The sequence below is a fragment of the Monodon monoceros genome, unplaced genomic scaffold (genome assembly GCF_005190385.1).
Source record: "Monodon monoceros isolate NGI ecotype Baffin Bay Population unplaced genomic scaffold, NGI_Narwhal_1 Super_Scaffold_9, whole genome shotgun sequence".
Classification (NCBI taxonomy): Eukaryota; Metazoa; Chordata; class Mammalia; order Artiodactyla; family Monodontidae; genus Monodon; species Monodon monoceros.
In genome coordinates, this window is record NW_021703786.1 from 18,189,906 (window position 1) to 18,328,912 (window position 139,007).

A 139,007-nucleotide genomic window follows, 5' to 3' on the forward strand; every position below is an offset into this window, starting at 1 on the left:
GGGCTTACGAAAAAGGAGTTCTCCTTTCTCATCCCTTTCAAGGCCCCGCCTATCCCACCAAACTCCTTCCTGCTTACTAAATTCCAGCCAGTCCATTTCCATCTCAGGGCCTTTGCACATGCCCTTCTTGTTCCTTCTCTAGCTCTGGCATGGCTAGTTCCTTCTCACCCTTATGGTCTCACCTGCTCGGAGAGACCTTTTCTAACTACCTCCACCTAAGGTTACTCCTAGGAACTTTAGTCTCTATCTCTATGTGCTGTTTCTTGTGGAACTCTTATCATAATTCTCATTTTATTTATCTGTTTACAGTTTCATTTTTTAAAATTATTTATTTATTTATTTGGTTGCATTGGGTCTTAGTTGTGGCAGACAGGCTCCCTATTTGCAGCTCACGGGCTCCTTAGTTGCAGCTCGCCAGCTCCTTAGTTGTGGCAGGCAGGCTCCTTGGTTGTGGCTCACTGGCTCCTTAGCTGCAGCTCGTGAACTCTTAGTTGCAGCATGCATGTGGGATCTAGTTCCTGGACCAGGGATTGAACCTGGGCTGCCTGCATTGGGAGCATGGAATCTTAACCACTGCACCACCAGGGAAGTCCCTGTTAACAGTTTCTTATCTGTCTTCCTCATTATACTGTCAGTTCCAGGAAGATGGATCTTGACTGTTTACTGCTCCCTTATTTCTCCAGTTCAGGGCACATAGTAGGTACTCAATAAACACATGGACTAAATGGAAGTCCTCTTGGTCCCACCCCTCCCCCTCTGAGCTTTATCCGTTCTCCTCGCCCTCCGGACCTTTTCCATTTATTCCCTCTCTCTGTCTCTGAAGATGCTCCTTCTTTCCCATCATGGCCCCCATGTCCTCACCCCCACTTGCTGCACCAAGGTGGCTTTTGCCCTCTCCTCTCCATAGGACAGGGCTCTTAAAGGCCACTAGGGACCTCCTCCTCACCAAAGCTGATGTCTTCTTCTCGGTCATTCACTTTATCTAACTTTGCTGTAGAATCTGGTACTGCCGATCATCCCCCTTCCTCCCTCCTAGGCATTCTTTCCTCCCTCAACCATCACAATGGTTAACAGAAGCAATTGCATTAACTAGAAAGCTGATGGAAGCTGAAGCGAGACACACAGAGTTTGAATCCTGGCTCTGACACAGAATAAATAGTGCAACCCTGGGCAATCAACACCCTCATCTTCAAATCGAGAACCTAATTCTGACCTTGGTAAGTGTGCATTAAAGCGTTCTTGATCGGATGCTACTCTCAAATTAAGTGTGCAACACGACAAATAAGAGCCAGGTCATGGCAGTGTCCACTGCTCAGGCAGCCCACCTACACAGTGTGACCCTGGGCCAGTTGCTTAACCTCTCTGATCCTCAGTTTCCTCATCGACAGAACAGAGACTATGAGAGCACCTACCTCACAGGTTGTCGTGAAGATTAAAGGAGGTAACCTGCAAAGCGTTCAATACAGTGTTAGCTATGATTATCTTATGCAAAAAAAAAAAAAAAACACTAAAAAAACAAGGGCAGTGTGGGAGAAACTTATTGGAAAGAATCTGAGATCTCTCTCAAATTCCAATAAAGACTTGAACGACCACACCTTATAAAGGACAATTCCAGGAACCTCACCAGAAGGAGTTAGTGGAAGTCCCACTAAACTCTGCCCTTCCCTTGTCATGACTTGACTTGAGGCTCCTACTGAAATGTTCAGTCTCTAACTATGGCAACAAATGCCTTTGAAGGGTAAGCAAAGGTTCCAAATGTTTTTAATCACTTGTGTTTTTATGCTACCACTTCAAGCATTCTTTTTCATTTGATTCGTCTGACTGAGATTAAATATCCAATTTCCTGGTAAATGTAGGCTCAAAATTCTAAATTGCTGGCAGAGAAGATGGCATTGGCCCAGTCAGGCATCCTTTACAAAGCAGCTAAGGACAGGGGCAGGGGACCTGGTCACCCAGCAGAGACAAAGCCCTGGAGGGAGGGGGCAGGGGTTTTCCAAGCAGAGGGACATCCAATACACATCTGAATTACGTGAGATCATGTTTATGAAAGTGCCCTGCACCCAGTAAGATGTCCTTCTCCCTCTCCAACCATCCCACAGTCTACTTTGCTGTTCCCCCAGCCCCCTCCATCCTCTAAAGGTGGGCGCTCCTGCTTTAATTCTAAAATCCATCCTCAAAAGAATTTTAAAAACAAAGATAAATAAATAAAGTAAAATCCATCCTCTTCTCTCCCTAACTCCCTCTCTCCCTTGGCAAACTCATTTATTCCTAGCACTTCAAAGACCACCCCTCTTCTGATAACTCTTTTATGCTGAGTCTTATAAGGTACAGATAAACTACTTTCTCAGGTCCACAGCAACTTCCTCTGTAAAACAACTCCTACGTTTTCTTATCTATAAAACAAGACCTTTTGGGAATTCCCTGGCCGTCCAATGGTTAGGGCTCCGTGCTTTCACTGCCGAGTGCCTGGGTTCGATCCCTGGTCAGGGAGTTAAGATCCCACAAGCCACACAGCCAAAAAATAAATTAAAAATAAAACAAAACTCTTTTTGGTCTAACATTCCATAATTCTCTTAACTGTTCCTCAATCATGCCTTCAGCGTTCCTGCCTCTTTGCCTTTCCACACACTGTTCCCTTTGCTTGGAGGACTTTCCCTGTCCCACATCACTACTTATATTTAATTAACATGTATTGAGTATCTGCTATGTCAATAGATACTTCTTGGGTCCTGCCTGGCTCACAATAAGTCCTCCTTTCCTGGGAATTGCCCCCTTCACTCCCCAGTCATATGCTGGAGTGGGTCCCTTCAGCCATGTCTGTATTCCATGGTCCTGTCCTCCTGGCCATAGATTATTAAACCCGGGGTGAACACATGTTTACTCGTTTAATCAGATTCCCTATGCCAGGAATTTGGAATTTGAAACTGAGAGACACAGAGCCTGGGAGCCCTTAGAGCTGAGTTGCATTAATGTCAGCACTTTCAAGAGGGCCATCCATCAACTCCCTCTCAGAAGTCCCTGGAGATCCCCTGATTCCTACTCTTCCCAGCCTTGGAGTCCATGGGATAACTTGGCGGGCTTCCCATATAAGTTCCTTTTTGCTCTTTTGGCCAATGTTCTTTTCTTATGCTTTCAACCAAATAACATTAACCAGTGCAATCGTATACGAGACACGGTTAGGCTCTGGTGACACAAAAATCAAGTAAAATATGGTCTCTGCCCTTCAGCAACAAGTATTTAAAATCCTACCCTGTGTTAAGGATTGTAACTGAAAAGCCCCCTTTCTCCTTAAGCTTCCCCATATGCCCCACGCGGCCATATGGATCTGTCTTCGATGTATTGATGTTGCATTTTGTTTTGCCTCTCTTACAGTCACATCACTTGGAGTTATTTTGAATATCTGCCTCTCCCCCTAATTGCAAACTCTTTCAGATCAAGAGCTAGATATGTCGTCTTTGTAGTCTCTCAGCTCCTAGCGCAACATCACAAACAGATCATCGGGAAAGAACACCTGTCGCTTTGTTGGCCCCTTAGCCTCTCTCCTTCCTCTGACAGCAACCCAATTTTCCTTTGGGAAATGAGCCTTCCTCCACTCTCGGTTCCACCTTGCAAGTGGGTTCTAGAAATGGTCCATGACCTAGATTTGGTCATGAGGCACAGTGATTTGAATATGTGACCTATCAGGGCCATATCTGAGATTCTGGAAAGATTTGGAAAGAAACCCTCTTAACTGAGGTTGTTGAGCTGTTCAGCCATAAGCCTGCAGCTATGGATGGTCATCTTTGCCAACACATGTGGAAAATCTGACTGTTAATGAAACAAACACAGCAGAGAAGAGGAGGCAGGAAGAGAGAGAAATTCCTAATGACATTACATCAGAACTTGCAACCAGACACCCCTGGACCTATCACTGGGAAGTTTTTCAATTACATTAATTCCCTCTATGTTTGTTTTCCACTTTGGTTTGTTTGTATGTTTGTTTGTTTTGTTTTAACATCTTTATTGGAGTACAATTGCTTTACAATGATGTGTTAGTTTCTGCTTCATAACAAAGTGAATCAGCTATACATATACATGTATTCCCATATCCCCTCCCTCTTGCGTCTCCCTCCCACCCTCCCTATCCCACCCCTCTAGGTGGTCACAAAGCACAGAGCTGATCTCCCACTAGCTATCTATTTTACATTTGGTAGTGTATATATGTCCATGCCACTCTCTCACTTCGTCCCAGCTTACCCTTCCCCCTCCCCGTGTCCTCAAGCCCATTCTCTACATCTGCGTCTTTATTCCTGTCCTGCCCCTAGGTTCTTCAGAACGATTTTTTCTTTTTAGATTCCATATATATGTGTTAGCATGCGGTATTTGTTTTTCTCTTTCTGACTTCCTTCACTCTGTATGACAGACTCTACGTCCATCCACCTCACTACAAATAACTCAATTTTGTTTCTTTTTATGGCTGAGTAATATTCCATTGTATATATGTGCCACATATTCTTTATCTATTCATCTGTCGATGGACACTTAGGTTGCTTCCATGTCCTGGCTATTGTAAATAGAGCTGCAATGAGCATTGTGGTACATGACTCTTTTTGAATTATGGTTTTCTCAGGGTACATGCCCAGTAGTGGGATTGCTGGGTCATATGGTAGTTCTATTTTTAGTTTTTTGAACCTCCATACTGTTCTCCATAGTGGCTGTATCAATTTACATTCCCACCAACGGTGCAAGAGGGTTCTCTTTTCTCCACACCCTCTCCAGCATTGTTTGTAAATTTTTTGACGATGGCCATTCTGACTGGTGTGAGGTGACACCTCATTGTAGTTTTGATTTGCATTTCTCTAATGATTAGTGATGTTGAGCATCCTTTCATGTGTTTGTTGGCAATCTGTATGTCTTCTTTGGAGAAATGTCTATTTAGGTCTTCTGCCCATTTTTGGATTGGGTTTGTTTTTTTGATATTGAGCTGTATGTAAATTTTGGAGATTAATCCTTTGTCAGTTGCTTCATTTGCAAATATTGTCTCCCATTCTGAGGGTTGTATTTTTGTCTTGTTTATGTTTTCCTTTGCTGTGCAAAAGCTTTTAAGTTTCATTAGGTCCCATTTGTTTATTTTTGTTTTTATTTCCATTTCTCTAAGAGGTGGGTCAAAAAGGATCTTGCTGTGATTTATGTCATAGAGTGTTCTGCCTATGTTTTCCTCTAAGAGTTTTATAGTGTCTGGCCTTACATTTAGGTCTTTAATCCATTTTGAGTTTATTTTTGTGTACGGTGTTAGGGAGTGTTCTAATTTCATTCTCTTACATGTAGCTGTCCAATTTTCCCAGCACCACTTATTGAAGAGGCTATCTTTTCTCCATTGTATATTCTTGCCTCCTTTATCAAAAATAAGGTGACCAGGGCTTCCCTGGTGGCGCAGTGGTTGAGAGTCCGCCTGCCGATGCAGGGGACACGAGTTTGTGCCCCGGTCCGGGAAGATCCCACATGCCGCGGAGCGGCTGGGCCCGTGAGCCATGGCCGCTGAACCTGCGCGTCCGGAGCCTGTGCTCCACAACGGGAGAGGCCGCAACAGTGAGAGGCCCGCGTACCGCAAAAAAAAAAAAATAATAAGGTGACCATATGTACTGTTTGTTTTGTTTCATTTTGTTTCTTCTGCTGAAGCCAGTTTGAGGTGAGTTTATGACACTTGCAATAAAGTCTTATAATTCATTCAACAAATGTTTATTGACATAGAGTTCTATGGAAGCCCTGAGAAGGGAATGATCAGTTTGGCTTGGGTGGAGCTGGGGAAGATGTTGGTTTACGCAGGGACGTGGAAAGAGGGAGGCCATTCCAGAGAGCGGTAACAACCTGAGCCAAGGCCCACGGGCCTCACGGTGTGTGGTCCATTTCCTTCTTTTCTTTTTCTTTTTTTTTGCCTGTGCCACGCGGCTTATGGGATCTTAGTTCCCCAACCAGGGATTGAACCTAGGCCCTTGGAAGTGAAAGTGTGGAGTCCTAACCACTGGAGGGCCAGGGAAGTCCCTGTGGTCCGTTTCTGACCAGCAGACTCCTAAAGAGTATATTGAAGAACAAACAGTAAGGCAGGGACCAAACTCTCAAGGGATCCTGTGAGCCATGCCAAGGAGTTTAACCCTTTGGTCAAAGGAGGACATTTAAACTGTAAAGTATGTTTTCATTTTAAAAAATCTATATAAATATCTATGTCTATATTTATATCTGTATCTACCTCTATCTCCATCTCTAACTAGCAGTAATGTGGGGAATGGATTGGAAAGAGAATCTAAAGTCATTTCAAATACTCCACGTGAGAGCAAATGAGGTCTGGACCAGTCCAAGATTGGCTGCAGCTGTCTTCTCCTGACCCCAATGGAAAGTTACCTCTTAGGGATAAGGACTTTGGAGGCACCATTTAGAGACCTGATAACTCAATCTGAGGCTGCAGAGGAACTTCCTTAGATCCCAGGTGTGACCTAAGAACGCTGCCTGCCATTATCAGTAAACAAAGGATGTTGCAGCCATCAAACCACCATATTACAACTGCTCCAACAGTGAGCCCTGAGGGAACTCAGGATAGAAACAAAGAACGCCCGCCATCCTGCAGTCAACTGCTGCAGCCACCCCCAATGGTGCACCCTGAGGAGACTCAGGATGAGAAAACACAGGATACTGACCCCAATAGCTGAGGTGCATATCAAAGGAATGATTTTAATGAGCCCAGATTTTGCATCTTCCCATAGGCAAAACAGCTCTAATTTCATTAACTTGAGATGCCTGGATTTCTTTAATTAATAATAATCTTTTGATGTTCCAACTACCTGGCCTTTTTGCAAAACTCCTATATGTCTTGGCTCTCCCTCTCGCCTCTTCGGAACAGTCTCTCAGTGTTATCTGAGATGCTGTGTCCCAGGCTTGAAGCCCTCAGTATGTCTGCCGAATAAAACACAACTCAACTTTTAGGTTGTGCTTTTTTCTTTTTTTTTTTTTTTTGGTCAACACAGGTAACATTTGATGGGATCCTTTGAGAGAAAATACCACTAGTTTATTGTCTGATTCTAACCCATGGAAATAGTGTTAATGATGGATGGGCAAGTTCATGACCGGTTGGTAAAAAAGATGCTTCGTGGGAGTGCGACCTTGTAACGTTCATCGGTGGGCAGCTATTTCTTTAAAGCCTCCTAACTCCCTTCAGTCGCAAGAGAAGAAAAGGAATAATTTCTGATGTGGGGAGAGTGTCTGGGGCTGCGGCCCCACGCTGTGACATAGAACTGCGTAGGGAAGTTACAGCAAAGTAACTTGGCTGGTATTGAAAGTGTGGTGGACCAGTGAGGGGGGTAGCTTGTAGAAACAAAGCGGGAGGGGCCAGGAGCCTTGTTGCTGTGGTTAATAGAAGTAAACAACGGCTTGCTATCCCAGGGCCCTTCCTCGTTTCCCTCAGGCTTATCTCTCCGCTGCTGGGGTGCTGACGTCATTCCCTACTTCTCACAGCTGCACCTCTACATCCCAGAGGAAGGAGGATCCTTAGTGGGTTTCTCCTGGCTTTCCTGGCTCCCAGGCTCTGAATTTTCGGCCTCAATTTTCATTTCTTTAATTAATTTTTATCAGAGTATAGTATAGTATAATTTCATTTCTTTTTTTAAATTAATTTTTATCAGAGTATAGCTGCTTTACGATGTTGTGTTAGTGGTCATGTTTTTTGGAGGAAAGCCGACTCTTTCTGGGGGATTTAGAACTCGAGACTGCTGTGCTTGTTGCTGGGGGCGGAGGCAGGGGAGTCCAAAGGAAACGTATGGCCCCTGAGGAAGGACTCAGCTTGTTTGAGGTAGCAGCAGGAGGCGGGGATACAGCCCCAGAAATGACATTGTTTTTATTAGGGACACCACTCCCCCAGGTGATTCTGATGCTGGCAGAACCCACATGATGAGTTGTGTCCATTGCTCTAGGAAATCCATAACTTGCGGGCAGGTAGGGCAGGCTGCTCATGGGGAAGACAGGCCGTACAGACAATGAAAGAGGTGCCCAGGGACTTCTCGGGTGGTCCAGTGGTAAAGAATCCGCCTTACAATGCAGGCGACGCAGCTTTGATCGCTGCTCAGGGAATTAAGATCCCACATATCGCAGGGCAACTAAGCCCGCACGCCACAACTACTGAGCCCACGCGCCCTGGAGCCTACACGCTACAACTAGAGAAGACAAAAAACCCGCACGCCACAACTAGAGAGAAGCCCACGCACCACAACAACGAGCCCGTGCGCCACAACGAAAAAGATCCTGCATGCCTCGACAAAGATCCTGTGTGCCGCAACTAAGACCCAACACAGCCAAAAATAAATAAATAAATAATAAAATAAATCTTAAAAAAAAAAAAATGTGGTGCCCATTCCAGGGCTGTGGGGAGAATTAAATATGCTGTGTGGTTATGACTGGCATCTATACCATGCACTGGAATCCCTTCTCTATGACATTCAGGCCTCTGAGTCAGGGCCTCTGACTCTTCCTCTCCCCTAGACTGCCTCCTCTAGGTCTGATTTGGCAGCGTGAATCTGGGGGAAGCTCAGGCTGAGTAGAGTTAACTGGGTGGGTCTGGAGGACTAAAGCTCTGACAGCGAGAAGCAGATCTAGACAGTACAAGATTACACAGTTAAACAGACTAGAGCCAGGCTGCCTGACTTAGAATCCCAGCTTCACAACTTACCAGCTGCGTGGCCTTAGACCAGTCACTGTGTGTGTGTGTGTTTTTCCATTTCTAAATGGGAATGATAACAATACCCCACCCCCACTCCCCACCCAGGTAAGTGAGGCCCGTTTAAACCCAAGGTCCTCTCTCTCACTCTTTCCCTCCCTGGTTCCCTCCTGTCCTCCTGGAACGCATCCTATGTGACTGCCTTCGGAGAATACAATCCAACACAGATCCTTTTAGAAAAGCAGGTTTATTGGTCGGGCTGCTCACCAGGACACAGCAACACGAGAGGCTCCCCAGAGCCCACAGGAAACGGTATCTGCCCACAACTCAGGCCCCTTCAGCCCATCAGCACCAAGGGACCTCGTCCCACAATCCCCATCCTCCCTCAGCCAATGTGTCTCCAACCATCCAGAAGAAAGAAGGGAACCAACAGGAAAAAAAAAAAGCGCAAAGCTTTGTATTGTAAAAAAGATGTGTCCCCAGGCTCCCTCCCTCCACCCCTTAAAAACAATTCGCTGCAATTCTATAATGCAGAGCAGAGAAGATAAAGCACAGGAGGTAGGGGGCGAAAGAGGGAGCCTTCAGCCCTCCTCTTCCGGCTGTGACTTGGGGGTGAGGGGGGGTCTGTCCTTGCTTCTGACAAGCCACCGTTACTGGGGAGGAACAGGGGGACTAAAGTGTCCTGAGGAGAACCTGATCAGAAATCAGGCTTTTGGACTGGAAGCATCACCCCTCTCAACCCAAAGAGTCAGGAGAGGAACCCACAAGGCCAAGGAAGTCTTGGCAAGTTCTGCAGCTTTATTATAACTAGCTCTAGGGAAGGATCTTAAGAAACTGCCAGGAGTGGGCCAAGTCTGGGCTGCTCTACACACAGGAATTCTATACTCTCCTCCCCTCCCCTCCAGCTCTCAGCTTGGTGGCCTGGCCTTTAGCACCTAGTTCTTTTCCCCGTCCGTCTCCCTCCTAACTACCAGCTCTCTGCAGCCTGGTGCTGCCCTCTTCTGGGACCCTAATTTTCTGGGCTTTGAGAAATGGGCTGTCCCTGGAGCATCATGCCCAGTGGAGGCATGGGGTGGGGCTTACCTCTCTCTTCTTTGGATCGCGGATTTCTCACATTGCCCTCCCTTCTTATCCTGAAAACGGTCCTGCTGTCCTCGGAGAACCCCAGTAAGATGGGATTCTTGTGTTGTGTTTCTCACGCTGCTAATGGACATTCTCTTTTCACCCATTTCCACCTTCTACTATTTCCTGTTCTCTTTCAAAGCCATAGCCATGTGCTCCTGGGTGCAGATGCGTAAACAGTAAGTGCCCCCCGCCCCCGCTCCCCAAGGGCTCTGCCTGGCTCCATCCTTCCTTATTGGCACCTTTTGCAGATACAGCCTGTGCTAGACCCTCATCCAAGGTCACGGCTCACTCTGCCCTCTCTCCCCCGACACTGCCCCAGATGCTCCCCAAAGCTGCTTTCACATCCTTCCAGTATGGGGTCTCCCATGTGAGCAAGGGGCCTCTTCAAGATTCACTCTTCCCTTTCACGGTAATTTTGGCTTTGAAGCCGCCAGGGATCAGGATGAGAAAGAAGAGCTCAGTGAGCAGGAATGACAGCAGCTGGGTGTGAGTGTTACGGAGAAGTGCGGGGAAGGCAGCTTGCCCAAGGGGGGCCCAATCATGGAAACGACAGCAAGTTCCTCTAGAATCCCCGACTTAGATCCCCAGGACGTGCATCACCGCCCTCTGCATTTCCACCCAGCATATGCCTAAACTGGGGCTGTCCATGGGGCAGGCTGCCTCCCCCTCCCGTCTTAACAGCCGTAAGACTCGGAGGGGTGCTACTTGAGGGGAGGTGTTCTCAATTTAGAAATATCCCAGCCCGTTTGGGGCAGAGAGAGAATGCGAAAGAGAAAGTTCGGAGAGAGAAAGGAATCGGGGCGGGGGCGGGGAGAGGCGGGGCGGCGCGGCCTCCCGGGCACAGCCCCGCGCCCCGCTCAGTCGCTGTCGCTCTTGTCCACCAGCACGGCGTCCGACTCCTCGGTGATCTCCAGCAGCGTGTGCACGTCGGGGCTGCTCCCGCGCAGCAGGTCGGCCGCCTCGCCGCGCTCCGCGCCGCCCTCCTCTTCGTCGGCGCCTACCTCCACCATCTCGGTGGCCTTCAGCACCTCTACCTCGCCCTCGCGGATCTTCTTGACATGGAAGGTAAATGGCGGCACCCTGTAGACCGCCGTCTTGGAGCGCGCGTAGACCACGTGATCGGGCGTGAAGGACTTCCGCAGCTTGTCTCGCGAGGTCTTAAGCTTCTCCCGCCGTTCGGCGGGGACGAGGCGCGTGCCCAGCTTGTTCATGCGCTTCTCCAGAGTGTGCCGCGTCTTCTCCAGGTTCTCCTTGGTCTTGAGGCGGGTCCTCTCCAGGTTCTCGCGGGTGCGCACCTTGGTCTTCTCCATCTTCTCCTTGGAGAAGGCCTTCTTGAAGTCGTCCACGCGCCGCAGGCCGCTGCGCTTGATGCGCTCGGCGCGCGACTCCTCGATGACCTCCTCCACCTCCACCGCCTCGTCCGACGACAGCTCGAGCACCGCCGCGTCGTCCTCGGGCCGCTCGCCCTCGGCCAGCTCGTCGCCTTCCTTCTCGGGCAGCGCCTCTGACTCTTTCAGCGACTTGCCGATGCTCACTTTGGCCGGCAGTTTCACTTCATCCTAAAGGGAGATCAGAGCGAACAGATGAGGGGGCAGAGCCGGAGAACTGGGCTGGGACTTGGGGGGGACGCCGGGCGAACCCGGGGCTGGGCGGTGGCACCCGTGATCCTGCGGAGTGCGTGGTACCCGTGAAATCGGCCTGGACTTGCTCGCCGTTGTATCCCCAGCGCCTGGCACAGAGCTGGCACTTCGTGGGCGCTCAAGAAATATGTATTGAATGAATAGTAACTATACAGACAGGGCGAGGAGGGAACCGAGCTTCGCATCGGAGTCTGGCCTATGTTTTCGCACTTCAGTTAAGTATCTCTGCGGCCCTCCAACCGTCTCCTTGAGCCCTGCGACTACCCATTTTAAACCAGTCCTTACCCTTTGCGTCCCAGGGACCACAACTTAACTTTGGAAATGGGCAGAGCGCCCTCTGGTGCACTGAGCCCCACACTGCCCAAGCCAGGCCCAAAACCAAAGGGCAGAGTCGGTTTAGGTTGAGGGGTGCAGGTAGGGGGACGACCTCACAGTCAATCTCAGGCGGCCCCCAAGTAGGGTAACTTGAAGGCAAGTTTACCATAAAGGGAGTGCGTTTCCCAGACTTCGTATCATTTCAGAAGAACCAGTATTAGGGAAGCAGAGCTGTGGCCCTATCTCCCTCCCCCGCCTCATACTGTTTGGCTCCACCAGTGGACATTCTCCACCCTCATGTAGAAATTGAGGAAAGAGGAGGAAGCTGGCTGGGAGCCAAGGACATGTTTTCTTCCCAACCTGGACGTTTCTTCTGGTTCTGACGTCCCTGCCTTGGAATGGAAGGGAGAGATTGCTTTTCCATTCTTGCTCTTTCCCCCCTAACAGGAGCTCAAGGGACCAGGAGTAGGAGGACAAGAGATCCTGGAGCTCAGAGCCAGTTCTTCCCTCTTCCCCTGGGAACACCTAGCACCAGCACTGTTTTCCATTCCGGGAAGATTTTCCAAGATCCTGACTCTGGACCAACATTTCAGAATCTCAGGATCACCTCTAACCAGAAGGTAGGGGAGATTGAGCACAGACAGGAAAAGGGGACATAACCCAGAATGTAAACAGGCTCTCCTCTTTGGCCCAGACTCTCTTTAGGGACTTCCTACAAAGGAATGATAGGCAGTACTTTTTCTAAAGGGTTTTCTAAAGATTGTTTCGCACAATTGTAAGAAAACCCCATCTGAGAAAAATGGGGCAACACGAGCTGACCCGTCCCATGAACACACACACACACACACACACGCACATACACGTATACATTTACTGCTTGGTATCTCTGTACCACCTGCTACAGAAATTCCTTCCCCAGCCCCCAACCTCTTTCCTCTTCCCTCCCATCCACATCCCCACAGAGTTTCCTGGTTTACATTGAAAACTAGGAACACCTCCTCCCAACTTCCTTCCCTCCCTGTCAATATTATTAGCAGGGACAAAGAGGGAATGCTGGCTCCACCTCTTCTCCCAAACTGGGCACCGGCTCTGCTGGGCACCAAGCCACCTCAACCTCTCGTTACTCAACTACATCTCCCAGCAGGCAAGGTGACCAGGGCTCAGGGCATGCTGGGACTTGTAGTCTCCACCTGCCACAGCTGACTGGGTACTATCATGGGCATCCTGTGGCAGTCCGTCCATCCTCTGTTTCTTATCACTCATGGAGGCATTGAAGGGGTGTTTTCCTTGCTCTGAGTGTAGGAGGGTCCCAATCTCTCTTAGCAGTCCCTCTGATTCCCAGTTGTACCCTTTGGGTCTCCCTTTTGCAATCACTTCTCCCTGCCTGCTACCCGAGCGCTCTCTCTTACACACCATGTTAGGACTCTCTATCATCTAAACTCCCGGCTACTTCTTCATCCATCTCCACCCAGAATTTACCGGCAGCCCTAGTATCAAAAAATGTCAGCTCTGATCTCTCCTTCACAGCCTCCTAGTCTAAAAACCCAACCACGCTCCCCGACGTTTGAAGGAGAATGCCTCCTTTCACTAAGCTCAGACTATGTGGATGAATTAAGGGAAGGATTAAGCTTGATGGGTGGGAAGTAGTCAGGAAACAGTCCCTGCTGCTGGAAAACAGATCCTCATTGTCTCCCTGCCCCACACCAGCACCCCTGATTCTCCCCTCTGCTCCACTCCAACCCATAAAGGCTGAGCTGGCTGGTTTTCCTGGCCTCTGGCTTCCTGGATAAAGGTCTTTGCCAGCTGAGTTTGAACGTGAACAAGGCTGGGGAGAGAGTTCCAGAATTCTTGTAACCAATCGTGTCTTCCTAGTGCCTGATGAAAGGTCTCAAATACAACATCAGGGAGCAATCTCAGTGAGGGGAGGTTTATTCCTGGATCTGGGGTTGTCTCCTCCCAGTCCAGAAAGGTACTTGGAAGCCATTCATTGTAGGCTTCCTCCAGAGTGATGGCTTACACCAGAGGAGCTGCCTTCTTGGTGGAAGTTCAGGGGATAGGGGAAGAAACTGTTTGACCTAAGTCCCGGATAATAGCCAGTGGATTGGCGCTGGAGAGGATATACCACCATGACTTTAGCTTTTTGCCTCCATTAATGGATTTTGTCTTTTCTCCCCGTTTCCAAGCCAGGTTTTCCCTATGACTCACAGCTTTGGAGTGCTGTCTTGGGCCCACCCAGTTGGCCTGTTGCTACAACAACCAGCAACACAATCCCAAAACACCTCCCCCAACCCTGGGCACAGAGGCTGGGCACCCCTGTGCCACCCCTACTTCCCTGGCAGAGCTCCTAAGCTAAAGGAGGGGCCTCAGGGTGGCAAGGAGAGAGAGCTCTGTTTGTTCTGTTTCTACATTTTTATTAAACAAAACCACCAGTCCCAACAGGCTTGGTTTCCAGAGTTACCTTTAATGACCAGGTCTGAACAAAAGCATGCACAGCTTCCCCTGCCCCCCACCAAGCACACACAGCTCCCCAACCCAGGAAAGCGCCAGTCCAGGATGAATTTTAGAGGAGCCCCAGGATGGCTTCCAGCCCCTTCCTCTCCACTCCCTAACCCCGCTATATGAACTTAAGATTCTCTGACTTGGGAAGATTTTTATATTATTATAATTTAATTGAGCACCTACTATTTGCCTGGTCCTTGGCCAGGCACTTCACATTTGTCAGGGAGAAGGGACAGGTGTCATACGGCTCTGGGTAGAGCCTCTCTTGACTTAGTTCTGTACCCAACCACTGCCTGTGAATGGCCAGAGAAGACATTGCAGAGGTCATTCAGAGACCCAGGATCTGGATCTGCTCAGAGACCATGTTAGAGGAGGGTGCAGATGGGGAGAGGTGAAAGAGAGGGCAGTCTTAAAAACTCAGGACCTCCACTTTAGGTTGCCAGGACAAGGGGGTGAAAGACACTAAAGGTAGAAGGGTCCTTCTTTTCTGCTATAGCATGATTCTCAACAGGGGGCATGTTGCCCCCAAGTGGGTGGAAATTGGTTCTTGCGGGGGAGGGCACAAATCTTAGATATTGCAATAGTTTGTGGGGCTCCAAAGAGTCCTGATATATAGTATATCTGTAGTGTTAAAATTTCATGGGAAATAGATAAGTAATGAGAACCTGTTGTATAAAATAAATAAAGTAAAATAAAATTCAAATAAAAAAATTTCATGGGGGAGAGGACAATTAGGGGAAAAAATGTCTAAAAGGACTCCTTAGGAGAATGATATTAAACAAACAAACAAAAAGGTTGAGAAACACTGTGCCATAGGGAGGCCAGAGCCAATGAAAATGTACCCCCTTCTGGCCTCCTGAGTTGGCAGCTTTTGGGTGCCCCACCCAAGGCAGGATCTGGCAAACATAAGGGATCTCTTTGCAAAACACTTTCTAAAAAAAACTGGAAAAAAGTAAGTGTCAGTGTTTTCCCGAACTGTAGAGAGCGGGTAGAGAGGGCACAGAACAGACCCCAGGCCTGGGCTTCATGAGGGCCCTCTCCGAAGAGGCTTTGAGCCAAACTGGTCTGTCCCTGAGGAGGAGGCAGAGGGGGAGGGGAGGGGAGGGGGAATCAGAAGTGTGGGCAGTTGCAGGCTATCTCATGCAGGCAGCCGTGGGTGCAGCTCAGGTGTGGTGTCTGGAGCATCTACTGTTAAGACAGAAACCAAGACTTAGGGGATGGCCCTTCCCATCACCTCCCACCCCATTGCCTGAACTCCCCATAATGAGAGAGTGTTATCACAATACCCATCACCCAGTCACAAGGGGCAGTGGCTTGGAAGAGACCAGCCACCCTGGACTGGCCACTGCTAAGCAGTGAGCTGGGGGTGGACTGGGTGTGTGACACCCCATGCCCACGGCCCCATGTGACCCAGGAGACCCTAAGTACCCCCACCGGCTGTTGGCTCCTCTGGGGTGGGCAGAGGCCCAGGCTCTGGGTAATAGGGCAGGGTCCTAGGTGTCTGGTCAAAGGGTGGGAGCTCAGGCACTGTCTCAGGCTTCAGGTCAAAAGGCTCAGTCTCAGGCAGAAGGTCAAAAGGCACGATCTTGGATGTGGCCAGGTCTGAGGGTACATTCAGCTTCTTCTTGGGCTAAGATGAGGAAAAGGGGTTTAAGTGGCGCTTGGGATGGGTGTGGACGGAGTTGGGGGAAGGAAGCCTTGGTTGGCATGCAGAGTTGGGGCTGGTGAGTAGAGGGGAGGGGAGCACACAAGGATTAGGATGGAAAGACACCACAGTTTGAATGCTTCAACAAGAGGGCCCCAGGGCCGAAAGGGGAGGGACAAACCCAGGCTCATGAATTAATAACCACAGTTTAATCAGAACCACCTCCTCCCCAGTCCCATCCTTGGCCTCCTACCTTCTACCCCGACCCTGCTGTGGTCGTGGGATGATGCTGTTGGAGGTTGCAGTGATGGGGGAAAGAAGCTGCTGGGGGCGGGGAAGGAGTTTTCTAAGAGGCCACTTGTTAGACTCCAACTGGGGAGTCTCCAAGGAGTAAAAGAGAAGGCAAACAACTTCACTGTCTTGAGTCAGATGCTGCTGATCCCAGTTATTCCCCAGGGCAGGGTGGGCACCGGTGCCGCCTCGGATAAGGAGAGGGAGAGGCATGGAAGAGGGACATCCTGGCTATTTCCCTTTGGCCACATCCCCACCTCCTGCCTCCCTTGCCACCCATCCCCCCACCCACTTATAGGCCATCAGACACCCAGATGCACAGAGAAATCAGGATCAAAAACAAAGCTATTGGGGAATTCCCTGGCGGTCCAGTGATTAGGGCTCTGCACTTCCATTGCAGGGGGCATGGTTTCGATCCCTGGTTGGGGAATTAAGATCCTGCATGCTGCGCGGTACGGCCAAAAAAAACCCCCCAAAACCAAGCTGTTTTTACAACCAGTGGGCCTATGTCCTGAGGCACCCAGCAGCAGCTCCCAACTCTCCCTCCTGAGTGGCTGAGCTGCCACTCTTGCTTTGGACAATCAGAAGTCAGGGGAGAGGGATATTTAGGGGCACTACCAGACTCCAGCGACAACAGTGTTGAGTAAGGCGTGCAGCCACAAATACCCAAAGAAGCAGGTGCCCACCTTCCCCGTAGGATACAGGGAGAAGGGGTGAGTGGCAGGGAGGCTGAGGAGAAAGGAGCCAATGTGGTCCTCTCTTAGCCAGGGGACACCCCTGCTGGCCAGGGAGCTCCACTCCTTATACCCAGCACCCCTCTCCTCCACTGCCATTGGTGACCACACATTGCCTCTGCTTCAGCACTATGAGGCTGAGCAGAATGACCACCAACCTTAGCCACTCAGCTCACACTGCGCGTGCGCGCACATGCGCACGCACACACACACGGCAGCCCCAGTGCCAGGACTGTGCAACTATCTCCCTCAGAGAATGAAGGAGCCAGAACTAGCTTAGGGCTAGCCTCCTCCCTGATTTCTTCTGCACAGCCCGGGAACAGAAGGGGGAGGCCGGGAGCAGAAAGTGTAGCAGAAGAAGGGGTACACCTGGGCTCTTGCCCCAGCTTTGACCCCCAATCACTTGAATGACAGTAGGCAAGTGACTTCCCCTCTCTGGGCCTCAGCTTCCTCCACTACAGAATAAAAGAGCTGAAGTTGATTATCTCCAAGGCATCTTCCAGCTCAAAAAGTCTACAGTGACAGAATGATGAAATATTCACCATGGTATGGTTCAAAATAATAGAACAAACCACCACTCATCTCTGCAGTTGGTTGCCTAGCAACAATATTCCCTTTCCCTATCAGTTGCGCACTCTGTGCCATCTCCTCCCTTTTTGATTTTGACCTTTACGATAGTCAGACTTTATTTGCTTTAAAAAAAATAAAAATCAGGGCTTCCCTGGTGGCGCAGTGGTTGAGAGTCCGCCTGCCGATGCAGGGGACACAGGTTCGTGCCCCGGTCCGGGAGGATCCCACATGCTGCGGAGCGGCTGGGCCCGTGAGCCATGGCCGCTAAGCCTGCGCGGCCGGAGCCTGTGCTCCGCAATGGGAGAGGCCACAACAGCAAGAGGCCCGCGTACCGCAAAAACAAAACAAAAAAAATCAGAGGGAAGAATATGATTTCCTTTGGTCTTAGGAATACGTCTAAGAATATGCTCCCATGCTCCCTGCTTTGGATCCAGTGACCAGGAAAAACAACCCAAAGCTAGCTCTTTGGAGGAAGGGTATGGTAAACACTCTCTCCACTAGGCCACCGGGGTAGGGGGTGAGAGGGACCAGAGCCCCAAGTTGGGAAGAATTTTGGACAAAAGTGTGGGGTTCTTCTGGAACCAGATAGCCCTGATTTGCTTTGAGTCCAGGAAGGAGCTATAGGTTGGGTTAGGATTTGAGGAGGAGAAGCCAGCAGGCCCTCATTCCAGTCCTGGTATCCTCCCCTTTAATGCCCATGAGCCACCTAAGCCCTTAAATGCTTCCTGGTCCTGTCCTCAAGCACTTGGAGCAGGTCTGATGGGTCCACGGGTAGGACCCATGCCTCATCAAAACTGCCTCATCAAAACTACTTCAGAAAATGTTTAGCCTCCCTTTCTGGATTCTAGAAGAACTCTAACAATATCCAAATTAGCCGTCGTCTGGGAGAATTGGCTTCTTAATGACCACAGCTCCTCCTATTGCATGGTGCCCACAGTCGGCCTGATCTTCCCAGCGGTTCTCAGTCCACTACCCCTAGCTACTAGTAGAATTCACTTCTCTCGTTCACTAGCTGTTGCCTAATGAGGTGTCACCTGACGGGATGGGATGCCAACTGCTAGTTTTTGTTTGGGAGACAGGAAGGGAAATGCCAAAGAAGGACAGTAATGACTCAGAAGTGGGTTCAAGGTGAGGGCCCTGATACCCTGTGATGGGAAGGGCTGAATTTCGTGTGTGTCTGTGTGTGTCTGTGTCTGTGTAGGGAGGTGTCAGATGCAAACATAACCCGTGAAATCATTATGTCTAGCAGTTCCCTGAATCTGGGTGGGGTCACACAAGGGATTCCCTCCTTTATCCCCCAGGAAGAAGGTGTGGGAGGCCAGATGGCTTGATCCCACAGCTGAGGCCTTCCCACCCTTTCATGCTCCCTCCACCTCAACCCCCCTTGCCACATCACCACCTCCCACGTCTGCAGTGGGGAATACCGTACCACTTCCCCTGCTCCCACGCTGGAAAACTCACGTCATCCCAGGAGGCCTTTTTCCAAATCTCTGCCTGGCCACCCAAACATCCTACCCCCTCAGCCTGAGTTTATCGTAAATGTTGCTGCCCCCAATCTTCCCTATTAGGTCTGCCAAGGCTCAGAGCTATTTTTACCTCATTCTCTTCCCAGGCCTGCAGATCTCAGGGAGGAGCAGCCTCCAACTTCCTCCAGAAGCTGAGTACCCCACCCCCTCGCCCCCAACCTGGAACATCTGCTCTGCAACTCAGGGAAGATTCCCTGTTGCTGGAATCTTTTCCTTACCTCTGAGCTCCTCTGTGGGTCGGGACCACTTTAGGTATTAGTTATTTCTCCTGTGGTTTGGGGGCTCAGGGTCCCCAGCTTGAGCTATTCCTTCTCCCTCAACTCTCTGTCCCCCACTGGCCTTGATGCAGTCAAAGCCACCCTGTGATTAGACCCCCTCCCCACGGCAGATACACAATATACAGACACACAATCCGTGCCAACTGCCCAGAGGCAGTAACAGAGACACGCCATTGGCCTCTGCACAGAAGTCTCTCTCCATACCTGTCCTCTCAGAATCTCCATCTTTGACGTAAGGAGGTTTACCTCCAGGCTGAGAATTTTCCCAGGTTCTGCGGTCTGGGACATTTCAAGTGAGAAGGGTCACCCATCCAAGCCCTACATGGCTCCTCTCTACCACACCAGGCTCTGGAGAAAAGACAGAGCTGGCTTGCTGCCCCACACCCCTGCCCTGTTCTCCTTGCTTTGATGTACCCCAGCACTAGGCAGTTCTCTTTAAAAGTCACACCACACACACACACACACACACACACACACACACACACACACACCATCCTACTTCCTCGGAGCAGTTAAATTAAGTAGAAACAATTCTGGGCAAATATTTTCTATCAGATAGTGCTATAAGGGGGAAGCAAACCGCTTAAAGGCCAAGTACCTCTCAGGAGGAGTCCCTGGGCGCTGGTGGGTTGGGGGAGCGCCACTTCAGCCTCTGTCCCACCACCACCTCCTCAGATAAGTGTCAGCTCACGTATGTCTACTGCCCCCAAACTTGTCCCAGTCTGCATTTCTCTTAGCTCCACCACACTGACCAAGCCAAGGACCTCACCACATCCCTGATGGTCACTCAGAACCCAGTGTACCAGGGCCTCTGGGCAGTCAGTGAAACCACAGCTTCCTGACAGAAGTCCTCTCCCTGGGGGGATGTGGGAAATGTGGCCTTCTTTTCTTTCCATTCCCTTCGGTAGGGGCAGGAAGGGGAAGAGGGGACATAGACTAACCCTTCCACCCCCACGATCTCACCTCCTTGGGTGGGAACATCAACCAGGCCCGCGGGGAGCAGAGAGGAGGCAAGGCTGGGCACATTTCCCACGCCATCAAAGATCACGGAGCGCTCGGCTCAGACCCACCCCTAATGGGATTGGAGAGGCAGAGTGGAGAGGACCAGCAATGCTGAGATTCCCAGGTTTACATGGGGTTAGGATACCAAAACTCCATTTTCATCCAGGCGGGAGGAATGGGGAGAGGTGTAAAGGAAGCAACAAGCTGTCTGGGCGGAGCCTGGGGCGCGCCCCCTCCCGCCGCCTGTCCTCCAGCTCCTCTGCCGCCCCCGCAGGCATGCGGGGTGACTCACCGCGCCCAGATCGCGGGGCCCCGGGTGTGGGGAGCTGTCCCCTCCCCTCCACCAGACCCTCTAGCACTCCTCAGGCCGCGGGCCACCCTCCCGCCGGCTGCTTGCAACAGACTGAGCGTACATGCACGCCGCGGGCTAGGGTGTCCACAAGGGCCGAAAGTGCCGCGAGGCGGGAGCAGATCGCAGCGAGGGGGCGGCGTGGGCGGCCTAGGCTGATGCGGGGTCCGCGGGGGCGTGCTGGCAGTCGCGTCCCTCGCCTGGCGCAGCCCCCGCGGTGCGTGCCTGAGCCCTGAATCACCCGCTATATCGGGCGGGCAGCGCCGGAGGCCCCAAACACGGGCCGCGCCGCCAGTGTCCGTTTACAGGGGGCCCCAACGGCCGCCAGGCACCGCGGCTCTCCCCAAAACTTCCTCCAAGTAGGAAGACTTTTGACAGAGCCATGTCGGGAGCGATCTGCGAGGGGCAGTGTCCCCGAGTCCAGCCCCCTAACTCGGTTCCGCTACGCGTTTGACACCAGAGGCAGGGGCTGGGTGAGGGAGCGCAGGATGCAGAGCGCGCCCCTCTGTGCGCTCCAGGAGCCCGCCGCCCATCCCACTCCACCCCAGGAACGCTCGCTGGAAGGAGGGCGGGTCCCCCGAGCCGGGCCAGGCTGGCGGGAGAGCCGCGCCTCGGGTAGGTCCCCCCCACCCCAAGCCCCGGGCGGGGGACGGCGGGCCTCTGGGCGGGGTCCGCCCGCCAGCTCACCTGGTAGATCATGACTTTAAAGTTGCGGCGCCGCAGCAGCTCGGCCTCGTTGACCTCCAGCTTCTTGATCTGGCCGGCCTGGCGTTCCAGGCTGCCGCGCACGGTCTTCACGTTGACGCTGACCTTGCGCACCTTCTCTAGCAACTTGCTTACGGTGTTGCTGGTGGTAGCGTGTGCCTTGCCCAGCTTGCTTAACTCCCCCTGTATGCTCTGCACGGCGCCCTCCATCTCTGCCTGCCGCTCCTCCAGCTGGGCTTGGGTCAGCTGGATCTGGTCGACGGCGCCAATGATTTTGTCCAGAAGGCTCAGTACCATCACGCCGTTCACCTGGTCGGATTTGATCAGCTCCTCAGAGCCGGCCCCCGACGGCTCCTCCGCCGCCGGAGCCCCCATGGTGGAGGATCCCTGGTCCCCGGCGTCGGGGTACCCGGGAAGCGGCTGCTCGATGATGTGGAGCTGGGTGTCCTCCATGGCTGCCCGGAGCCGTGCGGGGCCGGCCGGGTGGAGCTGGAGCTGAAGCGGGAGACCCGGAGAAGAGGAAGAGCGGGAGGGGGCAGAGCGAGAGAGAGCGGATAGCGGAGGAAATTCGAGCCACGTCCGTGCGCACCGGGATGGCGGCCAGAACTGTGGGGCGGGGATCGGTGAGTTGCCCGGCTCCCAGGCCAAATCCCGGAGTCTCGTCCCCCATTGGCTGGCTCGGCCCCAGAAAGGGAGGGACCGGGGCAGAAGGGGAGACCGATGCTAGGGAAGGGGGGGCGACCCAGGGGGACCCAAGAGCCGAGCGCCCCACCCTTCCCAGGATGGTTGGAATAGTTGGAGCGGGAGACTAGGGCCTCCGCTGGTAGCGGAGGCGGCGGGAGCGGGACTGGGGCGGAGGAATGTGAGCTGCGGTAGGAAAACAGGTCCTAGAGTGTTGCTCTACTTTTCCCTCTCGCTCTTTTCGCTCACCGGCTAACCCACCTCCCCCTTTTTAAGTTCTAGATTAGGTCGTCAGGTGGGACAGGATATCCTGAAGTTACGTGCAAAATATTGTAGTATTTGCCTGTGTCCAGTTTTTGAGAGGGAAAGGATCCATGGCTTCCACAGTCTTTTCAAAGGGGCCTCTAGCTACCCACCCCACGAAGTTACCCACCACTGTTCTAAAAGGTTGGGGGTCGTTTGCGGAAGGGAAGGGAGAACTTAAGTTAGAGTCACAGCGGTGGTAAGCGTAACCAAGCTCCTCTAGGCTCCTCTTAGAATTATTCTAACAGAGGAAGATTAAGGTGGGCAATAAAGTAAAAACTAAAGCTTTTTACTCACTAAAAATCACCTTTCCCTGTGTTTCTGCCTGCCCCAGAGACCTGGCTGACACTCACCTCAGAGAGCAGGATTGGGAGTCATCCATCTCTCTGGAGCCCAGAGACTCGCGCTCAGCAATCTGAGATATCAAACGCCATCTGCTCACTTGACGGACCAGAAACGGAGGGCAAGTGACTTACCAGGAGGTTACCAGCAGGTTAGCGTTGGCTTGGCACTCAAACCAGGTGTCAGGACTCCTCTCTTGCACTTTCCACCTTAGCAGGCTGTATCTTTCACTGGGTCAGGGAGGAGCAGACGCTCACCCGAATGTGCCACCAGCCTGTCGGCCTAAGGCTTAACTACAAACATATTTTCAACCATGATGGGTACCAAGGAGCAGGCAGTTCTGAGCAGGATCAAGAAGGGCCCTTAGCTCAGAAGTCCGGGGGAGAGAGAGTGCCAATTCTCCCCCATTTTGCTCTCTCCCACAGTACTGAAGCTGTGAGTTCCCTGAAGCAGCACCAGCCCCCTTTTCCCCAGAAAAGCTGCAAACCTTTTCCCTGGTTAGGAAACCAACCCTGGGTTTCCCCAGCTGGGTAGATGATGGTCTTGGCAAAAGGTCAGTTCTAGTCTGGCCTGCATTATCATTAGGCAGAGTGAAAAACTGCTTGGTGGGGACCCTGGGCCCTATTAATCCAGTCAGAGAAGCCACCAACCCAGAAAGGTGCTGAAGAGCTCACTGCCTGGGATAGCGTGGGATCATCCGGAATAGTCCCAACAGCTATTGAACAAAATATTTCCCCTGACACTTCAATAGCTGTTTCCACAGAAACAGGTGGCTTTCGTATCTGAGATTCAAATAGAATGAACTGGTATATAAATCACATGTATTTATATACTAGAACTGACAGATTGCCAATTTATTTTAGAATTTGAGAGAAAATGTGTTTTAGCAGTTTAAGTTCCTTCCACTGAGGATTGATAAGACTTCTAGAGAGGAAGAAGAGTGACAGTAGAGAACCTTACTGGACCTTCATAAGATTCTTTTTAAAATTGATTAGATTATTTTCATAGGTGACACGTAAGATACAAATTGCAAATAACACACAAAGAAATATAGTGAAAAGAAGTTTTCTTTCTATTCCTGCCTGCAGCAAACTAATTTCTGGCCAAGGAGACAACAGTTGTTATATTTTCTTGTGGAATCTTCTATAGAAAGTCTCTGCACACCATATATATATATATATATATATATATAAAAGCACTTTGCTTTCTGTCAGTTACTAATATATCTTGGTGATTGCTCCATATCAGTGCATGCAGAGCTGCCTTGTTTTCCAATGTAGGGATGAATTGATACTATACTTATTTAACCAGTTCTCTATCAATGGACATATACACATTACAATTTAAACCTCACTTGGTGGGGGAGGGGTCCTGAAGAGGAGTTTTAGTGGTTGATTTGTTTTTGTGGTTGCATGCTTGCTAAAAGGAATCAAGTCCATGCCATCTGATTTTCCCATCAGGAAAGTATTTCTAGTCTTCAAAAAGGAATGTCCGTACTTGTGGAGTCTCTGACTCATTTGATGCCTCTTTAACAGAGAAGAATTTCGCAGAAAGAGCCCTACCCTCCCTGTTTGCCTATGACCAAGAGAAGTATTTGCACCAGACAAAGTTTCTCTCCTGTTCCTCTTCTTACTAAATGCCAGCTAAATCCAACAGGGGGCGTGCTGAGCCTTGGTGCACCAGCTTTATCAACACCGACACCCAGAACTGGAGCCAAACAATCCTTCCCAGAGGACTCCACTCCATTTCAGTGAAAATAAGCAGTTTCTCTTCATTTGGAATTATGTTCAGCATGCCATAGCTTGTATTCAGGGTTGATGCTTTGCATTTTCCATTGCTCACTCTATTTGCTGAAAGGCACAGTGTTCCACTGTGTGCTTTCAGCTGGTGAGGCAGGGTCTGTAAAAGGGACAGAGAGATGGAAACAAACAACCCTTTGGCCCAGAAAAAGAACACCAGGATGCAACCCTGTCAGCAGCTGGAATCTCACAGCTCTCTATCGTGTTCCTCTTTTCCATCCATTTGTTCAGCAAAGTGTGACTATTTACCAGGAGCCAGCTACTGGGCTGGGGACTTCAATAAAGCCCAGTCCCTCCTGTTGAGAAGCTCATAGCGTAGCATGAGGAGACAGATGCACAAAGAGTTTCTGATACAAAGTGGAAGGTGCTCTGGGAAGGTTCCCACTACTTCCTGGGAGAATAGGGAAGGGTTCACAGGGTACAGCCTTCCTCCCCACCCCACCCCCTACCCTTCCTGCAGTGACGTGAGGTGTGAAAGTACAGGCCAGGTGGGTGGGAGAGCAGCCAGGCATTCTCATCTCTTATCGAGGTTCTGCCTTAAATCTTACCAGCTTACATTGAGGGAGCCTCCTACAAGGTGTGAGGGGTGCAGCGTGCAGTATGTTCCATTCAGTTTTGGGTCGTGCTGGAAGACACCCTAGGGAGACAGTGTGTTTTGTTAACAATAAATGATTGGGATGAATGATGTGTTGTCACATCAGAGAAGCCATCCCGAATGGAAAACCAGTCTTCAGCAGCTGGCTTACAGCTGCCAAAGACAGCAGAGATGTTTTTCTCCCCAGATTTATAAGCACTATTCTTGCTTCTCTGACATATAGGAAAAGTGCCTATAATATTTATATATTTCTCTTCCTCAAAAATCCCTTCCTTTCTTCTCCTTCAAACATTAATATATAGGGTAGCTTTCCTGAACCAGAAAGCAATGAGAATTATTTATTAAGTGCTAATTTATGCATAGCGTGGTGCTTGAAAACATTCAAAGAACACAGGGAATTTGCTGCAGGGTGAGAATTTTCGTCTCAGGGAAGCAGTGAGTCTGGCTGATAAACAGAAAAGTCACGAAAATAAGGGAATGGAAATGCCATCAAATCTCTTTTCCTCCTCTACCTTCAGCATGCACTGGTCTCTTATCCTAAAAATCAAAAACAAACATAAACAAACCAAAACTACAGTCTTAATTGGTTTTACCTTCCTGCCTTCCCAAGGCTGGGTCCATCCATTTTCTCCTGTTCAGATTCATTGTTTTCTAGAACTGCTGCTACATATCCCTTACTCTCAATTCAGTCCTTAAATTTCTGCAGTTAAGCCAAAAAGGTGGCTTCCTTTCTACTAAAAGAGCACTTAAAAATCACGAATAAACTCCATATTCTACCAATTATCTCTCCTTTTCTAATGTGACTTGAACTCTCCCCAGGATTTAGCACTGCTGACCAGTTTGCCCTTGAGACTCTCCCTCTTGGCCTTTGTGAGGTTGTATTATTTTTATTTACAGTCTTTCTCGTTCCGCTTGCTAACATTTTTCTTTCTTTCTTTCATAGTCTTAAAAAAACTCAGCTTTTGAAACCGCTCAAAAAATAAAAATAAAAACGACAACTACTAGCTTTATTGACATATAGCTCACATACCATACAATTCACCTATGTAAAGTGTACAGTTCAATGGTTTTTAGTACGAAGAGGTGGCAATCATAATCGATTTTAGAACAGTTTCATAACCCCCCAAATAAACAACCTGTCAAATAAAGAACAAATCCAGGGTTAGTAAAGAGAGACTTTATTAGAAAGGATTATTGCAGGGGAAGAAAGGGACTATGGCAGTCAGGGGAGGGGGTCTAATGTAATAAAGAGAATGCTGTGACCATAAGATCTGCAGGTGTCTCAAGGGGTAGGCAAAAAGGGGTTTTCTTTTATAGAGAGGAGTAAACAAGGCTAGAAAGAACGAGGATCAGGGAATGGGATGAAAGGGTGGCATGATGAGAGAGCAGAGCAGAGAACGCTTTTCCCTGAAGCCAGCCTATCCTCAGGATGGGTTGTGTGTTGGCTCAGGCTAAGAGTGGGCCAAAGGTCAGGGGCCTGGAAGGAGATAAGTTTAAGCAAAGTTTTGATAATAAGCATTTTGTTCCAAGTGATCCGTGGGGACAAGCAGTGTGTATCAGTACACAATGGCTGCATAAAATCCTATTGTATAGTTATGCTACATGTCTGTATGGACAGTTGGATTGTTTCCTTTTTTTTTTTTTTTTTTGGCTCTTATGAAAAATTCTATGAACATTCATGCTATTTTCTTTTCTATTTTTATTCATAATGCTATTTTCTTTTCTATTTTTATTCATAATGCTATTTTCTTTCTTTTAAATTTTATTTATTTTTTTGGCTGCGTTGGGTCTTCGTTGTGCAGTCTTTCTCTAGTTGCAGCGAGTATGGACTACTCTTCGTTGCGGTGCACGGGCTTCTCATTGCAGTGGCTTCTCTTGCTGCAGAGCATGGGCTGTAGGCATGTGGGCTTCAGTAGTTGTGGCATGAGGGCTCAGTAGTTGTGGCTCACGGGCTTAGTCGCTCCGCGACATATGCGATCTTCCCGGACCAGGGATCAAACCGTGTCCCCTGCATTGGCAGGTGGATTCTTTTTTTTTTATGTTTTTAAATTTTACTTATTTATTTTTGGCTTTGTTGGGTCTTCATTGCTGCGTGTGGGCCCTCTCTAGTTGCAGAGAGTGGGGGCTACTCTTTGTTGCGGTATGCAGGCTTCTCATTGTCGTGGCGTCTCTTGTTGCAGAGCATGGCCTCTAGGTGCGCGGGCTTCAGTAGTTGTGGCTCACGGGCTTTAGAGCGCAGGCTCAGTAGTTGTAGTGCATAGGCTTAGCTGCTCCGCGGCATGTAGGATCTTCCCGGACCAGGGCTCGAACCCGTGTCGCCTGCATTGACAGGCAGATTCCTAACCACTGCGCCACCAGCGAAGTCCATGTCATTTCCATTTCTTTGTCTCTAATCTCTTTCCTCCAATTCACCCGGCATGCACAGCGCTGCCTATTAATCTCCCTAAAAAGTTACTTTGATTGTTTCTTCCCTCTGCAAAAAAAAAAAAGCCTTATGGGGAATTCCCTGGCAGTCCAGTGGCTAGGAGTTGGACCTTTCACTGCTGGGCCCAGGTTCAATCCCTGGCCGGGAACTAAGAACCCGCAAGCCCTGTGGCATGGCAAAAAACCAATCACCTTCTATGGCTCCACTCAGTATAGTGGAGATTTATTCGTTTTTGGCTGCCAGATTTTGTACGATTTAATACAAGTGGATTATTATTGTTAATTCGTTCTATTCCTTTACATTAACTTCCTGCTATTCCAGTTTGCCTGATAGGCCCTATTCCAAAGACATGCCATGAGCAACATCCCCTTAGACATCTCTTGCATTAGTATTTCTTTCTGTGTCTGTTTGCTCTCTTCAACTAAATTCTTATAGGCTTGGACTTTTCTGAAATCTATGCAGCACCTAGCACATTTTGATATATTCAGAAGGCACTCAGTTTAGAATTATGGCTTGAAATCAGTGAATTATGGAATGTTGGCTCAGTAAGGGATCTCAGTAGTACAATGTTCTTTCAGGATCATGAATTACCTTAGGGATCATCTGATTAAATGTTTTTCAGATGAGGAAACTAAGGCCTGAAGGGGTGGGATACATAAATGGAAACTTGCTTCAATGTGAATCATTTTAGAAAATGAATTAGTAGTGTTTAAATTATGGAATAGTATACAATTTTGAAAAGAAATTCAACTTTATTATTTCCTGCTGTGTATAATTACTCTGATCGCAGAAGTTTTCCTAGTAGAGTTTATGCTTAACCCTTCTGTGATAAACAAATAGATGGAATTTGAAATTAGAACTATCTATTTGCATAACAGCAATACTTAGCACAAATCCTTCTAAAAAAGGTTTTTTTAAAAAATTTTTATTTTATATTGGAGTATCACTGATTGACAATGTTGTGTTAGTTTCAAGTGTACAGCGAAGTGATTCAGTTATACAAATATTTACATGTATCTATTCTTTTTCAAATTCTTTTTCCATTTAGGTTATTACACAATATTGAGCAGAGTTCCCTGTGCTATACAGTAGGTCCTTGTTGGTTATCTATTTTAAATATAGCAGTATGTACATGTCAATCTCAAACTCCCAAGCTATCCCTCCCCCCACCCTTCCACCCGGTAACCATGAATTTGTTCTCTAAGTCTGTTTCTGTTTTGTAAATAAGTTCATTTGTATCATTTTTTTTTAGATTCCGCATGTAAGTGATATCATATATTTGTCTTTCTCTCTCTGACTTACTTCGCTTAGTGTGATCATCTCCATGTCCATCCATGTTGTTGCAAATGGCATTATTTCATTCTTTTTACTGGCTGAGTAATATTCCACTGTATATATGTACCACATCTCATTTATCCATCGTCTGTTGATGGACATTTAGGCTGCTTCCATGTCCTGGCTATTGTAAACAGTGCTGAGATGAACACCGAGGTGCATGTATCCTTTCGAACCATGTTTTTTTTCCAGATATATGCCCAGGAGTGGGATTGCTGGATTATATAGATCTATTTTTAGTTTTTTAAGGAACCTCCATATTGTTCTCCATAGTGGCTGTACCAATTTACATTCCCACCAACAGTTTAGGAGGGTTGCCTTTTCTTCACACTCTCTCCAGCATTTATTGTTTGTAGACTTTTTTTATTTTATGTTATTTTTTATTTTTTTGCAGTACGCAGGCCTCTCACTGCTGTGGCCTCTCCCATTGCGGAGCACAGGCTCCGGATGCGCAGGCTCAGCGGCCATGGCTCACGGGCCCAGCCGCTCCGTGGCATGTGGGATCTTCCCGGACCAGGGCACGAACCCGTGTCCCCTGCATCGGCAGGCAGACTCTCAACCACTGCGCCACCAGGGAAGCCCGTTTGTAGACTTTTTGATGATGGCCATTCTGACTGGTGCGAGGTGATACCTCATTGTAGTTTTGATTTGCATTTCTCTAATAATTAACATTGTTGACCATCTTTTCATGTGCCTCTTGGCCATCTGTATGTCTTCTTTGGAGAAATGTCTATTTAGGTCTTCTGCCCAGGTTTAATTTTTTTAATGCGCCCAGTGTCACCTATAGGCAGAACTGATGGTAATAATGAGTTTCTCCTAAATAACTTGGAAATATAGCTATCCTTTGAGAGTTTAACAAATTTAATTAATACATAGTATGAGTATCTCCTAGACACTGGAGATAATGACTTGCTCGAGTTCAATCTGAGCTACCAGCAAGTTAAAGAAAATAAGCCTTGGGCTTCCCTGGTGGCGCAGTGGTTGAGAGTCCGCCTGCCGATGCAGGGGACACGGGTTCGTGCCCCGGTCCGGGAAGATCCCACATGCCGCAGAGCGGCTGGGCCCGTGAGCCATGGCCGCTGAGCCTGCGCATCCGGAGCCTGTGCCCCGCAACGGGAGGGGCCACAACAGTGAGAGGCCCACGTACCGCAAAAAATAAAAAATAAAAAAAAATAAGCCTCCCTGACCATGATAACAGCAAAACTTTATTCCAGTTCAAACTGAATTATAATAAACAGTCCACTTATCCAAAAAAGAGGAGGGCTCTTGTCAATTTAATAATTGGTTAATTGAATGTATAATCTGATTAGAATAGATTGTACATAATCTATTAGACTAGAAGAAATCCATTTTACACTACACATCTGATGAACAGAATATTTATTCACATCTGTCTCCAAATTGGTGTGATTTCAAGCAAATGACTTTCCTTCTCTTAGCTTTTCACCTCTCTCTTAGTTCTTAGTTTTTTCATCTACAAATGAAAAAAATAGGAGTATCTATTAGGATACCATATAGGATATCTGTATAGGAGTTCTAAGATTCCTTCCAGTTCTGATATTCTATGACTCTATGATTCTAATCTCTGATAACTCAGAAAGCCCTTTGGGATCTTATAGTGCTTTAGAAAAAGTTCATTTTGAACATCATTAATTCAAGCAAACATTTAGCGACTAGTTACCAAGTACCTGTAAATTGCTAGTTCTAGTGCTACGAGTTGGGGACTCAAAGATGGAAAGACATGGTCTTCGCCATCAGGAGCTTATAGTGTAACATGGGAGCTAGATATGTAGCTCAACAATTACAATTTAGTGGGATAACTGCCATAAAAGGCAACATATACAAGGAGCAATGGAAGCTTAATTTCATATTAAGCTCCCATTGATATCACCTCGCACCAGTCAGGGGAAAGAGTGATTACGTTTGCATCAGGGACACAGGAGACATTTCAGAGGAGTTGAACTGTGGCTTGAAGAATGAATAGGCATTTGCTGAGCAGAAAAAGGGAGCTGGGAGTTGGGATTCTAAGCAGAGGAAAGATCTTGGTAAAGACATGAGGACGTCTGAGCCTATGGAAAATAGCTTATTGAGGCTGGAGCATGAGGTATTTGGAGGCAGAGAGGCTAAAGGTGAGGCTGAACGGGAAATGTTGTCCAATCACAGAGCATCCTGAAATCATGCTAAGAGGTCTGGACTTTATCCTCAAGGTTATAAGGCACAATTTAAGGACTTTAACCTAAAGAGGGAGAGGAACTGATTTTCATTTTAGGAAGAAAATTGATTTGAGGAAATGTAAATGATAGTTTGGAAGAGGCTGAGACTAGAAGCAGGGAGATCCGTCAGGAGGCTACTGCAATAGTCCCAATAAGAGAAGATGATCATTTGAACTAAAGCAGCGCAATGTTCATAGAGGGAAGAGGTCTGATGGGAGAACTCTATAGGAGGGAAAATCAATAGGGCTTGGTGACTGATTACATGTAAAGAACGAAGGAAAGGGAGAAGTCTAAAACATTACAATTTTCATTATTTAGGAGTACAGACGTAGAAACTATAGAAGAGTGGATTATATATGTATTAAGCCTGCGCTATTCTGTGGAAATTTATTTTTTTATTGAGGTATAGTTGATGTACAATATTATATAAGTTTCAGGTGTACTACATAGTGATCCACAATTTTTTTTCTTTTTTTTTTTTTTTTTGTTACGCGGGCCTCTCACTGTTGTGGCCTCTCCCGTTGCGGAGCACAGGCTCCAGACGCGCAGGCTCAGTGGCCATGGCTCACGGGCCCAGCCGCTCCGCGGCATGTGGGATCTTCCCGGACCGGGGCACAAACCCGTGTCCCCTGCATCGGCAGGCAGACTCTCAACCACTGCGCAACCAGGGAAGGGAAGCCCTCCTCTGTAAAGGTTTCAAAGCATACTTAGTGATACCTTTATCAGTGCATCCATAGGACTATCTATATATTACTAATAAAATCCGTATTGTATTATAGATTATGAGCTCCTTCAGGTTAGGGCCTTGTCCAATTTCCTATATCTAGGCCTGGGTCATATCAAGCACAAAACCTTGTATTGAATGAAAGAATAGAAGAGAGGCATATAGAAGTTGACTGAAAAGCTCCTTCACTTCACTTACTTCACAGATTTTACTCAAATGCAGTGTTGTTAATAGCTATTCATATTGCCAGAAAATTTTAAGGGCCCAAAGTATATTTTTTTCAACAGGAATAATTGTTCACTTGTATTCAGAATCTCTAAAAGTCTAAGCAAAAAGAAACTTGTAATGGAAATACAGCTCTAGGCAATATCCAACTGAAGGTTCCCTCTTGGATAACTTTCTGCTTCCCCTAAAAAAAATTTCTCCTCTGAAGATGACTCCCTTATACATCCTCCCTACAAGTTTCCTGCAGGCTTCCTTCCCCACCATTCTCCCTCCTTGAAAATACCACAAAAGCCTGGTAAGCTGCTTTTATAAAACAAAAACAACTGAAGTGTAAAGCATAGCGATCTCCAGCCTTAAATAAGTACGTGATTGCAAATAACCTGCACCAGTTTGTCACAAGTTAAGAAATTCCACAGTATGGAGGTTCCTTAAAAAACTAAACATAGAACTACCATACGACCCAGCAATCCCACTACTGGGCATATACCCTGAGAAAACCATAATTCAAAAACAGTCATGCACCACAATGTTCATTGCAGTGCTATTTACAATAGCCAGGACATGGAAGCAACCCGTGTCCATCGACAGATGAATGGACAAAGAAGACGTGGCACATATATACAATGGAATATTACTCAGCCATAAAAAGAAACGAAATTGAGTTATTTGTAGTGAGGTGGATGGAACTAGAGACTGTCATACAGAGTGAAGTAAGTCAGAGAGAGAAAAATAAATACCATATGCTAACACTTATATGTGAAATCTAAAAAAAAAAAAGGTTCTGAAGAACCTAGGGGCAGGACAGGAATAAAGACACAGACGTAGAGAATGGACTTGAGGACATGGAGAGGGGGAAGGGTAAACTGGGACTAAGTGAGAGAGTGGCATGGACATATATACACTACCAAACGTAAAATAGATAGCTAGTGGGAAGCAGCCACATAGCACAGGGAGACCAGCTTGGTGCTTTGTGACCACCTAGCAGGGTGGGATAGGGAGGGTGGGAGGGAGACGCAAGAGGGAGGGTATATGGGGATATATGTATGCATATAGCTGATTCACTTTGTTGTACAGCAGAAACTAACACACCATTGTAAAGCAATTATACTCCAATAAAGATGTTAAAAAAATATAAATAAATAAATAAATGAATAGAAAAGAAATTCCCAGTTTTGCTTTCTTTCTTTCAAAAATATTAAGTGTAGGGGCTTACTGGTGGGGCAGTGGTTAAGACTCCGCCTGCCAATGCAGGGGACACAGGTTCGAGCCCTGGTCCAGGAAGATCCCACATGCCATGGAGCAACTAAGCCCCACGCCATGGAGCAACTAAGCCCGTGTGCCACAACTACTGAGCCTGCACTCTAGAGCCCACAAGCCACAACTACTGAACCAGCGTGCCACAACTACTGAAGCCCGTGTGCCTAGAGCCCGTGCTCTGCAACAGGAGAAGCCACCGCAATGAAGCCCACGCACCCTAAGGAACAGTAGCCCCCGCTCACCTCAACTAGAGAAAGCCCACGCGCAGCAACGAAGACCCAACGCAGCCAAAAGTAAATAAATAAATAAATTTATTTATTTTTTAAAATTTCATTTATAAAAAAATATATTAAGTGTATATCGAATGCCATGCACCAAGATAAGCAGTGAGAATACAAAAGTTCAAGGTGGATCTATCCCTTGACCATTAAATCAACCAGATTCAATGAACCTACTGGAATTTTCCCATGTATTTCTTTACTACAGATCTCACCTCCTATCTCCAAGTCACTAGAAACTCAATACAGAAGCATTTGCTAGATTCTCCACTTCAGAAATCTTGAGCTAGTTTCTTGTTTACCTGGGCAAATACTTCAGGTCTAATGTCACAGAGAGGTGTCTCTGCTCTCTGACACTCAATCCTTCCCAACTCCAGTTTTCTCAATTTGATTTCTTTAAGAAGCCTCTTTCCATGGCATTCGTTTTTTGTTTTTTTTTTTGACTCGTGAATTTGTTTTTATTTTTATTGGGCTATAGGGGATGGGTTGGGAAATACCTCTGTAATTTATGCCCTACTAGGGAAATGTCCATTCTGATTTTCCTGGGATAGCTTTCGGAGCTTTTTCTTTTTCTTGGAGCTGCTACTCTTCCTGGCAGCAGCCTCTTCAGGTCCATTGCTGAGAGGCTCCTCCTTGGAAGAGAATTTCCTCTTTTTCTTGGGGACCCTCTTGTTTCCTGACTCTTCAGGGTCACTATCCGGTTCCTCTTTGGGGAAAGATTTCTTCCTCTTGGTAAGACTTCCACTGCCAGCTGTCTCTTCAAGATCACTACTAACCAGCTCCTCCTTGGAAAAAGATTTCTTTTTTTGGGGTTTGGAGGAGACAAATGGGTCTTCCATTCCATTCTCCGGAGAAGCCTCCTGGGGCTTTTGCTTTTTCTTCTTTTTGGGTCTTTCACTTGTCTCCTCACATTCCTCCGGGGTCCTACTGCTGTTTTCTGAAGACGCCAGGGCAATCGCAGCCAGCCTTTTCTTTTCCTTCTTCAAGCGTTTCTTCTCCTGTTTCTCCAGCTTCCTAGTAATCTCAGCAGGTGCTTCCTCTGCCTGAACCATTGCCGCCTTCTTGACATCCAGGTTCTTTCGTGGAATCTCTCCAGTCTCATAGAAGGACAGCCGCTCCTCAACTTGTTCTCGAAGCTTCTCCCCAAATACACTGGTAGGTACCTCTGAGAAGCAATCAATTCGTGAGGCAATACTGCATTTTTTTGCCAGGTATCGGGAGATGCAGGCTTTGTTCTTGGCAGCTGCTCGGCCAGTGAAGGTAGAGTAGAAAATGAGTCCATATTTTGGGGTGTTGTCTTCAGGGCTCTGGAAAGTTGGTCCCTGTGCAGGGCCCAGGGAATCACTCAGACACCAGGACTGGCCATCCATGGCATTCTTAACTCCCACAAGTTAAGAGGCTTTTTGCCTCGTGTGGGTCACAAGAGTCTTAAGGGTTGCATAAAATGTCACATGCCTTAGTCTCATTCATATCCCCTTGTGGATGTAATCATTACCAGAGCTAAAGGAAGCTGACATTGCCTGAGCTTCAAAGGGAGCCTCAAGATCTATTATGAATAGATTTTTACGTAAAGACTTTTATTTGAAACATTGACAGGCTTTGCAAGTAAAAGCACAGTGTTATGTTGAGGAACTCAGAGTGAAACTGCAAAAGTAATTACATGTTTCTGTGGAGACAAACTGCTAATCAGTATTTCAAGAACAATGGTCAAAGTCATGCCAGGTCACCTAAAGGTTGTGCAGGAGAAATCTCTCATCCAACACTCAAATCAGATCTTTGGTAGAATAATTAAAGAATTAGAGTTCATTTTTATATAAAAGGGAAAAACAAAAAAATTATTTGACTGGACACATACAATCATTACACTGCACTGCTGTCACCTCAATGAATGCAGACAAGCAGAATTAACTTTTATTTATTTATTTTTATTTTTAATTTTAAAAATAAATTTATTTTATTTATTTATTTTTGGCTGTGTTGGGTCTTCGTTGCTGCGTGTGGGCTTTCTCTAGTTGCAGCAAATGGGGGCTACTCTTTGTTGCAGTGCGTGGGCTTCTCATTGCTGTGGCTTCTCTTGCTGTGGAGCACAGACTCTAGGCACGCGGGCTTCAGTAGTTGTGGCTCGCAGGCTCTAGAGCACAGGCTCAGTAGCTGTGGCACATGGGCTTCATTGCTCCTCGGCATGTGGGATCTTCCCGGACCAGGGGTCGAACTCATGTCTCCTGCATTGGCAGGCGGATTCTTAACCACTGCGCCACCAGGGAAGCCCAGAATTAACTTTTAAATCAAAATTTTAGCTGCTAACTGCTTGCAGTATTATGCAGAGCAAAATTTCCTTCCCCAGATTGGTAAGGGAAGTGTACTGGGTTTAATAGTACCCCCCCAAATTTATGTCCACCTGGAATAGGTGAATATGTCCTTATTTGGAAACAGTATATTTGCAGATATGGGCAAGTTAAGATGAAGTCATACTGGATTAAGGTGGGCACTGATCCAATGACTGGTGTCCTTAACAGAAGAGGGAAATGTGGATGCAGATACAGACACACAGAAGGAAAAATGCCATGTGAAGTTGAAGGCGGCCATTGGAGTGATGTATCCCTAAGCCAAAGAATGCCAAGAATTTTGCACAACCACCAGAAGCTAGGTAGAGGGAATGAAGGATTCTTCCCTAGAGCCTTTAGAAATATCATGGCCCTGTGGACACCTTGATTTCAGACTGCTGTCCTCCAGAACTATGAGAGAATAAATTTCTGTTGTTTTAGGCTACTCGGTTTGTGGTAATGCATATGGCCATTCTAGGAAATTAATACAGGAAGCATATGGCAGAAAAAGACATGAGCAAATATGTTTTTCAAAACACTTGGTTTAATTTAACACTCCCATCTAGGAATCTAAGTTGGATGAGCAAACATGAGGTGACCTTTCACTGGTGGAAATTTAGACAATTGCTGTGCATTCATTCAAACTGGAAAAGGAAGGAAGAAAAAGGAGGAAAAAACCATTTGTTTTAGTCATGTCACTACAGTGACAATTCTTGTAACTTTTTGAGACTCGGTTAGATCATTGCTTCTGTTCTCTCTTTTGTCTTGGTAGTAGAACTGATTTTTGTAACTATTGTTTAGACATTTTCACAGATGCTAAGAAATAGCTCAGTTTAGACACCCAGAATTGCATTAGAGGCTACGCCTCATATGGAATTTCTCACGTCTTCTAGGGCTGTGTAGTAACAACCTGTTTATACTGGATCTTGTTGGACATATGCCGTACTTGTTCAAATTACAGAATGGCATAAGCACAACTTATTTCTTCCCTAGAGAAGCATACAGGTAACTCTAGATAAAATCAACGTAAATGCCTGATTATTCTGTATCAAAATATTTTAGTCAGTTTTGGGCTAAGTTGATGTATTTGCTGGCTGTGATGAAGACAACATCTGAATTTAGTTTGATATTAGTACTATTTCTGTTCTATTAGCCTTTGCCTCCTCCTCTGAACAAACTTCTATTAATCCCTTAATACCCATCGCAAATGTCATGTCTCCTTAAAGCCTCCTGCAAGGCCAAACAGGATTAATAACTCTTTTCTCTGGGCTTACATAGACTTCTACTTCAATTGCTGCTATATCATGTATGTTATATCACAGTTAGTTGTTTGTCTGTCTCTCCTGATAGACTGTGAGCTCCTTGCTCCTCTTTGCGTTTCCAGTTTCTAACATTATGCCTGGTATAAAGTGTGCACTTAATAGATGTTTGCTGAAGGAATGATGGATTTTTGATGACTGAAAGCTATTTATTAAAGTACCCATCATTGGGGAATTCCCTGCTGGTCCAGCAGTAAAGACTTGGCACTTTCACTGCTGTGGATCTGGGTTTGATCCCTGATCGGGGAACTAAGATCCCGCATGCCACAGGATGAGCCCCCCCCCCACAAAAAAAAGTGCTCATCATTGAAGTTAGAGTATTTTCCTTATAGAAATGTTCCAGTGTAGAATAACTTTGGGAACTGTACATGGAATACAAGCATCAGCAGTATTAGTGTACTGAACTTGATGACTCTGTAAAAGTTTTCACACACAGTTTCTGATTCTAGCTTCTGCTTGGAAACTTTCCCTCATATCTCTGTTACAAGCATACAAGCATCTGTCATGAACTCTGTTCCTCACAGATAATGAAGTCCATAAAACAAAGGGGACAGAAAAAATGCAGGATGTGATCATATTCCTTTTTGTCTGATAGCTGTGTTCTTTTGTTGATAGTAGATTTCTATTAGGAGGTCCCCGTTTCTTTCAGGATCATCTACCCATTCACTATTCATTCAAGAAATGGTACTTACCATTGAATGAGTAGGCTCAATGCTAGGGGAGAAAAATCAGGTAGAAACTACTGTGTTTGGGGGAATCCCCTGGCAGTCCAGTGGTTAGGACTCTGCTTTTCTACTGCAGGGGGCACGGGTTCGATCCCTGGATGGGGAACTAAGATCCCGCATGCTGAAGGGCACGGCCAAAACAAAACAAAACCAAAAAAACTCTGTGCTCTGTAGTGACCTAAAGGGAAGCAAATCCCAAACGGAGGGGATATATGTATACATATGGCTGATTCACTTTGCTGTACAGCAGAAACTGACACAGCAGTGTAAAGCAACTATACTCCAATTTAAAAAAAAAAAAAGAACACACTGCCACAAGGACCTCACTACTGACCCTGTACAAACCTTCTAGGCCTCTGTACAAACCTCAGAAGACAGACTTAGGGCAGATTTATTTTTAAGCTTAATATCTATTCATACTTATTTAAAGTTTTATACTCTCTATACAAATTTTGTTCAAGAGAAAACTCAAGGGCTTCCCTGCGGCACAGTGCTTAGGAATCCGCCTGCCAATGCAGGGGACACGGGTTTGGGCCCTGGTCCGGGAAGATCCCACATGCCGCGGAGCAGCTAAGCCTGTGCACCACAATTACTGAGCCTGTGCTCTAGACGTCGCAAGCCACAACTTCTGAGCCCGCGTGCCTGGAGTCTGTGCTCTGCAGTGAGCCCATGCTCCACAACAAGAGAAGCCACTGCAATGAGAAGCCTGTGCACCGCAATGAAGAGTAGCCCCCACTCGCTGCAGCTAGAGAAAGCCCACGCGCAGCAACGAAGACCCAACGCAGCCCAAAATAAATACATAAATTTTTAAAAAAGAGAAAACTCAACACATAATGTTGACCAATTAGACATTCTTAGACAATTATTAGAAGAAAACATTCAACTGAAAGTGAAATTTTTACAAATTATAGAGTGGTTGCTTGATTTTTCACAATATAAGTAGTAGAAATTGTTCTCAGAGATATTTTAATATCCAACTTGTGTTAACTTAGCTTGTGTTAAAGTAAACAATGTTAGATAGAAAAAAAAAGGATGGCTTAAGCTTGGAGCCTGGGTAACTAGGAAAACAATGATGCCATTAGCAGGATTAAGGATCTCAGAGGAAGAGACGGTTTTTATTCAGTGAGAGCTCTAAGTCTTCAAAACTCGTGTCACCACCTCCCTGTAAATTCTTCTGATGTCCTCAGGTCCAATACTGAGCTACAGTGTTTCGTGTCTCAACAATAATAATGATGATGGCTAACAGTTTTTAAATGCAGACTGAGTGCCAAGCGTGTACTAAGTTCCTTTTCTTCCTTACAATAAACATATAAGGCAAGTACTATTATTAACTCTATTTTATAGAAGAGGAAACTAGGGCTTAGAGAGTCGTAAAGTGAGAGATATTCAATGACAGACCAAGATTTGAATTCAGGTTGGACTCAGAGACAGCACTCTTAGCAGAGTCAGAACAGTGCAATACTCGAGAGCACAAGAAATGGGGCCAAACTGGCTGAGTCTGAATCCTGCTCTGCTATTTATTAGCTGAGTGACTTTTGGCGGATTAGTGTACCTCGATTTCACCATAACATCTGTTAAATGAAGACAATAATAGTGTCTGCCTCCTAGTATTGTTGTGAGGATTAAATGAGTTCATATTTATAAAGCACTTAGAAAAGTGCCTGGCACATGGGAAGTATTAATTTCATCTCACCGTTCTCTCTCTCTCTCTCTCTCTCATAATTGTTGGAACTTTATTTCTCACTGAGCTGTGAGCTCCTCTAGGATAGGAAGAGTGTCTTGTTTCATTTTACTATCTCCAGCACCTAGCACCATGTCTCCGATATAGCAGACTGCCTCGGCAAACGTTTATTGCCTGAATGGCATTATTCAGGCAGCTTGAAATTCCATTTCTGAGCCTTGGAGGAATGAGGTGGATAGAAAAATAGGTGTGTCTTACACATAGACATTTAAGCCTGACAATAGGCAAGACTTCCAAGGAAGAGAGCATGGAGGGAAAAGAAATAGAACACTGGAGAAAGATTGATGGTGGGAAATGAAAGGAGACAGAAAAGGAGCTCCGAGAGAATATACTTTCAAGGAAGCCGTGAAAAAAGGGAATTCAAGGGCACTGATTTGAGTCCAGATGAAAGGCTGTCTTAAAGGTAAGAGTATGAAAATTTGTGGTTAGCGAGCAGCTGACCCTGAGGTTAAAAAAATAACTTTCTTTTAAGTCTCAAAGGAAGGAAATGAGTCATTGTGTAATAGTTTATAAAACTTGGCAGGCTTTCTAATGTGGGACCCTATCCGCCTTGCGGGGAAAGTTGAGAGAACTAGGGAGCAATTAAGCTCACAGGGAAAGGGAAGGCCTGGGGCTCTCCAAGGTGCTACTTCTCAACAAAATCGTAATGAAGTCGTTATATCTTCATTCACAATGTGAGATGAAAAATGCAAATTAAACGTCGGTATTTGCCCTTCATTGTTTCCTTTAGGCTGGTAAAGCAAGATTGATGATGTTTTTGCCAGGTAGACATATCTCCGTCATTACATTTGAATCTCAGTAGGGTTCCACCACCCACGAAGTATGAATAACCAGTTTTCTGAGTTTTCCTGATACGGTTCTGGTTATGACAAACAACTTGGGATCCCCACTCTTCCTTAAAAGAAGGGCAAGAAAAAGGAATCGACATCAATAGTTGAGAAAGGCGTTTTTATAAATAATAGGTAGACGTCACTTAACGCGTTTTTTAAAACTTATTCTTTTACAAATTTTGAAGAATAGAAAACTTTTAAGTGGTCAAACGGGCGCACAGGAATCCATCAAACAAGATTCGAAATTAACTTTCACAACACCTGGTCTAATAAGGTTCCTGACGAGGTCCGAACGCGGGTTGGAAAAGAATTTCCAGACACAAGGCAGAATGTAAGGAAGATAGAATTTATTAGAGGGAAGGGTCACTGCCAGAACAGCGGCCAACTTCCTAATAGCCTGGGAGAGTCAAGCCCGAACATGTGCTATTGATCAGTTTTTATAGCCAGAAAACAAAAGAAACGGTCCGAGGTGAAAATTCCCTTTACTGATTGGTCGAGGCACATCCACCTTCCTTCTTAGGGTGGGAGTGGGACAGGGCATATGCCTTTCATTACTTGGGACAGGTCCCGTTGCCCAGGTAGGCATCGCCCAGGTGGTCTCACAAATTTCGTAACCATCGCAACATGATGGGGAGGGCGATTAGGAGTCCAGTAGGGGGTGTAACGCTGACACTTTTTCAGGCAGGGTCGTTCTTTGTCCTTGAAGCACCATCGTCCTTGGAGCACCACAGTTTCTCCCACTGTTAACTGGAGAAAAATAGAACCTGGACAGTTGCTGGAAGGACCGAAGCAAATACCTTTTTAAAGAGGGGTTCTCTATTCTTAAATGAATGAGCCCCCTGATCAAGGCCCCTCTACAGGATCTAGCACCTTTAGCAAGTCGTTCTCCACTGTAGGGCTCAAATTTTCTTCCCTGCGTAATAAGGAAAAAGGGTGTGTGTGTGTGTGCGTGCGCGCGCGCGCAGAACAGATTGGGGCTGGAAGCCCTTTAAAGCTCCGCTCGAGCTCTCCAATCATTTCATAATAATTTCTCTCCTTCATGCTACTTCCCTCGAGGAGGAAAAAGTTGTGAATTAATTTCTTGGGTATGAAAATAAAGAAAGCAGGCAGCCTGGCCTCAAGGATACATATTAGTGAGAAAGGATTCTGAAGGGCTCAAGGACTTAAGGCCTAGAGAACCTGCACGGCCCGCCCCACACACCCGCCCTCCCGGGGCCGGCAGCCGAGGCTGCGGGAACAAGATGGCGTCAGCACGCAGGGTCTCGCCCACGCCCCCGCGACTCCGCAATGAGGCCTCCGGCCGAGTCCTCACCCCATTGGCCAACGGCAATGAGGTCATCGTGGGGGCGGAGGCCGGCGGCAGCGCGGGGGCGGGGCTTTGCGGACGCACGCACGTCGAGGTGCTGCTGCCGGGAGCTGAGGAGGCTGCGGCGTTGGTCTGCGGCGGTTGCTTTGGCGGCGGCCGGCCCGCGGCCGGAGGTGAGCTGGGGCTGTAGGTACAGCGCGGCAGGGAGCGGCCTCCGAGGGGCACAGCAAACCCTTCTAACGGCCCCCTCGGTTGTCAAAGGAATTAGCAGGGGCTTCAGGTCTCAGAGGAAATGGGGGTTCACCCCTCTTCGGGCACCCCTCCTCTGGGCAGAGAAACAGGAGGTTCACTCCCTTTTGGAGGCCCCGATCCCTTACCCCATCTAAGTGGAAGGTGGAGGAACTGAAGGTTATTGGGTAGGCTGAAGAATCGGGGGGCTTCTTAAAGGGGCTCCCCATTTGAGGATTATCCCCTTTTATTCCCCACTCCGGGAGGTAGGTGTGCCTGGGCTCAGAGAATTCCTCCTTCTCACTAGGTAGACAGGAAACGAGGCAGGTGAATTCGAACAGCTCGTTAGGAGGCGAGGACTGGATGACAGTCGTGAGGCAGGGCTCGGGAACACTTTATTTGGACTCCTCTTGCGCAGGATTACTGCTTCTTCATATTTTTTTTTGCGCCCCCCACGCGCCCGAAGTGCTGTGGCCTTTTTAGTTTTCTCTTTGGTTCCAGTGGGATAGAGATGTTCTAGGGAGACTTGTAATCATTAAAGAACAGAAACAGGCAGGCAACTCATTGGAGGCTGTCATTATCGGCAGCCTCTGAACTATGCTGATCTGGCATAATTTTATGCGTTTAGAGGTTGTGGAATCTATTCTTGTTGAGGATAATGTGGGATCTGTTAACAGCTGTTCTGGATGATTCAGGTGTAGGCAGTCTTAAAGTCAAGCTACATGATCTCTTGAGAAATTCTTGCTTATATCTGAATGCGTGGTTTTGCTGCCTTGAACGTCAAATGCACAAAGGTTTTGTCATTCAGATTTCTCAAAATGTCTCCCAGGCTTCCGGAAGAATAGCTCTTCCTTTGATGCCAGTTTCACCTATCATTAGGGATGCCCTCATTTTGTTGAGTTTAGATTCTGTACAGCCTGTGCCTTACAATAGCTGATTGAGAATAAATAATTGCAGTTTCAGGACCACTGATAGCGCCAATTGTCTTTCCTACCCGGTAACGGTAAGACCGACTGAAAAGGAAATCTTTATTGGCTTATTCATGCGAAGCTTTAACAGATGGAAGAACGTAGTTAATCTTGAAGGTGGGGATAAGAAACAGAAAGCTGCGGAGGTCCAAAGCTTATTCTCTGTGACTTAAAATTGCTTTGTCATTACCATGTATTCCTGTCATGCTTGACTTGAAATTGAGCTTAATGTGTAAGCTGTTTCTGTGTTTTTCTGTTTTTGTTTTTTAAGTTAATGCTTATGTGTTTAGATTCTTTTGGGAGAAAATGGTGTTTTCCGGGGAGTTTGGAAAGTTAAACCCTTTAAGGTAGCCGTACCTTTAGGGCAGTCCTGGGACTTTGACTGTTAGAAATTAGCAGTAGAGGATAGAAAACTAGATGCAACGGAGACATGCTTTATGACAGGGTAACCGAGGTCTCTTCTGTTTGTTTCCTGACACAGGAAAAAAAAATGTCAGCTGCCTCATAATATTGTGTCCAAGGTATTTAAAGAGCTGTTTCGGATTCCCAGTTTCTGTTTTTAATCTGAACACATTCTTATGTATTGAGATGTCCCAAATTATTGTCATTCAATCCTGACGTCGACTGCAAAGGAAGTGACTGTTCATCAGACACTCTTTGGGAGAAGATTCAGTAACAGCCGTTGCAATTTCTCCTTTCTGTCTTTCTAAGAAGGATGTCAAAACAGTCGTTAAAGACCTGTCAGCATGGAGTGGAAGAAATGAAATGCAAAACGGAAGAGGCTTCCTGGGGTGTTGTTTGCTCTCAGTCCTCTTGATAATTCCAAGGTCATATAATTTTCTCTTTTTGCCTTAGGTTGGAGAGAAATCCAGGTACTCAGTCGACCGGTCCTTTCTGCTGCCATGGGGGAGCTTTTCCGGAGTGAGGAGATGACACTGGCCCAGCTTTTTCTACAGTCAGAAGCTGCTTATTGTTGTGTCAGTGAATTAGGAGAACTCGGAAAGGTTCAGTTTCGTGATGTAAGTAGTTATGGGGCTGCTTCTTGATTACCGCTGAACTCTATTTTTCCTGTCATATCATGGCCAATTTGCCTTAAGACGAACGTTTTGCTTTTTATTTTCAAAAATAACATTATAGCACTGGCTTACTATTGGAAGAATGTACATTTCAAGTTGTCTTTGTAGAGATGAGGATGTTTTGTGCCAATCCTTCCATACTTTTACTAGCTACCGCTTTGAGAATAATCTTAAGCATTCTCAAGGTAGTTGCTTGGGACGCAGGTGGAGGACACCAGACTAACCTGTTCAAGGCTTGCACTTTGCTTTTGGGCTCCTTAACACCCACAGTACAGTATTTAAAAAAAAGTGTCATAGCTCTTCCATACAATAGGACATATTTATTACAAAATCTGAAGCATCCAGTTACAGATATATAGTATATAAGTAAGCGTATACTGAATGCCCATTGTTCTGAAGCATTATGCTGGGCACTTGGAGGAGATATCTGAAGAAAATGAACAGTCTAAGAATATAAAAAAAGTATGACCTATGGGGCTTGCAATCTGAAGGCACAATCTACGCTGCTGAAAGGAGGGGGCAGGTAACAGTTCCTCGTGATGCAGTCTCAAAGCTCCATGTACCTCTCATTTATAACAGTCATCATAGTCGTGATTTTCCATTCATCGGTGCGACTGGCTGATTAAAGAATCTCTCTTCTACTGTGATCTAAACACCAGGAAGACAGAGACATTCGTTATTATATCCTTAGTGCCCACATAAAAGATAATCAATATTTGTTGGAATGAATGGATGGATGAAAGAGGAGTGGTCAGAAAGGGGTGGAATTAATCAGTTTTGGCTTCCTGGAATTGGCAGGCTTTCAGGAAGTTCTCAGTCTGAGCCGAAATTGCACAAATATAATCCAGTGATGTGGTCTTATTCCCTATTCGCTTTGAACTCTTTTATATCAACTCTCTTCAAATGTTCTCCTCCCTGACTCTGGTTCCTTTTCTTACCTTTCTGAAAACTCATTGTTATCTTCCACCAACCACTCTCTTATGTTCCTTACTCCTGCTATAGGTGTCAGTGTTTCCAAAACTCTTTTCTTTGCTCTCTCTGGCTAAGCTTCTCTGTACCCACATCTTCCCTATCACTTTTTTTTTTTTTTCTTTTGGTGATCTCATCTATCCTCAAATCTTCCATCTTTACTCAGCGAGTCCCAAATCTGTGTCTCTGGTCCTGACCTCCCAAACACCATCCCTGAATTAACAACTCTCTAAGATTTCTAACACTACATTGTAAATTAACTGTACTTCAATTAAAAAGAATAAAATAAAATAGCTCAGAAGGCCTTTGTCCCCCCATCCCACCTCCCCCCAAAAAAGATTTTTGTCATCTCTGCTTCTCAAGCTTGTTATGTCTAAATCCCAGCACCTTGCCTTTTAACAAACTATTTCTTCATCCTGACTTTCTAAAGATGAGCTAATGCATCAATATTCTTCCAGTTTTCTAGACTTGAAACCTGAATCAAACCTAAGTCATCCTTAATTTGCAATCCTTTGTCTGGTACTATGGTGTCTCCCTACCTAACACCCATTGTGTCTATTCAGTGTTCTTAACTTTTACTTATGTTGTATTTCAGTCATACAAAACATTATAGGGATTAATACAATGAATATTTATTTTAGCTCCAGACCACTACAGTAAAGTGAGTATCTCAATAAAGCGAGTCACACAGATTTTTTGGTTTCCCAGTGCATGTAAAAGTTATGTTGGGAATTCCCTGGTGGTCCAGTGGTTAGGACTCCACGCTTTCACTGCCGAGGGTACAGGTTCAATCCCTGGTCGGGGAACTAAGATTCCCACAAGTTATGTTTATACTGTAGGCTATAGACTAAACTGTAGTGTATTAAGTGTGCAGTAGCATTATGTCTAAAAAAAGATGTACATATATTAATTAAAAAACAGTTTGTTGCTAAAAAATGCTAACCATCATCTGAGTCTTCAGCAAGTCGTAATCTTTTTGCAATCAAACGATCGCTGATCACCATGACAGATATAATACTGGAAAAGTTTGGAATACTCAGAGAATTACCAGAATGTGACACAGAGACACGAAGTGAGCAAATGCTGTTGGAATAATGGTGCTGATCAACCTTCCTCAATGCAGGGTTGCCACAAACCTTCAATTTGTAAAACAAAGTGATATCTGCAAAGTGCAATAATGTGAAATACAGTAAAACGAGTTATGCCTGTAACTATGTTTCTACTATCTAATTAAGAGAAACATTCCACAAATAATTGAAAGCTCCTGTGTATCCTTCTTCCCTGCCATTCATGTCTCTCTCCTCCCTCACAAAGGTAATCTCTACAATCTTTGCTTTTATCATTCCCTTGTTTTTTTTCCACTTTTGCTGCGTATGTATGTATGTATCACTAAATAATATGTAGTATAATTTTATATGTTTTAAAATTATGTATATGGTTTCATGTTGTGTGTATCCTTCAGCAAGTACTTTTTAAATTTAATGTTTGTAAGATTTAACCACGTTGATACAGATAGTGCTAGTTCATTCCCTTAAATTGCTATATAGTTATTGTAAGAATATACAGTTTATCATTTTTTCCTTTTGATGAACATTTTGGTTGATTGCAATTCTTTGCTCAACAGTGGTGCAAGGAAGATTCATATATATGTCTTGTGGTATACACGTGTGATAGTTTCTCCAGGGCAGTGGTTCTCAAACTTTTTGGTCTAAGGACCTCTTTAGACTCTTAAAAAATTGAGGACCCCAGAGGGCTTTTATAAGAGTTACAGTTAGCGATATTATTGTACTGGAAATTAGAACTGAGAAATGTTTGAAGTATTTACTTATTAAATCATTTAAAAATTGTAATAATAAACCTACTACATGTTATCATAACATTTTAATGAAAAATAGCTATGTTTTCCAAAACAAAAAAATAGTTTCGAGAAGAGGGATATTGCTTTTACACTTTTGAAAATCTTTTAGTGTCTGAATTAGCAGAAAGCTGGATTCTCATTTGCTTCTGCAGTCAGTCTGCTGTGATGTATCTCATGAGCCTCTGGAAAACTTCACTGAAACACTCATGAGAGAATGAGCATGAAAAAGGCAAATGATGTCCTAGTGTTACAAGAAAAGGGTATTGATTTCATGGACCTGCTGCTGCTCCAGGGATTATAACCAGGAGGCGCACTGCTGAGCATCGTGTGCATCCCTAACTGTTAGATGTTATCAGAGTGAACTTCAGAGTGAATGTACCTGTTCATGCTCCCATCGCTGGCAGAAAGAAATTTGCCAGTCTGATGGTTGTGAAGTGGTATCTTGTTGTTTTAATTTGCATTTTCTAGATTAGTACATTTAGTATCTTCTTATTTGTTTATTGGACATAATGGGTTTCATTTTCCATGAATGTCTGTCTATATCATCTGCCTGTTTTTCTATTGGGTTTGCTTGTCTTCTGTATTGACTTGTAGGATTTTTTTTTCAAGTTCTTCATGTACTCTGGAAGCTAATCTTTTTTCTAATCCTCTACTGATAACTTCTTCCAGGCTGTGGCTTGTCTCTTCCCTCTGTTTTTGGTATATTTTGTCATATATATAAAGTTTATTTTTCTTTTTTTGTTATCAGTATTTTCTGTTTTCCTAAATTTTTCTTTTTTAATTTATTTTTGGCTGTGTTGAGTCTTTGTTGCTGTGCACAGGCTTTCTATAGTTGTGGCGAGCAGGGGCTACTCTTCGTTGCAGTACGCAGGCTTCTCATTGTGGTGGCTTCTCTTGGTGCAGAGCACAGGCTGTAGACGCATGGGCTTCAGTAGTTGCGGCACGTGGGCTCAGTAGTTGTGGCTCGCGGGCTCTAGAGCGCAGGCTCAGCAGTTGGGGCGCATGGGCTTAGTTGCTCTGTGGCATGTGGGATCTTCCTGGAGAGGGATGGAACCCACATCCCCTGCATTAGCAGGTGGATTCTTAACCACTGCGCCACCAGGGAAGTCCCTCCTAAATTTTTTTTTTTTGCGGTACGCGGGCCTCTCACTGTTGTGGCCTTTCCCGTCGTGGAGCACAGGCTCCGGACGCGCAGGCTCAGCGGTCATGGCTCACGGGCCCAGCCGCTCCGCGGCATGTGGGATCTTCCCGGACCGGGGCACGAACCCATGTCCCCTGCAAAGGCAGGCGGACTCTCAACCACTGCGTCACCAGGGAAGCCCCCTCCTAAATTTTTATCTTGAAAAATTTCAAGCCTAAATACTCTAATGTAGATTCACCAGTTGTTAACATTTTGCTACATTTGAAATAATCTTTTTTACTGCACTGTCAGAGAGTGAACTGTTTCTTTCAAATCCTTTTCCTTTTCTTTCTCTTATTTTACTGTATCCATTGGGACCTTTAATAACATAATTTTTTTAAAATTTATTTTTTATTATTTATTTGTTTATTTTGTCTGCACCAAGTCTCAGTCGTGGCATGCGGTGGGATCTTCCTTGTGGCATGCGGGATTTTTAGTTGTGACATGTAGGTTCATAGTTGCAGCATGCAGCCTTCTTAGTTGCGGCATGCAGACTCTTAGTTGTGGCACACGTGCAGGATCCAGTTCCCCGACCAGGGATTGAACCTGGGCCCCCTGCATTGGGAGCTCAGAGTCTTACTCACTGGACCACCAGAGAAGTCCCAATAACATAACGTGTGGATGAAGAGTAAGAGCAAGCTAATACTGGTTAGGATTGTGTTTAGCTGTATGTAACTGAAAACCCAAATGTTAGGGGTGTACTTTTCTCATGTAACATGAAGCCCAGCTTCACACTGTCATCAGTGTCCTAAGATCATTCTGTGTTTCTTTTTGGCCATCCTTGAGCATTTGGCCTTTGTCCTTATAGAGGACCACCACAGCTCCCAGCATTTCTTCCATATTCTAGGCAGGAAGAAAGAAGTGCAAGGAGGAGGGGGAAGTACTTACATACGGAGGAAAACAACTTTCCCAGAAATCCTCAGCAGACTTTGCTATTTATCATTGGCCAAAATTATGGCATACTCTAGCTGCAGGGGAGTCTGGGAAATGTGGTGGTTTTCTTTTTTTTTCAGCTGAGCAATTGCTGCCCTAAACAAAATTGGGATTATTGTTAATAAGGAAATAGGGCAAAATGCTTTGTATCTATTATGTATTATGCCTGTCTTGCTTCAAACTTTAAGGGGAATCTTTTAAATTTTTTATAATTTAAATAAGACATTCTTAATTTTTTGGAAAATTCTATTAGATTATGCAGATTCCTTTCAACTTCTGATTTTCTGAAGTTACTGTCACAAATGTTTGTGGAATTTTATTTAATGCCTTTCCTTATTGAGGTTGCCATGTTTTTTTCTCCTTTAATCTGTTAATTTGGTGAATTACATAGCCATATTTTTTCCTACTAATTTTTTTAACAGCTTTACTGAGATATAATTCACATACCATACAATTTATCCATTTGAAGTGTACAATTTAATGACTTTTAGTGTATTCACAGAATTGTACAACCATCACCACAGTCAATTTTAGAACATTTTCATCACCCCAATAAGAAACCCTGTAGCCATTAACGGTCCCTCCCCATTTCCTCCCAGCCCCACTCCCCACCCCCAGCCCCTGGTAACCACTAATCTCATTGCTGTTTCTGTGGATTTGCCTATTCTTGGACATTTCATGTGAGTGGAGCCATACAATATGTAGTCTTTTGTGTCTGGCTTCTTTCATTTAACGTAATGTTTTCAAGGTTCATCTATATTGTAGCATGTATCTGTACTTTTCTTTCTTATTTGTATCTTTTTTAAGTATGAAAATATGCAGCATATTAAAATGAGTGGTTTCAGTATAAGAAGTGGTTTCAGTATAGAACTAGTTGTTACTTATCTTCTATACAAAAGATATTGCCCTGTTTGGTTTTTTTTTTTTTTTTTGCGGTACGTGGGCCTCTCACTGTTGTGGCCTCTCCTGTTGCGGAGCACAGGCTCCGGACATGCAGGCTCAGCGGCCGTGGCTTACGGGCCCAGCCACTCCGCGGCATGTGGGATCTTCCCGGACCGGGGCACGAACCTGTGTCCCCTGCATCGGCAGGCGGACTCTCAACCACTGTGCCACCAGGGAAGCCCTCACAGTGGTTTTGATTTGCATTTTCCTCATGGCTAATGATGTGGAGCCTTTTTCATATGCTTACAGACCATTTGTATAGCTTTTTTTAAACGTAAAATCATCCTTGTAAGCCTGGGAAACTTGGTCATGAGGTGTATTCAAAAGAATTTTAGGGTTCAATTTCCTAATAATTTTATTAGGATTTTTTCATTTATATTTATAAATGATATTGGTCTGTAATTGTCCTTTCTCAAACTATTCCTATCTTATTTTGGTATAAAGATTATACTGGCCAGTCTCACTTATTGGTTGAGGAATGTTCCTTTCATTTGTCTCCTCATTGGAATAGTTTTTCTTAGCTTTGGGCTTATCTAGTCTTTGAAAGAACCTATCTTTAAACCTTCTAGGCCTGGTGTTTCTAGATGGGTATATTTTAACTATTGAAATTTCTATCTGTAGTGAACTTTTTCTATTCTTATGTTTATTTATGCCTTCTCTCAGTCTTATAAAAATTTGGTCCATTTTGTCTTTTTAAATAACCAGCTTTTAAGAAAAAATGATAACAAATAAAATGATAAAGAAGAATAAAAGAAAAAAGTCAGCTTTTGACTTTGTTTTGTTCAGGAACTTTTATTCATTTCTGCTCTTTTTTAAAATTTTTTAAAGTCTTTTTATTGAATTTGTTACAATATTGCTTCTGTTTTATGTTTTTTGGTTTTTTGGCCCAAGGCATGTGGGATCTTAGCTCCCCAACCAGGGATCAAATCTGCACCCCCTGCATTGGAAGGCAGAATCTTAACCGCTGGACCACCAGGGAAGTCCCAATTTCTGCTCTTTGTTGTTTTCTACTTCCTGTTATCTTTTTTTTAACTTCTTGAACACTTGACACATTAATTCTTTAGTCTTTTCTATTTGCATCTAAGTCTATAAAGTTCCCTTTAAATACCACTTTAACTGCATCCTACAAAGTTTGATCTCTGGCATTTTCTTTATCATTCCATTCTAAATATTTTAAGATATTTCAGGGAATTCCCTGGTAGTCCAGTGATTAGGACTGTGTGCTCTCACTGCCGAGGGCCTGGATTTGATCCCCGGCTGGGGAACTAAGATCCCGCAAGCCACGTGGCATGGCCACAGGAAAAAAAAAAGAGAGAGAGAGATTTTCATTATGACTTCTTCTTTGTGCTGTGAATTACTTAGAGCTATTTTAGAATTTCCAAATATGTTAAGTTGTATTTTTGATATGGATTTCTAACTTAATTGCATGATAGAGAACATTTTATGGTACCAGTTCTATACTGAGACTTGCTGTGTGACCTATTTTGTGGTCAGTTTTTATAAATGAACTCTTGAAGAGAGAACTATTGGATGCAGTGTTAGAAAATGTGTGTGTGTGTGTGTTAGATTAAGCTGATTACGTTGTTCAAATTTTCTCTGTCCTTTTATAATATTTGGTGGACTTGATGTATCAATAGTTTTAAAATTATATTAAAATTTCTCACTACGTAGACAGATTTGTCAGTTTTTTCTTGTAGTTCTGTTAATGTTTGTTTGAAATATTTTGAGAATGCCTTGCCCACATATTTCAGGACTTCTTACCCAAAGCAGGCCATGGTGTGGCTACAGTTGAACCTTGACTCTTGATTATGAAACCAGTAAAGTTACCATGAGTCTTGTGGCTACTTTCACTTCAGAATGTCTTGTTTATTGAAGTGGAAATTTCTGAATGAGCGGCTGAGTAGTGCCTGCTCAGTGAAAAAAAACAAAGCAAAACAAAAACAAATAAGCACTTTATTAGGGACACACAAGTTTGGAATTTTTCCTTTTCCTGGGAATTGTTCTTATTATCATTATGTAGTGATTCTCTTAATCTCTAATAATGGTTTTTACTGTAGATTCCATCTGTCTAATATTAATGTAATACATAATACCAATCATCTCCTTGCTAGGTTCTCTTGTTACCAGTCTCTCTCTCTCTCTCTCACAGTTCATTCTTTTTTAAAACATTCATTTATTTATTTATGGCTGCATTGTGTCCTTTTTTTGAATTTTATTTTATTTATTTTTAATAAATTTATTTATTTTATTTATATATTTTTGGCTGTGTTGGGTCCTCGTTGCTGCGCGTGGGCTCTCCCCAGCTGCGGCAAGCGGGGGCCACTCCTCACTGCGGTGCGCGGGCCTCCCACTGCGGTGGCCTCTCCTGTTGTGGAGCATGGGCTCTAGGCTTGTGGACTCAGTAGTTGTAGCACATGGGCTCAGCAGTTGTGGCTCGTGGGCTCTAGAGCGCAGGCTCAGTAGTTGTGGAGCATGGGCTCAGCCGCTCCGCAGCACATGGGATCCTCCTGGACCAGGGCTTGAACCCGTGTCCCCTGCATTGGCAGGTGGACTCTCCACCACTGCACCACCAGGGAAGCCCTATTTATTTTTTTATACAGCAGGTTCTTATTAGTCATCCATTTTATACATGTCAGTGTATACATGTCAATCCCAATCTCCCAATTCATACCACCACCACCACCACCACCTGCCGCTGCTTTTACCCCTTGGTGTCCATACGTTTGTTCTCTACTTCTGTGTCTCAATTTCTGCCCTGCAAACCGGTTCATCTGTACCATTTTTCTAGGTTCCACATATATGCGTTAATATGCGATATTTGTTTTTCTTTTTCTGACTTACTTCACTCTGTATGACAGTCTCTAGATTCATCCACGTCTCTACAAATGACCCAATTTTGTTCCTTTTTATGGCTGGGTAATATTCCATTGTATATATGTACCACATCTTCTTTATCTGTTTGTCTGTCGATGGGCATTTAGTTTGTTCCATGACCTGGCTATTGTAAATAGTGCTGCAATGAACATTGGGGTGCATGTGTCTTTTTGAATTATGGTTTTCTCTGGGTATATGCCCAGTAGTGGGATTGCTGAGTCATATGGTAACTCTATTCTAATTCTTCGTTGCTGCGCTCGGCTTTCTCTAGTTGCGGTGAGTGGGGGCTACTCTTCGTTGCTGTGCATGGGCTTCTCGTTGTGGTGGCTTCTCTTGCTGCAGAGCACAGGCTCAAGAGCGCAGGCTCAGTAGTTGTGGCTCATGGGCTTAGTTGCTCCACGGCATGTGGGATCTTCCCGGACCAGGGCTCAAACCCACGTCTCCTGCATTGGCAGGCAGGTTTTTAACCACTGCGCCACCAGGGAAGCCCCCCTCTTCTTTTTTATGGAGGTAAACTTTATATTCAGTGAAATGCTTAGATCTTAGGAGTACAGGTTGATGATTTTGGTAAATTTATATACCCTTATAACCACCACCCGACTCAAGGTATAGAATATTTCCAGCAGCCCAGAAAGCTATCTTGTGCACACTTCTGGTCAGCCCCTACCCATCATAGGTAACCACTGTTTTGATTTCTACCATCATAGATTAGTTTTGCCTGTTCTTGAACTTCATGTAAATGAATGATACGTTACAGACTCTTATGTCTGACTTCTTTCACTCAACCTTGTATTTTTGAGATTTAATCTTATTTATATATATATATCTGTAGTTGATTCTTTTTTATTACCGGATAGCATTCTATGGTACGAACATATCACAGTGTCTTTATCCAGTCTCCTGTTGATGGCATTTGGATCATTGCCAGTTTGGGTTGATTATGAATAAAGCTGCTGTAAACATTCTTTTACAAATTTCTGTGGACATGTTTTCATTCCCGTTAAGTGGGTGCCTAGCAGTAGAATGCTCAGTCATGAGGTAGGTAGATATATGTTTAACTGTATAGGAAACTGCCAGCAGTATTTTGCTTACTCTTTAATAACGTTTATCACAAAAGTTGTACTGATTGGTTTGTGTCTCTCTTCTGTGGGGCTGATAGCTCTTCAAAGCTAGGATATCTCTTATTCTTTATATTTATGCCAGTGCCTAATACAGTGTCTGGGACATATTTGGTGCTCCACAAATGTTGAGTAACTAATTCTTTCTTTGTATTGCTTTTATGGAATTTATCACATGCTCTCTTATTGGTTGTATTCATCTTCTCTATTAGTTTGCAAGCTTCTTAATGAGTAGGAACTTGTTTTATTCTTATTTGCATTTCCCAGAATATGTCACGTTGCTTTGAAAATTACTTGTGATGTATGATTGAATAAACCAGCCTATCACCTAGAAGGTGAAGACCCTGGGTCAAAAGAACAAGAGAAGTTTGCCTTCTGTCTCTTCTGATTGGGAAGAAGGAGAGAAGGAAAACCAGGCAGAGCTTCTATTATATCCATTGCCCAAATGTGGGAGGTGGTTGTGCTCACTGAGACTTTTGGCCCGGGAAGAACATTTTGTGCCACTGTGCTTTGTCTAATCTGCCTCCATTCCAGGAATATGTTGCAGCAGTGAGGGAGGGGATTTTACTTTTCATTGGTGAGACTGGTCCCAAAGCAGGTTGTGTGGATCAGCAGAAAGTTTTAATTAGTGTCGCATCATACACTGACACTGAATTAGGTTTTCACTTTGCAGGATGTGTTGCTTATGAAAGAGAGGAAATGTAGCATTTGAATACTTGGTATTCTTTTCTTATTTTGCAGTTAAATCCAGATGTGAACGTTTTCCAGCGGAAATTTGTGAATGAAGTTAGAAGATGTGAAGAAATGGATCGAAAGCTTCGTATGTGCATTTTGGCCTTGTCTGATGTTCCTCTAGTGAGCCATTTGTCTTAAATTAGAGTCCTCTTAATAAAGGAAGAAAATACGACAGGAGGAAAAGAAAAGAGGATGTAAAGATGAATTTCTTGTGCACGAGTAGACATGTGGTGTTTGGGCTAGGTGGTGCTTAATAGAAACTTTGTTTGAGATGACAAGGCTGCAAGCCGAAACTGGTTATTTTTTTATGGGAAGGGTTTTATGGCAGTACTACACTGTAGAATTCTGAGAGGTAGAACCCAGAACACCATCAATTTTAGATGTCAGCAGAGCCGCCTTTTAAATTTTTTATTTTATTTTATTTTCCGGTACACGGGCCTCTCACTGTCGCGGCCCCTCCTGCTGCGGAGCACAGGCTCCGGACGCGCAGGCCCAGCGGCCATGGCCCACGGGCCCAGCCGCTCCACGGCACATGGGATCCTCCCGGACCGGGGCACGAACCCATGTTCCCTGCATCGGCAGGCGGACTCTCAACCACTGCGCCACCAGGGAAGCCCCAGAGCCACCTTTTAATTTGAGCTATTTATGAGGGAAGAATCTTAACATTTATTAAGGTCCTATTGAGAGTTAGGGTGTTCATATACTTTATTTTGTTCATTCCCCACAACATTCCTTCAGGATGGGTGATTTAGTACCCATATTTAGTAAATGAAGAAACCAAAGATTAGAGAGGTTAAGTGACTTGCCCAAGAACGTAAGCTGTCATGATGGGATCGGTGTTTGAATCCAGGTTGTCTGTCTTCAAAATCCAAGATCTTGCTACTATACTGCCAGCTTTCAGTTAGCTGTTAGGTGAATTTAGTCCCCGTGCTAAAAACTAAGTCAATAGTTATCACCTGACACACTTTTCTCTTCTGCTGTTTTGGGGCCTTATTCTGTGCTTTGTTTTTTTTTGTATTTTTTAAGTCAAAACTGACCTGTTTTCAAATTTAATGAAACCCATGTAGGCTGGAGTTGTCTCACTAGCGTGCTAAGTTTCAACTATTCTACTGAATCGCACTCTTCTGTAGCTCCTCCCTGCCAACAGTATCTGTGACCGTCATACAGTAGAAGTCACCAAGGGTAGAGAGCTGACACAGATAAGGACCAGTTTTAATATCAGAAGAGGGAAAGAAGACAGTAGTGGGATGATAAACCTGTTTGGGGTAGCTATGCTTTAGAGACAGTAGGGTAGGAGGAAGAGGAATGTGGAGAAAAAAGGATTTATACGATCTGCCTTTTTATGTAAAAGTGTCTTTCTTAGAACGAAGCTCTTTTTAGCCAGGTTTGGGGTCTTATTATTTTTTTCCTCAAGTATTGGCAATTCCAGACATGTGCAGCTAGACATGAATGTTTCGATTCTGTCTTTCTAGGATTTGTTGAGAAAGAGATAAGGAAAGCCAATATCCCAATTATGGACACTGGCGAAAACCCAGAGGTGCCCTTCCCCCGGGACATGATTGACTTAGAGGTAAACAATTCTTCTGAGGAAGCCAGATAAGTTTCTTTCTATTTAAATGCAGAAAGTAATTTCCTGAATAGTTGGAGAGTAGAATAATTCTTGCTGTCCTTGTCTATTGATTGCAAGTTTCTTGTGGATGGGACTTAAATGAATTTGCTTTTTTATGGTATAAAAAACACTGTGGTATCTCAAATACTATCACATGCGGCTAAATAAATGTTTATTGGCTTATTGAAAGTTTATTGGATCAATGTTAATTTATCCAGTAATTTATTAATCTCATAGACTAAATGAATAGCCTTTCATTAACTTTTCAATAATTATTTTATCTATCCCAAGTCCCCTGAGGAATTTGACCAAGTGTACAACAGAATCTATAGACAAAGAAAGACGATTTTAAGCCAAAAAGTTTTCATGAAGAAAATTGCCCTGGTAAAAACACAATACAGTTGTCCTTCAGTATCTGAGGGGGGTTGGTTCCAGGCCGTCCCTCGGATACCAAAATCTGCTGATGCTCAAGTCCCTTATATGAAATAGCTGTAGTATTTGCATATAACCTATGTACATCCTCCCGTATACTTTAAATCATCTCTGGATTACTTATAGTACCTAATACAATGTAAATGCTATGTAAGTAGTTGTAAATACAATGTAGATGCTAGGTAAATAGTTGCTTGTGGGCAGCAGATTCAAGTTTTGCTCTTTGGAACTTTCTGGAAAATGTTTTTCCCCAAATATTTTCGAACCATGGTTAGTGGAATCTGCAGGTATGGAACCCAAGGATACGGAGGGCTGACTGTACTTGCTGTGTTGTTCAAAGATACCTTTGAACCATCTGGGTGGCGAGCGTTCTGTGGGATGGATGAATTCATCTGTCTTTCAGAGCAAGCATTTTGAGCTTCCTTTGAGTAAATTGGTTTTGTTATTGTTGTTGTTGTTTCTGTAGGCCAATTTTGAGAAGATTGAAAATGAACTGAAGGAAATCAACACAAACCAGGAAGCTCTGAAGAGAAATTTCTTGGAACTGACTGAATTAAAATTTATACTTCGCAAAACTCAGCAGTTTTTCGATGAGGTCAGACTATGGTTTCTTTTAATATTTGAGCAGCTGATATTACACCAGCACAAGTGGGCCATATTTTTATTCCAATAATTATTTTAATTTGCTAGTTTGAAAGCAGTACCATTTCTGCACCCTGTTTTATTTGAAGAAATGTCAGATTATGTTCCATTTTTCATGCAGTACACAACCAGCCATGGTTTTGTATAATTTTGCATTTTCAGCAATTTTTCATCTCAAGATGGGGAAAGGAACCCTAAAATAGTTGATAAACATAGTCAGATGAAATTTTTACATTTTAAGGTAAGTATATGCTTAAAGTTGAAGCAACAGGAAACAGTTAGTTATACGTGAAATTATAACAAAGGTTTAATCTCCAAACCTTTTGTCGTTAAATTTTAGTTTTTATCCTCTATGTTTGCTTGTCAACCTTTGAGCACATTTTTAAGTACTCCAGATTGCACATCACACTTAATTTTTCAAGAGCTTTTCTTTATGTTGTTTGGAAAATTGGTAGGATGCCTGTTTGAAATTCCTGGATTTTCATATAAACTCAACTTTATTACCTTGTAGGGAAAAAATGTTAATAAGTTCCTGGGTTAAAAATGTAGGTGACTAAGTTGCCGGGTGACAGCTTGCTGAGGTGATCCCATGGAAAGGATTGGAATAAGGCTTTCAGAAGGCTTCCTTCTCCTAATTAAACCTGAGAAGGAGTCTTAGCTTTCAGCCTGGACGTGCTTTTTCTGATGGCCTAAAATATGGATAACTCTCTTTTCAATAGGTGTCTTTGCCACCAGATTAACAACATCAGACATTTCACAGATTGTCCCAGTCACTCTTCAGTGCACCTTCCCATAAGTTCTTTATTTCCTTTGCTCAGCAACAACAAAAATTAGCAAAGCTTTTGAAAAATAGAAGGCCCATTTTAGTTAGCATCTTATATGTCCTCAGTTTTACTTGTAATTTCTGTCTTTTGAGGAAAGAATAAGTCTCACTAGCTCTCTAGACTGGAGCAGGGGGTTGCCAACTAGCAACATCAGCCTCACCTGAGAACTTGTCAGAATGCAAATTTTCGGTCCTCACACGAGACTTTTTCAATCAGAAACTCTGAGGGTGGTGCCCAGCCCAGCAATCTGTTTTCACAAGGTGATTCTGAAGCATGCTAGTGTGAGAACCACGGGGCTAGAGAAAGTCAGCTGAAGATGTGATACATTCCTTAGTAACTAAGGATGTGACTCAGAGAAGCCATGCTAATTAAAAGGGTCTGTTGGAGCCAGGGAAAGGAGAAAAGCTCACAGGAATTTAATTGCCCAGTCTTCCTGAGAATCAGGATCTGGCTACATACCAGGAGAGGGTTGGTGTGAATATTCAGTTTGCTCACTGAGTTGAGAATTTTGAGACTAATGGTAACTTCTTTCACCAGTCCCCGATATCACATTAAAGGGTGTGGGACAGTGTGAGTAACTCTTTCCAGGTGTTACAGGTCTTTTGCAACAGGCATGGCCACTTACGCCCAATGGTTTTGATAAACAAATAATCTGGAATTCCAGCGTACTCACTGTGAAAACATTATTGTGTTTATACTCATTAATTCACAGAGCATTTGAAGAGCACCTACTGTTTGTAACGCATAAGATGGGTAAGACATGGTCCCTATGTTCAAGGAATATGTCACTTACTCATATCAGGAAACATCCCTGAACACAGTGCCTCCCTATGCTCACAGATGTGTGCTTTTCTATACATGTCCAAGCTGCTGCCCACAGATCCAAAGTAAATCTGGCCTCAAGGTCAAAGCTCAGTTACTTTTATCATTATTTGGGACTTAATTCTTTTACCCTCTCCCCTCTTTCTTTCCCTTTTGATATAGCCTTTAGTTTACTGCTGGGATGTTGCTGAGATGTATGAAAATGTTTTTCATAACCTCCTGAGTTTAAGGATTGGGATAGGCTTCCTAGTCTAGTTCATTCTGGTAGAAATTCTGAATAAAGACTGACAAATAGACTCCCTTAATGGAAATAGATTTTTAAACTGTTAATTTTATAATTAAAAAAATAGTAAAAACAAAATAAGAGGTTATATAAAATAGATAACTAATAAGGACCTACTGTATTGCACAGGGAACTCTTCTCAGTACTCTGTAATGACCTATATGGGAAAAGAATCTTAAAAAGAGTGGATATATGTGTGTGTGTAACTGGTACACTTTGCTGTACAGCAGAAACTAACACAACATTGTAAATCAACTATACTCCAATAAAAATTTTTTAAAAAATAAGAGGAACCACTTGGAAAGATGATATAAGATTTTAAAATTGTAGCTATGGGTTTAGGAATTTTCTTTGTGATTAATAGGTCTAAACATGAAATACTCATTCTGAGAAGGCAGACATGACCTTCACACCCTATCCATTTTGCATTGTTTTCCCTCTCCTACTTGTGCAAAACATTTGTTTTTAATCTCTGGAAGTACTTTTGAGCACGAGGCCTTGGCTGTGAGTGGTTCTTCTGTTGCTTTCGTCATCAGTCCCCTGTCACTCCCCTGTGAGGAGTCTTCTGGCAAGCACCACTCCTCCTTTTCTCTACTAGTGCCCAGTCAGTGTCTTGCCCGCTCTTACCATTAGCTCTTAGTCTCAGCCAGGTCCCTTTCACTACCCCCTGCCCTGCCGTGGCCATACAGCGGTCTCAGGTGTCACTGCCATAATAGGAGACAAGGCCTCACAGAGCTAAGCACGTCCGCACGTGCGGGTGCACGCTTTACCTAATGCAAGAGATAAGGAAGCTTGGGACTCTCACATCTCAGAGATATAGAATTTCATGAGACTTTCTTCCATGCCTGAGATTATAATGTTTGCAAGTGGCCTGAAACACTACCGATTTTAAACCCTTCTTTTTAATATAATTTGGTGAACATGATCAGTAATTTACAATAATGAGTTAGCAGAAAATGGCTAAATCAGAAGATGATTCTTTGCGTCTCCAGGCATAGGGGTTATGATTGGCCAAGTGTGTAGAAAGGGAGAAGTGAACATATATTGAATATTCTTATGATTTATAATGATTAAAAATTTGATTTAGCCATTTCTTATCCAGAGCATTTAAAATGACTTGTTAATGATTATCCTTTTCTCAGTCTTCTTGCTTATGAAGAACTGTAAGAGCTGGAGAGATTTCTCTGCATCTTTTAGCATAAGCACCATAACATATGAGAGTGTAAAGAAGACTGGAAAAGTAATGGTTAATGGCATGCAGATCCCTGCCTTCCTTTCCTTCTGAGTTTTCCATCCATCTGCTTTCTTTACTTTTCTTTCCCATCTGCCATCTCCTTTGGGGCTTGAGTGAATACCTTAGGTGAAGAAATATAATTTCTTTCTCAATGTAGATGGAAACGGAAGTGTTTGCTCTTGGTAATGTAGCTTGAACTGGATGTGCCGCTTATACTGAAGTGCAGAAATAGAACTACTTAAGTTCTGCTACTTCCTTTTTTCAAGGCATGGTTTTAGTATTCTGACTGGGGGAAGGGGTAAATCAGAGGGCATAGCAAGTAATTAGAAGAACCTTGGCAGTATTTTTATTAGAGAACCCAGATTAGTATTTAGATACTTGATGACATGGTTTTCAATATTGCTTTAAAGGCCCTTAGTTAGTGGTTGTGGACATCTAGTTTCTCATCAGGCACAATTATTTCATTTGACAAATTTTAACTTTCCTCTCTAAGACTTAAGATTCTTAAGTATGAGATAGTGAAATTATTAATTAGAATATTATTGCAAATTTCTATTTAATTTTAATTCTGCTGGGTTTTTTTTGTTTTTTTAATTCCCAGAGAATTCTGGATATACTCTTTGGAGTAGTCTAGTTGCTAAACACTACTTGCTGTTCCATCAGTTTTCCCCTTTAGAGCACATATGTTTGCACCGAGTCTGATCTTTATGGTTTACGTAAACCAGGTCTTGTGAACCATGTAGGGAAGTAGACAGGAGTCTTGTGGGTAGTAATCAGTTTCACTGGCTTTTGGCAAGGGACATCCTAAGAGCAAGTTGAAAGGCAGTAGTCACCTGGATCCTCAAAACAAGTTGCCTGTGGCTTGCAGTCAGCTGATCTGATTTTAAGTAGAAACAGAAAGAGCCCCCTAAGCTTCCATTTGAGGGCAAGTGGTAACCTGTGCCCCCATTATCTCATCTTAAAGTTTTCTAAATCTCGTGACAGTATTTCTCTGCACTTCTGGTGTACCCAGTGCCTATCCTTCCTCTTTTTTTTTTTTTTTTTTCCTTTTGGTTGTTGAGAGTAGATCCTGCTTCTAGAATTTACTTCCCAAACAATGGCTTTCACTTGTTTAGACTTTCAGGCTTATCATCTGGTTTATACTCAGTTCCCCACCCCCCACCCTTTGACTTTACATTTATGGTCCTATGACTTTATCAAGAGGGGTTCCCACGTGGCATTTTTTTGATAGTGGGGTTGACAGAAATAGAATCAAATTGAAATTTAGAGTGAAAATGATAGAGAAAAATTCTCCTGATTTTTTTGTTTAGTTTTGCTTTTGAAAAGGAAGATCATTCTGGCTTACTTCTAGTCTTTGGTCAAACACGTAGTGCATGGATATTGAAGTTGGGGAGGTCAGTCAGTGGAGAAGTCAGTTGGCCTTCATTTTTTAGGGTAGCTTCTCCTTCCTGATGAGAGGAAAGGTGGTAAGATGTATTATGAAGAGAGAGACTAGGAAATGTAGACCTACATCGGAGAAGGTCCTCCTCCTTGATTTTATTGTATAAACTGTCATGGTGGAAATCATTTTAAATGTAAACAATCAAACTAGTCCACATGCTCTATATTGGCTTATTATCTCTTACTTTTTCTTCACTTCACTTGATTTAGATTGTTGGCTTAAGCTATGTTCTCAAGAATCCTTAAACTGTAAAGCATACGTGAACTTTTTAATATTCCTAGATTCCTGGTCAGAAACTAGGACATTCAGATATGTTTTCACTTTTCCTTCCCTTTATTGATGCAATGGAGGCTCATGCCTGCCCAGCTATTGTGCTTCTTATCCTTTTTGACAAAGAAATACTCTTTAAATCCCATGGTTGGAGCATTTTTTACAGTGGTCATGCTGAAAGTTCTCATGTTCTGAATTTTTAAGAGCATGGAAAACTTAGAAATCTGGAGATGCCCCTTCTATCTTTCTCCTGTTCAAGACGGTGACAACGCCTTGCTTTCTTCCTTAGAAAGACAGTCTCCATCTTTTGCATTCTTACCCAGAGAAAATTCTAGCTTGTAGCTGTCTGTAAAGCTGGTGTTGAATGTTTCTGCAGAGTTGCCTTGTTTTTGCTCAAAAGGAAGAAACACTTCAGCTTCTATCCATATGCAAAGGTATTTCTTGGTACTTTCATGGCTCATTCAGGGAAACATAAGAGAAAAAATGGTTTCCACCAAGTAACAGATTTATACAGGTGTTACCATCATTTAATGTTTTTTCCTTTATTCCTTATTTCTAAAACCATTTCCCCAGATGCTTTACTGGGGTAATTCTGCTTCCTTTACCTCTTGTTTCTTTCCTTTGTTTTCTTCCCCTGTTCTTTTTGTCTTCTTTTTGTAGGTATGTCTTCTCTTTTGGTGCTTTGTTTTTTTTTTTCATCTTTATTTTCTGAACTTATCTCCTGGTTCCTCGTTCCCTGCATGCCACTAACCATTTTCATTAGATATTAATTGATTTGTGAATTCAGGCTGAATTGCATCATCAGCAGATGGCGGATCCAGACCTGTTGGAAGAATCCTCATCCCTCTTGGAGCCAAGTGAGATGGGAAGAGGCACGCCTTTAAGACTTGGGTATGTACCACTTCAGCCCTCTGTACTCAGTGGGGTCATGTTCATTTTTGCTTTGCAGAAGAGCGGTGTTGCTGGGCATTCACTTGCTTCCAGGATGCCCTCTCTTCTGAGCCCATTGCGAAGTGTCGCTAAGTCGCTTTGCATTTGGTTACTGAGTTGTTCTGTCAACCCTCTGCTGAGTCCAGGAATCAGACTTTGGCAGCCCTTTTTTTTTTTTTTTTTTTTTTGCGGTACGCGGGCCTCTCACTGTTGTGGCCTCTCCCGTTGCGGAGCACAGGCTCCGGACGCGCAGGCTCAGCGGCCATGGCTCACGGGCCCAGCCGCTCCGCGGCATGTGGGATCTTCCTGGACCGGGGCACGAACCCGCGTCCCCTGCATCTGCAGGCGGACCCTCAACCACTGTGCCACCAGGGAAGCCCCTGGCAGCCCTTTTGACATAACAATGCATATCCTCCTGTTTGGCGTCTTTGCCCCCTGCTCTCACTTTCCTCCCATACCGTGGCGTGGAATTGTTCCCAATCTGGCTCTTCTTCCCACAGCTTCGTGGCTGGTGTGATTAACCGGGAGCGCATCCCTACTTTTGAGCGCATGCTTTGGCGGGTGTGCCGGGGGAATGTGTTCCTGCGGCAGGCTGAAATCGAGAACCCCCTGGAGGATCCTGTGACTGTAAGACAAGGAAATTGCGTCTCATGGAGTAGGTCTTGTAAAGGGAGCTCAGAGCAGTAACTCAGCAGGTGCCACCTGAATCTGACCCTCCCATGGAGGAGCCCTTAGGTTTACTCTGCTTTGATCTATGAATTTGAAGGACTGCTCTTTTCCTCTACCTCCGTCACATGTGTACATACAATGTATATGTGACGTATACATATATATTTTCAAGCCTTACCCATGTAGGTATTACTTTGATTAGAAGTGTGTTTTTTCCAGTTATTTTAAACTTTAGCTTCATATGTTTTCTGTTACTTATCTGGGACCAAAAGAAAATTAACTTTCTATGAAAATTAACTTAAAGAAAGACATCTAGTTCCAAGTCTGGTAACATCCATATGTAAAAAGAGGAGAGATTTCCTAAACTGTGATCTTTATAAGCTGATGAAACTTTAATTGGTAAAGTTTTTTGTCTACTTGTTTGTTGGGAGTTTTAGGAACTTAGTTTAAATATTTATATTGTACAAGATGGGATGATCTTCCCCACCCAATGCTTTGGAAAGTAGGAATAGCTTAGCATCTTGGCATTTGACATAATGGGACAGAGTTCTTAGGATAAACGTACATTTAGAATGGTGAGTCCTAATTTCAGGGATGACAAGCAAAGAAGATTAAATGTTCTGCAAAAAATTTATTTCATTTTGGTATTAGTATTATTTAGAAACCTGGAGTTGGTTTCTATGTTCTCAAGTGTCTTTTGGGTTTCTTAAATTAGTATTCTTTTTTCTACCTAAGAAAAGAGGTTGAATTATAAGGCTTCTCAGAGTCGGTGGGTCATACAGCTAGAAATGATCCTGGTAAATGGATCTTCTCCTCGGTACCGAGTAGGAGTGTGGTGACACTTAGGTTACGGTGAGTGTCTCCTTACACTGAGGAGCAGTGTTACAGTCTTACTGAAGGCTGTCCCTGGGTTGTAGAGACGTTGTAGTCAGCAATCACACCTAGTGTGGAGCTGTTCTCAGGAATATTCAGCCAAGTTCCTGGGCAACAGAAACATTATTTTATCAACAAATCGAGTAAGGGAGGGTCTGGATATCTACAGCAGAGCAGCTGCACAAAGAACGTGCTCCAGTTTATTCCTAGAGAACTTAGGAATTTCAGACTCTTGAGCCTTACTTTCTTCACTCCTTCACTCTTTTTCCCTCTTTATCCTTCTATAATTTTGTTTGTTTTCCTGTAATAAAAGCTCTATAGGAATAGGAGAAAATACAGGCAACCAGAGACAATCCTGGTTGACACCCACTATAGCTTATTTTCCTGATCTTTCCTCTAGCCTTTGCCTCATACTTCAGGTATAAACTTGGTATTTGGAATGGATTGCCTTCCTCCCTGCCCCCTAAGGTGTAAATGGGCATGAATCATGAGATTCTGCATCAACATTCTTCCCAACTACTCAGTCCCTTGTAGTTATTCATTCCCCTTTATCTGGAGTTTCTAAGCATGGGAATAGGCAGGAATGGCTTCCTTCTCTTTCCTCTTCTCTGTACTTATGTCATTTAGGCAATATAAGATTTGTTCAGTTTAAAGTTGAATTGGTAAGTAGGGCTAAATTCTTCTAAGAAGAGAATCATCTTTGCATCCGTGTCAATCTCCTGGTTGAGTTGAAAAACAAGTACAGAAAGATTTTTGTGAATCAGAGATTACAGGGCAAATGTTCTTGTAGTGGAGCTTAAGAAATGGATTGAGGGTAATGGTTAAAACACACAGTTGCCATACCCTTAAAAGATTCCAGTTGTTTCTCTGTCACCAAGAAAGTAAGTTACTTAAGAAGTTTTCTTCTGGATTATAAGTCTGAATTCTTGGTTTTTGGTTTGGGGCCTAGGGAGACTACGTGCACAAGTCTGTGTTCATCATTTTCTTCCAAGGCGATCAGCTGAAAAACAGAGTCAAGAAAATCTGTGAAGGGTAAGAGGAAGGTGTCTCCCCCTAGGGTGCATCCAAGCCACCTAACTATTATTAAGCCTAGAGAATAGAGAAACACAAACCCTGTTCGTCCACCTTGACACGGTGAATATATCTTTTAATAATGTTAAGGTTATTTTAAACAATGAGAAATGGCCTAAGTTTATTTTTTTAGACTGTCAAAATCACAATTTCCTTTTCTTAGAAAAAGTAGTTAGGACTCATGATTTATAAATTCTACATTGTTCTGGGACAATGGGTCTTCATACCTAGCAGTGTACCATAGGCACTGTGCCCTTAAACTCTTCTGAAATTCTGCCCATGAGATCTTTTTTCCATGCCATTTTTCTCCAGCAATTTATAATGTAATTTGTATCACCATTCCGTTTTCTTTTTCTTTTTTTAATCTAAAGGAATTTAATAGCTACACAGAATGTTAAAACAGTTCAAATGTTGCTGCTCTATCTGTAGGCTCCTTCCCATAAATAATTATTATTAATTAGTGCATCAGTCTGAACGAATCCTGTTTGGGTCCTTCTAGTAAGTTAACATTACTTTCTGAGATTACTTAAATTGGCTACGTTAAGGAATTTCAGTGTTTCTCAGGCTGTTTCTGCACATTCCAGGTTCCGGGCCTCAATCTATCCCTGTCCTGAGACGCCACAGGAGAGGAAGGAGATGGCTTCTGGAGTTAATACCAGGATTGACGATCTCCAAATGGTACACAGAGGCCTGGAGGGAATTTCTTTTTGTGAAATACTACAGTAGAACACCATTCTTCTTCCTTGAAACACGAACAGTTAGTTTATTAGGCACCTGCAGTAGCCCAGGATACATTTCTTTTTTTTGCTATTTTTAATTCATTCCTTGAAACTTTTCCCCAGCTCCCATGGGAAATGACTTAAAAATGGCATGAATCGTCTTCAAATAAGACAGGGATGCTATGCATCTGAAATCGTTGTTGCCTAGAGTATTCAGTCCCCCTCCTCATGAGTCTGAGATATTTTTATAGTAAAGTATGCTTAGTTAGGAAAAAAAATCAAATAACATAGAAGTACACATCAAGTCAATTCTGCCTCACACACACTGTCTCCAGAGCAGCCACTCTTAACAGCTTGGTGTGTATCCTTCTGGTCACCTTGAATCTGAACCACAGAGTCTAGCCAGTGAGTCCTGGTGTAACTCTTGGTGTAACCCAAGAAGAAACATTTACCAAATTGCAGTGTGTGTGGTTTGCACACACCATGGTTGTCACGGGGTTCTAAGTAGGGAGTCGTGATTTATGCACACATGGAAGGAAAAGGGTGCCCAGTTGGAGCTTTGTTCCCTATTGAAAGGATGTGATGATTGCCCCCTTGAAACATTAATAAGCATACTTAATCCCAAAGGCAGTTCTTTCCAGCAGTGGCAAATTGTCAGAGATGCGTTGTAACTCCCATTTCAGCATCGTTTCTCATCTTTCCCTCCAACCCCCTTTGTACATGACCCACCGACTTGACCTGTTGCCAGCTCCTTTCAGATACACTTACCTGTTTAACCAAGGGGAGAGTTTTTTTAGAACTGCTGGTGGGTGATAAGCCATGCTAGTACATTCTGGGTTCTAGGACTGTTCTACCCCCTCCTTATGAGGTAGGCTTGTGGTAGATTTTGAAGAGCGTGTGCAATAGTCATTATAAATGACTAGAATCTGATTTTTAAAACACCAAACTGTGTGAAGTAAAATTTTAAAGGGGATTGAATACCAAGGGGTGAGATGTGTGGGCGTGGGCTGGTGGGGAAAGAGAAAAGCAAATAGAACATTGCTTGCAAGTTTATTTAGCATCCTTCCAGAAGTTTAAATAGTAATTGTGAAATTGTCAACAACCAGGAAAGAAAGTAGCTTTGTTCCTTTATTCTCAAGTGATACAAGAGTTTCCCTAGCATGCCATGGCTTTTTTTTTTTTTAAAAAAAAAAACCTCTCATGGAAGTTACTTTCTACTGCCCAAGACAGTTTCTCAGGGAGCAGTGACGACTTTTTTCCCAAACTGACTTGAAAAGCTAGCTATGATGGAGACTTGAGCTAAAATGATTAATGTATAGTTTTTTCCTCTTCAAACAAATGTGGAGATTTAAGGTAGATTTTCATGCGCAAGTGTGAATGGTGGGGTGCTTGCCCAATTTTGGCTTAGCCCCTTTTCTGCTATAGAAATCTTAAATATTTGGTGATAAACAAGGTAGTAGAATGTAAAGTGTTCCTGGCCCTTCCTCCCACTCTATTCTTGGCAATGTGATTCCTCCGAGGGAACTCTGTACTGGTTTCCAAAGGATCGGCCTTCCTGGGGGGAAAGGAAGCCTGACAGAAGAATCAAGCCTTATCTGTTCCATGCTGACCGTGGTATGTGGCGGTGTAAATCCCCTCTAAAGGCCGTGGTGTCTCGTCCTCCTGGCAGGCAGCCTCTCTTGGCAGAGGCAGATGCTGGTGTTCAGCAGTGCCTCTGTCCCTCCAGCCCCTGAGGCTGGCTTATGTTCAGGGTGTGCTGCAGCTTGCTGTTCTTAAGTAGGGATTTGACAACTTGGTCAGCTCCTGGGCCTGTGATGCTGACTTTGACTCTGAGTTACAGGCTCCACATGGAAAGTCATTGCTCTTTAGTGAGCCAGATAAAAGCCAGTGACCTACATTGTTCTGCTGTGGATTTTGTGGTAAGATTAAATTTAGAGAGAAAAGCTAAAAACCATTTCCTCAGGTTTCTCTTCAGCTTGAAACTAAATGAATATGAATGTTAGTCATTGGAACTCTAATTTCTTATAATTTGGCCAAAAAAAAAAAAAAGAGAAAATTCTAGCCAGAGGAAGAAAAAGCCCAGATCCCCACCTGCCCTTCTCAGAAAGCTGTGCCTCTTTGCCTTCATATCCTGAAATCTAAGACTGGTGTTAGAAGGATCCCTGTCTGCTCCTTTCTCTCCCAAAAGGTTCTGAATCAAACGGAGGATCACCGCCAGAGGGTTCTGCAGGCAGCTGCTAAGAACATCCGTGTCTGGTTCATCAAAGTGCGGAAGATGAAGGCCATTTACCACACTTTGAACCTGTGCAATATAGACGTGACCCAGAAGTGCCTGATTGCGGAGGTCTGGTGCCCTGTCACTGACCTTGACTCCATCCAGTTTGCGCTCAGAAGGGGCACGGTGAGTTCCCCACAGCTAGCAGTGCAGCCTCCAGCTAGGCAGAGAGGATCCCATCCATAGTAACATGAACCAATTACACTTTTATGGCATTTTTAGTCTCAGAGTTCTTTAATATACTCATCTTGTATCCTGACAATACATTTCGTATATGCTTATTTTTCAAATGTAGAAATTGTAGAAAAAAAGATTAAATGATTTGGTCATATACCCATGATCCTTCAGGGTAGCTCAAAATCAGAACATCAATTTCCTGATCCACTCTCTCTCTGTCCATTAGACTAGTTCCATAATATAACCCTCGCAGTTCCATTTAGTAGTTAATTAGAGCTACTGCCCTATCCAAAGCACTGATCTAGGGGCCAGGAGGTACAGAGATGTAAAAAATAGGCCTTCAAGTATCTATGACTTATTTGAAGAGGCTGATGTGCATACAACACAGTCTGTGCTAAGAGTAGTTTACGTGTGTGGAGGGAAGGAAGGCACTAGCTTTTCCAACTAGGATGATCAGAAAAAGCTTCAAGAAGGTGGCTTTTACTCAGGGCTTTGAAGAATTGGTAAGATGTCAACTGGCAACAATGAGAAGAAAACAGTATGGACAAAGGCAGGAAATACAGTGTGACCATGTGTGGTTGGGCCAGAACAGGAATCGTAATGGGTGAGCCGAAGAGCAGGAGGCAAACCTAGGTCAGGGAGACTGGAACCTAATTGTCAAGGTGGTTTTTTCCTGTTTTGTTTTTTAAACAAATTTATTTCTTTATTCATTTATTTTTTTTGCTCTGTCGAGTCTTCGTTGCTGCGTGTGGGCTTTTCGCTAGTTGCGGCGAGCGGGGGCTACTCTTCGTGGCGGTGCGCGGGCTTCTCATTGCAGTGGCTTCTCTTGTTGCAGAGCACGGGCTCTAGGCACGTGGGCTTCAGTACTTGTGGCACATGGGCTCAGTACTTGTGGCTTGTGGGCTCTAGAGCGCAGGCTCAGTAGTTGTGGCACAAAGGCTTAGTTGCTCTGCGGCATGTGGGATCTTCCCGGACCAGGGCTCAAACCTGTGTCCTCTGCATTGGCAGGCGGATTCTTAACCACTGCGCCACCAGGGTAGTCCCATGAAGGGTTTTTAATACCCTTAAAAAAGGGTACAGCCGGTATAGTGGGTTTATATTTTATCCCAGAGGGAGTGGAGAGACATTGGAAGGTATTTAGCAGTGAAAGGACATGATCAAAACGGTTTTAAAAGAGTAATCCAAAAAAAAAGAGTAATCCAGGGACTTCCCTGGCGGTACAATGGTTAGGACTCTGTGCTTCCACAGCAGGGGGCTGGGTTTGATTCCTGGTCAGGAAACTAAGATCCCATATCCCACATGCCTCGAGGCGTGGCCAAATAAATAAATAAATAGAATAAAATGAGTAATCCATTGATAGCATCTGGGTTGGATTGGGGAGTAGAGAGAGTCTACAAGTAGGGGTTCAGTTAGGAGGTTATTGTAAACACAGAGCAGTAAGTGATAATGACCCCTGCAGTAAAAAGCAAATAATGATGAATTTGTGAGACACTCTGAAGGAGGTATCAGTTGGTAGATTTGGTATTTAGCAATGTGCAGGAGAAGTACAAGGAGAAAAAATTAAAAATGTTTCTGAGGCATCAAAGCTGGGTGGCTGGTAGAATAATAGTTTCATTGATGGAAGTAAAAGTTCAGCAAGAGAAACTTATTGACAGGAGAAAGATGATAAGTTCAGTTTCAGTCACATTGAGGGGTTGGACAGAAATCCACATGGAAATCTCAAGCAGAAAATGGGATAGGTTCTCAAAAGAAAGGGCAACAGGAAAGAAACGGGCTGCACGAGGTTGGAAGGGCGTGAGACCTCCAAGAGAGAAAATAAGGAGCTAATAATAGTAGAACTTTGGGGGCCCTGCAGTGTTACAGGCAGGGGAGGAAGAGCCAGCAAAGAGACAGGAAAGGCATGGTTGGTAAGCAGAAGAGGTAGCTGTCCAGCGTCAGGGGCTTCCATATAAGAGAAAAGACCTTTAGATCCAGTGATGAGCCAGCCACTTTGGCCAAGTGTGCTCTGCTAGACTACAAGGATTAGGGAGTTAAGAGTAGGTGGCGAAGGAAGAAAGTCAGAGAATAACTTTGCTTCCTCCATAGAAGGAGAAGAGAACAATGACACTTGTAGACAGGCAGATAAGGGTGTCTCCAGAGGAGGTACCGCATTTTCTTTGGTTACATATTTTAGAATTTTTTTTTTTTCATGGTGAGGATAGTTTTCCTGAGACTTCATTTAAATCTTTCATTGTAAATTTTATAGCTAGTTCCAGTTTCCCCAAAGACCAGAAAGCTTGAGATATAATTTACATAAAAGAAAATACACATATTTTATGTGTACTGTTCGATGAGTTTTGATAAATATATATGCCTGTGTAACCACCATCACAATTAGGAGGGTGACCTGATTCTGAAATATGTGCTTTATGTTTCCCAGGAACACAGTGGCTCCACCGTGCCCTCCATCCTGAACAGGATGCAGACAAACCAGACTCCCCCAACCTATAACAAAACCAACAAGTTCACATGTGGCTTTCAGAACATAGTGGATGCTTATGGAATTGGAACTTACCGAGAGATAAATCCAGGTAAAAAAGCTTGAATCTTTTCCCTCTTAGAGGTTTTATTCTTTGTTATTTCTTTCAGTGCCTCACTCTGAATGCAATTGAACACAATTGGCTTAAAACTAAAGATGTTGTCAAGGCCTCAGCTGTTGTGTATTTCCTGTGAGGAGGTGCCTGTTTGGATGCAGGGAGTGAGGTTTATCGCTGGGTGGCACCCCTTTAGGAGGTGCTTTTATAGGAGTTTTATAGGAATGAGCTCCATGGATTGGATTCCTCTCTTTGCCCTCGCGGCTGTACAGCACCTGGCTTTCTCTTGCACACCATTTGCTGGAACTGCTTTAAGCAAAAAGTTTTTTCCAAGGTAATTGATATTTTAAAATAGCTTCCCTGTTCCAGGTTAGACAGAGAAAATATAGCAGTTGTTGACCATTTTAGGCACAAGGCAGATTTCTCCTCTGTTCAGAGAGTTAATGATTAAATCCAGAGTCTGAGAATTCATTTTCAGTGGGAGCCTTCTGCAGGACCTGCTTTGCTCCAGGTTCTGGGCTTTCTCCCACTCACCCAGTGGCTTTTTTCAGCTGGTTACTATACAAGGGAGGAAAGCTGGCCTGCCCCAAGAGCAGTGTCCCAGGGGTGAGAGAAAAGAATCAAAGAACAGACCACACTGGTGCACACTAGAGACAAAACTTTGATTTCCCGTGAGGTTCTTTGTTGAAAATGCTGGCAGTAGCTGGGATGCCACCAGAGCTGCTTTGTGAGGCTGTGCACATCCTGCCGTGAAAGTTACCCCTGCGAGTCCCTCTGACCAACAGCTTGGGAATAAGTCACCTTATATTGATCTTAGATGATGGAGAGGGATGTGATATGTTCGGAATTGCTGTGGTTTTCTGTACTGGGTCTTTTTCCTTCTTTGGTTTCTTTATAGCTCCATATACCATCATCACTTTCCCTTTCCTATTTGCTGTGATGTTTGGGGACTTCGGCCACGGCATTTTGATGACCCTTTTTGCTGTATGGATGGTGTTAAGGGAGAGCCGGATCCTCTCTCAGAAGAATGAGAATGAGGTAATGTTTTGTTTGTTTTTGATAGAAACTCAGAAACATAAGATAATTTTATTATTTTCTTGACATATTTCTAATATTTTTCTCGTATAATCTTTGGCTGCTTACTATCATTGTCTCTTCATAGGGCAACACATTTATAATAATTTTTTACAGACAGAAGGATAATTCAGTCTTTCCTCTAGAATGATTGATGGAAGTGTATTTATTATATTTTTATTTTTTTATTTATTGAGATATAGTTGATTTGCAATATTATATTAGTTTCAGGTGTACAAATAGTGATTCAAAAACTTTATAGATTATACTCCACTTATAATTATTATAAAATATTGGCTCTATTCCCTGTGCTGTACAATATATCCTTGTAGCTTATTTATTTTATACGTAATAGTTTGTACCTCTTAATCCCCTACCCCTATCGTGTCCCTCCCCCCTTGCCTCTCCCCACTGGTGACCACTAGTTAATTCAAGAACGAGGTAATGTTTAAGTTACATCTGTGTCGGTCTGAAACTTTATAATTTCTCAAGCATTCATTATGAAAATTATCTGGAAATCTTTGATCCATGAATTTATAGAGAAGTTATAGAGACTATTTAGAGAATAGAGAAGTTATTTTCATTTTAACACTAAAGAGGTCACATGCTGTGAAAGTAAATTTCTTGTTAGCGTTGTATTTTGGTCTTTGCTTCAAGCTCTCTGACCCAGAATGGGGTAAGAGTGGTGTGAGAGGAAGGGGTCTAGTACATTCTAAATAACGCTGTCGCGACATTAGCTGCAGCTAATGAGTACATTTCATTGACCTTTCTCTCCTGGCTCCCAGATGTTTAGCACTGTGTTCAGCGGACGGTACATTATTCTGCTGATGGGTGTGTTCTCCATCTACACGGGCCTCATCTACAATGATTGCTTTTCCAAGTCTCTTAATATCTTCGGGTCATCCTGGAGTGTGCGGCCAATGTTTACTTTATATAATTGGACGTAAGTTGCAAAGAAGCTGAAAGTCAAAGCTTATTCCTTTCGTGTTCAGCTCTGGTTTTCCAGACAAGTGGTAAACTAACACTTCTTTAGGAAGCGGTTGACACTGTCTCTATTCCAAAAGAATGTAGTGTCTCCTCTTATTTATGCTGCAGCCTGGGAAGTGCTTTGTGATTTGTTCAGCGTTGTTAAGGAACATTGATTCTTTTTTAAGTTAAAAGCAGGTTCCCCAATTTCTCTATCTGGTCTTGTATGTGTGTTTAATTTTTCTTTTTGTTATCTCTGATCCCGTCTCACTCTCTGATGCTAATCCCTCCCCTTTTATTGAAGAGACAAAATAGCTATAGTATCAATGATTTCTTTGGGGGTCAGTTTTTGAACCCCAGTAATTTCCCTCTCTTGAATAAAAAATAAATGCAGCTTTTCTCCTAACACGGTAGGGAAGAGACGGTTCGGGGAAACCCTGTCCTCCAGCTGAACCCAGCTGTCCATGGAGTTTTCGGTGGACCATATCCTTTTGGCATCGATCCAGTAAGAGCACTTCTTTTCTATATGTCTGACACCAAGTGTTTTAACTGAAACCCAGAAGTGAGAGAATGAAAATGAAGATAAATAGTTATTTGGGTTTTAGTTAACATATTTTTAGAAAACCTCAGTGTATCTGTCCAGAGCACTTTAAAGCTGCAAGAGATCCAGGTGCCTTGGGGAGCCAAGTGATTTTTCCTGTACTCCTGATTTTAGATGTGGCTAATAATACTGACCCTGGGAAGACTGATTTTCAAGACTCCTTCCCAGTTTATTTTTGTTTAACTTAGTTTGGTTTTTATTTTTAGCAGATGTTTTAACAAAGAAAAATAGCTCTTTTCTATGGATTTTAGATTTCCATTCTTATCTTTACATACTTAGACAAAAACTTATCCCAGAATTTTATTTTTTTTCAAATACTTAGGCAAGTAAAGTGTGATCAAGTCTTTTGTGTTATGTGCTTAAACAGGGGAGGCGGGGGCAGGGGTGTGTGTGGAATTTAAGCCTAAATGTTAGATTGTAAGGATTACAAAATTCCAGAGGAAAAGCAGATCATTATGGACCAGAAAGATTAAGTTTCTTGTAAAAAATGGGGATTAATCTGGCCTTTGAAAAATATTTCAGATTGTTATAGGTGAAGAGAAGTGTGTGCAAAAGCATAGACGTAGGGAGATACAAAGTTAATTATTATAGAAATTAACGGTACTGAAATGCTTACTATAGCTCAGAGACTGTACTGAGCCCTCAGCATGTCTGATTTATGCCCAAACAATTCTATCAGGTAGGTACTGCTATCTGTATTATACAGATAAGGAAACTAAGGCTTGGAGGTATTTAATAAGATTTCATATGTGCATTTAACAGCTGTTTACTGAATCCCTATTGTCTGCAAGGCATAGTGCCTGCTGGGGGAAACACGTAATTCTAACACACAGGTCCTGCCTTCAAGTAACTTGGAATCTAATAATAATATTATCTCACATTTAGGTAGTGTTCTGTAGTTACAGAGTTTTTTTTTTTGCAGACATCTCATTTGGTGCTTACAGGGTAGATACTGAGTTTAAAGTGCCTGTGGGACACCCGGGTATAAAAGTCCATCAGGCAGTTGGAGTTGCAGAACATCAGGCAAGACTGGGGCTGCAGAGAGAACCAGCCACAAGTTGTCAGGTTAGAGGTCACCGAGGATGAGCTCTTCATGAGGAGGCCAGTTCAGAAAAAAAGGTGCCGGGCTAGATGGTGGAAGATCTGGCTTATCAGGGTACAGAGTTTGCACTTTATCATAGAGATGACAGTAGGGGTTCTGGGAGGTTTTAGCACAGGGAATGACTGCCTCGGAGTCACGATATAGGAAACATAATCTGATGGCCAAGTGGAGGCAGAACTGTCAGGAAAATTTTACAGGCATCCAAGCCTTAGGTGACAAAGCATAAGGCAATTAATGTTTAAAAATAGATGGAAGGACAGCACCACTGGGTTTCAGTCAGCAAAATACAGATTGTGGGAGCATCTACAAGATAAACGTCCCAATTTCCTCAATAAATCTTTTGTGATGAATAAAAAAGGAGAGCTGGAGGGAGAACCTATAGAGACTTAAAAGCTGTATCAAGCAATCATTGTTATAGACCTTGTCTGGACCCCACTTTGAATAAATGAATTATTTTAAAAAGTATGGATACAATTGGGGAAATTTGAATACTAACGATTCCAGGGTATTATAGAAGCATTGTTAATGCTTTGGGGTATGATAACAGTATTGTGGTCATGTTTTAAAAATGAGTTCTTACCTTTTAGAGATCCATACTGAAATATTTACAGGTAAAATGACATAGTATCTGGACTTTGCCTCAAAATAATATGGAGGTGGGGAGTGGGTTGGGGATATGATGAACACAATTGACAAGGAGTCAGTAAATAATCGTTGAAGCTGGGCCATAGGCACATGGGAGTTTGTTACGTTATTCTCTCTGCTTATGTATATGTTTAGCATTTTCCGTAATTAAAAAAAAACACAACTGTTTTTTAGAATAGGTGAGTATTTTTCCATTTGAGAACTCTTTGTAATGCCTTTTTGTTTTCTTGGGTTGTGACAGATTTGGAACATTGCTACCAATAAACTGACCTTCCTCAACTCCTTTAAGATGAAGATGTCTGTTATCCTTGGTATCATCCACATGATGTTTGGAGTCAGCCTGAGCCTTTTCAACCATACGTGAGTCACTCTGTTTCATCATAAGAATGCACTTAGTTCAGACAGTGCTTTTGCCTAAAGAGATCATAACACCTCTAAGGAGGGATTAATAACTCAGAACACTATTCTATGTTAAAGAAATGCTTTTATAAAAATCTCATTTGTTTGAATGAAGCTTGCTTAATGTTAGTCCCTTAACAATGTACAGTCATACTCAAGATCTTTAAAAAAACCTTGTGTAATTTTCATCAAAATGAGAGTTATGTTCTTTTCCCTTGATGTGTAACTCACATAAACTTATGAACTGTGGTCTCAGAATGTACTAGATTTTCCTCTCTCTTCCTCATGAGAGATTGGTAGGGGTGGTATCGGAGCTGTTCACGGTCCAAAAGTTTGGTAGTCATAGTTAATCCTGCTTGTTTCTGTTGCCTCCAGTTCTTCTGGCTTTTGCTTCTTCAAATGATATACATAGAGTTGAGGGAGCATTAGGTAGAAAATCTAGTATACTTGGTATAGGGGTGACCCTGGGTCTGTTCACCTTTAACATTTTTTTCTCTCTTACTTTTTAGCTATTTCAAGAAGCCCCTGAATATCTACTTTGGATTTATTCCGGAAATAATCTTCATGACCTCTTTGTTTGGCTACTTGGTTATCCTTATTTTTTACAAGTGGACAGCCTATGATGCTCACACATCTGAGAAAGCACCAAGTCTTCTGATCCATTTCATAAACATGTTCCTCTTTTCCTATGGGGACTCTGGTAATTCGATGCTGTATTCTGGACAGGTGCGTCAACCCAGAGGTAGACTGTCTTAGGTGGTTTTCCTAGGTCAGGAAGCCAGATGTTTCTGTGACCCTGAAAAAGCCTTAGGGACTTCCCTGGTGGTCCAGTGGTTAAGACTTTGCCTTCCAGCGCAGGGGGGTTGTGGGTTCGATGCCTGGTCGGGGAGCTAAGATCTCACGGCCAAAAAACCAAAACATAAAACAGAAGCAATATTGTAACAAATTCAATAAAGACTTTAAAAATTGTCCACATCAAAAAAACAAACAAAAAAAATCCCCATCAGCCCACACATCCAAATCTAAATTCAGCCCATCCTCCTCCCTGGGGAGGGTGAACTGTAACTTCTGTCTGCAGAAAGGGTAGAGTTTATAACTCTCATCCTATGGGACAGTCCTGGGCTTTGCCACAACATCTGCTAATTATTTTGAGGAGCTGGATTGTGTTATTTATTCAGAAGCCGGCAGGAAAGTGCTATTTTAGAGGGAATTTGTGCCGGAGTTGGAAACTGCACATTTGATTACTGTGACGTGCCCTGTCCTTACTTTGCAGAAAGGAATTCAGTGTTTCCTGGTAGTGGTTGCGCTGCTGTGTGTCCCTTGGATGCTGCTGTTTAAACCACTGGTCCTTCGCCATCAATATTTGAGGAGGAAGCATTTGGTGGGTGTATTTCTATGGCTGAAAGTTTACTAGACTTTTTTTTAAGATCAAGGCAATTCCTCATTGGATATAATGAGTTGTGCATAACCTGTATTCTCTTAAAATGCATTTGTGTTGTATCCCAGCATGAACACTAGACCTGCTGAAATGAAAAAAACCAAAACCAAGCATGTAATTGCTGCTCAGACATCCAGATTCAGCTTTGAGTAGCCCAGGTAGTGAGAACAAGTCATAAGTTTTTACCTCCTGTTCACGCTTTGCTCATGTTGTGCTCAGCAAAATCCAGGTCTGGGCCTGTCTCGATGCAGCATCAGCCAAGCAAGGCTGCAAGAGCTGCAGACAGGTGAACCCACTCATGTGGTTTGCCTGGGCAACCACAGGGCTGACACTGATATATTTTCTTTTAAAATGAGACCGTGATACTTTCACCAACCAAAACATCCGGGGTGGGGAAAGATTTGGTTTAAAGCACATTGACTTTTTTTCTTTTTAAAAAACAGCATACATACTTGTGTTTACTTAATGTATGTATGTGTGCACCTGAATTACACACACACACACATACACACACACACACACTTAAGATGCCAGATGTCCATTTCTGGCTATGCGATAATGCTTACTTATTATATTGCCTGGTAAAGACCAAAAGATCGTGTTGCATGACTCATGCAGCTGTTAGATTGTTACTCCTGTTGGAGAGCAGCTGAGTTACAAGACCTGCCTTCTCCCTTTTCTGACCATCTTCATCCTTCCATGTGCCCTCATTCGTCTCCCCTTTCACTCCCTCCCTCCTTTGTTTCCTTCTCCCTTCCTCTTTTCTTCCATTCACTACCAGGAAGGGGCAACCTGTGGAGGCCCCAGTCTGCCCAACCCCAAGCCAACAGGGACTAGAGGCAGCAGCGGCTGCAACAGTGAGTGAATTAAAACCAACAAACCATCACGTTTTGTTTAAAGAGGTGGCAAACAGTGCAGCAGAATTCTTTTTAATTATATCGAGAGCATGGGACATGTGTGCTCTTGGGAAGTATGTCCTTGTTACTCATTGAGAGGATGACAGAAAAGATTTCCACCTCTTAGGAATAGATTCTGATATCATCTTTACCATTGGTCCACTAAGTTTCCATTCAGCATGTAAGTACAGTCCTGTCTATGGAAGCAGGGCGGTTGTTGTACCCTCTCCAAGCCCCATCATCTTAATCCAAGAGGGCAGCTCTTAGACTCATCCACTTTCATGTCTGTGTTTTGTGACCAGGTATTGGATGGGTTTTTTAGCATGGAGTGAGAACATCTCTGTGATTCTTGAATTGATTTCCCTGCACTTCAAAGTTCTGCTTCAGAGTGATGCTTGGACATTTGGTCCATTTTAGCTATAACTTGCTCTCTTTCCAGTGGAAGATTATATGTGTCTACTTTTTTGTAAGAGACTCGGAAGCCCTCATGTCCTCAGCTGTTCACTGAGACCTCCACCCTGCCATGTGTCTCGTGTGTACTCTGCATCTGGTGTAATAACCAAAGTCATCTTCTGTTTTGATCTTTCCTCCGTCCAGTACTAACTCGTGATTCGGTAACAGCACTTTGATTGTTAAGCATTTCAATATTTGTCCTTAAAACATCTCTTGACCAAAATCTTATAATGCACCAATATCAAATGAGCCCAATCTATTCTAGGTAATGAATCTATAATACTTTTTAAATCTCACCAGTAGTGATTACTCATATACTGTTGTGTTCTAGTAGCATCATACTCCTTTAGATAAAGGAAATATTTAGATGATGACTGTTTCCTTCATTAGGTGTTCCTGATCATTTTAACTCAGAAAATTGCTATAATTATCCTTCTAGGACTAGTCTAAAAAGGCTGATATTTTGGATCAGAAGATACTTAAATGTTGCTGCTTAAAATTATTTTCAAATGGGGACTTACTCTCTTCTTTCTAATGAGAGAGAAAAAAAAACGCTTAAAGCACACACTGTCCACATATTGGCGTTCTTTCCATGTGCTCTTCTTTCTGCTAGTCTCAGTTTATTTAAGATGTGCTTCTGCTGCATCAGTCTTGATACTTTTAAGTCTGGCATCGTCTTTTATGATAATATCCAAGTTAAAAGTCCCTGGTCTGGAAACCTGCACATTCAGAGGGACTTCTTAGCGCACTGGTTCTTTAGCGGCCAAACATCTGTTTCTGGAGGGCAGCCCGAAGGCATCAGGATGATCATTCTACCACGGGGGTCCTAGATTCCTGACCCCAAGGGCTGAGGACATGAACACTGATCTGTTTTTGTTCTGTTCTCTGTCCTCTTGGTTGTCTGTAAGCAGTGTATCACAATTTAATATTTTCTTTCTGCTGCTGTGTGTCTCATCCCCCTTCCTGTAACTCACATCCCCTCTGTTCTGAAGGGACACTTATTCGTGTCTGGCTGGGAGGTTTAACCTGTCTGCCCCTCACTTCATCTGCTGATTGGGGGAAGCTTCAGAAATGGCTTTCTGCTTTAGGCCTTAAAGCCTAAAGCCTGCCTCCTCGACCCTGGGATCCATCCCAAGATACTCTGGAGTCCTCTCCTGTCACCAGTGTGGTGCAGAAAGTGCACCTGTGTTGCACCTTTAGTCCACCTTTTGTGGGTTGTCAGGTGTAACATTTGCATGACCTGGAGGTGCCAGGCGCTTCAGTGGCTCCCAGATCTGCCTACACAGCAGAATCACCTGGTGAACTTTAAATTTGTTTCTTAGGGCATTAAGACAGAGCAGACAAGTGGAGGAGAACATAAAGATTGCCTGTGATGCCATGATCCAGACAACCCCCTACTGACATTAAAGACTAAAATCAAAGCAATAGGTGCACTTGTTAGAGATGCAAATAGTACTGACTGTGAAAGCCTCCCCATCCCCAGCCCTTCTCCCCCACCTTCTCCTCCAGGCTATTGTTAACAGGTGGGGAAGTTTGCCTTAAAATTTTTTTCTGCAGATATCAGCATATATCTATCATCTATTGATAGAAATATGTATATGTGTATGTACATATATATTTAAAACACAAATTAGCAATTGTGTTTTAAATTGTAGCACTCTGCTGCCCCTTGATTAGGTTTTTTAAAATTTAGTGTCCTTAGAGATTGTTTCGTAGTGATACTCTTATAGTTGCCTAGCATTCCATAGAACATTCTGTTGGATGTGCTTAAATCATGTAATCATTCTCTTGTTGATGGCTCTGTTGGTTGTTCCCAGTTCTTTGCTATTCCAAATAACACAGGGAACGTCCTTGTCCTTGTATCTTGATAAAACTTCACAGGCACAGATGTTCCCAGCAGTGGACTTGCTGTCTCAAAGGGTGCATGCATTTTTTTGTGCGTGCCTTTTCTTCTTTTTTTTTTTCACTTGTCATCATTTAATGAATCTCCCACCATGTGGCTTCAAGCTACCAGGACACAAGCCCCACCCACACCCTTAATCTTCTCCTCAGCTCTTCTGCTGAAGAATTTGGCCTTCACGATGACAGCCTGCTTTGGGAGCTTTCCCTTCCCCAGAACTTTGCAGTAGCCTGATGGCACCACATCAGTGATAGGAGCAGCTCCAGTCTTGCTCTTGGCGGCATTTACCCGTGTCTGCTCACTGACCGAGGTCCACAGTTTATCAAGGTTGACACTTGGGCAGAAGCTCTGGTCCCTCTTTAAGTGGTAATGCCTCATACCAACTTTCCCAAAGTATCCTGGGTGATATTTGTCGAAGTTGATCCTGTGGTGATGCATGCCACCAGCATTACCGCGGCCTCCCGGGTGCTTCCCGTGTTTGCCGATGCGGCCGTGGCTGTGGCTCACGTGGCCCCTAAGTTTCCGGGTCTTCCTTATTCTGGATGGCATGTCGGCGGCCGAGACCAAAGAGCTGTGCATGCCTTTTCCATTTTGATAGACACTCGAAATGATCATACAGTTTGTACTTGGGGAAATATTTTTTTAAATACAGATTTTCTAGGCCCCATCCCAGACCTACTAAATTTACAATTTCTGGGGGTGGTATCTGAGAATCTCTGCTTAATGAAATGCAACTTTCAAGGTTCTGATGCAACTGGTTCTCTGACCACTGCTAGAAGAAGAGAGAGAATCTGCCCAAACCCTGAGGGTTGATGGTCGTATGCTGTGGTCATAGATGCACACCAGAGGTGAAGCTGCGAGGAGGGACCCTGGGGCAATTGACCGAAGCTGCGTGCACATTCTTTGTGCTGCTGCTCAGAGGCCATTTTGCAGGAGAGCAGTCTTTGAACTCTTGCCTTGTTTGACTCCCCTGACAGAAACCACATGAAGTGGGTCTTGGAGCTGTTTCTTCAGCTCCTTTTCACTCTATGGCAGGTTAGCACTAAGTGGTATCTGTCAGACTTAACCCCAGTTCTGCCTGGTTTTCGTACCCAAAGAGTCCTTTGGCCTCAGCAAACCCAAACTTTTCCAAATCAGGTTGACTTAGAAATCCTGGTCCTAGGGACCCTGCTGAAAACTGCCTGGGGAGTGAGAGGCAGCAAGCAGCCAGTCAGCATCCGCCCACCTGCCTGTGGAAGGGTTGTGTTAACACTCCAGAATCCTCCATTGAAGGATAGGGTCAGGGTTGTTTTGGTTTTGTTTTAAGTCAGTATTCTCTAGCTACAAGCTAATGTACATTAAGCTTTTTTTTCTTCTGTGACCTGGGAAGTCCTTTGTTCCTGGGCAGAGACCCGGTGCGTTTCAGGGAGAGGTTGCTGGAGCGCTCGGGCTCCTGTTGAAATCTTAACAGACTTGGTTGCAGTCACCATGTCATTTGGCTCTCCTCCCTGTTAGAAAGTTTAATCTTTAGTTCCAGAAAAACTTAGGCCATTGAACTCTTTACAGATAGAGCTGCGCTTGTTAGGAGACTTTGTTCGTATTAAGCTTTTCACGCAAGCAGGACTCTCAGTCGGCGTTGGCCGAGGCAAGGTTGGTGTCTCTTGGTGCGGCAGGAACTGCCTGTTGCCTCTGATCAGGATGAGGTGCTAAATGTAGTTCGGGCTGGGCCTGGGCGGTGGTAGTTGGGATGGGAACAGTGGCTTGGTTTTACTTAGCTGTTCGATCAGTGGGTTTTGTTTTTGTTGTTAGAATATATGCTTTTCTGAGGTTTGTATGTACTAACCATCGCCCTTCCCCACGTCACAGAATGTCACATTAAAGCCCAGGCAAATTCTACTCTTTCTGTTCATCTGTGTAGGGAACTCTCAACTTTGGTGGGATCAGGGTGGGCAACGGACCGACAGAGGAGGATGCTGAGATTATTCAGCATGACCAGCTCTCCACCCATTCAGAGGACGCAGAGGAGGTAAGATCAGTGGTGCGGGCTTCCTCTCCTCCCACCTCGGGTCAGCCCTAGTCTCGTGTCCCTAAGTGGCCTCACTCCTGTCCGCTCCTTGAAAAACTGAAAAGACTAATACTGAGGATCGGCTTGCTTTCTGGACCTCTTAGGGCACTACAGCTTTTTCCAGTGGTCCCTGCTCTGAACTCCAGGTGTTGCCTGCAGAGCCCGCAGCAGTTTTGTTCTGTTGTCCGGCTTCCTGAGTTCCAAACGGCCCACGGTACCCTGCACGCAGATCTCAGTTATTGACTGCTCCCCTCGGGGCCGAGGCAGAGCCGGCCCCAGCGCCCCAGCTCTTACTACCAGAAACCCAGGCCACTTACGGCGGCTCCTTCATCCCTTGCCCCTCCCCAGAATGGTTCCCGTTGGAACTTTAATCACTGGGACTTTAGAAGTCCTGTTCCAGTAATGTGCTCTTGTTGCAGACATTTTATTGAGCCTTTTAAAAATGTGACTTGCCTACTTTTTAGCCAAGTTTAGTCTAGTTTAGCCAAGCTAGACTTTTCCTTAAACCACCATTGGATTTTTTAAAATCCAATCTCCTTGCCTGACCGTTCGTACCACAAAGCCTCTGAGCTGAACTTTTGAACCTCATCTATTCAGTATATTCTTTTTAAAACAAATAGAAAAGGAGTTGAGGACCCAGGGGACTGGACTTTGCAGTCTGACTGACCGCGTCTGCTATGTGTATGACTTTAAAAAAAAAATTGCAAGGCTTGGGATGCCTTTTAAAAATTAAGTATCAACACTCTTGGTCCTGCTGACTTTGCTCTCCGTTTATGCTGAGGAGGCTTGCCTCCAATGTCAGACCATTTGACATTCACAGTCCCCACGCCCCCGCCCCCAAGAAGCAATCAGTAGCCTTGTGCTCATGACTTGTGACCTTGTGTGTGGCATGGCTTCCCACTAAGTGTAAATTTGTGTTTTCAAGCCTACCGAGGATGAAGTGGTAAGAAACAAGCTGGCTTTAGCTTCATGTTTATCTGGGGCTTCTCTTCCCGTCCTTGTGATCACTCTGCTGTCCCTGCTGCATCCTGGGGCCACACATGACACCCATGTATTCTGCATCTCACTGGCCATTTCTAACCAGTTTGTGAACCCGTGTTCTGAAAAAGCTCATCTCCATTAACTGCATCTCACGTCAGTCACCTCTGTCTTTGTTTCATTGACTTTGCTGATCTAATGCCTTGAGAATGGCTTTAAAGGAGCTACAAGTAATGTCTGCATTGGCATTCTTGAAGTGACTCCCCTTGGGAGTTAAATCCCATTGGCCCCTGCCTTCCTCTCCTGTGTTGTTATGTACGGCCGCTCTGCCCCGGGAATAACTGTTTCCTCACTGCTCCTCTGAGTGCTTATGGGAAAGCTCGCCCTTCCTCCCTGTCTGAGATGCAGCCGACCTCTTCCTGCTGCCCTCATCGGCTTGATGGTGCTTGGAGTGAGAATGCTGGACGTTCGCTTGGGGTCCGCTTTACCTCCGCGTGACCCAGCTGGGAGGTAGACAGTTTTCAAAAGGAGGCTTTGCCTCTCAGATGCATCCCAGAAAAAAACAATCCATCTGTGTGAAAGGAGTTCATGTTATACCAGTCACACATAGAGGACAACAGAGAGTAGAAAGAAAGTTGGCTAAACATTCTGGCCACAGCCAGAGTAGAAGGCCTTCTAGCTCAGCAGTAGTTCATTTAGCAATATACAAGTTTTGAATTGGGTTTTTAAAATAGGCCTTGCTGCACTGTTTGCATCTTCCCCCCAAATTTCTCTCTAAAATACCCAGACCTGTGAACCTTTCCCTTTCCTGGCTTTCCTGGTCCTCTCTAAGGGGGCAGTGGGATGGGAATGGGAAAAAGCTTTGCTGTTCTGTGTGAAAGCAGACAGTTGTCAGTCTTCCAGAAGGCCGGAGAGGCTCCTTTGCTGGCATCTGGGAGCTTCTGCGTTCCTCTGGACCACTCATCTGTGCAGAGCCACAGGCTGAGCTGCCTGGAAGGTCCCTGTCAGCATAGTCCTCACGTGTAGCCACGTCCCAGGGGAGTTGACATCCAAACAAGATGGACTGGAATTCAGCCTCCCCAGTCTCTGGCCCCCCAGCTCCCTCAGAGGTTCAGTTTCCCACAGCGTCCTAAGTAGTGAGGACATTTTATCATCGTTAGGTACATACACAGTCTAGTTCTCTACAGCCAGGTTTAGATAGCTGTCTCAGTTACCTAAATACGTCACAGGTGGAAGCAGCAGTCCCTCTCCCTGGGGCATCAACAGTCCAGCTGCAAACCAGAGCCAGGCTCGTCAATTGTCTGGGAAATTTTTGAAGGCTGTAACCACTCAGCAGGGGTCAGTGGGACCTCTCCCCACTGTGTCATCTCTCTAGGTACATTCATCCAACCCATCCATTCATTCACCCTCCATGTGCCAAGCACTCTGTTTAGAGCTGCAGGAACTGAGAGAAGAAAAACAAGTCCTTGCCTTCAAGGAACTCCCAAATTTAGGACACAGTCTGTGATCAAGGTGTGCCCAGGATGCTGTGGGAGCACAGGAAGAGGGCACCTGACAAACACTGGGGTGGGGGTAGGGAAGAGGAGGCCTGGAAAGGGTTCCCTAAGGAGATTATTGCTGAGGTTAGTTTGGTCAAGCCGGCGTCTCTGTGGAGGGAGAGAGGGAGGGAATGCGGATGCATCAGTATGTATAGTTATCATAAAGATACAGAGGCCTGCGTCATCAAGGCGCATTTTGGGGATAAACAAGTATTCAGCTTGGCTGGAGCTCGGAGTCAGGAGTTGAGGGACTGGTGAGAAGTGAGGCTAGAGGTTGGCGGACACCAGCCGTAGTAGAGTGGGTAAGAAGGAGCGTCAGAGGGCAGTGAAGCTGGAAGTGACACAGCGCATGCCATTGCTGAAATACCCTAGTGGCGGGTAGAGGGTGTATTGGGTGGGGGAGGGGCACAGTCTGAGAGGAGTCGGGAAAGAACTGGGAGGCCTGAAGGCATTTGCAGTGGGAGTTGGAAAGGAAGGGACCAGTATGAGCTGAAGGAAGTAAAAGCTGCAGGCCCCAGTGCCTTCATGAATGTAGGCAGTGCGAGCGAGTGAAAAGTCAGGCTCGACTTCCAGGTTTGGGTGCCTGGGGCACTAGTAGTGACCCCCTGTTAGACATGGGACGAGGAGTAGAAGTAGGTCTTGGTGGGTCAGAGGAGAGCAATCGATGAGTTTAGTTTGGGTGGCGTCGAGTGTGAAGCACCTGTGCTGCAGCAGGAGGAGATGTGGCACAGCTGGTTGGAAACAGGCAACACGGAAATAGAGGTGTCCATTTGTAAGCCCCTCCCGGCGTGGCCGCTGAAGGCCCGCGTGGCAGTGCTGCAGGAGAGACGTTAAGGGCTGAGGCAGGAACTCCAGCACTTAAGGAGGAACCAAGAAGGAGGCTGAGAAGGAGCATCCAGAGGTAGGAGGAGAACCAAGAGGAGGTGAGCCTTCTCAAGAGGGAGCAGGACAAGGCAGTAGTGGCGGACACCGCAGAGGCTCAGGTCACGGGATGTCTGTGAGACCTCCTGGCTGGGAGGTAAGGGGAGCGCGCGAAGGAGGCGTGCGGAGCCGAGAGGGCGCAGGAGGTGAGGGGCAGGCGCGGTGCGGCAGCGGGGAGGTGGTAGAGAGTTAGACGGGGCGTCTGCGGCGGTTCCGGGTCAGTCGTAGCGGACTCACATGGGGCAGTGACAGACCTGTAGGCGCTTGCCTGGGTTTCTCGCTTAATTCTCGCCCCACTTAATATCTCCCCCCAGTACGTAGATAAGAAAACTTACCCAAGGTTGCAAAGCAGGAAGTTGGGAATGGAGGAGAGGAAAAAGCGAGAGCAGTGCCTGGAAGGGAAGCTGTTCATGGGAGAAACTCAAGGTGGAATAAAAATGCTGCAAGGGGCTGGTTCTGAGGGAGCCCCGCACTCGCTTCTTCCTCAGAGCTCTTAGTTAAAGCCCTGTGCTCCTTGGAGCTGGGGGCCTGTCCTTCCTCAGAACGTGGGCTTTGGTGTGACGGCGAGCAGTGGTGGCAAAGAACTCTTAACGGCACGTTGGGGTTCCGGTGACTGTGATTACCCTAGTTTTCAGGGTAACTAGGAGACTTGGAAGAGCCTGTTTCAGAAGAAAAGCCCAGAAGTACTCTGGGTGTAGATAGTCAAAGGTGAGGGAAAATGAGGCAGAAGCCCAGAGATGGCGAGTTGGAGCTGGCCCCTCTCCCCACTGGCCATGCCTGTGAGGCCTGGGCTGTTAGCGCCTTACCAGCCAGCCCTCCTCTCCTGGCCCCATGTGATTTCTCAAGACAGTTCTTTCTGGTATCTTTTGGGGATGAAGTCATGTGAGTCTGCAAAGAAACTGGTGAAAAATAGACTCTGACCTGTGGGCAGGGCAAGCTGGGGAGGCCCACTGGGCAGTGGCCCTGTGCTCCTGGAGTCTGGTCTGGACCACGAGGGGAGGGGCGGGGAGGCCCCAGGGAGGGGAATGGCCCACCTCCTGGCCTTCAGTGGCTGTGGCCCCACCCAGGAGAGTGAGGCCCGGAAGCGTGCCTGCGGCTTCTCAAGCAGCCTGGCTTGGAGCAGCCCTAACAGGGAGCTCCCGGAAGCTCGCTCCAGCCCCTCTGCTTTATGCTGCAGATAATTTCTGATGTTGAGACAAAAGCTGGAAGAAAGGGAGCGTGAGGAAAACACAAACAACAATACACGTTCCGTTTAGTCTTCATCATGCGTCCAAGTAGGAATTTGTAAAACTTTTGCTAAAACGTCCCTGTGTGATCTTTTCAGAAGTCTCAAAAGTAAAAGGAGGTTACCTTGCCGCCAACGTGTTGTGAAAATAAGAAGTGGCTGCAGAGGTTTAGTCTTCTCCAGGCGGTTTCCAGCCTGGTGGCCTGTCCCCTGACGTACGACCCGGGGAAGAGCCCTTCCTGCCCTCCTGGCTCATTCAGAGGAGGGTGCTCCGCTCTCAGGCACCGTGAGGTGGAAGTCAGCCAGAGCAGGTGCTCCCAGACCGCTCTTACCTCGACATGCAGCCACTCCGGAGCTGACAGCCTAGTGGGGAGAAAAAGCAGATGTGTTGAGAAGAGTCTCATTAAGATGTAGTTCATTAAAATGTGATGTATTGAGGGGCACGGGGTGTCCCAGTCGGGGGCTCAGCCAGGCAGGATTTCTGGGGACGGCACGGCTGAAATCCCCACCAGGAGTTCAGCACCGGGGGCTCCAGGCCCACGTAGCCGTTCGTGCCAGCGCTCAGAGCCCTGCACATGCCCCTCCCAGCCTTATATCTTCTCTCTGGTTTCCTCCCATGACAGTTTGATTTTGGGGACACCATGGTCCACCAGGCCATCCACACCATTGAGTACTGCCTGGGCTGCATCTCCAACACCGCCTCCTACCTGCGGCTCTGGGCCCTCAGCCTCGCTCATGCACGTGAGTGTATTTCTCTCAGGTCAAAAACTATGTTTCTCCCCTTCTCCGGGCACTCCCTCAGGTGGGGGCTTAAAGAGAGTGGAAATTATGTAAAGCCTCTGGAATTATTGACTCCTGAATCCAGAGAATGATGTACAGGTGGGAGGATCAGTGCTTTTGCCAGGTTAGCTGGTAAGGTCGCAGAAAGCCAGGGGGCAAAGAAGACTGCGATTGAGGGATGGCAGAGCAAAACGCAAGGCCTGCAGCACCCCTGGCCCAGCTGAACCGGATGTCATGTCTCTCCCCGTTCCGCAGAGCTGTCTGAGGTGCTTTGGACCATGGTGATCCACATCGGCCTAAGCGTGAAGAGCTTGGCGGGAGGTCTGGCGCTGTTCTTCATCTTCGCCGCCTTCGCCACCCTGACTGTGGCCATCCTCCTGATCATGGAGGGCCTCTCAGCCTTCCTCCACGCGCTGCGGTTACACTGGTGAGGGGCAGCGCGGGGCCGAGGGTGGGGACGTGTCCTTAGCTGCACCGAGGGCAGTTTTACTCCTGTCCAGAATGCAGAGACACGAGGGAGTATCTGCTTTCACATCCTCATACCCAAGGACGTACTTGGTAGTGAGCCTCAGGAAATGTCCACAGAAGAGCACAGCTCACTTTCACAGCTGCCAGGGAGGATTCTCTGGTGAGTGTTGTCACAGTTGCTCTCCCTGTCTTCAGCCTTCTTCAGTGCTCTTGATTATGGCTTAAAAGATCTGCTGGGGTTTTTTGTTTGCTTGGGGGTTTTTCTCACTGGCATATAACTCTCTCCTGTCTTCAGAGCAATGAAAGCAGCTCTGGAATAGGTTCTACGTCCAGGCAAGTGCTAGAGCACACTGTGCCCTCATTTCGTCCCCCTTATTCTGTCATCGTGCCAGTGTCTTTGGGTAGGACCCCTGGCAGCTCTGTGTGGGTAGGGGGATTCTTGACTCCATAGCACGCTAGCTCAGTACACGGAAGCAGCTTCTTCTGAAGGGCAGGTTTTGGATTTGTTAGTTTTCTTTAATGACGTTTTTGGCTCTTAGTGGCTCTGCATGGAGATAGCTCAGTCCCAGGGAGTGGGAGATCTGGGGTCTGGTCTGGACTGTGACTCCATGACCTCAAAGTAAGGTTGCCAGGTTTAGCAAATAAAATTACAGAGCACTCAGTTACGTTTGGATTTCAGATAAACGGAATATTTTTTTTACTGTATTTCCCGAATGTCCATGGGACATACTTATACTAAAAACTGGGCATCCCGTACTTTATCTGGCTACCCTACCTCAAACCCTACATCTTCGCGTCTCCATTTCCCCCTTCACATTATGATTCTCCCTCTCTTTTGTGGTCCAGTGGCTCTGGAAGCTCTAGACCCTCTCCTCAGAGAAACACCCCCCTCAATGTGTGCACACACAGTTTTACCAGTTTAGGGGCTCACAAACTCACTGACCCTACCTTAGGACTCCCTAGACGAGATGATCTGTGGTGTTAATGACCTCAAGGTCAGAAGAGGGCCGTGACTGTCTCTCTCCATCACTTCTCGAAACCTGAAGAAAACCAAAATCTGAACCTGAGAAACCTCTTCCCCACTCCCTTTATCTTTGATTTTTCTCCTGGCTTGGTTACAGCTGAGCCTGCTCAAAGATTCCGCCGTTTGTTGTTCTAAATTACAGAGGGGAACGTGAGGCATGTAAGGGTGAGCCGTGGCCGGGACTTACTCTTCCCTCAAAAGCTCCTTTAGAAGAGTCCGTCCTGCTGCGTCAGTACACGGTGCTTTCTCAGGCCTGGCCCTCTCCTCCCGCCTCCCGTCCCCTCCCCGCCCAGCTGTTGTTTACTGGGAGCCAGGAGGCTGGCCACGCTACCGCTACCGGCTCTCAGCTTATCAGCGCACGCTCGCCCCAGCACACTTCCTACCACTCAGTGCGAGGGGACGTCTGTGCTGCCAGCCTGGGGTGACTCACTTTTTCTTGCCCTCTTGGCTTCCTTTCCTATTCCCTTCCCCGCCTCCTGAGCCCTGGGCTTGAGGGAACAGTTACCACGCCACCTTGACTCCAGCCCAAGTGGGGAGCCTGTTGCATCCTCCCTGGGTGGGTGGCAGCAGCCAAGGAGCTGGAACAGACCTGTGAGAGCAGTGAGCCAGGCACCACGGAGCACGGAGGGCCGCCTGGACTCAGGCCTGTTGTCCAGAATGAGCTGAGGCGGTTGGGAGGTCTTGCTTTGCTGCCTGCAGGATTACTTCTTCCTTAGGCTCACCTGCGGCCTTCGAGTGAAGGTGTCTTCCCACGTCCTCCTGACCGAGCCCAAGGAAGTGACAAGTGGCGAGAGAGCAGGCTTCAGAATCGGGTGACCCGAGTTTAAATTCCAGCTCTGCCGGTGCTGGCTGGGTGACCCTGAGGAAAGCACTTACCTCTCTGAACCTCACTTGGTCTCATGTGAAAAGAGATGATAATGTCCACGTGACAAGGTTGCTGTGATTAAGTAGGAAATAATGCACAGACCAAGTGACTGCCACGGTGCCCTGGCACACCGTAAACCTGTGTTCAGTTGCAGATGCGGCTGCCCTGCGGAGAGGGCTGTGGCCCCTGTAAAGATCTGCTTCCAGTCCGTTAGAGAGAAGGGAGACCCCAGGGGGATGCACATGATACCACTTGAATGCCTCGCAGATGCAGTTTGCAAGGAGTAGGCTGGTCAGACACATTGTACTTGCAGGGTGGTGGGTGGTTGCTGTTGTTTGGTAGTGGAAATACTGGGTAGAAGAGAAAAAACAGTGAAAACTCCTTTGTGCAACTTTCAGAATCCCATCACTGGGGGCCTGTTTGGAGCATCTCCCCCACCACCAGAAAGGAGTGAATGAAATTGGTGCTCATGCACCCCCCTCCTGGCCTAGTGTGGACATGCCTCGAGGATTCCTGGGCCTTAGTCCAGCAGGACTGCAGGAATTCCGAGTTGAGGCCATCCTCTTGGGGGTGGGAACAGCTGGGCCCACTGAAGATGGCTGCAGGGACATCGCTGCAATTTTTCCTGGCGTCCAGCCTGGGCATCTACATACCTGTCACTTTACCCCTGGTGTTCAGCTGGGGTTTCTTGATTCTGATGCAAGGGCTGCCCCGTTACACAAGTTCTGGGTCTCTTTGGTGGGGACAAGAAGAAAAACCTGTGATTTGAAAGCAAGGATAAACCACAGGTCTGAGGTTCATGTAGGGTCATGAAGAGGCAGGTGACATCTGGAAACAGCAGTGAGCGGGTTCATGCACCCGCCTGCTAATTCTGTCTCCTCCCGAGTTACGTCTGTCTCTTTTCCTCCCACCAGCTGTGTGTATTGTGCTCGGTCTTCTTGGCTACCATAATGAGATGTCTTTTCTTCCTCAGAAAAGGCAAAGGCAGGGGTATGATTTGTGGTTTTCACTGTGGACACCGGACTGCTATTAGCAGAAAGACCGTCACCCCATGGCCCGCCTTCACAGCAACCTCATCCCTTCCTAGCTAACGGATTCCACATGAACACTCACAGACTGGGGGCTAAAGGGACAGATTTGGGGACCAGTTTGTTGTAAGGAATTCAGTGGCGCCACAGCAGGACCCCGCGGGGTGGCTGCCCAGGAGAACGAGAACACCTGAAGTGTGACCTCATGGCCCCGGCACTGCTCGGAGAGGGACAGAACCATCTTTCTAGAACTGTCTCCCCTCGGTCACATCCCCACAGGCAAGGGAGGAGGCCCAGGCTTTCCCCTTCATTCACTTGAGAAGACATGGTTTCTGTCGTGGGGCAGGAGCACTCTCTCTCTGGACTCCCAGTTAGTCCTTCTGGGCCACTGGGTTGCCTTTTCCAGGTGCGGGAGCTGGCGGGGGTGACAGAGAACCCCCTCTGACTGCCTGAGGCTCTCCTCACATCTGCTGAATCCTGAGATGCGTTTTAGTGGCCTGGGGCGTGGCGGGGTCCATGGAGGTGCCCCGAGCAGAGCCCCTCAAGAAGGAAGAACTTGCAGGGCAGCCAGCGGGGCCCCGCTGTGCCCCGGCCCAGAGAACTTCATGTTTATCCTTTCTCAGGAAGCACCCAGCTCCCTGGCTGGGAGGGAGGAGAGGGCGGGGTGACCAACAGGGAAACTGCTTTCCAGCTTTGCGCCGGGAGGGTAGGGTGAGCACGGCTGAGAAGGGAGGCGAAGTCAGGCTGACGCTGAGATACCCAAGATGTCCCTGGCGGGGGCCACCCTAAGTCCCTCACCTCGAGCAGCAGCTGGTGGGCAAGGTGGTGTCAGGTGGTGTGTCCGAGGGACCGCCCATCTGCTCACACAGCAGAACTTATGTGCCCCCATCCCAGGCGTGTGTCCCCTGCTGTAGATGAGGCAGGCAGGATGATGCCAAGAGAAGGGTGGTGATCCCTCAGGCGTTTGAGAACGTCTGCAGCTTCTCCATTCACCCAGTCTGGAGTTAGAATTGTTTGTGTGATGAGCCAGCCAGAGGTCAGAGTTCCAGATACCTCACAGACCCCAAGGCGAGTTGCCCACCGTCTGGCTGTACTCTGTTGAGTGGAGTGAAATACCATTGCCGTGTGCAGACACAGCGTACCCAGCGTGGAGGATTCAGTCGTCACAGCAGCGGGCAGGAAGCAGGAACCTGCCCCCATCCCCACCGCATTCCCCCAAGGGAGGCCTCAGGAGCTGGGCCCTCTTCTCCAGGTGTTGGGACTCAGGGCTGAGTCCTGTGACTGACTGCAGTTTGAAATACCCTCTCCTGGATCCCATTTACTCTGAGGGAGGCTTGGCCGAGACACTGATGGGAATCCTCCAGGGGCCGGGAGGCTTTGGGGGCCTTGGTGTGGCCCCCAGAATGTGGGGTCGGGGAGAAGGCTGCCTGTTCTTACGCCCGCACAGAAAATTCTGTTCCCCTCTTCTCCCCAGCGGGTGGAGCTGGCCGCTCTGCAGTCAGCTCCTCAGCCAGCGCCCCAGGGCTGAAGGGGCCTCTGAGGACATCTCGGGGCTACCAGCAGACAGTCCTCTTCCCACTCCCTTTTCACTGATTCCTCCTTTATCTCGGAGGGAGGCCGCCCTGGCTGAAGGCTGAGTGAGGGGCATGACGGTAGAGAGCGTCTTGGCGCCCTGCTGTGCAGTCACAGTCAACCCGCTGCCTGCGGCCTGCCCCAGGGATCTGGGGCCCCCAGAGTCACACAGCCCTGAGTGGAAACTATTCCTCAGGGCAGCTCTCCTTGGCTTTCTTATCCTCTGAATCATGCATTTTTCTGCCCATATTTGGTGGTGATTTGGTTGCTGGGCAGACATCCAGGGCGAACTCGCAGCCTGGCTCTGCATACAGGCGTGTGCTCCTTCCTGCCCCCTCAGAGTTTGAAGGGCCCAGGGAGAGCATCGGGGATGGATGCTGGGCTGCCGGGGAAGGGAGCTAAAGCTGTTTTTCCTTTCAGTCCCCAAGAGAAGAATTCTTTCTTAGATGCTTTTGTAGTTGGAGGATGTTTTTGCCGTTGCTTTGAGAAGACTTCCCCTCCTAACTTCCCCCTTTCCTGGGAATTTCCTCCCCTAAGTCGAAAGCCTCCACCGTTCACTAGCAACCCTCCCTTCTCCTTCCTCCCCCGAGAAGAGAAATAAACAAGAAAACAGTGGCGCCTGCCAGGGTTCCTTGCGCTGAGCTGGTGGCTACTCACAAGCTTCCCTTGGAGGCCCGCTGTGGGCCCTGCCAGGAAGGGGGTGTTGGGGGGCTCTTTCGTCGTTAGGGGCTCAGGCCGGCTGAGCGTTTCTTGCACATGGCCCTCTGCAGAGAGTTTTGCATAAACACACTCCCCGCTGAGCAGGACGGAGCAGGAACCGAAGCCAGACCAGCGCACTGGTGTGCACTCTTGCCGAGGGCAGGCCCTGGGCGTCACGAGTGGGAGGTTGTGTTAGGATTAGGGTTGTGTGTGCCATGAGCAGGCCAAGGTCTGGACTTTGTGGGCGGCAGGAGACTCGGGGAGCTTAGGGTTGGGTCATCTTTCTGGCCCAACTGTGGAGTCCCAAAAGGTTTCTGTGGAATGATGACTCTCCTCTTCTCTTTCTCCAGGGTGGAATTCCAGAATAAATTCTACAGCGGGACGGGTTTCAAGTTCCTACCCTTCTCCTTCGAGCACATCCGAGAAGGGAAGCTTGACGAATAAGCCCCTCAGGGGGGCTGTGCGCCCTCTGCCCTCCCCGCTCCCTCCACGGTGATTAGCTGTGCTCCGCTTGCCGTTGGTTGTGATCCCTGGGTATCAGGGCATCTGAGTCATCCCTGCCACCCTTCCCCCAGCCACCTGTGAGTCATTTAGATAGACCCAGCCCTTCCTGGGTCCCCCGCCACCTCCAGCTTTGTGTGTTGTAGTGCAGTGATTTTTCTGGAGAGAAGCGGGCCCGAGCGGTCACTCAAACCCAGTCCCACTGGGCACCCTCCTTGCCCTTCCAGCCTCTGTCCAGCCCTTCCTCTGCCCCCTGGTGGTGAAGCAGTTTGTGCATTTACACAGGAGCCCAGAGCGCTTGGAGGGAGCGCCTTCGCTGTCCGCACCCAGACTTTGAGCCCCTGCTCCTGCCACTCTCCTTCCTGGTTGGGGATGGGGTGCTCTTGAACACTCCCCACTCTTGGATTAGCAGGGGTGGGTCCAGGAAGGTGGTGTTTCTGTCCTCTGCCCACCCCCTCTGGTCTTCAGTGTGCTCGTTAATCAGGAATTCAGCTGGACCCAACTGTGCCAGCGTGCGTGCTTCTCCCTGGCAGCCCCAAGGGCCCCTGGATACCCTGCCCCACCTTCCTGACCCCCACCCTGAACTCACACCCTTTCCTCCTCCTTCCCAGAATGCCCCTTTAGCACCCAGCATAACATACACAGCAGGGTGGACCCAAAGCAGAGGTCCTGGCTGGCTCCTCTGGTGGCTGCTTCTCAGGCCATGTGTGGGCCACAAGCACGCCCTCGGGGCAGAGGGTCCAAGTCCATGCTCTTTCCTGGTGCAGACCCGGAGACCTTTCCCCACCCCCAATCACGAGTCTTGAGTGCGCAACGTCAGGGCTGGTTCTGCCTGCAGACCTGCCTTGCTCTGCCCACCGGCGCCCCTCCCCACTTGCACACCGACCCCAAGTGGAGCAGGTGGGTCCTGGGCAGGGAAAGTCAATGTCATTCACCATTTGCTGATTGGAGGCAGCTGGCAGGGCCGCCAGTGCGTGCAGCTGTGAGAGCTGCGTGGCCCTGCCCTGTCAGGGCTGGTGGGGAGCGCCCCCAAAGGGCCACCGCCCCTGTCGCCCCCACGCCAGGACGTGGATCTTGGGGCCTTTTAATCATGCGTTGGCACAGCAGCCCTGGCTGCCTCAGCTAAATCGATCCCCGTGCCTTCAGTGGGCGAGAGGACCCCCTCAATTGGTCGGCCCCTTCCCACCCCACCCCTACGCCCTGCTCGTCTGGGAGCTGCTTAGCGCTGCTCACTGGACTCTCCCAGGCTGGGCTGCCCGCCCCAGCTTCACCGCGCAGTAGCCAGTGTGACCCGACCCAGCCCTTGTGCAGAGCCCCCTTCCGTCAGGTCCCTGTGGTTTACATGATGATCTTTGCTCTGTTTACGGCAGGGGTTTGAAGCAGAGTTCTTTACCAGGAACCCTGCCCAAGGCCCTTCTGTTCAGACATTCCCGTGGGGAATAAAGTGTGTTTGACTCTGTCAGGGAGGCTGCTTGTCTGCGTGCCTACAGCCCCTAGCCCCTGCGTCACTCAAGGCTCAGCCCTCCTGAGCCCACCTAGTATCCTTACACCTGCCACTTCCCTCTGCCAGCATTTCTGCTTTTTCCTCTGATCAAAGACCGCAGTTGCAGTGGCCCTGGCCAGGCAGTTAGTTTGTGAAATTCTCACCTTATCTCAGGTTTCCCAAGGGCCTTCCCACTCCCTGAGCCCCACTCCCTGAGCCAAGGCAGCTTTTCAGACACTACCCATGTGGGGGAGGGGACTTGGGGACCCATGGGGACCCATCTCCGTCCCGCTTTCTGCACCACACACGCAAACAGCCAGGGGAAGCAGGGACCTGGACGTCTGCCCACCCTCCTCTCCCTCTTCTGTGAGCGTGCTCTCCAAGGCTCAGCAGCCTGGCTATTTTGAGCCCTGATTGCCTTTGGCCTTGGTGTAGGCGGAGGCTCAGAGTAGGGTTGGTTCCTGAGGGCAGCTGGAAAATTCGAGGTGCTGAGGCAGGCAGCCCAAGAGCTCAACGGGCTGTCCTGGCAGGCGGGGTGGGCCAGGGCGGGCGCCTTCCCCCTCCTCACTGCCATGTAAGGTGACCACATTCTTTCTCAGCCCTCCCTCTCCATTCCTCCCTCTTGGGGCCTCCAGGGCAGGGGCTGCCCAGGAATGTTAACAGCAGGCTACCAACTGCTGCTCCAGGAGGGGCAGGAACACCCTGTTCATTCCATGCTCCTCAAACCCTCTCCTCCCTGACAGGCCACCTTCCCTGGAGCAGCCCTGGGTACAACACCCAGCATCCACTCCTCAAAACGTTGAGGGTGGACATTCAGGTAAATGAGCCCTTTTAACCTCTTCTCTGTTACTGACTCAGATAGATAACTAGGAATCAATGGACTAGAATTGAGAGTTCAGAAACAAACCCTAACATGTATAGTCGACTGATTTTCCACACAGGGGCCAAGATAATTCACTGGGGAAAAAACAGTCTTCAACAGATGGTGTTAGTACAACCGGGTACCCACATGGAAACAAACAAATTTGGACTGCTACCCGCTATATACAAAAATTAACTCAAAATGGATCATAGACCTAAACGTAAGAGAAGTCTTAGAGGAAATCATAGGAGTACATCTTCCTGACCCTGGGTTAGGCAGTGGTTTTTAGATATGATGTCAGAAGCATGAGTGATAAAAAAAGAAGATAAAAGATAAGTTGGGTTTTAGCAAAATTAAAAACTTTTGTGCTTCGAAGGACAGGATCAAGACACCCCTCACACTGGAAGAAAATATTTGCAAAGCATGTATCTAATAAGGAACTTGTATCTGGAATATATACAGAACTTTTACAACTCAGTAATAAAGACAAATACCTCAATTTTTAAAAGGACAAAGGATTTGAACAGGCATTTCTCCAAAGAAAACACGAATAGCCAGTAAGTCCATGAAAGGGTATGCAGCATCATTAGTCATCAGGAAAACGCCAAAATCAAAACCACGAGGAGACACCACATCACACCCACTAAGAAGGGAATAATTTTAAAAAGACAGTTACAAGTGTAGGGACTTCCCTGGTGGCGCAGTGGTTAAGAATCCACCTGCCAATGCAGAGGACATGGGTTTGAGCCCTGGTCCGGGAAGATCCCACATGCCGCGGAGCAACTAAGCCCGTGCGCCACAACTACTGAGCCTGCCCTCTAGAGCCCACGAGGCACAACTACTGAGCCCGTGTGCCACAGCTACTGAAGCCCACACACCTAGAGCCCGTGCTCCACAACAAGAGAAGCCACCACAATGAGAAGCCCACGCACCACAACCCGTGCACAGCAACGAAGACCCAACGCAGCCAAAGATAAATTTAAAAAAAAAAAAAAAATTACAAGTGTTGACAAGGATGTGGAGAAACTGGAACCCCCATCCACTGCTGGTGGGAATGTAAAACGGTGCAGCAGCTTTGGAAAGCAGCCTGGCAGTTTCTCAAAATGTTAAACGTAGGATTAACTTAGGACCCAGCAATTTGCCTTCTAGATATCTACTCAAGAAAAATGAAAAAATGTGCACACAAACTTGTGCACAAGTGTTCGTAGTGGTATTATTCATAATAGCCCTAAATGGAAACAACCCAAACGTTTATCAGCTGATGAGGGGGTAAACAAAAGGCAGTATATCCATACCATGGGTATTATTCTACAATAAAAAGGAATGACGCACTGATACACGCTGCAACAAGGATGGACCTCAGACACAAGGCCACATAATGCATAATTCCATTTATGTGAAATGTCTAGAATGGGCATATCTGTAGAGACAGAAAGCAGATGGGTGGTGGCCTAGGACCAGCTGCTGGATGGGGTTGGGGGCAGGGTTTCTTTTGGGGGATGATGAAACGTAAAATTAGATTATGGTGACAGTTGCACAACTCTGTGGCCATACTAAAGAACGATTGAGTTGTACACTTTAAACTGGTAGACTTTCTGGTATAGATCAATAAAATGGGGCTGGGGAGGGAGGACTAGGACCTGCCCGGGAAGAAATTCCCCCCTAGCCTGTATGAGAAGACCTGGGCCAGTGGGTCACTGGCTAAGCTGAGCTTCCAGGATCTAGGGCCTTCGGCTGCCTCCAGCCCAGCCAGCTAAAGATGGGACCAACTGGGAACTGAGCCCTGGAGTGTGTGGGAATTCCCAGGAGCCCTGGGGTGGGGTTGGGGAACAGGATGGCTCCATTGCTCCTATTTTTAAGACTCTTGGCCTTTACCCTGATCCCCTTCTGTGGAATCCCTGGACCTCAGGCATCTGCTTAGTGAATCTGTGCCCCCAACCAGCGAATGCTTCCCATCCTAGAACCAATGTGGAGAGGGTGACTTTGGGCCTGCTCAGTATTACAAAGAGAGGGACAATTCCATCACCACCTTCTGAACCGCCCTCCCTCCTGTCCTGTCCCTCACTGGGGACCTGGGCAGGACTGTGTCTCTTTCTACCCAGGAGCCCTGGGTGGAAAGGGCATTGGAGCTCCCCTCAGATCTGAGCCTGTTTGCCTGCCCTTCCCTTTCCAGCCTACCCAAGGCAAGGCGTAGGCTGCTCCCTGGTGGCCAGACAGGGAAGGACTCATTCCTCCCCACAGGTAAGATGGGTGGGATCCTAGCAGGGCTGTGACAGGCAGGCAACTGGATTGGCAGGGCAGAGGGACAAGGGATCTGGAGGGATTCTGGGGTACATTGACAGAGGGGAGGCTGGCAGGAACGAAAGAGATGAGATAGGAGCGGAGAGAAAAAGTAATAAAATGTACCACGTGGTAAAAGGATCAAACAGTACAAAAGGCCCTAATATAAAAGTAAGTCTTCGGCTCCAGCGTCCCAGTACCTTATCCAAAGCGAGCACTATTTACATAGCCTTAAACACACACACACACACACACACACACACACACACACACACACAAATGGGACGTACTTTTACCCAGTGATTTGACATCTCTTTTTTTTTTTTTAAAGAAGATGTTGGGGGTAGGAGTTTATTAATTAATTTATTTATTTTTGCTGTGTTGGGTCTTCGTTTCTGTGCGAGGGCTTTCTCTAGTTGTGGCAAGCGGGGGCCGCTCTTCATCGCGGTGCGCGGGCCTCTCACTATCGCGGCCTCTCGTTGCGGAGCACAGGCTCCAGACGCGCAGGCTCAGTAGTTGTGGCTCACGGGTCTAGTTGCTCTGCGGCATGTGGGATCCTCCCAGACCAGGGCTCGAACCCATGTCCCCTGCGTTAGCAGGCAGATTATCAACCACTGCGCCACCAGGGAAGCCCCTGACATCTCTTTTTTAATAAACTCAATATTTAGCTGGTTTTTAAAAATATTTTTATTTATTTATTTATTTAGGCTGCATTGGGTCTTAGTTGAGGCACGTGGTATCTTCGTTGCGGCATGTTTAGTTGCGGCATGCAGGCTCTTAGTTGCAGCATGCGTGCAGGGTCTAACTCCCTGACCAGGGATCGAACCTGGTCGAACTACCCTGCATTGGGAGAGCGGAGTCTCACCCACTGGACCACCAGGGAAGTCCTGATTTGACCTTTTTTTTTTTTTTTTTTTTTTTGGTACGCGGGCCCTCTCACTGTCGTGGCCTCTCCCGTTGCGGAGCACAGGCTCTGGACGCGCAGGCTCAGCGGCCATGGCTCACGGGCGCAGCCGCTCCGCGGCATGTGGGATCTTCCCGGACCGGGGCACGAACCCGTGTCCCCTGCATCGGCAGGGGGACTCTCAACCACTGCGCCACCAGGGAAGCCCCTGATTTGACATCTTTTTAATTTTTTTTTTTTTTGGCCGTGCGGCTTGTGAGATCTTAGTCCCCCGACCAGGGATTGAACCCCGGGCCCTCGGCAGTGAAAGCGCTGAGTCTTAACCACTGGACCACCAGGGAATTCCCTGACCTCTTTTTAAAAAGTACACTTTGCAGAACATTCCGAATCAGCACCAACACATCTTCCTCACTTTTCTATTTTTTTTTTAGCAAATGCTTGGTATTTCATCCTATTGATGCAACTTAATTTCTTCAACCAGCCCCCCTATTGTCCTCAAAGAGTTCCCAGCTTGGTGGGGAAGACGAGAAAGACAGTGTGACACACCTGGAGTAATCGGTGACACTCTTGCCAAGCATCCATGAGCTCAGGCTGTGAATGTGCTACCAACCCCCCGGGATGGTGTCCCCAACCTGCTGCCCCTGCCAGCATCCGTCTGCCATTCTGGATGAATCCAGACCCCACAGAGAGGCACCCTGAGCCTGACGGTGGACCTGCAGCCCAATTCCCCCAAGCAATGTGTTCCCTAAGATCCAAATTGCTGGTAAAACAGGTCCTGGGAGGAGGAGAGTCTGACAAATCTCACCTGAAGCTAGAGGTGTTTGGAAGGGGGTGTTGGAGGGAGTGTAGAGAGGCCTGGGGGGGCTACAAGCTATAGCTCCATGAGGACCCATCTCTCTGGGCAGGTCTAGGAGCTGCTCTCTGGGAAAAGCTGAGAGCCTTCTGATATTAGGAACTGGGTGGAACAGGGCTGCACCTCCTGAACTAGCTGCTTGCTGAGCTGGGAACAAGGCAGGGGGCACTGCAGCTTGAGTCTGCAGCTGGGGGCAGGGGGCAGAGGGGCAGAGCAAGCTCAGTGGACTCCCATGTTCTCTTTCAGTCCAGGCTCTGGATTGGCAACCCTCCTCTGACCCCTTCTCCGTCTCTAAGCAGCTGCACTCAGGCCTGACAACCTGGAAAAATCTACACCTGCCTCCAAAAGGACTCAGAATCCCTTTAGAAAGTTCAGCCTTTATAAAAGGGCCCACCACTCCTGGCCATCACACAGCCCCACTCAAACCCTCCCTGCTGGTAAGCAGACTGAAAAGTTGCATCTCTTGGGGGACAGTGGCAAAAACACTTATCTGAGAGTTAAGAGTTCCTGGTTCTAGTCCCAGACCTGCTGTCTTACTGGTCACTGATCTTTGCAGAGTCACTTCCTATCTCTGGCCCTCAGTTTCCCAGGATGTAAAATGAAGATAACTCCCATCCTGTTGAGCTGCTGTTACTGCTTACAGATCACATGAGAGCCCTTGTCACACCCACTAGGCCCTGCCCCATGGCCAGTCCAGGCTCACATGGTGCATCCCTCCTCCAGCTTCCTGACCTTTTAGTTCCTCAGATCTGCTCAGCTCTTTCTTTACCCTTCCTGGGTCTTCATATATGCATTTTTTTCCTTCACAGAATGGTATTCCCCTCCCTCTTCTCCTGGACAATCCCAACTTAATTCGGATTAAATGTCACTTCCTTTTGGAAGCCTTTGGCTGGGGACCGTGCACAGCATCACAAGTACAGTGGACCCCTGAACAACACGTGTTTGAACTGCCGGGTCCAAACCGAATTTTTTTCCATAAATACGTGCTACAATACTGCATGGTCCGCGGATGCGGTACCCTGGATACAGGAGGGCTGACTGTAAAGTTATATTTTGGCTGCCAGAGGGTCGGCCCTCCTAACACACATGCAAAGTTTAAGGGTCAACTGCATAATGTAAATCTTTGTTTATATAAGTACTTGGTTTGTAGGTCTCCCCGGAAGAGGGGTGGCAGTGCCTGGTACAAAATCAACTTCAAATACCTATTGGGTGGTAAGATGGACGGAAGGAAAGTGATCTGCATGTGAAAGCGCGCTGTATATGAAGGCAGTTGTGAAGGACTACGAGTCACATCCGGCCCCGGACTTTTGAAGTCACCAGGGTCACGCGCTCTTGCACCACGTGTGATCAGAAAACACCCTCAGGAGCTGGTGTGGAACCCGGAAGCTGGTCTCTCAGCCGCCGGCCGGTGCTTTACCTTCAGTTCCGCGTGACCTGAGGCCCTCAGCTGATTGGACGCGGCCGTCACGCCCCTGGTCCCGAGTCCCCATTGGTGCCCAGCGGGCTGAGACCGGTGGACCATGGGGACCGTGGCGGTGGCCGCGGCTCTGGGGTTCCTGCTCCTGACCGCGGCGGGGGGCTCGGCCGGGGACGAGGCCCGGGAGGCGGCGGCCGTAAGGGAGCTGCTGGTCCGGCTTCTGGGACCCGGGCCGGCGGCCGCCTTCTCTGTGTCGGTGGAGCGCGCCCTGGCGGCCGAGTCCGGCCTGGACACCTACCGCCTGAGCGGCGGCGGCGTCGGAGCGCGGGTACGGGTGCTCGGCTCCACTGGCGTGGCCGCCGCCGCGGGGCTGCACCGCTACCTGCGCGACTTCTGCGGCTGCCACGTGGCCTGGTCGGGCTCTCAGCTGCGCTTGCCGCAGCCGCTGCCCGTGGTGCCGGAGGAACTGACCGAGGCCACGCCCAACAGGTACCGCGGCCGGACCTCGCCCCTCGGCTCCCTTGCAGCTCCCCGCCGCTTCCACCCACCCGGGCGCCAGCCCAAGCTGAAGTCCCCGCCCCTCCCCACCTTCAGCGCCGGGCTGCCAGGAAGCGCTGGCCTTAGGGTCGCACGACCTGGCTTCAGACCCCAGGTCTGATTCTAAAAGCCTTGTATCTTTGAGCAAGTCACTTAGCCTCTCTGAGCCTCGGCTGGCTCATCTGAAAAATGGAAATAATGTCATCTACCGTACAGTGGTGCCGCTTTGATTGTGAGGATTTGCACGGTGCGGGGTGTAGAATTTGTGGTGCATAATCGGTGATCGGTAAATGCCATTACTTTCCTCCCCCACCCCTCTCTTTGAAGATGCTTACTGAGGAATGACCCCCAGCCCTGTCACAGGCCTCTGTTCTAGCGTTTGCCCCACTACACCGAGGTGATGCGTTCACACAGCTGCCTCCCCATTAGACTGTGGGGAGAGGGATCCCCCCCCTTCAGGACAGGGGCCAACTTTGCCATATGGCACTTAAACGCTGTACACAGAGTAGGAATGAAAACGGAATATGCTCTCCCAAATATCTGGGAGGCTAGGGAACTGAGTGCTGGGCGCAGGTGGGTGGGCACCTTCGGAAGCTCAAGCTCCACCTGGAGTGGATCCGGGAGTGAAGCAGTAGAGCTCACGTCTGGAGCCACGTCTTTCTGGGTTAGATCTAGGCGGTGTGGAGAGCTGTTCCAGGACCGGGATGCCCTCCAAGTTCTTCCCCAGGCTGTGGACCCTCTGGGGTGAGGGACATTATCTTTGCCCCCAGGGCCACGCTCCAGCTCACGCCCCTGCCTGCAGGTACCGCTATTACCAGAACGTGTGCACACAAAGCTACTCCTTCGTGTGGTGGGACTGGGCCCGTTGGGAGCAGGAGATTGACTGGATGGCACTGAACGGCATCAACCTGGCGCTGGCCTGGAGCGGCCAGGAGGCCATCTGGCAGCAGGTGCGTGCCCACCATACCCCAGGCATCCCGCCTCCCCCACATCAACGCAGTATCTGGCACACAGAGAATAGGGCTCCAGAACTGTTGGTAGCAGGAGTGATGGCTCCAGCCTCCCAGCTTCCATGGTTGAGACAAACACACAGGAGCACTTACCCAGGGCTGGACCCCAGCACCCTACTGTAAACACTTTAAGAAGCCGGCCTCCCCTCTCTCCCCACCCTCACGTGGGTCAGTCAGCTGCCTCTGTGGATTCTGTCTCATTAGCAGCTCTTGATCTGCCTTGTCTTCTCCATCCTTATCCATGACCCCAGTTCAGGCCCTCATCCCCTCTGCCTGGACCCCAGTCTGTCAGAGCCTCTGAACAGCGTCAACCAAAAAATAATGCAGGAGGCTGCAAATAAGAAGAGTTTATTTGGGGTCTTTACTGATTGCAATTTGGGAGACACGGGCTCGGGTAATCCTGAAAGAGTGTTCTGAGGAAGAAAAAGGGCTAATTTTTTTTTTTAAGCCATGAGATTGTTAAAAATTGCCTCGTGAGAATTGTGACTGACTCTGACATAAGCTGGAAAATATTTGTTCATAAGGAATTGAGAGTTATTTTAGGGTAAGAGGCCAATAAGTATCTTGAATTTCTAGCAGGCTCTTTGGATAACTTGATCAGATCAAAAGGTCAGATTCCATCCAGTCTGAGACGTGAAAAGTTACACTGCCTTAATGGTCTCCCGGCCATGAGAGCTTAGAGAGCTCTCTAAGCAATATTTTCCTTTCAAAGCAAGACTCCTAGCTCTCCAGGTTCCACCAGAGTGTCCTTTCTGAATTGCAAATCTGGTGGAGACCTTCCACTATTAACGCACTCGAGAGCTCCCCATTGCCTTCAGGCTTTGCCTGGCCTGGGAGCTTCCATACCTGAGCCCTGAGCACTCTGGCTACACCTGGGGCTGCTTAAGCTCCCTGCAGAGCTGCCCTCACCCATCATTCTAGCCCTCCTTGCTCCATGAAGCCCCTTCTAAGGCCCCTTCCACATCTTGGGGAGAACCCCTTTGTGCCTCACCTCACCCATGCAACAAGGGTGACATCCGCAAACTCACCTGGTCACAGATCTGTTTCTCCCAGACTTTGGGCTCCTCGCAGGCAGGGATCGGATTTTGTCTTAGTAACTGTAGGGTGCAGCCCAGAGAAGAGCTGAATGGGCGTATGTTGAGTGAATGGATCAAGGAATAGAGATAAATGATTTACACGTGTGGGGCTCTCCCTCCTCCTCAGGTGTATCTGGCCTTGGGCCTGACCCAGACAGAGATCGATGAGTACTTCACTGGTCCTGCCTTCCTGGCCTGGGGGCGCATGGGCAACCTGCACACCTGGAGTGGCCCCCTGCCCCCCTCCTGGCACCTCAAACAGGTTTACCTGCAGGTAAAAGGATGGGGAAGGGAAGGAGCAGAATTGGTGCTGGACAGGTACGGGCCTGGGGTTGGGGGTGGTGTTTGGCCCACCCCGGGGCCCTTAACTGAATGGTGGGGACTCCGTGTGCGCTGAGAGAGTGAGGGCCTCCCGCCTCGGGGGGCCGTGCTCACTGCCGCCCCTCCCGTTCCTCGCAGCATCGGATCCTTGACCGGATGCGCTCGTTTGGCATGATCCCCGTGTTGCCAGCGTTCGCAGGGCATGTCCCCAAGGCTCTCACAAGGTGAGATCCCCCCTCACCCTCCATTCAGCTCAGAGAGAGAATTTATATTCCCCTGCCAGGCACGAGTCAAAGAAAAATAAGCTCTAGATGTAGGCCTGCGCTTGATTCCTGGCTCTGTTACTGACTAGCCACGTGACCTCGGACAGATGACGTGACTGCTCTGTGCCTTAGTTTCCTCACTTGTAAAATGTATATATGACTTGGCATGGAGTCTTAGCAAATGGCAGCTCTTAGTGATGGTAGGGGTGCACTGGTCCCCTCTGTCCTTCCTGCCCCTCTGTTCCTCTGTGCTACCCACCCATCCTCTCCTGCGGCTGGCAAAATTCTTCAGGGCCCGGCTGAGACCTCCCCTCCTTCAGGAAGCCTTGCAGGGGGGGCCCCCAGCATTGGTTACCACCTCCCTCATGCACATGAGCACCTGGTTCCCACCACTGTCAGCGCTCAGCACACGTGGCCGGCCTCACTGGCCACTCCTTGGCCTCCCCAACTGGACAGCAGGAACCTCATTCGTACATTCATGCAACGTTTGTCAGGCTATCCGGGGCTGCCCAACCAGGCCCTGTGCTGGGGCCTGGGGATGCAGCCACAAAGGTGCACAGAGGCCCCGCCCCCAGCAGGAGATACATTGCCAGGGGGATACAATACAGTGATAAGGGCAGGGATATATGTGGGCCCAATTCTCCGTCAAGGTCACTTCTGCTTGGGGAAGGGAGGGTGCAGCAAGGGCTCAGAGCAGAGGTGATGTCATTTGTTTCAGCCAGTGGGAGGGGGAGAGACAGCAAAAGCTTTCCAGACAGGTGGAACTTAAAGGATGTCGAGGAGAAGCCAGATGCATAAGCGGGGAGGGAGGAGGAAAGGGCTCCAGGCACAGGGCACAGTATGTGCAAAGGCACAGAGGCATGAATGACCCAGGAACTGCAGAAGTTGGTGAGGCTGGAGATGACTCCTGGCCAGCCTCCAGTAAATGTCTGAACTGTCACACACACACACACACACACACCCCCAACTAGGGTGTTCCCTCAGGCCAATATCACCCAGATGGGCAGGTGGGGACATTTCAACTGCTCGTACTCCTGCTCCTTCCTCCTGGCTCCGGAAGACCCCCTATTCCCCGTGGTGGGGAGCCTCTTCCTGCGGGAGCTGACCAAAGAGTTTGGCACGGATCACATCTATGGGGCCGATACTTTCAACGAGATGCAGCCACCGTCCTCGGAGCCCTCCTACCTGGCTGCAGCCACCGCCGCTGTCTACCAGGCCATGATTGCAGGTTCGGTGCCAGGGGAGGTCAGAAAGGGAAGACCCCCCCCCCCCGCCGAGACCCTCAGGGAGATGGGGGTGGCAGAGGTCAGTGGGGGGTGGGAGGCGGGACTGGGAATAATAACACCTCACTGTGACAGACAGCACTTTACAGTTTACCGAGCACTTCTACACACACAGCATCTTATTTAGTCACACTGTGGCTGAGAGGTGAGCTCTGGAGCCCGATACCCTGCTCCAACGCAGGCACTGCCACTTGCTGCCTGTGAGACTTGCAGTGAATCACCTCCCCGCCAGTGCCTCCCAGGGCCTCATCTGCTTCATCTGCAAAATGGGCTACCTCATAAGTAGAATCACGCCTGGCCCAGAGTAAAGTGTCATTAAGTGCTAGCTATTGAAAAGATTTTATTTGGTCTCTACCTCCATGCTGAAGTAGGTAACACAGGCCAGAGGTTAGGGGATGTGCCCCAAGCTGGTAGGTGCCCTTCTAGATGCACAAATGTGAACCCAGCTCTCCTTCCTGCCACTTACAGGGGAAGGGCAGAGAGGGGCCAGGTCAGGAATGGCTTGGGGAGGCCTCTGTGTCAGCCAGGAAGGAGCATACTGGCTCAGGCTTTGCGCAGCAATGGTCCAGGTGTGACCCGGGACGGCAGCATCAGAATCACCCTGGGGCCTGTCAGATGTGCAATTCTCAGCACCTCCCCTGCCTCCTGAATCAGAATGCCTGGGGCTGGGGCCCAGCCCTCTGGGTAATCCTGATGCTCTGTAAAGCTTTATAGCACTACCCTGGTACTCCCAGTGCGAGGAGGAGGAGATGGGAAGGACTTGTGTTGTGGAATGCCCTTCTGGCTGCGGTGGGGTGGGGTGGTGTGGGTTTCAGGGGAAGGAGTGTCCTGTGATAGAGTCATTTAACTTCTCTGGACCTCTGTTTCCTCATCTGTACAATGGGGTGAATGCTCTCCTGCCCCCTCTCCTCTTACCACCCTCTTTTCTGTCCCCACTGTCCCACCACAGTGGACCCTGATGCCGTATGGCTGCTCCAAGGCTGGCTCTTCCAGCACCAGCCCGAGTTCTGGGGGCCCACCCAGGTGGGGGCCGTGCTGGGGGCCGTGCCCCGTGGCCGCCTCCTGGTTCTGGACCTGTTTGCTGAGAGCCAGCCCGTGTACGTCCGCACAGCCTCCTTCCAGGGCCAGCCCTTTATCTGGTGCATGCTGCATAACTTCGGGGGCAACCACGGCTTGTTTGGGGCCCTGGAGTCTGTGAACCGAGGCCCCACAGCCGCCCGCCTCTTCCCCAACTCCACCATGGTAGGCACGGGCATGACCCCTGAGGGCATCGGCCAGAACGAGGTGGTCTACGCCCTCATGGCTGAGCTGGGCTGGCGGAAGGGCCCAGTGGCAGATCTGGGGGCCTGGGTGACGGGCTTTGCAGCCCGGCGGTACGGGGTCTCCCATGGGGACGCAGAGGCAGCGTGGAGGCTGCTTCTCAGGAGTGTCTACAACTGCTCTGGCGAGGGCTGCAGTGGACACAATCGCAGCCCGCTGGTCAGGCGGCCATCCCTAGAGATGGTCACCGATGTCTGGTACAACCGATCGGATGTACTGGAAGCATGGCGGATGCTGCTGACAGCCGCCCCTACCCTGGCCTCCAGCCCGGCCTTCTGCTACGACCTGGTGGATGTCACCCGCCAGGCAGTCCAGGAGCTGGTCAGCTGGTACTACGAAGAGGTGAGGACCGCCTATCTGAACAAGGAGCTGGTTCCCCTGATGAGGGCAGGAGGCGTCCTGGCCTATGAGCTCCTGCCCGCGCTGGACAAGGTGCTGGCTAGTGACAGCCACTTCCTGCTGGGCAGCTGGCTGGAGCAGGCCCGGGTGGCTGCCGTCAGTGAGACTGAGGCCCGCTTCTATGAGCAGAACAGCCGCTACCAGCTGACCCTGTGGGGGCCAGAGGGCAACATCCTAGACTACGCCAACAGACAGCTGGCGGGACTGGTGGCCGACTACTATGCCCCCCGCTGGCGGCTCTTCACGGAGACCCTGGTCGAGAGCCTGGTCCAAGGCATCCCCTTCCAACAGCACCAGTTTGACAAGAATGCCTTCCAGCTGGAACAGACCTTCGTCCTCAGCACAAAGAGGTATCCTAGCCAGCCCCAAGGAGACACAGTGGACCTGGCCAAGAAGCTCTTCCTCAAATATTACCCCCGGTGGGTGGCTGGCGCCTTGTGACAGATTAAGCACCCTTGGGCCATGTTTTCCCCAAATTCCAGGCCTGGGCAGGTTCCCAGGGCCTGGGGCTAGGCAAGCGTCACAGGAGTTCCCCAGGCCTGGGTGAAGGAATTCATGCTGATGGGATCAAGCATGGAAGGTTTGGAGGGAGCCAAGCCGCCTTCCTCCACCATCTCAAATGTGGGATCAAAGTACTGTTTTAATACAACTTAATAAACTGATGGACCTGTGTGTCAGAATGTCAATGCCATGATGCCGGGGAGGACTCAGGGCCATAGCATGGACACTGGTCAGGTCAGGTCTCCCTGTCCCCTTACCTCAGCTTCCTCGGGTGTTTTGTTTGTTTCATTTCATCAGTTTTGTTGGTCATATATCCAGAATTCATTATATAAATCTTTCAAAATAACTAGATATTACAAGAATATCTACAATTCAGCTCTGATTGCGCAAATACTTGACACAGGAAACCTTTCTTACAAATAATTATTTTTCTTATAAGAATACTTTAGGGCTTCGCTGGTGGTGCAGTGGTTGAGAGTCCGCCTGCCGATGCAGGGGACGCGGGTTCGTGCCCCGGTCCGGGAAGATCCCACATGCCGCGGAGCGGCTGGGCCCGTGAGCCATGGCCGCTGAGCCTGCGCGTCCGGAGCCTGCGCTCCGCAGCGGGAGAGGCCACAACAGTGAGAGGCCCGCGTACCGCAAAAAAAAGAAAAAAACAACAAAAAAGAATACTTTAGTACAGCACTGCTATATTTAAAATGAATAACCAACAAGGACCTACCATATAGCACAGGGAACTCTGCTCAGTGTTATGTGGCCGCCTGGATGGGAGGGAAGTTTGAGGGAGAATGGATACATGCATATGTATGGCTGAGTCGCTTTGCTGTGCAGCTGAAACTACCCCAACATTGTTAGTCGGCTATGCTCCAATATGAAATTAAACGTTTTTTAAAAAGAATAGTACAGAAAATAAGTCTCTATATATCTTACAGCAAATTTTGTGCAGTGTTTTTTACCAATTCAACCATCATTTCAGGTTTCCTATCATAGCACATGCATCACATCCCACAAACCAAATTATAATCTGCTGCTTCTCATTGTCCTCTACCACCGAGAGCCACACTGTTAAGAGTTTTGAGGCTGCTGCTTCTAATCTTTCCTGATCTGAAAGAATCCATGTATTCAGGCTAGAAGAGGTAATTTAAACAACATTCCTTCTAAATCTAACTTGTATTGGGTTAATCGCTGTGCTCGGTGAAGCATCTTTCCACTTTTCTCTTAGGCTAGACTGGCTAGCAGTCCACCCCTGCTGTATCAAGCAGAAGGGATAAAGTCCTAATATTCCTAAACGTTTCTAAACTGCAAAAACAAAACCCTAGAAACAAGAGTTAAATACAAATATTTAGAGAGCTAAAACATTTGCTAATGATGAGAAGTAGAGAAGACTTTCAGATTTGAGGTCTCTCCTAGGTTGAAGAAGACATAAAAGAAAGTAGAAGGATGTGGCAGTAGTTTTATATTGATAAAATATTGAAAAACTGAAAAAAGGAATCGCTTAGGTCAGTGGTGTGGTGCTTCCACAGTGCCAGGAGATACAGGATCTTAGACTCTGTGGCTAGCTGAGCTATTTGACATTCTTTGGATGCTGTGACTTTAAAATAGCCTAATAAATACCTTGGTCAGAACAAGTAATCATTTCGGCCAGGGTGACTTTACAGAATACTGACCATGTTTCCCTGAAGAGACAGGACACCTCCCCAGGGGAAACATTTAGTATTCGCTCCATTCCTTCAGCTACTGAGAAGTATGTCCAGTTAGCAAAAGCCTGTCTTACTTTGCAGGTAGCATGCATTAAAACCAAGAGCCTGGCAGCCGTCGAGTTCCTGAGTGCTCAGCTCCAATTATCCAATATTCTTTTTTTAAATTAATTAATTAATTTGTTTGCGGCACGCCGCAAGTGGGGGCTACTCCTTGTTGCAGTGCGCGGGCTTCTCATTGCGGTGGCTTCCCTTGTTGCGGAGCATGGGTTCTAGGCGCACGGGCTTCAGTAGTTGTGGCGCGTGGGCTCAGTCGTTGTGGCACGCGAGCTCTAGAGCGCAGGCTCAGTAGCTGTGGCTCACGGCCTTAGTTGCTCTGCGGCACGTGGGATCTTCCCGGACCAGGGCTCGAACCTGTGTCCCCTGCATTGGCAGGCGGATTCTTAACCACTACGCTACCAGGGAAGCCCCCCCTCAGTTTTAAACTAACCCCTGACCTTTGAACTGAGAACGCCCTTCCAAAACATTTACTTTCACACCCTCAGCAACAAACTTTGGCAACTATAATTGTCCCTGTGGGACAGAGGCTTGCCAGGCAAAGATCCGCCCAGGGCGCTCAGTGCCCACATGGGAGCCCACACCTCCTGTTTGCAAAGCTTCACCCTCCCTCTGACTAGCAACTGAAAGAAGGGGTGTTCTAAGGGGTGGCCTCATCTCTGCCTTGACCTAGAGCAGGTTGGGGAGAGAAGGCCAGGGATCCGCAGTAGGTCTCAGCCTTGAGATTGTGCTGTAGACATAACAAGGGGTGGGGACCCACGCAGGCAGGGGCGGGGCGAAGCAGGTGATATCCATCCCAGAGACCAGCGCCCAGCATTCCCGGGGCCTCTCCCTACGCAGCACAGCTCCATGGACCGCACCGTGGTGCTCATCACTGGCTGTTCCTCCGGCATTGGCCTACACCTGGCCCTGCGCCTGGCGTCCGACCCATCCCAGGGCTTCAAAGGTACATGAGGGGACTGGGGTGGAGAGACCAGCTCCTTCCTCGTCCAAGGGGGCCTAGGTAGGGTTGTAAGCCCGAAATTCAGAGCCTCGTCCTCTCCCCGAACCTCCAGTGTACGCCACGCTGAGGGACCTGATGGCACAGGGCCCACTTTGGGAGGCCGCCCGGTCCCGAGGGTGCCCTCCCGGCTCCCTGGAGATGTTGCAGCTGGATGTGAGGGACGCAGATTCCATAGCCGCTGCCCGGGCACGCGTGACCGAGGGCCGCGTGGACGTGCTGGGTGAGTCTCCCTGCAAAACTAGTGCAGGAGCCTTCCTCACCCTGTGTCCAAACCAAGACGTCCCGAGGCCCAGGGAGCACGAGGGGACAGGCGGGGAGGAGGGCCGTGCGTGAGGCGAGCGGAGTTCGGTCTCTCTCCCCGCAGTATGTAACGCAGGCCGGGGCCTGGTGGGGCCGCTGGAAGCACACGAGGAGGGCGCCGTGGGCTCCGTGCTGGATGTGAACCTGACCGGTACCGTGCGGATGCTGCAGGCCTTCCTGCCGGACATGAAGCGGCGACGCTCGGGACGCATATTGGTGACCGGGAGCGTGGGAGGCTTGATGGGTGAGTGGAAGCCGAGGAAGAAGCAGAGGCGCGCAGGAGGCGGGGCTCAACGGGAGAGTCGGGGGTCTAATAAAAGGGGTGGGACCTGGTGAAACTGCCCCGGGCCCCTCCCGCTCCCGCTCCCCGCGGCTCCCCTCCTCGACGCGCCTCAGCAGCCTCCTCTCGCCTCCAAGCTCTTCCCTTCAACGCCGTTTACTGCGCCAGCAAGTTTGCAATCGAGGGTTTGTGCGAGAGTCTGGCGATTCTGCTGCAGCCCTTCGGGGTCCAGTGAGTCACCGCCCCGCCCCCGGGACCCTCTGAACACTGACTTTGGGAACCCCAGCACCCTGTTTTGTTGGAACCGCTCTCAGGCGTTCTCCCTGGCCCCTCCTTAGTGCGGCGCCCGTTTGTTGTGTGCCAGGCACAGTACCGGGCGTTTGGCACCTGCCCTCTCACGCCACCTGCCGACCTAGCTGGTGAGGCGTCGGTATTGTTAGTGGGAAGCTCAGGCCCAGAGAGGTTCGGTGACTGGCCCAAGGTCACACAGCTGTTAAGGGACCCAGCCAGGGTGGCATAATGACGCCAGAGCCTGTCTCACACACTCTCCAAGGGACGTGGGGGCTCTTTTCCGGCAGTAAACCGCTTTCAAATGCTCGGGTTACCCGAAGCGCCCGCCAGCCGGGCGCAGCCCCCCTCCGGCCCTCCCTCCCGGACTCCCATTCGCCCCCGCCCACCCGCCGCTCTCCCGCCGGCAGCTTGAGTCTCATCGAGTGCGGCCCGGTGCACACCGCCTTCCCCGAGAAGCTGGAGGGCGGCCTGGGCGGGGTGCTGGACCGCGCGGACCCCGAGACCCGCGACCTCTTCTCCCGCTACCTGAGCCACTCCGAGCAGATCTTTCTTGAGGCGGGGCAGGACCCGGAGGACGTGACCGAGGTGAGCGCCGGGCCGGACTGCGGGAGCGGGGGCAGCGCTCCGGTTCCCCAGCCCAGCCCCGGCCAGCGCGCCTCCTCCCGCCGCTGCAGGTCTTCCTCCAGGCGCTGCGCGCCCCGCGCCCGGCCCTGCGCTACTTCACCACCGAGCGCTTCCTGCCCCTGATACAGCTGCGCTTCTCCGACCCCAGCGGCTGCAGTTACGTCGCTGCTGCGCACCAAGCAGTGTTCGGCGACCAGGCCGCCGAGGGCTCAAACGGCGCCGGGGCGGAGGCCGGAGCCGGAGAACCGGGGGCACCTGAGCTCGGAGCTCCTCTTGCCGCCCCGAAATAAAGGCCTGGTTCGCCGCTGTCTCCCGCGCTCTCCTTTGCGGCCCCGGGTTTTGCGGTCTGGGGATGAAAAGGGGCTTTTCACTGCACCGCACTTGTGTGATCACTGGCGCGCGCGGCGGGTGGATGATCAGGAAAGAAGGTGTTAGCCCGGGTTATACCTACGGAAACCGAGGTCCAGAAAGGGAAGGAGCTAGCCCAAGGTCACGCCTCAAGTGCGCCTCAGGGCAGGGAGGGTGGTCCCTGGATTCCCGAGGGGTGTCTGCAGCAGTAGGAGTTAGGTGGACTTGGGTGCGGGGACAGTCGGCTGTGACTTGGCTCCCACGAGTCCTGGGACCTTAGGCAACGTCCTACCCTCTCCGAGTCCATTCTCTTACCCGCAAAACGGGTATAATACCTATGTCGTGGATTGTGATAAGAATTAATTGAGATAATGCCCCAAAGCGCTGGTATAGAAGTCTTAATAGCAGGCCCTGTTATTACTACTACTAGTGTATTACTATTGTGATTGTGTTCCCATGTGGAAGCCAGATGTGTAAGGAAGAAACGAGGCTAAATGAGCCCAAAGGAGACAGCCCCACTCACCCCCTCCTTGCCCCCTGCCGTAAGACAACGATCAGCAGGAGAGATGCCCCCTCGCCCAGAAGCTGCCTCTCACCAGGAGGTCAAGCCGAAGCTCCACATCTGCCCTGTGGTCCACGTCCTCCTTCCGGAAGCCAGCAAAAGGAGCTGGAGTGGCAGCAGCTCCTAAAGGGCCTGCAGGGTTGCAGAGCCAATCTCCCTCTAACTTCCTCTGAGGTTGGGTGCCGGAGGAGGGGTGGAGATAGAGACTAGGTGAGGAGGTTGCAGGCAGAGGAAAGCAGTAGGGGTGCCGCAGGAGGGGCTTAGTAAAGAACATACATTAGCAGACTCATCAGGTACACAACACTCTGGGTAATGGCACAGGTGCCTCCTTGCGTGGCAGTAATAATGTCCGAAGCCATCCTATTTTGGAGGACAGCTTTCTCATTAGAGACCTAAGGATGGGCTTTGTTGGTTATCATTTAAGGCTTGCTGGATGCAGTTAGTTAGTAAGGGCACCTGTGTGTGCTGTAACATCCCCCAGGCCAATGGAGGGAAAAGACAGCGGCCAAATGACTGCAACAGTGGAAAACAGAACGTGTACATACCATACATGTTGGCTGGGGAGGCAACACTGTCAGATGTGAGGATGGGGGCGGGGGCAGGGGCCGCGTGGCGGAACACGCCAGACCAGACCTTCGCCTTCTCCCCTCTTTTTTTTGGCCACAAGCCCTTAATTCCTCAACCAAGGATGGAACCCATGCCCTCAGCAGTGAAAGCTCAAAGTCCTAACCACTGGACCACCAGGGAATTCCCACCTTCTCCCCTCTTTTAATGGTGCATCTTCCATTCCAAGTGTAGCGTGTTTCAACAACCAATCCCTCACTGGTTGGGAACTCCGATGCGTGGCCCCCAGACTCCTTTGGCAGTTGCTTTGGGCATTGTTTAGAACACATAGGTCATGATTTACTGCATTAACCAAGTCACCATATTTCAAGGGCAATCAGGTATCCTTGGCAATATGCCATCCCACCCAGGCTTTACAGTGGCTGTTTTTTCAATGCACCCAATCTGCTGTATCTACTGAAGGGTCAGTTGCTAGGGCTTGTACCCTGGCTAGGGCATCAGCTTTCTGATTGCCAGGGGATGTCAGTGCCTTATGAGCCAGGATGTGGAAGACAGTGAGGGCTGCCTCAGACTCTTGCGGATGAACTCAAATGTCTTTTCACACATCTTGTACAAGGGCTGATTTCTCTTTTTTTTTAAATTTATTTTACTTATTTTTGGCTGCACTGGGTCTTCATTGCTGCGCGTGGGCTTTCTCTAGTTGTGGCGAGCGGGGGCTACTCTTCGTTGCGGTGCACGGGCTTCTCATCGTGGTAGCTTCTCTTGTTGTGGAGCACAGGCTCTAGGCACGCGGGCTTCGGTAGTTGTGGCTTGCGGGCTCTAGAGCGCAGGCTCAGTAGTTGTGGCGCACGGGGCTTAGTTGCTCTGCAGCATGTGGGATCTTCCCGGACCAGGACTTGAACCTGTGTTCCTTGCATTGGTGGGCGGATTCTTAACCACTGTGCCACCAGGGAAGCCCAAGGGCCGTTTTCTGATCATCCATCTCTCAGCTTCCCTTTATCCAAGCCATAGGGTTAATCCCTTTAGAACAGCCCAACTGTTATGAATTCAGCCCATTGGCTGCTGCAGTTCGTTCCTGTTTCCAGCCAGATGGTGTCAGTGTTGGGCAGAATAGCAACTGCAGTCCATGTGGGTGGGTTGCCCCGACTAGACCCAACTGTATACCAGGCATCAGCGGGGATCCCTGCCCCCACCCCGCCTCTCTACAGGCTGCAGGGGACACCCCAGGTATAGAGGCAGGGGAATTTGGAGGGTCTACATACTCTTCAGGGCCTAGTAGCACTTGAATTTCTAGAGACAGTGGGCTGGCAGGCAGGGTGCCCCTCTGTTGCAAATGGGCCACTTAGTCAACGTGCGGGTTGAGCCATGGCAGAGGTGGGCCCATAGAACATAGTCTAAACCCCACCCTTGATAGGAAGGGACGTTCTTACCATGATATGCTGTTCTTTCGTGAGAGGCTATAGCTGGTGGGGTGTTCTGTGTACACTGCAAGGAGCTGTTGCTCTATGAGGGGTACATTGAAGTTTCTGTCCCCCCCCCCCCAGAGCTGGGACCAAAATCCTAAGGGTGCTCTCCTCTCCTGTTGTCTCTGCCACAGTGTGTTCCGAAGTCACAGACACATCTAACTTAAACGGTTGCCCTGCTTGGGAGGTGCCCAGAGCTGCAATCAGCTTCACTAGTACTTTTTCCATCTCAAAGGCAGCTTGCTGCCCTGATCCCCAGTTCCACGTGTGCCTTCTCTTCATCAGGCGGCATAAGGGATGGAGGCACTGTGCCAGGTGGGGAATAAAAGTCCCCCCAAACCCCAAAATCCCTGCAAAGGCTTGCACCTCTTTCTTTTATATATATATATATTTATTTACTTACTTATTTTTGGCTGCGTTGGGTCTTCGTTGCTGCATGGGGGCTTTCTCTAGTTGTGGTGAGCGGGGGCTACTCTTCGTTGCGGTGCGCGGGGCTTCTCATTGTGGTGGCTTCTCTTGTTGTGGAGCATGAGCTCTAGGCACGCAGGCTTCAGTAGTTGTGGCTCGTGGGCTCTAGAGTGCAGGCTCAGTAGTAGTGGCACACGGGCTTAGTTGTTCCGCGGCATGTGGGATCTTCCCGGACCAGGGCTCGAACCCGTGTCCCCTGCATTGGCAGGCGGACTCTTAACCACTGCGCCACCAGGGAAGTCCTGCTTGCACCTCTTTCATATTCTTAGGGGTTGGATAGGCTTGTACCTTATCAACCACAGCTTCTGGAACAATGCACGTCTTACCCCACCAAACAACTCCCCAAAACTTTACAGGGGTGCCTGGGCCTTGAATTTTCTGAGGGCTCACCACCCATCCTCGTCCTCACAGATGTTCCAGCAAAGTCTGCAGAAGGTCCTGCAGCAGAGGCAAGTCTTCACACGTTAACATCATCTCATCAATGTAATGAGCCCATTTTACTGATGTGGGGAAGGAGAATAGGGACAGGTCTTGGGCTACCATCCCATGACATGTGGTGGGGCTGTGCAGGTGGCCTTGAGGAAGCACTTGAAAGGTCCATTGTTGCTCCTCTCGCATGAAGGCAAATTGATGTTGTGACTCAGTGGCCAGGTGTAGACTGAAAAAAGCATTCGCTAAGTCAGGTAGCACATGGTACGTTCCTAGGATGGCGGCCAAGGTACTGAAGGCGGTGGCACTGTTGGGCACAGACACATGGATGGGGCTTGTTCAACTCTCCGTAGTCCACGGTTATCCGCCATGAGCCCTCTGGCTTTTTAACCAGCCATACCAGGCTGTTGAACGTACTATGGGCAGAACGTACCATTCCCACTCAGTGCAGTTCTGGGATAGTTTCTTCTATTCCCTTAAGCCCCACCCACCCAGGCAATTTATATTGTTTGACAGTTTCCACTCTTCCCCGGGGGTGGCAGGCTTACCGTTCCCAATTGGTGTTCCCCTCATCACTGGTCTGATTACTCTAACCCAGAGGCAGATTCGCAGACATAGGTTTGCAGAGCTTGACCTTGTAGGATATCAATGCCCACTATGTTCTCTGGTATTAGTGATAAAAACTCTCATATTCTCTCTAGAAAAATGGTACAGATGAACCGGTCTTCAGGGCAGAAATAGAGACACAGATGTAGAGCACAAACATATGGACACCAAGGGGAGAAAGTGGCGGGGGTGTGGTGGTGGTGGGATGAATTGGGAGATTAGGACTGACATATATACATTAATATATATAAAATGGATAACTAGTAAGAATCTGCTGTATAAAAAATAAAATAAAATAAAATTCAAAAAACAAATCTCATATTCTAGGGGTGTGGAGGGGCAAGGAGAACGCCCAATTTGCTGTGTGAAAAGGACTTTCCTGACTATAACCATTTGTGCTCTATAATTCAGTGGCGCTGAGGGGGCCAGAAAACTTCTGAGGGTGACCGTGTATTACAGTACATCCGGGGAAATTCCCTGGCGGTCCAGTGGTTAGGACTCGGTGCTTTCACTGCTGTGGCCCGGGTTCAATCCCTGGTCGTGGAACTAATATCCGGCAAGCTGTGCGGCACAGCCAAAAAAAAAAAAAGGAAGGAAGTAAAAGATATTAGAGCACATCTGGCTCCAGTATTCACCAGAGCTGTACTTTTTTTTAAAAAAATATTTATTTATTTGGCTGCACCGGGTCTTAGTTGTGGTATGCGGGGTCTAGCTCCCTGACCAGGGATCGAACCTGGGCCCCCTGCATTGGGAGCGTGGAGTCTTAATCACTGGACCACAGGGAAGTCGCCAGAGCTGTCACCTTTTGTTTATTTCTGGAAGATCAACCAGTAGTGAGCTCCACAGGAGGCCTCCGATTGCCTCCAGTGGGCCTCACCTGGAAGCAGTCTTGGCCTGCATCCTATAACCTGGGCACGTGGGAGGCACCCACCTCAAACAGGAGAATCCCTGAGGCCTCTGCTGGAGCGGGCAGGGCATCAGGGATGGTAGGGCCAAGTGGGCAGTTCTGAAGTGTTAGGCAGGTTTTAAGGCTTCCCACAGGCCAACCAACACAGCACTGGATGGCCGATGTATCTTTTCAGTTGCGTTCCAAGCAGCAATGAAGTCAAACCACGTTTGTTTCTGGGTTACTTTTACCAAACCCTTTACAGCCCTTCAGAATAGCCTTTTGGCTTTTTGAGCTCCCTCTCTGTCTTGGGTCCTTCCTGCAGGCCAGTATGTAACTGTTCCTGGGATTTGTTGGTTTCCTCTAGATCAGCAATGGATTGCCCAACATCACAAATGTCTTGTCCCACAACTGGGCTCAGCGTGGATATTACTGTCCCATACCAGGTGATGGGGGCAGTCTGGAGTATCTTGGCTTTCATTCCTGCAGTGAATGTGGCCTGATCAGGCCCTTCAAAGATAGGAGCATAGATGGCCTGTCTCACTCCCAACTCCCTAAGGAGTTGTTGCACCTCCTCTATAGATTTCCAGGGTCCCACATGCCCAGGGAAACCCCTCATATTGGGACAAGCCTCCCTGCAGGTTAGAATAATCCAGTCTATAAGGGAGTGAGGACCTCGAGCCACCAAGTCCTATGCAGATGCTTCAGGGGGGCCGGCTGTGTGGTGACGTTGCTCATTTTCTCTGCCTCCTGCCCAGCCAGGGAAATCATCCCCACGCCCCCCAATCCCATAGCCATACTAACCATGCTTGGATACTTTCCCTGGCCTTTTGCTGGAATTCGGCAGCTGTATCACTAATCTCAGTGGATGTTTATTCTCTCATCGTGAACGTTTCCTGAATGGGGGCTGCCCTGCTGGCTGGGATGGTCATCACCTGGTTTTCATTTTCTTCTGCATAGGGGTCCTATGGCATGGGGTGTTTCATGTGTTTTACTGTCAATCACCACAACACCCCCCCCCCCTTCACTTTCCTGGGGATTCCACCTCTTAGCATCCATTCGGGCTTTGTCAAAAGCGTTTGGACCTTAATTTGAGGCAGCTCTCGAGCTCCTAGCTTTGTAAACCGCACAGTAATGTCTCCAACTTATCATCCCACTCCCCCACCCCACCTGCCAGCCCCGAAGTGAGCAGAACAGTGGACAATGCACGTCCTTCTCTAACCTCAGCTCTTCTTCCAGCTTTTCAACTTGAGTTTCAGACTCTAGTTAGGCATCAGTGGCCAGCGACCTGCCCACAGCAGTGGCCAGCCCACCCTGCAGACATTCATCTCCCGTCTTAGCCGCGGTGCACCCGGCACAGTTCCTCAAACAAGCACATTAGACCAGCCTGCGTTTCCCAAGATTTCCCATGCAGGTGCCTCTTTCCCAAGGCCCATTTCTTCGGTCTCCTGGCAGGCTTGCCAATGTTGATTTGTAAACTGGCCCCATACACGGAGGGCAAAGAGAGACTGAAGAAAGAGACAGCCACTCCAGATTGGTAGGTGGCAGGTTTAATAAGCAAGGGAACTTACATACGAGGCTTGTCCTGGGCAGTGCTAGAAGAGTAGATCTCTGCACCTGCACACCAGAATCTTCAAGTTTCTAGAGGCCTTAACTGGGTTCAGTCATGTAATTCATCCAGCTGATCGCAACAACACATTGCCCTCTCAAGTCTGCGTCCTTGAAACAGCTCCCACTGTGGGAGTCGTGGGCAGGCTACATTCCAAGGACACGGGAGGGGTGAGCAGCCTCTGACTGCCTGTGTCCAGCTCAAGGGTCAACTGGCAGTCACGTCATTCAGATAACCTCCTCCAACAATGTCTAAGTAGGCACGTGAGACTGTGTGTCCAGATGTTTCAGGGAATTTCCTGACCATCTTTGCGGTTTGCTTCTTCAACTGGTCCTCTCTTTAAAACCCAACTTAAGATGTCTTTGCAAGAATCCTGGTCTCAAGGCCTTTGTGGCACTAAAACTCTTCCATCCTTGACTCCAGGACCAAATGCAGGTTCTGTGGGGCCAGAGGCTTATACGCTTTGGGAGACCTCTTTAGGAATACAAAACCCACAAAATTAAGTATGAAAGTGAGCATTTATTTAGTTTGGGAAAATAAACTACAACACATTACTGTAGTGGAATCCTGGAGATTGGTTTCCCTCCCTTTTTAGATCGTCCTGGATAATTTACCCGAAATGTTTCCTGATGGCAACCTGGCTTTGTCCTCCCACGGAGATTTCCAGTTCCAGCCTCTCCAGCACTTATTAGCTTCACGGTAAACCCAAGGCACTAAGTCCCACCCCTCTCCCCCCCACCCCCGCCGCCCCCTTTTCTCCCGTCCATAGGGACCGTTCTCTGGCAGCTCTACTGAGCTCACACGCAGAGCTCTCCTCCTCCTCCTCTCTCTCCGTAAAAAACTGTCATATCACTGGTTCTGGATGATGTGGAGAGCACTGCACGGGAGCCACGACACATGGCCTCTGTCCTTACCTCCCCAGAAGTCCCTGGAACACACAGGGCGTCAATTTTTCCATCTGTGAAATGGGGGCTTGGACAGAATTGTCCTGTGACCTCCAACATGAGGATCCTCAGACTGGGAGGGTGCCAGGAGGAGGGCTCTGGGGACGCCGAAACCTAATTCAAGTGCTACCCTACGACCCCCACCTCCGTCCCCGCGATTTACGCAGGAAAGCCAGGTGTTAGTTCCGCCTTTGCCGCTGTCTCCTGAGGGACCTGGCTGAAGCCAACCTCTTCTCTCAGAGTCTGAAGGGCACCCGTGTGAAACGGGCTTTCAAGTCCGCCTTGACCTACTCGGCCCAGGCCCCGTGAGGCTGGGTTTTGGAAATAAGTTTCCGCGTATCTCCCAAACCCCCGAGCTCTGCTCCTTATCAATGCAGGCGCCCCACCCCATGAGAAATCTCGCGAGAATCCCTCGCCGAACCAAAGTTGAGATGTTTGGCCTTTCTCAGGTTCCGTAGCTCGGAGTCGCAGCACCGGAAGTAATGTTAACTGGTCGCGGCTGGGGAAGCCTTCGCGGTGGTGCAAGCGGAACCAAGGCCCGGAGGTCTCAGTAAGTAGGACCCGAGCTTGAGCGTCTTTAGTACTCTCCTCCGATTCCTTGAAGATCCTGGTGCCGCTCAGCAAGAGCGCCCAGGATTTCTGGATCCCCAGCCTTATGACTCAGGGGCTCCTGCCGAGTTTTCCCCTCCCGGGATTTCGATGCAATTCAGCGAATTCACCGCTCCGTCTGAGAAATGATAAAACTGAGATTTAGAGCACAGCCCCGAGGCGCCGTTTGCCAGGTCCCGTACCCTCCCCCGGGTTCCTCTCGATCCGCACTGGGAACGCCATCCCTGCTCCAGGTCTCCCTCTCTTGGGTCCGAGTCCTCCTACAGTCTTCGGCCTCAGACACATACCACTCAGTAACCCTCGCCTCGTCTCTCTGACTGTCCGCAGGCCTGGGCAGCATGGCCGTATTCCGGTCGGGCCTCCTGGTGTTGACAACGCCGCTGACCTCCCTGGCCCCTCGCCTGGCCCCCATCCTGACCTCGGCGGCCCGGTTGGTGAATCACACGCTCTATGTACACCTGCAACCGGGCATGTGCCTGGGCGGCCCGGCTCAGCCCCAGTCCAGCCCCGTGCAGGCCACGTTTGAAGTTATCGATTTCATCACGCACCTCTACGCTGGCGCCGACGTCCACAGGCACCTGGACGTTAGAATTCTGCTGACCAATATCCGAACCAAGAGCTTTCTCCCTCCCCTGACCAGCTCAGTCCAGAACCTGGCCCACCCGCCGGAAGTGGTGCTGACCGACTTCCAGACCCTGGATGGAAGCCAGTACAACCCAGCCAAGCAACAGCTCGAACGTTATGCTACCAGTTGTTACAGCTGTTGTCCGCAACTGTCTTCGGTGCTCCTATACCCCGATTATGGGCCTGGAGTTCTGCCCGTGGGGTCCCTGGACGTCCCCTTAGCCTCCACCATCAGCCCAGCCTCCCCCGTGGGCAGGTCTGCCAAGCAGCCAGTGCGTGGCCACCAGCGAGGTGCTGTGGGTGGCACGTTTGACCGCCTACACAATGCCCACAAGGTGTTGCTCAGCGTCGCATGTCTCCTGGCTCAGGAGCAGCTTGTGGTGGGAGTAGCAGACAAAGACCTGTTGAAGAGTGAGTGAGAGAGACTGAGTTAGGGCAGTCTTACCCTCCCCCCAGGCCAAGATTGAGGAAGGGTGGGGCCATCCGTTACTTCCCACCACTCCCAAATGTCACAGTGCCTGGCACTCAGTTGGCACTGAGGGAATTTTGTTAAATGAATAAATGCAGCTTTCTAGGTGTGTGGTCTAGTCACCATTCAATCAGGATCCCCCAAATGTGTAGCCAAGGAACCTGCACTTTTAAACAAATTCTCCAGGTGATGAATCCTAAAGTTTGAGTCCCAGGGAATAAATGGATGAGTAAGTTGTAGGTAGCAGTGCCACAGGCAGTCAGAGGAGCCTCTCGGAATTCTCTGGCTCTTGGAATTCTCCATCTGACTCTGGTGCCTCCTGGCACTGCTAGTTCTCTGCACATGCGCCAGCCCTTGCAGCTCTATTGTGCTTGCCTGCTGCCTCCTCATAGCTCCCCCGTCACAGATCACTGCCCAGCTCCCCTCTGGAGATAGGATGCTTAGGGACGCTCTCCCCTAAACTGGCCCACACTCTTCCTCCCCAGTAAAAAGATCTCACTGTTCTTCTGGGCTCCTTCCCCAGGCAAGTTGCTCCCTGAGCTGCTCCAACCCTACGCAGAACGCGTGGAACATCTGAGTGAGTTCCTGGTGGACATCAAGCCCTCCTTGACTTTTGATATCATCCCCCTGCTGGACCCCTATGGGCCCGCTGGCTCTGACCCCTCTCTGGAGTTCCTGGTGGTCAGCGAGGAGACCTATCGTGGGGGGATGGCCGTCAACCGCTTCCGCCTTGAGAATGTAACCCCTGAGGGAGACTGGCAGAGGGAGTGGATGGGGATGGGGAAGGCCACTGGGGGCTGTTGGAAGTACATGACCCCAGAGGAGGGAAGAGAGGGCTCAAGGTGGTGGGAAGAGGCAAGGAGGAACTTCCCAGCTTGTCCTCCGAGGCAAGCTCTACCTCTGGGTAGGCAGGGGAGGATAAGGCGATAGATTTGTCCTCACCTCAACCCTCCTTCTCTCTCCTCACTCTTCCTTTGCCTCAGGACCTGGAGGAGCTCACCTTGTACCAGATCCAGCTGCTGAAGGACCTAAACCACAAGGAAAATGAAGAGGACAAAGTCAGCTCCTCCAGCTTCCGCCAACAAATGCTGGGAAACCTGCTCCGGCCTCCACATGTAAGCCTAACCCACCTGCCTCCCACCCCTTCCCCTGCGTGGGTGGGCTGGGAATGCTGGAGAGGAGAGACTGAAGGGTTCAGCCTCAAACCTGAGTCTGGGGACCCTAGTAACTGTGGGGTTCCCTCTTATCTTCCATAGAAGAGGCCAGAGCTCCCCCCAGGTTTCTACATGATTGGGCTGACGGGCATCAGTGGCTCTGGGAAGAGCTCAGTAGCTCAGCGGCTGAAGGGCCTGGGGGCATATGTTATCGACAGTGACCACCTGGGCCACCGGGCCTATGCCCCGGGTGGTCCTGCCTACCAGCCTGTTGTGAAAGCCTTTGGAACAGGTAATAACTGGGGAGGGCTGGAGGTGGCCTGAAGTGAGGAGATGGCTGGCCTCCTTGCCCAATCCTCTGTCTCTGTCATCCAGATATTCTCCATAAAGATGGCATTATCAACAGGAAGGTCCTAGGCAGCCGGGTGTTTGGGAACAAGGTAAACACACACCTCTCCAAGGGCTCTGCAGCTGCTACTAGACCCAGAGGTTGGGACCCAGTGGACCTCTCTGGTCTGGCCCAGAATGCCAGTTTCCACTCAACTGTTCCCAACTGCCTCCTCCCTCGGGCTGGCTCCATCTCATCCCGGGGAGGGTAAACTCTGCCCACCCCTTCCATTCCCTTTCTCAGAAGCAGCTGAAGATACTCACGGACATTATGTGGCCAGTTATCGCAAAGCTGGCCAGAGAGGAAATGGAGCAGGCTATGGCTGAGGGTGAGTGAGCAGCCCAAGGGAACAGCTAAGCGGAATCTCCCTCGGGAGCTTTCCCACCCTAAATCAGACCATCCACTTTCCCTGGGACTGTGTTTCCTTGGCTCTCTGACTGGTAGCAAGTGGCAAGGTGCTGCTGGCAGTGACTGGGGTCTCCCCACAGGAAAGCATGTGTGCGTGATTGATGCCGCCATGCTGCTTGAAGCAGGCTGGCAGAACATGGTCCATGAGGTGTGGACCGTTGTCATCCCTGAGACTGAGGTATCTGGATCCCACCCCCCACTCTATCCCCATTGTAGCCCGCATCCTGCTCTGAACCGGTGGGCTGATGAATGCCTTGTCTGCCCAGGCTGTACGACGCATTGTGGAGAGGGACGGCCTGAGTGAGGCTGCGGCCCAAAGCCGGCTGCAGAGCCAGATGAGTGGGCAGCAGCTTGTGGACCAGAGCCACGTGGTGCTGAGCACCTTGTGGGAGCCACATGTCACCCAGCACCAGGTTGGTGCCCAGGGAAAGGCTGGGTTGTGGGGAGGGAGTCTCCAGTGGATGCGTGTATGACCCTGTCCTCTTTTCTTCCCAACATTCTGGCCTGTCCAAAGGTGGAGAAAGCCTGGGCCCTCCTGCAGAAGCGCATCTCCGAGGCACCATCAGGCCCATGACTGACAATGAGTTCTCTGTGGGGCCAAACTGACCCCTGGAGCTGACAAGAGGTCCAGTGATGATGGCGAATTGGGGCCTTGAAGCTCACCCTAGCTGGGGCCTAGGGGGCTCTGTGCTAAGCTGGGCGGGGCCTGGCTGGGCCTGCTGGACACAGGAAGCCTACCCAGCTTGCCAGTGTTTGGCCAACACTGAGAATGTGGCTCTTGGGGGAGCAGGCCCCCTAGCGTTGTTCCATCCTCGCTTTTGCCCACAGGTTTGTGGCACCCATGGTGGGCTGGAGCCAGGGCAAACACTGAAACTTGTTACAGAATTAAAGGTGAATGTTGCTAGGTGCTGCCTGTATGGTGCTTACTTCCTGCTCCAATGCCTTTGGGTATCTTTGCGACACTTTAGCCACAAGTGCAGGGCCCAGGCCCGAGATGTAAGCCAGGAATGCAGTGGTTAAGAGCATGGCTTTTGAAGCTAGCCAGACTGAGGCCAGTCTTGGCCCTATCACTGACTAGCTGTGTGCTTTTGGATACGTTCTGGACTTTGTAGATACCTCAGTTTGCTTAGCTTACAAAGTAGCATGACTTGGCTAACAGGCTCTTTGAAAGCGTCAATTCCAACTATCCTGCCAGACTTGGGCTGGGCGTTGCAGGAGCATCCTACAACAAGCCACGCGGGGCCTCTGGCCTCACAGAGGTTGCACCCCGGAGGGGTCGGGCGAGGTGGCCAAGACTGCAGGTCCGGGAAACTCGTCCCGGTCCTCGGGAGCTGGCTGGCCTCGGCAGTGCGCGTGCGCGCAACTCTCTGCGACACTGCGTACAAGCCTTTTGCGGGGAGCCCGTTTCACCGAATGTGCTTCATGTCGCGGCGGCTGGGACGCCTGCCCTGAGGAAGGGCAGGGACGGGCGGGTAGGTCGGCCCCAAGACCGCCGGTATCAGCCCCGACACCAAGCCGGACTCCAGGACTCCAGGACTCCACCGGCCGCAGCGGGGGGTGGCGGTGGGGGGGGTGGGCGTCTTCCGGGTCGCGCATGCGCAGCCTCCCCGCCCCGCCCCCCCGCCCCTGGGCCGCGGGTTGGTGGGTTTGGGTCACGTGGGCGCGCATCGCCGCTTCCTCGCCGCAGGGGGCCAGCCCGCGGGCAGGTTTCCGGTTCGGTGGGTCGGAGATGACGGAGCCGGGCGCCTCTCCGGAGGACCCCTGGGTCAAGGCAAGCCCCGTGGGCGCGCACGCCGGCGAGGGGAGGGCGGGTCGGGCTCGTGCACGTAGGGGGTCCGGAAGACGAGGGGATTCCCTGAAGTCCCCAGAGCTACTCCCGCTCTCCGGGCCGCGGGGCTGCAGAGAAGACAGCTCTCACCCCGCGTGTGCCAAGGTGGGAAGACAACTGAGGCGTGTGCGCGCGGGTGTGAGGGGACGGGGTTGGAGGGCTGGGGGTGTGGAGTGGGCGGACGGGGTCCTGCCGAGGGGTGGCGCTCCCGCGGCCTAGCCACTCTTGGCTCTGGGGGAATCCTGCGGCTGCCCGCGCACCCCAGGGGTGTGTGTGTGTGTGTGTGTGTGTGTGTGTTTGTACACGCGCGCAGGGGCGGAGGTCTGAACGGGCTTCTCCCTTGCTCGGTGCCGCAGGTCGAGTATGCGTACAGCGACAACAGCCTGGACCCCGGTGAGTGCCTCCCCCACCGTCTGCAGCTCTGGAGGGACACTCCCATTTCAGACCTATAGATTTAAGTAGCCTTGCTAGCCACACCTGAGCACAGTCCACTGCCCTTGAGCTGAGCGGGCCTGAGCAGCGAGGGAGGAGGAGCTGGAGGACAGGGGCAGGAAGCATCCGAGGGTGACACCTAGTTCCCTATGTCCTGGAGCAGGGACGTGATGGAAGTAGTGACAGCTGGTCACTCACCATTATCACGCCCAGATGCCACTTTGTGAGCCAGGAGGTATCACTGCAGGCCTGTGGAGCAGAGTAGACACTAGAGACAGGAGCACTGCGAAATGGCACGACAGGAAGTGGGTGGCCCAGTATGGCTGGCTTTTGGGTTGAAGGGGAGAGGTCAGTATTTAAGACCCAGGAAGCCATTATGCCCCTAGCAGGGCCCCTCCCTCTATCCTACCCCTTAGTGATTGGGGCCTCTCTTTTCCAGGGCTTTTTGTAGAAAGCACCCGCAAGGGGAGTGTAGTGTCCAGAGCTAATAGCATCGGTTCCACCAGTGCCTCTTCTGTCCCCAACACAGGTAGGCAGCAACGTCCCCCCCACTCGGGGGAACCAGATATGCCTTCATTTTAGTATCTTTCCTAGACAGGGCAGCTCCAGCCATCCACGTGGAGGCGCTGGAACCCTAGTGCTAGAAGCAGGGTATTGCCATCTCTCACCTCATCTGGGATATTAGGTTCTTGTATCTATCTGCCATCTCTGGGTACCAGGTTCTTCTTCTCAGCTGGGGAAAAGTGGGCTAGATGAGCCCCACTGGGCCCCAGAATGACCTCTTCCTGCCCCCAACTCTGAGCGTAGATGACGAGGACAGCGATTACCACCAGGAATCCTACAAGGAGTCTTACAAGGACCGGCGGCGGCGAGCACACACTCAGGCTGAGCAGAAGAGGAGGGATGCCATCAAGGTGATTGGGGATGCCTGCACCTCAGCCAGCGCAGGAGGGCGCTGCACACTTCAGATCCACTCTGCCTTGACCCCGTCAGGCAGTCCCAAGCAGGCTTGGGGGCAGCTAGTCTAGGCCCTGGACATGAACTTCTCCCTCCTTCCCACTCCCTTTGAGTGAGTGAGCATGGAACTTGGTATCATGGAAGAAAAACTTTGTGCCCATTTGCCTTAACCCCTTAGTTAAGGAACCCATGTCCCCTGCTGTCTCCACAGAGAGGCTATGATGACCTGCAGACCATCGTTCCCACCTGTCAGCAGCAGGACTTCTCCATTGGCTCCCAAAAGCTCAGCAAGGCCATCGTTCTGCAGAAGAGTATGGCCAGGAGAGCACTGGAGGGCTTGGAGCCAAGGGGGCTGTGAAGGCTAGCGCCTCAGAGCCGCTTTTGGCCTGGCCCTGGTGGGGTGGTTGTAACAGGAGAGGTGGGGTCTGGGGGAAGGGGAGACACAATCAGCCTGGTCCTTCTGGTTGTGCCCACCCCCTCTTCCCTCCCCCACTCCAGCCATTGACTACATCCAGTTTTTGCACAAGGAGAAGAAAAAGCAGGAGGAGGAGGTATCCACGCTACGCAAGGACGTCATGGCCCTAAAGATCATGAAAGTGTAAGGGGGGTGCTGGGCTGGGGGAACCAGGGCTTCTGGTTCTGAGGGGACTCTGAGGCCCCTTCAGTTCACGCCCTTCCCTTTGTTCAAAGGCCACATCAGATAATACTCTCACTCTCTCATGTGGTAGGCAGGACTCTATCCCAACTGTAGCAGATACTCTGGAAACGCCTGTGGGATTAATGAAGGGAAGGCTGGAGAGGGTGGGTCACCACTTCTGACCTAGAAGCAGTACCTAGCTGATGTTGAATACCTCCCCAAGGCTCTCTGGGAATCTCCTTCCCAGGGGAGTACGTAGGGTAGTGCTGTTCTTCTTCCTGGGCCGGTGGAGCTGCTGCAGCCCCTTAGCCCTGGCCTGTTCGCTCTCAGGAACTATGAGCAGATTGTGAAGGCACACCAGGACAACCCCCATGAGGGGGAGGACCAGGTCTCTGACCAGGTGAAGTTCAACGTGTTTCAAGGCATCATGGACTCCCTCTTCCAGTCCTTCAATGCCTCTATCTCCGTGGCCAGCTTCCAGGAGCTGTCGGCCTGTGTCTTCAGCTGGATTGAGGAGCACTGTAAGCCGCAGGTATGGGGCAGCAGTGGACACGGTGTTGGGGGTCTTCCCTCAGGCACAGTGGCCCAAGCTGTTGTTTGTTCGGAGAGACAGGGTAGCAGGTTTTAGGTTTCTTGAGGATATTTCTACAACTTTCAGTATTCCTGTTTCCCCCTTTGCTTTCTAGCCCAGTTTTTCCTGTTAAGGTTTCATTTGGCAAGAAGGATTGGAGCACTCCCTAATGCAAGGCCTAGCTCTTGGCCTTTGTTTCACCCACATAGTGGCAAGTAATGGCAGCCTCAGGCATTCCTCCTCAGCCGCCCAGCAAGTAAGCCCCGATCACTTGCAGCAGACTTACTTGGGGTTTTTGGAAAGATTCCTGGCCCCCACCCCCAGGCCCACTAAAGTAGCTTTCCATGGGGTTTCTAATTATTATTTGTAATGGAGAGTGTGTTAATGGTTGCACTGAGTCTTCTGTTTTTGAGGCCTGGTTGCTTTTTCTGAGGCTTGACTTGTATCTGAGATTCTCACGTTTTTGTTTCCCAACATTTTTTTAAATGTAATTTTTAAAAGTTACACTCCATTTACACTTATTACAAAAAACATTGGCTACATTCCCCATGTTGTACAATACCTCCTTGCAGCCTTACACCCAGTAGTTTGTACCTCCCACTCCCCCACCCCGATATTGCCCTCAGCCCCACCCCCCACTGGTAACCACTAGTTCGTTCTCTGTATCTGTGAATCTGCTGCTTTTTTGTTATATTCACTAGTTTGTTGTATTTATTTAGATTCCACATATAAGTAATGTTATACACTTATATGTAGAATCTCTCTGACTTATTTCACTTAGCATAATGCTCTCCAAGTCCATCCATGTTGCTGCAGATGGCAAAATTTCATTTTTCTTTTTGGCTGAGGAGTATTCCATTGTGTGTGTGTGTGTATACCACATCTTCTTTATCCATTCATCTCGGTTTTTTGCAGGGTTTTTTTGGTACTTTTAAAAATTTTATTAAAGTACAGTTGGTTTACAATGTTGTGTTAATTTCTGCTGTACAGGAAAGTGACTCAGTTATACATACATATATTCTTTTTCATATTCTTTTCCATTATCGTTTGTCACAAGATATTGAATATAGTTCCCTGTGCTCTACGGTGGGACCTTGCTGTTTATGCATCCATCCTATATACAGAAGTTTGTCTCTGCTAATCCCAAACTCCCACTCCTTCCCTTCCCTACCTCCCCCACCCCCGCAGCCTCAAGGCTGTTCTCTGTGTCTGTGAGTCTGTTTCTGTTTCGTAGAGATGTTGATTTGTGTCATATTTAGACTCCACATATAAGTGATATCATATGGTATTTGTTTTTCTCTTCCTGATCTTTGCTTAGTATGATAATCTCTAGGTCCATCCATGTTGCTTCAAATGGCATTATTTCATTCTTTTAAGGCTGAGTAATATTACATTGTATATATATACACCACATTTTCTTCATCCATTCACCTGTTGATGGATGCTTAGGTTGCTTCCGTATCTTGGCAGTTGTAAATAATGCTGCTGGAACATTGGGTTGCGTATATCTTTTCGAATTAGTGTTTCTATTTTTTTTTGGATATATACCCGGTAGTGGAATTGCTGGATCATATGGTAGCTCTGTTTTTAGTTTTTTGAGAAACCTCCATACTGTTTTCCACAGTGGCTGCACCAGTTTACATTCCCACCAACAGGGTGCAAGGGTCCCCTTTCCTCCACATTTGTTATTTGTGTTCTTTTTGATGATCACCATTCTCACAGACGTGAGGTGATATCTCATTGTGGTTTTTTGTTTTTCTGGCTGCGCTGGGTCCATTGCGGCATGCGGGTTCTTCTTCATTGCAGCGCATGGGCTCAAGCTCACGGGCTCAGCAGTTGTGGCGCTTGGGCTTAGTTGCCCTGTGGCATGTGAGATCTTAGTTCCCCGACTAGATCTTAACCGCGTCCTCTGCACTGGAAGGCGGATTCTTAACCACTGTGCCACCAGGGAAGCCCACCATACTGTTTTGATTACTGTAGCTTTGTAGTATAGTCTGAAGCCAGGGAGCATGATACCTCCAGCTCTGTTCTTTCTCAAGATTATTTTGCCTATTCGGGTTCTTTTGTCTTTCCATACAAATTTTAAAATTATTTGTTCTAGTTCTGTGAAAAATGCTATTGGTATTTTGACAGGGACTGCAATGAATCTGTAGATTGCCTTGGGTAGTATGGTCGTTGTAACAATATTGATTCTTCCAGTCAAAGAACATGGTATATCTTTCTGTCTGTTTGTGTCGTCTTCAATTTCTTTCCGTCAGAGTACAAGTCTTTTACCTCCTTAGGTAGGTTTATTTTATTCTTTTTAATGTGATGGTAAATGGGATTGTTTTCTTAATTTTTCTTTGATACTTGAATGCAAGAGATTTCTGTACATTAATTTTATACCTGCAACTTTACCAAATGCATTGCTGAGCTCTAGTAGTTTTCTGCTGGCATCTTTAGGATTTTCCATGTTTAGTATTGTGTCGTCTGCTAACAGTGATATTTTACTTCTTCCTTTCCAATTTGGATTCCTTTTATTTCTCTGATTGCCATGGCTAGGGCTTCCAAAACTATGTTGAATAAAAGTGGTGAAAGTGGGCATCCTTGTCTTGTTTCTGATCTTAGAGGAAATGTTTTCAGCTGAAAGCATGTCCCAGCATTTTTACTGTGAAACACTAAACATACTGCAGCATTGAGAGAATTTTATAATGAACACTCATATATCCCCCCCCCCAAAGTTTACCATTAACCTTTTTTGTATTTGCTTGATCACATAGTAATGCATCTCTCCATCCCTGACTGACTCCATCCTGTTTTGGGGGCATCTGCAAATTGTAGACATCAGTGCTTCCCAGGTTTTTTGTTTTAACTGCACTCTGAAGAGCACACGTGGCTCAGGCAGGCGTCGCTGAGCAGCTCTGTGCCCTCCGTGAGCATGATCTCTCTCTTCTCTGCTGCCCCTCAGACCCTGCGGGAGATTGTGACTGGTGTCCTACATCAGTTGAAGAACCAGCTTTACTGACCAGCTCTTGGAACCTGCAGAACAGCCAACAAGAGGCCTTGAGTCTCCTACTTGGCTGTGGAGCCACTGGCCTTATGAGATTGGACTGTGACACTGCACACCAGTCAGCTGCTTTCTCCTCAGTGTTTGGCTCCCCAGCTCTCCCCTCCCCCTCAGCCCCATCTTCAGTGGGGCTGGGGAGGGGGGAAGGTTATTATGAAAGCTTTGATTAATTTATTATACTGACCATAGATCTCAGACCTACCTAGTCTTTCCCCCTCCCCATAGAAGTCCTCGGGATGGGGTCTGCTCTGGGAACCCTAGAAAGCTCCTGGCCTCTCCCTTTGTCTAGGCCTCAGGTTTCTGCTCCCATTTGGTAACTACCGTTTGCCTGTTCTGGTCTCTCTGGCAACCTTTAGCCTAAGTCTGGCCACTGTGGCAGTCGTTGGATGGGAAGAAAGGAGGAAGGGAAAATACTCTCACAGCCATGAAGGGTGAAAGGTGGCCTCATGCCTAGGCTAGGGCTGCCTGGTCAGCCCAAGGTGAGGCCAGAGCTTTCTCTGGCCAGCTCAGGGCAGGGCTGCCAGGTTCCTGCCCTTGCCCCCTACTCTGGGTGGTGGAGGGAAGCAACCTCCTCACCCACTCCTGCCCTCTGTGTCCCCACAGGCAGTAGCACTGCACAGCAAAGTCAAATGTGACACAACACTACATATTAAATTTTTTAATTTTTCTAAACACCAACAATGCAATTTTGCTAAAGTTACAATTTTGGAAAACTGGTCTCAAGACCACTCCCAGGCTTTCTGTCAAGTGTATCTGGGTCTCCACCATCTCAGTGCTGCCTGCATTTCTCCCAGGACTTAGGGTGGGGTGAAGGTGGGTAGAGAAGATTTTCTAAAGGTCTCCTGGAGTGTAGAGCCCAGGAGAGTCCTGGGTGAGGCCCTGGGCTCCTTAAATGCTGTGCATAGTAGCCTCTCCCTGCCCTTGTCCCCCAAGCTCTCTTTTGCCATCCTCAGGTTTGATTATCTGGGAGGTTTGATTATCCAGAGGAAATTAAATATTTTTATATCAAATTATATTACAATAAATATTGCCAAATGCTTTCCTTTTGCATTGTTCCCCATCTAACTGTTAAGTTCAGGCAGTCAAAACGTGGATGACGAAATGTGTGAAACCATCCTCTCTGGGCCACCAGTGCTCCACCCAGTACTTTGGTGTGTGCCCAAAAGCGGACAGCAGCAGGAACAACAAAAAAGCTGACCTAAACAAGGCAGCCAGTCCAGGACATCTGTGTTCCCAGGCCTGCCGGAGGGCTTCAGGGATCTGGGAGCTTGAGGTTGTAATCTTCATCTGTCTCTATCCCAACTTCCTCCTGCGGGGGGTGGGGGGGGGTGGGCAGCAAGACAAGTGAATGAGACCTCCCTGGACGCAGGCCCCAGGGGAGCAAGGAAGGGAGAACACCACTTACAAAAAACTGCTTCTTGCTCTTGGGGTATCCTTCAAGGATTGCATCAGACAGCTCTGTTGCCTGACAAGAAACAAAACCGCCCCCTTTCAGATGGGCAGTACTTGGCTTGCCTGACGGGTTCATGATACCCCCGGTGGCTGCCGCTGTCCAGGGCCTGCCTAGAGTTCCCCCGCACTTACCATCCTCTTGCGCTTCCTCCACTCCTTGCAGTACCTCTGCCTCTCTCTGTACACCTAGACAGGGAAACAGGTTCCTCTGACCCCCTCGGCTCCACAGCAGCCGCTGGGGTCGACACTCCTCACTTTGAACCTGCACAGGCAGCCCTCCCTGCTCCCCACCCCCTCCCCACCCACCTGCTCTTTCTCTTCTGGAGTCACGTGGTTGGTGGCCGCTTTGATGTTCTTCAGTCTCTCTGTGTAGCCAGCACATTCCTTCTTTAACTCCTGGATCTCCTTCTGCATCTCCGGTGTGGTCAGGGCACTAGCTAACTCCTTCAGCTCTAAAACCACATCCCCCGGAGAGGTCACTGGCTACCCTGATGTAGGAGACCAGGCCTCCACCTTGCTCTGGGCTCTATACACAGGGTCCAGAATGGGTCCCATATTCTGGAAATCCTCAAGAGAGATTAAGGCTTACAGAATTGTCGGTTTATTCTAGTTTTCTTTCCTTCCCCATCTACAAATAGTTGAGGGGAATGAGTCCGAGTAGACTGTTAGCTGTAGTCAGTTAAAGCAGCCGAGTAAAGGGAAGTGTGGGAACCGTGTACTGGTACTCACAGCAGGGAAGGCAAATGCCCGTCTTGCCCACTTGTCTTCAAAAGCCATTAGTTGTTAGACATTGATTTTAAGGTAATGCCTATGACAGCCCAGCAAAGGGATCTTTGCTGCAAGAAGACAACACTGCAGTCAACAAACCCTTCACTTGGTAATTCCTGACCTCGGACTGACCCTGACACTAGGGGTACCTTCTGGGGGTTGCCCAGTCCTACCAGCCTCCATGTGGCGGCAGCCCTGCTGCAATCTCTGCACCTTAGCAGTGAGGGCCACGATTTTGGCATCCAGGACTTGGAGGTCAGCATCACTGACCGTGTCAAATTGTTCCTGCCAGAGACAAAAGGATAAATAGAAGCAGGCTGATGGGAGAAGCAAGAAGGGAACCCACGTTTGGGAAGCCCACGTTCATACACACTCGCGAATCTGGGCCTGGGAAGACAGTGAGAGGGTACCTTCGAGCAGTCACTCAGTTCAGTACCAGTCCACTCAAAAAGCTGTAAAAGAACAAGTTGAAACCTGATAATCGTCCTCAAGGGGTTTTGAGGTACAGGATACTGAATAACAGGACAGAAATATCTTTCAGGTTACCGGCAAAACCACTCACTGGGCTGAAGGAGTAAAGGAACATTCTTCTCAAGGTGATGATACCTAATTATGGGTTTCCACAATAGGAAGAATCTGGACAGGTGAAGAGGCATGGTGGGAGGTATTTAGATAAAGGATACCAGTGAAGTCTGAGGAACCTCTCCCATGAGACCAGCAGCTAGAAAAGGCCTGTGCTGGGGCTCAGTGGGGTCTTGTCAGTGGTGATGGGAAGCAGAATGGAAAGGATGGGAATACCAGCCCAGGCAGTTTGGACTCTACATTCAGGTGAGGTAAACCATTAGGGCAGGAGGCAGCAAACTACAGCCTGTAGGCGAAATCCTGCCAGATGCATGTTTTTGAAAAAAACTTATGGAAACGTAGCCACATCCACTTGCTTACATATTGTCCATGGCTGGTTTTGCTCTACAGTGGCAGACTTGAGTACTAGTGACAGTTGTGTAACTGGGACAAGAGACCATCTAACCTGCAAAGCATAAAAATATTAACTGGCCCTTTACAGAAAAAAAAAAAATCTGCCAACTTCTTTAAGGGATCTTCAATAGAGCAGTAATATAATGAAACCTATTTTAGGATAATTAGCCTTGACGGTGGCTGTTAAATCCTGTGGGGTTACTGAGTAAAGGAAGATGAGAAATGGGGTCTGCCCCAGAACAGCTTCAGTTTTGTGAGGGAGACAAGTGAAAAGACAATTACAATAGAGTGTGCCTCAAAAGAGGTAAGTGCCCGAAGAAGGCAGGTTAGCTCACAGCATTCAGGGAAGGTTTCTGGAGGTGATGCCTGCGTGAAATCCTAAGGGATGAGTAAGAGTTAGCCGGGCAAAGGGAAAGAAGGGACTCAAAAACTCTGAGCAGAGGAAGGACAATGAGCAAAGGCCACAGGAGTAAAACACATCTAAATGGTCTAGTATTGATGAATGGAGAAATAACAGGGACAGGAGAGGCTAGAGGCAGGCTGGGGCCAGGTCTCCAAGTGCCTTTTATCTGTTCTAGGGAGCACTAGAGTTTTCAGTAGGGAAACGGCATGACTAGATTTGTACGTACATAGATTATTCTGGCTGCAATGTTTCAGATATGTTTAAGGAGGCCAGGAGTTGGGAGGATATTGCAGTAGGTGAGGAGCACCTAAACTAGAGCAGTGGTGGCAGCTGGAAAAGGAGAGGATGGATTCAAGAAGAGGAAAACAACTGGACTTGATGGCTGACTGGGCACGTGAAATAAGGGAAGTTAAGAATGATTCCCCGGGACTTCCCTGGTGGCGCAGTGGTTAAGAATCTGCCTAACAATGCAGGGGACACAGGTTTGATCCCTGGTCCAGGAAGATCCCACGTGCCACGACTACTGAGCCTACGTGCTGCAACTACTTAAGTCCACGCACCTAGAGCCTGTGCTCCGCAACAAGAGAAGCCACCGCAATGAGAAGCCCACACACCGAAACGAAGAGTAGCCCCCACTCGCCGCAACTAGAGAAAGCCCGCACGCAGCAACGAAGACCCAATGCAGAAATAAGTAAACGAATGAATGAATGACTCCAGGAACATCCCTGGTGGTCCAGTGGTTAAGAATCCGCCTTCCCATGGACATATATACACTACCAAACGTAAGGTAGATAGCTAGTGGGAAGCAGCCGCATAGCACAGGGATATCAGCTCGGTGCTTTGTGACCGCCTGGAGGGGTGGGATAGGGAGGGTGGGAGGGTGGGAGGGAGGGAGACGCAAGAGGGAAGAGATATGGGAACATATGTATATGTATAACTGATTCACTTTGTTATAAGGCAGAAACTAACACACCATTGTAAAGCAATTATACCCCAATAAAGATGTTAAAAAAAAAAGATTAATAAAATATACTCATTTTCTTCAAAAAAAAAAAAAAAGAATCCGCCTTCCAATGCAGGGGACGGGGGTTCGATCCCTGGTCAGGGAACTAAGATCCCACGTGCGGGTGGGCGGGGGGCAATTAAGCCCCCCACCGCAACTAAGACCCAATGCAGCCAAAATAAACAAATAATAATAATAATAAAAAAGAATGACTCCCCGGTCTCTGGCCTGGGTGAAGAGTGATTCCATTAAGGGAGAAGAATACAAGAGGAGCCAGTTTCGGGGAGAGATGAGGCATTCCACTTTGGCAATATTGATTCTGAATGGACTGAGAAGCATCCAGGTGAGGGGGGTCTGGGCTGGAGATACAAAGTTAATGTCACATGTGTTTACGGAAGGGGGTGGAGACAGAAGGAAAATAATTTGCAAGACGGTGGTTCTCATCTAGATGATTGGGAATAAGAACTTCCAAGGATAAATGGACCTCGATAGCAACAACTCAGGATCTTCTGTCCTCTATCATATTTCAAGTCTGGAAATCTCGTGAAGTTTGGATGACAGCAAAAGGGGTCCACACTTTGACTTAAAGGCTGGCTGGGACCCTTTTATTGGCCTAAGACCGGTGAATTTCACAGGATGCTTCAATTCTCCCAAAGAGAGTTCATACCAGGGACTGATTCACCTAATGCCGGACTCTCACACACGTGCTAATCTGCACGTTTCCCTCACCTGGTCAGCAAAGTATATTTTCTGCTTGCCGTACATCTTCTCTTTGATCTTGCCTTGTTGGGCCAGCTGGTCCAGCGCCTTCACCACCGCCTGGCAGAGGGGAGGGGGCGGAGAAGTCGGGGGAGTGACTTCGGGCCGGGCTGGAGAATGTCACCAATGAGGCGGGAAGCGCCCGAAGAGCCTTAGGAAGCCCAAGGCTAGAATGGCAGCCTCGGGAGGGGAGGAATCCAGGCTGATTCAAGGGGTCCCAGGGGAGGAATCCCAGGAGAGGGTCCTCACCGCCTTGCCCAGTCCGTGTTCCCGCTGCAGGTTCCCGAACACGTCCTGGGCGCTGTAGGGCCGGTTCTGCTCCTGTAGGTACCTCAGCAGGATCCCGGAGGCTACGGAGAGAGACGAGGCGGGGAGGGGTTCCCTCAACCGACCCCTGCCCGCCCTTCTCCCAGGTCTCCCGGCGCCCACGGCCGTTACCTCCCGCCACGGCTTCCGCCCGGCCTTTACTCATGTCCTTTACCGCCTCAAAAACTCCGAAAGCCGGAAGTTGCAGTTGCTCGGGGCAACAGCTCCTTCCGGCGCTGAGCCGGGCTGGCCTCAAGTGGTGATTGGCGGAGGGAAGCCTTCGCGAGGGGCGGAGCAGCCCTTCCCGGACACCGTGGTTCAGCTCGGCCGGGAACTCGGGCGCCTACGTCTCGCCGGCCGGGTCCCGGTCTCTGCCGGGGAGGCGGGGCGCGCGCTTCGAACCTCTCACTTACTCCTCTCGGAACCAGGGCTGTAGGGAATCACGCGCTGATGTTTCGGGACCCAGTTCTAGCGGCCGCTGAGCACTCGTGACCTTGAATTGGGCTGAGTATTCGAACGGAAAGAAACCTCAGCATCACCTCCCGCTGGGCAAGCGACTTGCTCAAGGTCACAGGGCTAGTTACCTACGGACGTGTCCCCTCCCACGGCCCAAACCTTTCAGTCGGTTTTTCTCATTTTTTGTAAAACGGCAACAAGAGGTGTTTGCAGGAGGGGAGTTATGAAGACAATAGAAGGGGTAAGCGCCCTGGAAAGAATAACGCTGCCTTAATTTGCCCGTTACCGAGCTTCGCACACAGGGGGCGCTCAGCACATGCTGTGGTTGAAGGTAGGGTTGGGAGGGGCTGCTCTTAAGCCACAATGCTTGTAGAAGTTTCCTCTTGGCCGAGACAATCTTATGGCAACACCTGGCAGGTGCTTTCCACTCCTGCCCACATCGGCCAATGGGACAAAGCCTGAAATAAGTATTTCTAGTTTCTGAGGTCAGCTGAAGGCC

At 48.1% G+C, this 139,007-nt stretch overlaps 7 protein-coding genes and 2 pseudogenes across 13 annotated transcripts; 5 read left to right on the plus strand and 4 right to left on the minus strand.

Moving 5' to 3' along the window:
- Positions 1-8,908: 8,908 nt before the first annotated feature.
- Positions 8,909-22,245, minus strand: CAVIN1 (caveolae associated protein 1). Its single transcript, XM_029212594.1, has 2 exons — positions 21,342-22,245; positions 8,909-11,364 (listed from the first exon to the last, which is right to left on the minus strand). Exons 1-2 carry the CDS (start codon positions 21,810-21,812, stop codon positions 10,663-10,665), a joined length of 1,173 nt encoding a protein of 390 aa, XP_029068427.1. The 5' UTR covers positions 21,813-22,245; the 3' UTR covers positions 8,909-10,662.
- Positions 22,246-34,042: 11,797 nt separating this feature from the next.
- Positions 34,043-34,716, minus strand: LOC114888978 (annotated as a pseudogene).
- On the plus strand, positions 34,610-96,082 carry ATP6V0A1 (ATPase H+ transporting V0 subunit a1). Of its 4 annotated transcripts, none has more exons than XM_029212530.1 (21): positions 34,610-34,691; positions 43,833-43,996; positions 54,669-54,747; positions 56,135-56,232; positions 57,170-57,298; positions 63,007-63,110; positions 63,650-63,776; positions 65,641-65,723; positions 66,347-66,440; positions 68,670-68,882; positions 71,353-71,503; positions 72,405-72,544; positions 73,366-73,523; positions 73,961-74,051; positions 76,136-76,254; positions 76,803-77,019; positions 77,567-77,674; positions 82,878-82,985; positions 88,310-88,427; positions 88,722-88,893; positions 94,473-96,082. In XM_029212530.1, the coding sequence occupies exons 2-21, from the start codon at positions 43,880-43,882 to the stop codon at positions 94,564-94,566; spliced, it is 2,520 nt and encodes an 839-aa protein (XP_029068363.1). In that variant the 5' UTR covers positions 34,610-34,691; positions 43,833-43,879; the 3' UTR covers positions 94,567-96,082. The 4 variants fall into 4 exon arrangements, with proteins under 4 accessions (XP_029068363.1, XP_029068362.1, XP_029068364.1 ...); XM_029212529.1 differs by lacking the exon at positions 34,610-34,691 and adding an exon at positions 41,850-41,954; XM_029212531.1 differs by lacking the exon at positions 34,610-34,691 and adding an exon at positions 41,850-41,954 and having other exon boundaries at positions 63,028-63,110.
- LOC114889383 lies at positions 80,850-81,599 on the minus strand (annotated as a pseudogene).
- Positions 96,083-102,500: 6,418 nt separating the features above from the next.
- Positions 102,501-109,301, plus strand: NAGLU (N-acetyl-alpha-glucosaminidase). The gene is made up of 6 exons (XM_029212545.1): positions 102,501-102,911; positions 103,762-103,909; positions 105,173-105,319; positions 105,505-105,590; positions 106,601-106,857; positions 107,862-109,301. The coding sequence occupies exons 1-6, from the start codon at positions 102,526-102,528 to the stop codon at positions 109,070-109,072; spliced, it is 2,235 nt and encodes a 744-aa protein (XP_029068378.1). The 5' UTR covers positions 102,501-102,525; the 3' UTR covers positions 109,073-109,301.
- On the plus strand, positions 105,501-113,684 carry HSD17B1 (hydroxysteroid 17-beta dehydrogenase 1). Its single transcript, XM_029212600.1, has 7 exons — positions 105,501-105,590; positions 111,727-111,832; positions 111,942-112,109; positions 112,254-112,433; positions 112,607-112,700; positions 113,168-113,345; positions 113,435-113,684. The coding sequence occupies exons 2-7, from the start codon at positions 111,736-111,738 to the stop codon at positions 113,672-113,674; spliced, it is 957 nt and encodes a 318-aa protein (XP_029068433.1). The 5' UTR covers positions 105,501-105,590; positions 111,727-111,735; the 3' UTR covers positions 113,675-113,684.
- An 8,068-nt stretch (positions 113,685-121,752) lies between these two features.
- On the plus strand, positions 121,753-126,436 carry COASY (Coenzyme A synthase). The gene is given in 11 exon segments (XM_029212564.1): positions 121,753-121,813; positions 122,200-122,907; positions 123,489-123,703; positions 123,949-124,080; positions 124,222-124,411; positions 124,495-124,559; positions 124,751-124,835; positions 124,996-125,093; positions 125,182-125,328; positions 125,430-125,465; positions 125,467-126,436. Coding segments are annotated over 10 exon segments (1,692 nt in total). The 5' UTR covers positions 121,753-121,813; positions 122,200-122,210; the 3' UTR covers positions 125,494-126,436.
- Positions 126,437-126,573: 137 nt separating this feature from the next.
- MLX (MAX dimerization protein MLX) lies at positions 126,574-133,425 on the plus strand. Of its 4 annotated transcripts, none has more exons than XM_029212613.1 (8): positions 126,574-126,686; positions 127,100-127,136; positions 127,615-127,704; positions 127,983-128,089; positions 128,344-128,443; positions 128,631-128,730; positions 129,100-129,301; positions 132,288-133,425. In XM_029212613.1, exons 1-8 carry the CDS (start codon positions 126,645-126,647, stop codon positions 132,342-132,344), a joined length of 735 nt encoding a protein of 244 aa, XP_029068446.1. In that variant the 5' UTR covers positions 126,574-126,644; the 3' UTR covers positions 132,345-133,425. The 4 variants fall into 4 exon arrangements, with proteins under 4 accessions (XP_029068446.1, XP_029068447.1, XP_029068444.1 ...); XM_029212611.1 differs by having other exon boundaries at positions 126,592-126,848; positions 132,288-132,767; XM_029212612.1 differs by lacking the exon at positions 132,288-133,425 and adding an exon at positions 129,456-129,947 and having other exon boundaries at positions 126,592-126,848.
- Positions 133,030-138,359, minus strand: PSMC3IP (PSMC3 interacting protein). Its single transcript, XM_029212624.1, has 8 exons — positions 138,185-138,359; positions 137,996-138,096; positions 137,717-137,806; positions 134,780-134,891; positions 134,145-134,290; positions 133,971-134,024; positions 133,792-133,851; positions 133,030-133,695 (listed from the first exon to the last, which is right to left on the minus strand). The coding sequence occupies exons 1-8, from the start codon at positions 138,216-138,218 to the stop codon at positions 133,639-133,641; spliced, it is 654 nt and encodes a 217-aa protein (XP_029068457.1). The 5' UTR covers positions 138,219-138,359; the 3' UTR covers positions 133,030-133,638.
- Positions 138,360-139,007: the final 648 nt, after the last annotated feature.

Bases quoted from the DNA above. Each gene is read 5' to 3' on its own strand.
- CAVIN1 (XM_029212594.1), bottom strand. From the start codon at position 21,812: ATGGAGGACACCCAGCTCCACATCATCGAGCAGCCGCTTCCCGGGTAC. The intron at 11,365-21,341 runs GTGAGCTGGCGG...ATCTCCCTTTAG, and splicing joins TTAAAGTCATGATCTACCAG to GATGAAGTGAAACTGCCGGC.
- ATP6V0A1 (XM_029212530.1), top strand. From the start codon at position 43,880: ATGGGGGAGCTTTTCCGGAGTGAGGAGATGACACTGGCCCAGCTTTTT. The intron at 68,883-71,352 runs GTGAGTTCCCCA...TATGTTTCCCAG, and splicing joins TTGCGCTCAGAAGGGGCACG to GAACACAGTGGCTCCACCGT. The intron at 88,428-88,721 runs GTGAGTGTATTT...CCCGTTCCGCAG, and splicing joins CCTCAGCCTCGCTCATGCAC to AGCTGTCTGAGGTGCTTTGG.
- NAGLU (XM_029212545.1), top strand. From the start codon at position 102,526: ATGGGGACCGTGGCGGTGGCCGCGGCTCTGGGGTTCCTGCTCCTGACC. The intron at 103,910-105,172 runs GTGCGTGCCCAC...CCTCCTCCTCAG, and splicing joins AGGAGGCCATCTGGCAGCAG to GTGTATCTGGCCTTGGGCCT. The intron at 105,320-105,504 runs GTAAAAGGATGG...CGTTCCTCGCAG, and splicing joins TCAAACAGGTTTACCTGCAG to CATCGGATCCTTGACCGGAT.
- HSD17B1 (XM_029212600.1), top strand. From the start codon at position 111,736: ATGGACCGCACCGTGGTGCTCATCACTGGCTGTTCCTCCGGCATTGGC. The intron at 112,110-112,253 runs GTGAGTCTCCCT...CTCTCCCCGCAG, and splicing joins GGGCCGCGTGGACGTGCTGG to TATGTAACGCAGGCCGGGGC. The intron at 112,434-112,606 runs GTGAGTGGAAGC...CTCGCCTCCAAG, and splicing joins GAGCGTGGGAGGCTTGATGG to CTCTTCCCTTCAACGCCGTT.
- MLX (XM_029212611.1), top strand. From the start codon at position 126,645: ATGACGGAGCCGGGCGCCTCTCCGGAGGACCCCTGGGTCAAGGCAAGC. The intron at 127,705-127,982 runs GTAGGCAGCAAC...CTCTGAGCGTAG, and splicing joins CTCTTCTGTCCCCAACACAG to ATGACGAGGACAGCGATTAC. The intron at 128,731-129,099 runs GTAAGGGGGGTG...GTTCGCTCTCAG, and splicing joins GCCCTAAAGATCATGAAAGT to GAACTATGAGCAGATTGTGA.
- PSMC3IP (XM_029212624.1), bottom strand. From the start codon at position 138,218: ATGAGTAAAGGCCGGGCGGAAGCCGTGGCGGGAG. The intron at 134,291-134,779 runs GTAGGACTGGGC...ATGTGGTTTTAG, and splicing joins CTGCCGCCACATGGAGGCTG to AGCTGAAGGAGTTAGCTAGT. The intron at 133,852-133,970 runs GTAAGTGCGGGG...GTTTCTTGTCAG, and splicing joins GGAGGAAGCGCAAGAGGATG to GCAACAGAGCTGTCTGATGC.